The sequence below is a fragment of the Canis lupus genome, chromosome 9 (genome assembly GCF_003254725.2).
Source record: "Canis lupus dingo isolate Sandy chromosome 9, ASM325472v2, whole genome shotgun sequence".
Taxonomy (NCBI): Eukaryota; Metazoa; Chordata; class Mammalia; order Carnivora; family Canidae; genus Canis; species Canis lupus.
This window is the reverse complement of record NC_064251.1, coordinates 24,050,517-24,152,442: the sequence shown is the minus strand read 5'-3', so window position 1 is coordinate 24,152,442 and position 101,926 is coordinate 24,050,517. Positions and strand designations below refer to the sequence as shown.

General features: G+C 42.4%; 1 protein-coding gene, 2 long non-coding RNA genes, 1 other non-coding gene and 1 pseudogene across 27 annotated transcripts; 3 read left to right on the top strand and 2 right to left on the bottom strand.

The window, feature by feature from the left end:
- Nucleotides 1–1,692: 1,692 nt before the first annotated feature.
- LOC118355833 (proteasome maturation protein-like) lies at nt 1,693–2,729 on the top strand (annotated as a pseudogene).
- Nucleotides 2,730–6,370: 3,641 nt separating this feature from the next.
- On the top strand, nt 6,371–85,793 carry CDK12 (cyclin dependent kinase 12). 23 transcript variants are annotated; one of them, XR_004818536.2, is made up of 21 exons: nt 6,371–8,053; nt 12,955–13,836; nt 24,960–25,136; nt 26,642–26,781; nt 27,368–27,538; nt 30,043–30,232; nt 38,416–38,472; nt 39,072–39,173; nt 46,005–46,082; nt 47,088–47,204; nt 47,769–47,900; nt 50,083–50,294; nt 51,663–52,115; nt 55,931–56,348; nt 67,938–68,046; nt 68,563–68,709; nt 69,340–69,522; nt 72,295–72,398; nt 74,224–74,665; nt 79,762–79,949; nt 85,644–85,793. XR_004818536.2 is itself a non-coding variant. In XM_035720469.2 (14 exons), the coding sequence occupies exons 1-14, from the start codon at nt 7,005–7,007 to the stop codon at nt 56,641–56,643; spliced, it is 4,446 nt and encodes a 1,481-aa protein (XP_035576362.1). In that variant the 5' UTR covers nt 6,371–7,004; the 3' UTR covers nt 56,644–59,870. The 23 variants fall into 23 exon arrangements, 2 of the variants coding, with proteins under 2 accessions (XP_035576362.1, XP_035576361.1); XR_007413196.1 differs by lacking the exon at nt 74,224–74,665 and having other exon boundaries at nt 69,340–69,402; XR_004818543.2 differs by lacking the exon at nt 74,224–74,665 and having other exon boundaries at nt 69,340–69,402; nt 72,295–72,402.
- LOC112655718 (U6 spliceosomal RNA) lies at nt 18,185–18,291 on the bottom strand. The gene has a single exon (XR_003133848.1). It is a non-coding gene; the product is annotated as a U6 spliceosomal RNA (small nuclear RNA).
- A 33-nt stretch (nt 85,794–85,826) lies between the features above and the next one.
- LOC112655451 (uncharacterized) lies at nt 85,827–91,943 on the bottom strand. Its single transcript, XR_003133678.3, has 3 exons — nt 91,577–91,943; nt 89,875–90,083; nt 85,827–88,888 (listed from the first exon to the last, which is right to left on the bottom strand). It is a non-coding gene; the product is annotated as an uncharacterized LOC112655451 (long non-coding RNA).
- LOC112655426 (uncharacterized) lies at nt 91,923–95,392 on the top strand. Of its 2 annotated transcripts, none has more exons than XR_004818936.2 (3): nt 91,923–92,087; nt 93,606–93,682; nt 95,048–95,392. It is a non-coding gene; the product is annotated as an uncharacterized LOC112655426 (long non-coding RNA). The 2 variants fall into 2 exon arrangements; XR_003133660.3 differs by lacking the exon at nt 91,923–92,087 and adding an exon at nt 92,107–93,041.
- Nucleotides 95,393–101,926: the final 6,534 nt, after the last annotated feature.

Genomic DNA, 101,926 nt, shown 5'->3' with positions numbered 1-101,926 from the left:
ACCCCCTCAAAGATAATTAATATTTAAAATGCTGACAAGCGTCTAAGGAATCCTAATACTGGGGCAGCCCTGGTGGCGCAGCGGTTTGGTGCCGCCTGCAGCCCGGGGCGTGATCCTGGAGACCCTGGATCGAGTCCCACGTCAGGCTCTCTGCATGGAGCCTGCTTCTCCCTCTGCCTGTGTCTCTGCCTCTCATTCTCTCTCTGTGTCTCTATGAATAAAAAATAAAAAAATAATAAAATTTAAAAAAAAAGGAATCCTAATACTTGTGTAATAACTAGGAGCTGGTAATATAAACACGAAAACAGAGCCCCAAACTTTGATGCACTCACTTGATAATAAGCTTCTGAAAACATGATTGGTCACAAAAATCAGTTACTCAAAATTTTTTTGTTAACTTATAATTGTGCCCCAAATATCAATATTAGATATACAGCTACATTTTCTCATGGAAACTATACACAATAATGTCTATATCAACTATAGCTAGGTAATTTTAAACCTTATAAGCTTAAAAATAAAATAAATTTTATCAAATTCTGGTCACAGAATAGAATAAGAAGTTATTTCTCATTTGAAAATACAGATAAGGGCCGCCTGGGTGGTTCAGTGGTTGGCGTCTGCCTTTGGCTCAGAGCATGATACAGGGTCCTGGGATCGAGTCCCACATCGGGCTCCCCCTGAGGAGCCGCTTCTCCCTCTGCCTATGTCTCTGCCTCTCTCTGTGTCTCCCATGAATAAATAAATAATCTTTTTAAAAATGCAGGTAAAATGACATTATTGAAAAATTTGTACTTCAAAAGTAAAGATAGGGAGAGACATGTCATTAAACAAGAAAATCATCTAAGATGCACATAGGAGCGATCTTTGTATATGGCAAAAAGGAACACTGGTCAAATTTTAAATGACTAAGCTTTGAGGGGGATTTCAGAGGACTCTTCAAAACCTAAAATCTAAACTAATAAATTGATCTAGGGCAGGGTTGGGGGAGTTATTGACTTTAGTTAAATATTTCCTCTTGAGTACGGCCTAAAGAGAAGCTTTCTGACTTGCGGAGGGATTTACAGGGAAAGTATAGTGTTCATCTGACTGATTACCTTGAGGTTCATAAAGTTGCCCTGACTCCCTGCCCTGGGAGGTCATGCAAATAAAGCAAATTGTGTAGTCCTGGGATTTCTGAGTTCAAAGTTTTTCTGTAGAGTGAAGCAACCCTTATTTTATAAAAGTGCTATTTTCACAAATTCTTGGACAAATTTCTGCAGTTTACACTTAATTTTGTATTTAAACACTTGAACAAAACTATATTTCCTAGAGTAGACATTTTTTCCAGCTTTGTTGAGATATTATTGACCTTAGAGTAGAATTGCATCCACCAAAAAGAGAAAGTGTGCTAGAATAGAAAGAGTACTGGTCTAAGATTAAAGAAAGAGCTATCCCTGATCCTGGCACTTCTTAACACTTAATGGGAATGTATTCCAACTCCTGAGTCTCAGTTTCAACCTTTAGATGCATGTGGTAATACCCATCTTGGCCACCTCCTGGGGTTATTTGTTAAACTAATATCTATTGACAGACTTGAAAGAGTTTGTGGAAAATTGAACAGTGCTACAGAAATAAGTCATAAAAATTCAGGAAAATCTTCATTCACTCATTCATGTATCCATTACAAGTCTACAGTCTTCAGTAGGCAGCCCGCAGATAATTTAAAAAGTTTCAAATAGGGCCCAGCGGCTGTTCACAGAGCAAGTGAAGATGAATGCCAGAGGACTTGGATCTCAGCTGAAGGACAGTATTCCAGTTACTGAACTTTCAGTAAGTGGACCTTTTGAACAGCATGATCTGCGAAAAGGTCTCCCTTGTGTGAAAAATGAACTTTTGCCCAGTCATCCTCTTGAATTATCAGAAAAAAATTTCCAGCTCAACCAAGATAAAATGGATTTTTCTACACTAAGAAACATTCGGGTTCTGTTTGTTCCACTAAAATTACAAATGGAATTCAAGGCCATGCAGCAGGTTCAGCGTCTTCCATTTCTTCCAAGTTCAAACCATTCACTGGATATTGGAGGGGTAATAATGAGACTACTGGATTTGAAGATATTCTTAATGACCCGTCACAAAGTGAACTAATGGGAGAACCACACTTGATGGTGGAATATAAACTCGGTTTACTGTAATCTGTTGTGCTGTTTATGAATATAGAGGGGCTGCATGTTGTTTATAGTCATCTTTTTACTATAATTTGATGTATACAGCATTAAAAGAATGGACACCTGAGAATTTTTGCTTAAATAGTATTTGTGATCATTTGAAATTATTTGGTCTTTGGTTTATGGCCATGTGACAATTGAAGCACTAAAGGGAGATGATTTTAAAACACCCAATTTATATGAAAACAATAGCCTTTAAAAATTTTTTTTAATTTATTCATGAGAGACGGAGAGGGAGAGAGAGGCAGAGACACAGGCAGAGAGAGAAGAAGGCTCCGTGCAGGAAGTCCGATGTGGGATTCGATCCCGAGACTCCAGGACCACGCCCTGGGCCGAAGGCAGACGCCAAACCGCCGAGCTACCCAGGTATCCCTGAAAACAATAGCCTTCTATATGTCTTTCAAAATTTGTTGTTAATGAGTATTTTAAAATTGTACAGATTTCAATTCAGCCTGTTTTCTGGGTATCCCATAAATTTAATTTTGATTACCATTATCAGCATTTGAGTCTACAGTCTTCATAGTAGCATCTCAGAATAAACATCTGTAATTGATTTCAGTGGTAAACACTACCAATTAAGCACAGTGTAGGGTATTATATACTATATTTTACCTTGTTTCAGTATAGCCTGTTGATATTTACAAGGAAAATACTGGATTTATTGATGCTATTTTAGAATTGTAGCTATTTGAATCTTTCAGTTTGAAAAGTATAATAAGTTCAAAGGTATTGATTTTGGTCTTGTCTTTTTTTTTTAAAGATTTTATTTATTTATTCATGAGAGAGAGAGAGAGAGAGAGAGAGAGAGAGGCAGAGACACAGGCAGAGGGAGAAGCAGGCTCCATGCAGGGAGCTCATCCTGGCACTCCATCCCGGATCTCCAGGATCACGCCCTGGACTGAAGATGGCGCTAAACCGCTGAGCCACCCCGGGGTGCCCTTGCTCTTGTCTTTAAAATGAAAAATCAACCAGCATATGTTGATTACACTGTTGTAATGCATAAATTTATATATCACAAAATGATTAAATTGAAAAAATTAGAATACTCATGTACATACACCGTATCCCTGAACAAATTCCATAATTATTTAAAAATAAATCTTCAAAAAAATAAAAAATAAATCTTCATTATAAAAAAAAAGAAAGTTTCAACTGCTCTTTAAATTACATGATGAATGTTATTCAAGATTTTAACACATTGCCATAATTCCTTTTTCTGTCCCCACTTTTCCATTTTACCATGAGTATGGGTACATCCTGGGTCAAAAATTTAATATCATTTAGGGATGCCTGGGTGGCTCAGTGGTTGAGCATCTGCCTTTGGCTCAGGTCATGATCTCAAGATCCTGAGATTGAATCCTGCATCAGGCTCCCTGCTGGGGCATCTGCTTCTCCCTCTGCCTGTGTCTCTGCCTCTCTCTCTGTTTCTCTCATTTTTTTTAAAGATTTATTTATTTTATTTATTCATGATAGACACAGAGAGAGAGAGAGAGAGAGAGGCAGAGACACAGGCAGAGGGAGAAGCAGGCTCCATGCAGGGACCCCATGCGGACTCGATCCGGGACTTCAGGATCGCGCCCCGGGCCAAAGGCAGGCACCAACCGCTGAGCCACCCGAGGATCCCCTGTTTCTCTCATTAATAAATAAATAAAATCAGGGCGTGTGGGTGGCTCAGCGGTTGAACGCCTGCCTTCAGCCCAGGGTGTGATCCTGGAGACCCAGAATGGAGTCCCACATCGGGCTCCCTGCATGGAGCTTTCTTCTCCCTCTGCCTGTGTCTCTGCCTCTCTCTCTCTGTCTGTCTCTTGTGAATAAATAAATAAAATCTTAAAAAAAAAAACTTGATCTCATTTAATAGATATAAAAAAACAGAGTACTTTTGCCAAACTCATGCCAGTATTTGATTGGTGGCTCAGTCATTTCATCTAATGGGCCATTAAGTCTCACGCCATATCATCATATCAAACACTGGTGGGAACTTTTTATATCCAGGCTCTCTTGCAGCAATGAATAAGGCGTTACCATACCTGAGTCCCAGTACTTAATTCTATCCTTTTATTTTTTTTCTTGATGGCATTAAATCTTTTTCCACGGTTGGGATGCGTGGGTGGCTCAGCGGTTGGGCAGCTGCCTTTGGTTCAGGTCGTGATCCCAGGATCCAGGGTTCCTGTAAGGAACCTGCTTCTCCCTCTGCCTGTGTCTCTGCCTCCGTCTCTCTGTGTCTCTCCTGAATAGATAAATCTTTTTTAAAAAAATAAAAATAAATTTTCTTCCATGGTTAATTAAAAAGTTTATCTTTTTTCATTTTAGCCAGCATTTATGGACTCAAACATTTATGCTAAAAAAATTTTTTTTGGTACCCATGTGACCGAAAGTAACAAGAACATTTTTAGGAAGTGATTTTTTAAAAATATTTTATTTATTTATTTATTTATTTATTTATTTATTTATTTATTTATTTATTTGACAGAGAGTGTTTTATAGCAAACACTAATGGGGGGCAGAGGGAGAGGGAGAAGCAGGTTCCCCACTGAGCAGGGAGCCTAGATCTGGGCTCAATTGCAGGACCCTGGGATCATGAGCCAAAGGCAGATGCTTAACAAACTGAGCCACCTGGGGACCCCCAGGGAGTGATTTTGAGAGTAGATTCTTCTGCATTTGTTCAAGGTGTTTTCTCGTCCCTAATTTATTGGCTGACCTTCCCATCTTTGCATATATGTATCCTACTTAATCTTCATGGCCCAACTCAATTGCCCTACATTTATAGAATTTTTTAACACTCCCAGCCTTCTTTAGAACCTTTGCAGTGCTCTGTGTTATTCTTATGACATTTATCATCTTATATCTTTTGGTATGAATATTTCCTCTATATTGGCTTGATGGCCTTAGGAGAAAGGACATTATTTCACAGAGAAGGGCCTTAAAGTATCATAGGTAATTTTTAAAAAGTTTTTATTTATTTTTTCATGAGGAACACAGAGACATAGGCAGAAGGGGAAGCAGACTCCAGGGACCATGTGAGACTATTCCAGGCCCCCAGGATCACAACCTGAACAGAAGGCAGACGCTCAACGATGGAGCCACCCAGGCGCCCTTTATAGATAAATTTGATGAAGAAAACAATCATTTTTTAAAAGATTTATTTACTTATATATGACAGAGATAGAGAGAGAGAGAGAGAGGCAGAGACACAGGCAGAGGGTGAAGCAGGCTCCATGCAGGGAGCCTGACGTGGGACTCGATTCCGGGACCCTAGGATCACACCCTGGGCCAAAGGCAGGCGCTAAACCGCTGAGCCACCCAGGGATCCCCGAAAACAAGAATTTTGGATGTCATTTAACCTCTCAGTACCTTAGTTTCCTCACATATACAATCCTATTTCAGATGATTGTTGTGAAGATGGAATGGGCTAATGTGGGCAGAGTTTTGAAAAGTAAAAAAAAAAAAGAAGAGCAGGGATATTTTATTTTTTCTTGCTCATGAATACTTTTACTTGTTCAATAATTTAATTTTCTGTGTGAAGAAAAAGGCTAAATGATTCCAGAAAAGCCACAGATGATCCCAAGAGGTGATGGGTTTTCGGGCTAAGATTTTAAACAGAGTAGTGAGAGGAATGCCACACTATACAAGAGCTACGCTTTGGTGATAGACGTTAATTTGAATCTCGTTTTTGGCAGTTGCTGGACTAGCTTTGTTACCTTGAGTAAGTTATTTAACTTCTGTGACTCTGAGTTTCCTATCTGTAAAATAGGGAAGAGGATACCGCGTTTTGCAGGATAGTGAGAATTAGACATAACGCGCGTGGTACATGCTATTTAAGTGGGAAGAATTATTAATACTTAGGGACTGGGGTTGAAATGTCCCCACATTCGCCCTTTGTCCTGTTGACAATATTTCCATCCTGGTAGTTAAAAGAGTTGTTATAAAGTATGCAAAGCTAGTTTTGTGCCGGAGCCTGCCGCTATTTGTTCAATGAGTTACCAATAAAGTTTTGAATAAAAAAAAAAAATCCTGCCACCGTTTCAATAAAGCTTTGCTCAAATGGAGAGCGGGAGCTTATCGCGAGAATCTGGCGGAACGCGTTTCTTGTTCAGGACCTACTCTCGCGTTGTTTAAGCAAGCCGTGGTGAGAGGTGAAAGGGAAGCACGAAATACCGCGAGAGCCCAGGGATTCTCGCGATATTTCCCGGGATTCCCCCTCCCCCCCTCCTCTAAGTGCCGTTTCGGTTTAACCTAGTGTGTGACTGAGTCTGTGTGAGGGAGCGAGTGAGTGTGTGAGGTGTTGAGGTGAGGCGGAGGCAAGAAGAGGGGCTCCCTCAGGAGCGAGGGACAAAGGGGGCGTGAGGCACTTAGGCCGCGGGACCCCAGCGACAGGAAGCCGCTCCGAGCCGGGCTACCGGGTAGCGGAAGGGCCCGCGCAGTCTTCACAGGGCCCCAGAGCCGGAGTCGGCCCCACTGCCCAGGGCCGTCGGCTTCCTACTTCCTCGACCTCCCCGGCGCCGGGGCCTGAGGATTGGCTCGGCGGGGGGAGGAGGGGAAACAGACTTGAGCAGCTACCCGTTGTCTCGCAACTCTACTGCTGAGGAACTCTCATTTCTTTCCTGGCTCCTTCACCCCCTACCTCATGTAGGAGGGTGCTGAGGAGTCGGGAGGGAGGAGGAGCCTGGGCTACTGTCCCTTCCCTCCCCACCCCCTTCTAGGGGCTCTTTGGTAGGCGTGGGGTTGGGGGGGAGGGTGGGGGTTACTTTTGGGAGTGCTGGGGAACTTTTTCCCCTTTTTGAGGGTAGGGGAAAGGGAATGCCCAATCCAGAGAGACATGGGGGCAAGAAGGACGGGAGTGGAGGAGCTTCTGGAACTTTGCAGCCGTCATCGGGAGGTGGCAGCTCCAACAGCAGAGAGCGTCACCGCTTGGTGTCGAAGCACAAGCGGCATAAATCCAAGCACTCCAAAGACATGGGGTTGGTGACCCCCGAAGCAGCACCTTTGGGTACAATTATCAAACCTCTGGTGGAGTATGATGACATCAGCTCTGATTCAGATACCTTCTCTGACGACATGGCCTTCAAACTAGACAGGAGGGAGAATGATGAACGTCGTGGGACTGATCGGAGTGACCGTCTGCACAAACATCGTCACCACCAGCACAGACGTTCCCGGGACTTACTAAAAACTAAACAAACAGAAAAAGAGAAAAACCAGGAAGTCTCCAGCAAATCGGGATCGATGAAGGACCGGATATCAGGAAGTTCAAAGCGTTCAAATGAGGAGAATGAGGACTATGGGAAGGCACAGATATCCAAAAGCAGCAGCAACAAGGAATCCAGGTCATCCAAACTTCATAAGGAGAAGACACGGAAAGAACGTGAGTTGAAGTCTGGGCACAAAGACCGGAGTAAAAGTCATCGGAAGAGGGAAACACCCAAAAGCTACAAAACCGTAGACAGCCCCAAACGGAGATCCAGGAGTCCCCATAGAAAATGGTCTGACAGCCCCAAGCAAGATGATAGCCCCTCGGGAGCTTCCTATGGCCAAGATTATGACCTTAGTCCCCCAAGATCTCACACCTCTAGCAATTATGACTCCTACAAGAAGAGTCCTGGAAGTACCTCAAGAAGACAGTCAATTAGCCCTCCTTACAAGGAGCCTTCCGCCTACCAGTCAAGCACCCGGTCACCCAGTCCCTACAGTAGACGACAAAGGTCTGTGAGTCCCTATAGTCGGAGACGTTCTTCCAGCTATGAAAGGAGTGGCTCTTACAGTGGGAGATCGCCTAGTCCCTATGGTCGAAGACGGTCTAGCAGCCCTTTCATGAGCAAACGATCTCTGAGTCGGAGTCCACTCCCCAGGTGAGTTATTTGTCTAACAGCCCTTTCTTACTTAGGCTGGGTCGTGAGGAACTGGCGATTAGTCATGTTAACGTTTTGTTGAAGCCCCCAGTCTTCCTCGTTAACTAGAACAATTTGCTATTGACTAGTTATTCAAGTAGTTGAATCTGGTCTTCTCTTAACCCAGAATTTGAGAAGTGGGGAGTTCACATGTCTAAAACTACTAAAGGTAGGTACTTCAGTGGTGAGATCGTCACTTGTAAGCTCCTGTGAGAAAAACCATAGGCTCCTGCTTCTTGAGTACAGAGTTGATAACTGAGTTTATCTCATAGCTTGTCTAGCAATTTCTGTTGTTGCATTGTTTTGAATGTTTTAAAATCACCTTGGTATTCGTGCTTTAGACCTTAGTGGACCTCACTGAAGATGTAAGAAACTATAAATTTTCATTTGTATAATTTTGAGGCCATTTGCTTAAGTCATTTATCATTTGTGTGTGTGCTGTCCACTGAATCTCCAGGGCTGTAAGTTTATTTCTTAATTGACAGTGTTTTGATAACTCTGGTTTTAACTGATGTTTTTACTGGAGTTCAGTTGTTTAGTCCTTTTTCTTTTTGTTGGTGTATAGCCTAGCAGAAATTGGTTCTAAGGATAATTTTATTTTCTTTACATCATCACCATTGACCTACCCTGTGACCACTGGCAATTTTCAAAATCTTTCTCTAAAAAACTAGTGGTAGTGCCTTTACCATGATGTTTTAACAAGAAAGGCATGTTAGTTTGAAATTTAATTGTTGAAATGAATTACTACTGAAAACTATGTTCTTATTCCTAGATGATGAGATGTACCTTCCTCTTTGTGGACTCACCTTTGTCCACAAAGAACATGGGCTTTGAAGTTATACCTGAACGGAATCCTAATCTTGCTTTGTGAACTTTGACAAATAATTTAATTTCTCCTTGCCCATGTTTCTTCGTAGTAAAATGGGAATAATAACTACCTACTTCTAGCATAGTTGTGAGAATTAAATTAGCTAATAAATGTGAAGTGTATAGCACAGTTCCTGGTTACCTGGAGGAAGACAGTAAATTCCATCTATGAGCAAGGAAATGTGTACAATGCTAGTGGAGAAATTATGCTATTTGTAAAAATCCATGCACGTCTTTTGTATGTTAATGTGAGTAATTTTTGCTGACTAAAAGTTATAATTATTCATAAGCCAGTTTGAATTAAACTGCAGAGTTCCTAGTTGTCAGAGGCTAAAAGTTCCTTAGTCGTCCTCCTCCCTCCCAACCCCCTCACCCCCATTTTATCACAATTTATCAAACAGAAAAGTTGTAAGAATTATAGTGAGGATCCATATATGTACTACCTAGGTTCAACAATTAATATATGCTGTATATTTTATCATATCCATCCATCCCTCCAGCAGTCCATCTTTTGTGGGTTTTTTATTTTTATTTTTTTTGGTTTTTTTAATCATCTTTTTTTTTTTTTTTAAGATTTTATTTATTTATTCACAAGATACACAGGCAGAGGGAGAAGCAGGCACCATGCAGGCAGCCCTACATGGGACTCGATCCCGGGTCTCCAGGGTCAGGCCCTGGACTGAAGGTGGCGCTAAACTGCTGAGCCACCTGGGCCGCCCCTCCTCTTTTGTTTTGATTCCTCTCAAAGTTACAGACATTAGTATACTTCACTGTAAGCATTTTAGTGTTATGTATAGCATTAGCTAGAGTTGATTTTTTTTTTTTTGAAGACGTGAGTAAAATTTATATACAGTGAAATGGATGTCTTAAGTGTACCATTTATAAAGTAGCTTACTTGTTTAAGGAAACATTCTCAAATTGTTTTCTTGAGGGGGTAATTTCATTAAGGCTGTTTTGAGAATTTTTACTGTAGTGAGTTTTGGGAATATGGAATCGCACTTGAGGCTGAAAAACTAAAACGACTTTCGGAAAGGACTTGCTTTGCAGTGATTCCTTTTGAATTCATATCTCAAGTTCTGTCTTCTCAGTTAATTGGAACTGTGCAGTAATGGTAAAAAATAAGCCAGGAAAGAATTAGAGACACAATATGATAGCATAGGACACAAATATAAACATTATATAATTTTAAAGTCACATGCATATTTTTAGTTGGGTTTTAGAGAGCATTATGTGTTTTTATGTGTGCACTACAGATTTTTCCTCATTCTTTGGAATTCCAGACAGTAAGTACAAAATTTTCTTAGAGTAGAACACGCAGATCCTTCTGTGATATCTCTATGGTTTTTCCTTGGGAGACACAGTCAAAATTAAACAAGCAACATCGTTTTAAAAGACTAAAAATGCTTTGCCAGAAATGCAAGGTCTTTGCATCCTTCAAATTAGTAGTGATTGATAGTAGCAATTTCATTTCACATTAATAGAACCTAACTCAATTCAGGGGGAAAATACATTTGTTTTTTGAGAACAGTTTGTATTGTTGCTCGCATTTACTTATTGGTTGTCTCCTGTTACCACCTCTCTCCTCCATCACTTTTACTCTTGAAATCTGGACCTCAAATATAGCATCTGTATCACTAAAAATGCCATAAGTATATGGCCATCAGGATGTTACTATTAACAATAAGCTTCTGTTCAGAAGTTGAAGGGTTTGTAACAGAGTTCCTTAGAAAGATTTAGTAATGCTGAATGATTAAAAAAACTAGTTTTTAGGGATGCCTGGGTGGCTCAGCGGTTTAGCGCCTGCCTTCGTGATCCTGGGGTCCTGGGATCGAGTCCCACATCAGGCTTCCTGCATGGAGCCTGCTTCTCCCTCTGCCTGTGTCTCTGCCACTCTCTCTCTGTGTCTCTTGTGAATAAATAAATAACATCTTTTATTTTTTTTTTAATTTTTTTTTTATTTATTTATGATAGTCACAGAGAGAGAGAGGCAGAGACACAGGCAGAGGGAGAAGCAGGCTCCATGCACCGGGAGCCCGACATGGGATTCGATCCGAGGTCTCCAGGATCGCGCCCTGGGCCAAAGGCAGGCGCCAAACCACTGCGCCACCCAGGGATCCTAAATAACATCTTTTAATAAAAAAAACAACAACTAGTTTTTAGAGCATGTGGTCCTTAGAAGTTTGTCCTGGGATAATAGAGATGGTAGTTTTATCCCAGCTCTAATTCAGTCAGAGAAAACTGTCAGCCAGTTATTTAGAAGTGTTAATTTTCTGAAGAATGTTTAGTAAATCCATTTAACCACTTTCAGTATTCTATATCATGTACATATACATGTTGTTATTACTGTTCTGAGTACTTTGATTTCAATAAAGACTTGTATTTTAACTAACTTTTGGGAGCAAATTTCCAAAAAGCAGTGTAGGTATAAGAAAACCATGGCTAATATCATATGAATTACTTACTATATATATATATACACACACACACTATTTGTTTTGAAAAATTTTGAATTATGTCAGTATTACCAATGACCAAAGATAAAGGGAGATATTGAAGCTCTGGAATGGGAACAATTTATTTAGACTACTGGGCAAATTGTTTTTTCAGTCACGTTTTTAGTGCTATTTTTTTTACCCCTCATGTAGAGGGGGAAAGCACATTAGGCTTTATGAAAAAGGCAAAAAGAATTAATGAGGGTTGGGTTTCAATTTAGAATAATCTACCTCATAGATTTCTAGATTCTTAATAATGAAGAAAATAAATTGAACATGCAACAGTACCTTGCTTTATGAGTTCCTAAAAAGTTGATTTGAAATCATTTTATGTATGAAATACCAGAAGTCTTTATAGTTTTGAGAACTTATAAATCATTTGGTAAGACAATTTTTTCAGCTTATCTATTTTGCAAATCCTAATAATTCTTGTATCTTAGGGGTTGTTTAGTATGGGCACAACTTAATTATTGACTGAGGATACAAGGAACAATCTTCTTGGGATCTGTCAATTAAATAGCTCTCTAGTTGAAACAGGGTTTGGTGAAGCATGCTAGTTACTTTTAATTTCCTGACTGTATAACTCACCTTTAGTATTTTTTTTATCATGTTTTTATTTTATCAGAGGTTTTTTTTTATTTTTGTTTTTGTTTTTTTTAAGATTTTGTTTCTTAAAATTGAGATGGAGAGTGAGAGAGAGCATGAGAGCACAAGGGCTGGGAGAGGCAGGTTCCTTGCTGAGTGAGGAGCCTGACAGGGCTGAATTCCAGAACCCTGGGATGGTGACCTAAACCGAAGGCAGATGCTTAACCAACTGAGCCACCCAAGGGCCCCAACTTTTTCACAGACTTAAACCAAAATTCTAAAAAAGTAATCATTGTGAATATGGGTGTTTTCCAACATGGGTAAAAAACACTCAACCACCTTCCATGAGTTGTATAAGTAATGGATAATTTTAGTATTGTATGATTGAAACATGATGTGTCCTGCAGGATTTAGTTTCTTGTAATCTATTTTTTAAGTAAACTTTTTTTTTTTTTTTTAAGATTTTATTTATTTATTCATGAGAGAGAGAGAGAGGCAGAGACACAGGCAGAGGGAGAAACGCTCCATGCAGGGAGCCTGATGTGGGACTCGATCCTGGGTCTCCAGTATCAGGCCCTGGGCTGAAGGCGGCGCTAAACTGCTGAGCCACCTGGGCTGCCCAACTTTGTTTTTTAGACCAGTTTGAGATGCGCCAAAAAGTTGTGAAGATAGTACAAAGAATTCTTATATGTCCTCGCACCCTATTTCCCCTATTATTATACATTAGTATGGTACATTTGTTACAGTTAATGAACCAATTCTGATATATTACTATTATCCGATAGTACCTAATTCATTTTTAAGATTGTTAAATTACTCAAAATGAGTTAAGTTACAGTGCTCTGTAGTTTAACTGATGTATTTTCCTCCCTATTGCTGTAGGCTACCCATTTTAAACTGCTTTTCTTTTTCCACTAGGAAATCCATGAAGTCTAGAAGTAGAAGTCCCGCATATTCAAGACACTCATCTTCTCATAGTAAAAAGAAGAGATCCGGGTCACGCAGTCGACATTCCAGCATCTCACCTGTCAGGCTTCCATTGAACTCCAGCTTGGGAGCTGAACTCAGTAGGAAAAAGAAGGAAAGAGCAGCTGCTGCTGCAGCAGCAAAAATGGATGGAAAGGAATCCAAGGGTTCACCTATATTTTTGCCTAGAAAAGAGAACAGTTTAGTAGAGGCTAAAGATTCAGGCTTGGAGTCTAAAAAGTTAACCAGAGGTGTAAAATTGGAAAAATCTGCCCCAGATACTGAACTGGTGAATGTACCACATCTAAATACAGAAGTCAAAAATTCTTTAGATACAGGGAAAGTAAAGTTGGATGAGAACTCTGAGAAGCATCCTATTAAAGATTTGAAAGCACAGGGATCAAGAGACTCTAAACCCATAGTATTGAAAGAGGAGATTGTTACTCCAAAAGAGACAGAGACATCAGAAAAGGAGACCCCTCCACCTGTCCCCACAGTTACTTCTCCTGCACCTCCTTTACCAACAACTACCCCTCCACCTCAGACACCCCCTTTGCCACCTTTGCCTCCACTACCAGCTATTCCACAGCAACCACCTCTGCCTCCTCCCCAACCAGCATTTAGTCAGGTTCTTACTTCTAGTACTTCAACTTTGCCCCCTTCTACTCACCCAAGGACATCTACTTTGTCCTCTCAGGCAAATTCTCAGCCCCTTGCACAGGTTTCTGTGAAGACTCAAGTATCTGTAACAGCTGCTATTCCACACCTAAAAACTTCAACGTTGCCTCCTCTGCCCCTCCCACCCTTATTACCAGGAGATGATGACATGGATAGGTAAGTCCTATAGTTAACTAGGAAAACTTTATCCTCTTGATCTAAATGTAATTCATTTTCTCAAACTGTCAAAACTAATATATGGATGTTTAAAATATTTTTATGAATAGGAAATGCTTTTGGTATTTGGTTGTCAGTGTAAAAGATTTTATTTATAACATTATTACTTAGAAGGAGAAAATTAGGGGCACCTGGGTAGCTCAGTGGTTGAGCATCTGCCTTTGGCTCGGGTCGTGATCCATTGGTCCTGGGATCAAGTCCCACATCGGGCTCCCCATAGGGAGCCTGCTTCTTCTGCTTATGTCTCTGCCTCTCTCTCTCTGTGTCTCTAATGAATAAATAAATATTTTTTAAAAAGGAGAAAATTACAGCTTGAGGCCTAGTAACCCTTTTCTTCATAAGTTTTTTTTTTCATAAGTTTATTGATAAACTTTTGATTAAAGTTTTTAAAAATCAATGGTGTTTTTCTCCCTAAATTTTTATGTTGCAGAAAATTTGTTTTCTTTTTGGATTGTTTTTCTTTTTTTAAAGATTTTATTTATTTGAGAGAGCAAGAGAGAGAAAGCACAAGCAAGGGAGGGGCAGAGGGAGAAGGAAAAGCAAATTCTCTGCTGAGCAGGGAGTCTGCTGCAGGCCTCAATCACAGGATCCTGGATCATGGCCTGAACCAAAGACAGCCTTTAACTGAGTGAGCCACTCAGGTGCCCCAAGATTTTTTTTTTTAATTTTTAAGTAATACCTACACCCAATGTGGGGCTCGGATTTATAATTCCAAGATCAAGAGTTGCATACTCTTCTCTAACTGAGCCAGCCAGGCATCCCTCCCCTCCCTGCCATTTAAAAAAAAATAATCTCTACACCCAGTATGGGGCTCTCAAACTCACGACCCTGAGATCAAGAGTTAGATGCTCCACTAACTGAACCAGCCAGGCACCCCTATATTGAAAACTTCAATAGCTGTAGAAAAATTTAAAGAATAATACAATTAATTCCTTTATACTCTTGACCAAGATTCATCACTTGTTAACTTTTTACATTTGCTTTAACTTTAGATATGATGCTTTACTTCAGAATACTTTAGCATACTTTAGCGTCTCTCTTCTAAGAACATTTTCCTTAAGAAAAATCTAAAAAACTTAACTGATTTAATGGTAAAATATCAATAATAATATTAAATATCCTTTGTGGTCCCCAAAAATGTCTTTTATAGCTGGATTCTTTTTTTTCTAATCTAGGAAAAGAATAAACCAGGTTTATTTTGAAAGGCACTGCTTAAAAAAAAAAAAAAAAAAAGTTATCCTATAAGAAGTGGAAGAACAGTATGTAGAATATTTACTAATTAGAATATAAATTCACAATGGGATGATGAGAAGAGCTTTAATTTTGATGGGTCCTCTGAATAATGAGAAGTGAAATTCTTCTGAAGCATGAATCTGATTTTATGGAAGGCATTAGGAAATACATTCTATATCTTGACAGGACTAGCTAGGCAAGTACCATCAAACAAATATGATTTATCAGTGACATATGCCATGGTAGTATGTGTTACTGGTGTTTTCTAAGGTGATCCTACCCTCTTGTTCTCTAGGATATGTTTCACTTTATTGCAACAAACTTTCATTGTAAGCATGAAAGTAAGTACCATGGATCTTGCATTCCAGACTAATTCCTAAACCTCCATAATTTTCCAAGTGATGTCAGTAATTTATTTTATTTATTTGAGAGGGAGAGTGAGAAAGCATGAGTGGGGACAAGAGGACAAGCAGGCTTCCCACGTAAACAACTTGAAATATGACCAGTTATCCCTTTCTCCTTAAAGCAGGTTGTTTAAAAAGTGATTTACTTTTACAAACTTCTATTAAAAATTTGAGTTAATACATTAAAAATGAGAACTAAACATTCCATTAGCAAAATACTAAATTCTGAATGCTCCAAAGATCTTTTTATAAGGGCTTAGTACTTTAAAGATAAAGCCTTTAAAAGTGGCATAGACTCTGCTAAAGTCTGGTAAACTCTAGCTGAACCAGGTTTCCAAAAAAATTGATTGGAAATGAAGACTTTAATTTTTTTAGTAAGCTCTGTGCCCAATGTGTGGCTTGAACTCACGACCCTAAGATCCAGAGTTTCATGCTCTACCAATTGAGCCAGCTAGGTGCCCTGGAAAGGAAGATTTTAAAAACCTTATGTGGTTAAAGATTTTATTTATTCATTTGACAGAGAGTGCGCCAGGAGCGCTTGTGCACAAGCAGGGGGAGTGGCAGGCAGAGGGAGAGGGAGAAGCAGGCTCCCTGTGGAGCAGGGAGTCCTATGTGGGGCTTGATCCAGGGACCCAGGATCATGACCTGAGCCAAAGACAGATGCTTAACTGACTGAGCCACCCGGGTTTCCCCCACATCAGTAATTTAAATGATGATGCGTTTCAGCTCTTTATATTTTTCAAGATTATATACTCTGCCTTTTAAGAAGGTGCAAATTCAATTAAAAAATTATTTTTAAAGAATGACTCCATTACTATTCATAGTGGTAAGTCTGATTTTATTTTAATTTTTTAAGAAGATTTTATTTATTCATGAGAGAGAGAGAGAGGGGGGGGGGCAGAGACACAGGCAGAGGAAGAAACAGGCTCCATGCAGGGAGCCTGATAGGGGACTCAATCCCAGGACTCCAGGATCACGCCTTGGGCCGAAGGCAGGCACCAAACTGCTGAGCCACCCAGGGATCCCAGTAAATCGGATTTTTAAAATTTTTTTAGTAAATCTGATTTTAAAGAAAAATTCTACATGCTTTAATATTATCAATTCTGCTATATCCTGAGAATTGCAAAGGAGAAATATAAAACCTGAAATTTATGTAAAAAAATCTATTTAGGTACACAATATATTTCTTTTTTTTTTTTTTTTTTAATTTTTATTTATTTATGATAGTCACAGAGAGAGAGAGGCGCAGAGACACAGGCAGAGGGAGAAGCAGGCTCCATGCACCCGGAGCCCAACGTGGGATTCAATCCCGGGTCTCCAGGATCGCGCCCTGGGCCAAAGGCAAGCGCCAAACCGCTGTGCCACCCAGGGATCCCCACAATATATTTCTTTTTTAAAAATTTTTTTATTATTTATTCATGATAGTCATAGAGAGAAGAGAGAGAGGCAGAGGCACAGGCAGAGGGAGAAGCAGGCTCCACGCCGGGAGCCCGACTCAGGACTCGATCCCGGAACTCCGGGATCGCACCCTGGGCCAAAGGCAGGTGCTAAACCGCTGAGCCACCCAGGGATCCCCTGTATACAATATATTTCTCATAGATAATGACCTATGCATTTCTATAGTTTTTATTAGAAAAGAAAATAGCAGTTGAGCATTATCCAGTGGGACTCTGGGCCATGATCTATCTATAGGAGCCTTGTTTAAATATTGGTTTACATAGTGGCTAGAACAATATCGGTGTGGCTCAGGATCTTCATTTTGAAATGTTTACTTGGCTAACCAAATAATTATTGAACTTACCTACTATGTATCACTGTAGAATGCTGATTTCCAGAGGTGGAATAATTTTGATAGGCACATAGGGATTTCTATCTTTTAGGTTGAAGATGAAAGGTAAAGTAAGACCATTCAGTACTTATTTGAGTATATGTGGCTATCTTTAAGAATGTGTATGAGAAAATGAAGTGAACAGAAGCATTTTTTGTTATATATCAATTCTGATTCTGAAAATATGACTTTCACCTCATAGTCCAATGTAATTTATTGGACTATGTAATTTTATTGTAATTTTATTTTTATTTTATTTTTTTATTTTTTAAAGATTTTATTTATTCATGAGAAACACACAGAGAGAGAGGCAGAGGGAGAAGCAGGCTCCATGCAGGAAGCCTGACGTGGGACTTGATCCCGGGTCTCTAGGATCACACCCTGGGCTGAAGGCAGCGCTAAACCGCTGAGCCACCCAGGCTGCCCTGTAATTTTAATAGTATGATAATTATGTAAAAACCGTTACACAGGGGATTCCTGGGTGGCTCAGCGGTTTGGTGCCTGCCTTCGGCCCAGGGCTTGATCCTGAAGTCCTGGGATTGAGTCCCACATTGGGCTCCCTGCATGGAGCCTGCTTCTCTCTCTGCCTCTCTCTCTCTCATGAATGAATAAATAAAATCTTAAAAAACAAAACAAAACCCATACACAAGAACAAAACATCTATTTTCTGTGGATACATATGTCTGTGTATATATCCATATAAATTCACATCAGAAAATCCAGAAAGATAAATATTAAGCTGATAAAATTATTATCTCTGTGGATGGGACTTATAATGAGGATCAAAGGTAAAGGGACCTTATCCCCAAAATTTTAATATTTTAAAAGTATGGAATGCTTCATAGATTTGCTTGTCATCTTTGCGCAGGAGCCATGCTAATCTTCTCTGTATTGTTCCAGTTTTAGTATATGTGCTGCTGAAGTGAGCACCAATGTAATTACTTTTAAATGTATGATTATTATTAGCTTTCCACACAAACACAAATGAATTATTAAAGGTAGAAAAATGGAAATGAAGATATCTTCCACAATCTATTTTTTCATTTTGTATTTTAAATTCAAGATGGCTTTTGTTTTCATCTTTATTTTTTGGTGCCATGTTACACGTATATCATACTAGTGGCACCTGTCTTTTGCATGAAAAATAATTTTTTGGCAGCCCCTGTGGCGCTGCGGTTTAGCACTGCCTGCAGCTTGGGGTGTGATCCTGGAGGCCCAGGATCGAGTCCCTTCTCTCTGTGTGTGTCTCTATGAACAAATAAATAAAAATCTTTAAAAAAATTTTTCTTTTTAAATTTATGATAGAGAGAGAGGCAGAGACATAGGCAGAGGGAGAAACAGGCTCCATGCGCCGGGAGCCCAACGTGGGACTCGATCCCAGGTCTCCAGGATCGCGCCCTGGGCCAAAGGCAGGCGCTAAACCGCTGTGCCACCCAGGGATCCCTAAAAAAAATAATTTTTATGTAAGAAAACTTTTCAGGAAGAAATCTGAAAGTTGCATACAGAATTCATTTATCTTCTTGATCTCACATAAGATTGCAGCAGCTTCATTGTTGAGAATGTGATTTATATATTTTTGTTTCCTTCAATGCTTTAAACATAAAAACACAGAATACAATTAGTAAATATTGCTTATTTGAATAAGATTACCGAAGGAGCCAGGATCAAGACTTGTGTGAAATGACACTGGGCACGTAGTTAAGAATTCACTTGGCACATGGATGACATAAGGTTTATATCAGAGGATGTGTCGTCGTCTTTTTTTTTTTTTTTTTTTTTAAGATTTTATTTATTCATGAGAAGCAGGCTCCTTGCAGGAGCTCAATGTGGGACTTGATCCCTAAACTCCGGGATCACATCCTGAGACAAAGGCAGATGCTCAACTGCTGAGCCACCCAGATATTCCATAGATGTGTCTTCTTTTATTTTATTTTTTAAAGATTTTTTTTTTTTATTCATGAGAGACACAGAGAAAGAGAGGCAGAGACACAGGCAGAGGGAGAAGCAGCTCCACGCAGGGAGCCCGAAGTGGGACTCCATCTTGGGTCTCCAGGACCACACCCTGGGCTGAAGGCAGCACTAAACCGCTGAGCCCCCCCCCCCCCCCCCCCCCCGCCGGGCTGCCCGATGTGTCTTCTTTTAAAGCACCTTTGGGAATAGAATGAAACTTTTCTTTCAAACTTATGTATTGGACCGAGTGTATTTTGTTTTTTGTTTTTAAGATTTTATTCACTTATTCATGAGAAATGTAGAGATAGAGGCAGAGACATAGGTAGAGGGAGAAGTGGGCTCTCTCTGGGGAGCCTGATGTGGGACTCCAACCCAGGACCCTGGGATCTTGACCTGAGCCAAAGGCAGATAGATGCTCAACCACTGAGCTACCCAAGTACCTCTGGGCCAGGAGTATATTAATCCAGGTATCAAATGCGGGAATGAATTTAACATGGTATTGCAAAAGCCTTTCTAATTCATGGTCTGCAATTCTTCATTTCAAGAAATGAGGACTGCTAAACACCCATTCTTCAGGAAACAGTACATTCTTCATGAACATAATTATTCATGGGGATCACCTGCTGGTTTGCTTTTAAGATTTTAGAGCACAAATGAGAGGAGGGGCAGAGAGAGACAAGTAGACTCCCTGCTGAGCGAGGCTCCTGAGATCATGACCTGAGGCAAAGTCAGACACTTAACTGACTGAGCCTCCCAGGTGCTCCAGGGATCACCTGCTCTTAAGGAGATCATCTGTATACTGTTTTTAAAATTTTAGTTAACTGAGGTGCCTGGCTAGCTCAGTCAGTAAAGCATACAACTCAATCTCAGGAGTCGAGAGTTCAAGCCCCATGTTGGTCATGGAGCCTACTTCAGATAATAGAATTTCGGTTAACCACATAGGGTTTTTATTTAAAGAAAATTTTTTTTTTTAAGATTTTTATTTATTTATTCATGAGAGACACACAGAGAGAGGCAGAGACACAGGCAGAGGGAGAAGCAGGCCCCATGCAGGGAGCCCGACATGGGACTCGATCCTGGGACTCCAGGATCACACCCTGGGCTGAAGGCTGCGCTTAACTGCTGAGCCACCCAGGCTGCCCAAGAAATTTTTTTTTTTTAAAGATTCTATTCAAGGGACACCTTATGGCTCAGTGGTTGAGCGCCTGCCTTTGGCCCAGGGTTTGATCCTGGCTGGAGTCCTGGGATCGAGCTCCACAGGGGGCTCCCTGAGTGGAGCCTGCTTCTCTCTCTCTCTGCCTAACATCTCTGCCTGTGTGTGTGTGTGTGTGTGTGCATCTCAAATAAATAAAATCTTTATTAAAAATAAAGATTAAAAAAAAGATTCTAATCATTCATTCATGAGAGACACAGAGAAAGAGGCAGAGACATAGGTAGAGAAGCAAGCTCCCTGCAGGGAGCCTGATGAGGCACTTGATCCTGGAACCATGGGACCATGGACCCGAGACAAAGGCAGAAGCTCAACTGCTGAGCCACCCAGGCATCCCCACATAGGGTTTTAAAATCTTCCTTTCCAGGGTACCTGGCTGGCTCAGTTGGTAAAGCATGAAAATCTTGATCTTAGGGTTGTGAGTTCAAGCCACACGTTGGGCAAAAAGCTTACTAAAAATAATAACAAAAAAAAATAAAATCTTCATTTCCCAATCAATTTTTTGGTAGCCTGGTTCAGTTGGAGTTTATCAGACTTTAGCAGAGTCTACATTATTCTTAAAGACTTTATCTTTAAAGTACTGAGCTCTTATAGAAAAGTTTTGTGTGAGCTTCAGAATTTAGAATTTGTTAATGGAATGCTCAGTTCCCATTTTTAATGTACTCACCTCAAAATTTTTTTTAAAGATTTTTATTAAGGATGCCTGGGTGGCTCAGCGGTTTAGCTCCTGCCTTCGGCCCAGCGCATGATCCTGGGGTCTCGGGATCGAGTCCTGCATCAGGCTCCCTGCATGGAGCCTGCTTCTCCCTCTGCCTGTGTCTCTGCCTCCCTCTCTCTCTCTCTCTCTGTCCCTTGTGAATAAATAAATAAAATCTTTAAAAAAATATTTTGTAAAAAAAAAAAATATTTTGTTAGAGAGAGAGGAGGAGTTTGGGGGGCGGACAGAAGGAAAGGTTGAGGCAGATTTCCCCCAGAGCAGGGAGCCCAACGCGGGATTGATCCCAGGACCCTGGGACCATGACCTGAGCTGAAGGCAGATGCTTCACTGACTGGGCCACCCAGGTGCCCTCGACTCAAATTTTTAATAGAAGAATCTAAAAGTAAAACAGTTTTTAAACAACCTGCTTTAAGGAGAAAGGGATAGATGATCATATTTAAAGTCATTTATGTGGGGGTACCTGGGTGGCTCAGTCAGTTACGTGTCTGCCTTTTGCTCGAGTTGTGATTCCAGGGCCTAGGATTGAGACTGCTCCTCGGGGATCCTGCTTCTCCCTCTCCCTGCCATTCCCCCGTTTGTTTTCACACTTTCTTTCTCTCTCTCTCTCTCTGTCTCTCTCCATCAATGGATAAATAAAATCTTTATAAAGTCGTTTATACTATAAAATTATGAAAAATATTAAGTTAATCTTTTAAAATAATTGATATGTAAATTTTCTTTATTAACAATAAGGAGTTCTTATAAATGATATTGACATTGTACTACAGATTAAATCCCATCATTATAAATTCCAAGAGATTATACAGATTTAAATATTTGAGCAGTCATGGAGCTTTACAACTTTTTTTCTTGTTTTTTTTCCACAACTTTTTTTTTTTTTAAATTTTTATTTATTTATGATAGTCACAGAGAGAGAAAGAGAGAGAGGCAGAGACACAGGCAGAGGGAGAAGCAGGCTCCATGCACCGGGAGCCTGATGTGGGATTCGATCCCGGGTCTCCAGGATCGCGCCCTGGGCCAAAGGCAGGCGCCAAACCGCTGCGCCACCCAGGGATCCCTCCACAACTTTTTTTGAAAGAAAATTATATGTGAGCATTTATGCAGCTACTCACCATTTGTGGGCCCAACTACAGTTATAAACAGGGAACCAGGAAATACTGATATTAGTAGGATCAGCACTTCCTAGTACTGAATCTTCATAGTAATGACTTAGATGTTCAATATCTGCTCTCCAGTGTTAGACCCTCTCTGTACCTGCCATATATCCTCTGCACTGTATAGAGCTGTGTTTTACTGAGTGCTGAATACTGAAGGCTATAGGCTGTGATGTTAAGCATTGCAATTTTATGAGTCATCATTATTCCACAATTTTTGGTACATTGGAATTTGTTGAAATAGGATTTGACCTGCATTCAACTTATGTGCTCTGAACGGATAGTACATATCAGACACATGCTTGATGAATTAAACACGCTAATCATACAATTTTTTAGAAGCAATGTACATTTTCATAGTAGCAAATTGAATATGAACCTATAAAGCCAACCTTGGAGAAAGCAGGACTTAAGTTTAAAAATAGACTGAATTTATATGAAGTGATGGTGAGAAAATTCAGATACTTCAATTCTAGTGAAGCATAACCAAGAAGTAATTTATTTCTGAGTCATGAGGAATTAAAATTTATAAAGAATATTCTGACAATAGTTGAAAAATTAGGAATTTTTATTACTTGAATGTCTTAAACATTGGAGAAATTTAAAAATCTATATTACGTCCTGCCTGAAGAGTTTTCTTGTAATAGGCTTTGTTCCCAGGGTAGAAAAATCTTAGTGCAAATTATAATAATCATGTGCATTCATCTCTATCAGTAATTTAACAGAAAGTTTCAAATGATCATTTTGCAATCTATTGACTACCCTAGTTCTGTCTGATATGCACAAACTAATCTAGATTCTATTCTGCCTGATTTACAGGAGATTAAAATGATGAAAATTGGTATGAAGTTACACTTTTTGAGATTGTGTTTCACATGCAGTCTTTAAAAAGACACATTGCAAGGGATAGATCTTCATTGGTTCTATGGACGACGTATTCATGAAAGAATACATGTTTTATAACTACTTGTAAAAAAAAAAAAGGAGAAGAGGCTCCTGTGGTTAGGAGGATTCTCAGCTTGTTTTCAAGCTTCTGATACTGTGATAGAACAGAAAAGACTTATTATCTAGCATGGTTTTATTTGTAGGCATGAGTTAGTATATTATCTTTTCTGAGGATGTACATAGCACAAAATCCTTTTTTTTTTATATTTTATTTATTTATTCATAGAGAGAGAGAGGCAGACACAGGCAGAGGGAGAAGCAGGCTCCACGCAGGGAGCCCAACGTGGGACTCGATCCCGGGTCTCCAGGATCACACCCCAGGCCGCAGGCGGCGCCAAACCGCTGCGCCACTGGGGTTGCCCACAAAATCCTTTCTTATAAATAAATTGAGATCGTTAAAAAATTGGATCTGAACAGTGACTTTTCTAATCTATTCCAGAAAAGACATCCTTTCTTCCCATTCTTCCCCCCTATTACCACCATTTTGTTGATTATCATGAGAGGCCTGCTACCAACTGCTTTAATGATTCTGAAATAGTTTCCTGGACTCTCTGCTTAGATTACTTTGAGAATTATTTATATATTTTGGCTAGTCATATATGGTTGCCTTTTGCTTCCAAACCAATAGAATAGGTCAGTATATTCACTAATTTTGAGTCCAATTTAACTATATTTTTTACAAAACACTCAAATACTATTTCCTTTTCTTTTTTTTTTTAATTTTTTTTTTTAATTTTTATTTATTTATGATAGGCACACAGTGAGAGAGAGAGAGAGGCAGAGACACAGGCAGAGGGAGAAGCAGGCTCCATGCACCGGGAGCCTGACGTGGGATTTGATCCTGGGTCTCCAGGATCACGCCCTGGGCCAAAGGCAGGCGCTAAACCGCTGCGCCACCCAGGGATCCCACTATTTCCTTTTCCAAATTCTGTCAACATCTACACAGTAGTGTGACATTGTTGAACTTTCATTTCTTTGGAATTTATTTACTTACTTACTTACTTACTTACTTACTTACTTACTTATTTATTTATTTATTTATTTATTTATTTATTTATTTATTTATTTATGATAGTCACACAGAGAGAGAGAGAGAGAGGCAGAGACATAGGCAGAGGGAGAAGCAGGCTCCATGCACCGGGAGCCCGACGTGGGATTCGATCCCGGGTCTCCAGGATCGCGCCCTGGGCCAAATGCAGGCGCCAAACTGCTGCGCCACCCAGGGATCCCCCCCCTTCTTTGGAATTTCATTCCAAAATATGTAGAATATGTTTGGTGACTCCCATGAGTTGCTGTGATACTTTTTGAATTTAAGGTGATTACTTCTTATATTTTATTTCATCTCAATAAAATTCCATATAGAATCTTAGGAAGAACATTAAAGAGTTTGTTAAAGGACCTACAAGTAATACCCCAAATTTTTATCTTTTGTTTTCTTTTATGTACTATGGATTTCTTTTTGTGAAATCCAAGAATCTTTGTGATAAACTCTAGTTCCATATATTACATTACTTTTAAGTAAAATCTTTATAATCTTTTAATAGCCAGACATAAGCTTTGAAAAGTTTTATTTGCATATTTCTTAATTATGATCTTTTTCTTTTCTTCATCTATTGTTTAGTCCAAAAGAAACTCTACCTTCAAAACCTGTAAAGAAAGAGAAGGAACAAAGGCCACGTCACTTACTCACAGACCTCCCCCTCCCTCCAGAACTTCCTGGTGGGGATCCATCTCCTCCAGACTCTCCAGAACCAAAGGCAGTTACACCACCTCAGCAACCATATAAAAAGAGACCAAAGTGAGTTTTTGGAGGGACCTGTTCTTTTATTATTTATTTAAGAGAGAATGAGCTGAGGGGAGGGCGGGGAGGAGCAGAGGGGAAAGGAGAGGGTGATGGGACACCTGGGTGGCTTACCAGTTGAGCGCCTGCCTTTGGCCCAGGGCGTGATCCTGGAGTCCCGGGATCAAGGCCCACATCAGGCTCCCTGCATGGAGCCTACTTCTCCCTCTGCCTGTGTCTCTGCCTCTCTCTCTCTCTCGTGAATAAATAAATAAAATCTTAAAAAAAGAGAGAAAGAGGGAGAGAACTTCCAACAAGACTCTGCACTGAATATGGACCCTGACTTGAGATGGTATCCTATGACCCCTGAGTTCATGACCTGAGCCACAACCGAGTCTGACTTTTAACCTACTGAGCCACCCAGGCTCCCCTGGAGGGACTTTTTTTTTTTTTTTAAGATTTTATTTATTCATGAAAGACATAGAAGCAGAGACCCAGGCAGAGGGAGAAGCAGGCTCCATGCAGGGAGTCTTAATTGGGACTTGATCCTGAGACTCCAGGATCACGCCCTGGGCCGAAGGCAGGGGCTAAACCGGGGATCCCCAGAGGGACCTATTCTTAATTACAGCTTCCTTCCTTACTGGTGGGCCTGAATCTCACACTTTCATCCACAACCTACACTGTAGGATTATAAAAGATTGGGCCTAATGTGTATCTTTTATTTTATATTAGTGGATAAAAGCCTTTCTGGGAGATCTGTTCATCTGTACCCTCAGATACCTAGAGTTTTTAGAAAAGCAGTGATTTCCCAAATCCAGATACACCATGAACATTGGTATGAACATTGTATCTTTTGAGTTTGATACTTAGAATATTAAAAAAGAAAAAAGCTCTTTTATTCAGGGTGTATCAACGTGTATAAATTAATGAAAAATTAACAGATGTGGTATGTTTTTTCTTAAACCACATAAATTGCCATGCTATAAATGTAATAGAATCTGGATTTGATCTTCTCATTGTTAGCATTCCTCAAGTAGGCTCCATGCCCACCTTAGGGCTTAAACTCATGACCTTGAGATCAAGAACAGCATACTTTACCAACTGGGGCAGCCAGGCACTCCAGCATTCCTCTCTTAAATAGTAAAAATAGTTACCATTTATTGAGTACGTATTATTGCCCAATTTTTATATTTTACTTTAATGGTAGCTCTATGATGTAGGGATTCTTTTCCCATTCAATAGATGAGGAAGCAAATACTAAAGAGAGGCTAGAAAGTAGGCAGCAAATCTATTATTTGAACTTATGTCGTCCTGAAGCAAGAAATCTGTCTTACCCACTGTAAGAGACCATTTATTTCATGTCATTTGATTTCCGCCTTTTTAATAAAGAAATTCATAAAAGATTCATGGGCCAGAGAATCATTATAAAAGAGCTCTGTTTTCTTCTTTGAACAGACAAGTTTTTAAAATAACTTTTTGGTTTGTTTCGGGGTTTTTTTGTTTTGCCTTTTTTTTTTTTTTAGAATTTGTTGTCCTCGTTATGGAGAAAGAAGACAAACAGAAAGTGACTGGGGGAAACGCTGTGTAGACAAGTTTGACATTATCGGGATTATTGGAGAGGGAACCTATGGCCAAGTATATAAAGCCAAGGACAAAGACACAGGTAAATATTGCCACAAAATTCTAAATGTCAGAAGTTTAAAAACGTAGCAATACTAATGCTAAAGTAGACTTAACAAAAGTAAATTTCGAGTTCTTATTTGATTTCCAAATATTACTAAAAGACTAAAATTTTCCAAAGGACTAGTATAATTATTACTGTTTAAAAACCTTCCTCTTTATTAGTTGTTGGTATAAATATTTTATAATAAGCTTGCTAGGAATTTAAGAGTAAAATAAAATTTATAGGTTGTTCTTTGGTAAGGATTTAGTCCTTAAAGATAAAATGAAGTAGTTGGATTATTGGCATATTTTAATAATTCAAAATTTTTAGGCCTAACTGAATACTGAATTAAGAAATACAAGTCTTAAAAATATCAAAGGCAAGAAAGGGAACATGGGGTTTAGTTTTGTTTTTTAAGGTATAAAAGTATCTGGCATATAGCATTAAAGAAAGCTAAATCTGTCTTTCAGAGCAACTCTGGACATTTATTGGCTGGTTCATGATGGTGGCCAAAAAATTCTTTTTTTTTTTTTTTTTTTTTTTTTTCAAAAAATTCTAATGTAATGGTTTGAATTTGTTTTCACAGGAGAGCTAGTGGCTCTGAAGAAGGTGAGACTGGACAATGAGAAGGAGGGCTTTCCAATCACAGCCATTCGTGAGATCAAAATCCTTCGTCAGCTAATCCACCGAAGTGTTGTTAACATGAAGGAAATTGTTACAGATAAACAAGATGCACTGGATTTCAAGAAGGACAAAGGTACACAAGGAATCATGTTTCTACAGAGTAGATTGGTGCATCTTATTTTCTTTTTTTAGCTTGTTTGCCTGTTTGAATTTTTTCTGAAGCACAGAAGTCCAACTTCTTGAATCCATGCCAGAGTTAAGATACTAGTTTTGAAGTCTCTTTTTTTTTTGTTTTTCTTTTTTTTTTTTACACATTATAACAATAATGGAAATTAAACCCAGATTTATCACTCTTTTTTTTTTTTTTTTTCTAAAGTAGGCTCCACACCCAGGATGGAGCCCAAACAGGCCATGAAATCATGACCCTGACATCAAGACCTGAGCTGAGGTCAGGAGTTGAACACTTAACTTAGCCACCGGTGCCCCTATTATTATTATTATTATTATTATATATATATTTTTTAATATATTTTCTTAAGATTTTATTTATTTATTCAGATAGAGAGAGAGAGAGAGAGGCAGAGACACAGGCAGAGGGAGAAGCAGGCTCCATGCTGAGAGCCCGACGCGGGACTCGATCCCAGGACTCCAGGATCATGCCCTGGGCCAAAGGCAGGCGCCAAACCGCTGAGCCACCCAGGGATCCCCCTATTATTATTATTATTATTATTATTTTTTTTGGATCCCCCTATTATTTTTTAAAGTAAGCTCTATGACCAATGTGGGGCTTGAACTCAAGACACCAAGATCAAGAGTCACATGTTCTACTGACTGAGCCAGCCTGGCATCAATTAGTTACCAGCTTAAAAAATATAATAGCTCTGCATTGAGCATCTTTGTTCATAAATCTTTGCATTTTGATTTCATTCTTTTTTTTTTTTTTAAGATTTTATTTATTTATTCATGAGAGAGACATAGGCAGAGGGAGAAGCAGTCTCCATGCAGGAAGCCTGATGTGGGACTTGATCTCGGGACTCTGGGATCACACCCTGAGCCAAAGGCAGATGCTCAACCACTGAGCCACCCAGGCATTTTGGTTTCTTTCTTTCTTTCTTTTCTTTCTTTCTTTTCTTTCTTTCTTTTCTTTCTTTCTTTTCTTTCTTTCCTTTCTTTCTTTCTTTCTTTCTTTCTTTCTTTCTTTCTTTCTTTCTTTCTTTCTTTCTTTCTTTCTTTCTTTTCTTTCCCTCCCTCCCTCCCTCCCTCCCTCCCTCCCTCCCTCCCTCCCTCTCTCCTTCCTTCCTTCCTTCCTTCCTTCCTTCCTTCCTTCCTTCCTTGTTTATTTCTTAATGTAGTTTCTTAGAAGTAGAATTATTTGGTTAAAAGGATTTTTATATTTAATGTTAGATTGCTTTTAAGATAGTAATTATGTCCATCTGTGAGTACCATTCCACTTTATCCTAAAATTGAGTACATCTTTAAAAAATATATATTTTATTTATCTATTTATTTGAGAGGGACAGTGAGAACACAACTAGTGAGATAGAGTGGAGGGACAGAGGGAGAGGGAGAAGCTGACTCTCTACTGAGCAAGGCGCATAATGCAGGGCTCAGTCCCAGGACCCTGGGATCATGACCTGAGCCAAAGGCAGATGCTTAACCGACTGACCCACCCACGCACCTTTAAGGTTCAGTACATCTTTTTTAAGATTGTCATTTTGATAGATAAAGTATGACATTATTTTGGATTGCATTCTTTGTTACTTTTGAGTTCTTTTCCATGTTTGCCAGTTTTACTTATTTTCTTTGTGTTTTTGTGTCCTTTGCTTCTATCTTTTGCAGTTTTGAGGTTTTTCTTGTTAATTTATATGAGCTCTTAGCTAAATCTAAGGTACTCCATTATGCAATGGCCCTTAACTTTGGGGTGTTAGGGACTTCTTTAAACATCTTATGGATCTATGCTTTAAAAAAATAAGTTCAAAATGTTGCGTATTGTGTGTTTAAAATGTTACATTGCCATTTCAGGGAGTTCAAGGAATCCTTGAAGCATACTCTCTAAATTAAGAATCCTTGCCTTTATGTTGATAGGAGACAGAATTCTAGACTGGAGAGAGAATTGTCTAACATAGGTCTAGTATTGCTTATGTTACAATATTTGCTTTTGTCATACACCTTGTCGAGGTGGAAAGATAGCATGGATTTCAAGCCTTTCACAATTCTCTTAGCATAGTTACGTTTTATCTACTTCTAAATCTAGGGAGTTTCTTTAGATGGTTCACCTTTCTTTCAATTCTTAAATACTATGAATTTCACCAATAATTTATACTAATTTGCCAACTGACTTAGATTGTAAAAGAATAGTAATACAACTTGATCAGAGCAGTTGTTCTCCTTAAGAAGTAAATAGTCCAAAGAGCATTGGGTTAAGAGTGAGAAGATTAATTAAAATAGTTCTGTTATTTATTATTAGAAAGGGCAAGTTCTTCAAGTACTCTGAGTTTTAGCTTCCTCGTCTATAAAATTAAGCAGTTGTTTAAGAAAGCCTTATGGCCCACTTCAAAATTACATTAAAATCTGAGGCATGATCATTTCAGCATCCTTTTCCTCTTGTTTTTAATTTTTTCTTTCATTTTTATATAGGTGCCTTTTACCTTGTATTTGAATATATGGACCATGACTTAATGGGACTGCTAGAATCTGGTTTGGTGCACTTTTCTGAGGACCATATCAAGTCGTTCATGAAACAGCTAATGGAAGGATTGGATTACTGTCACAAAAAGAATTTCCTGCATCGGGATATTAAGTGTTCTAACATTTTGCTGAACAACAGGTAACATAGTAACCAAATGAGGTTAAGCATTTTCTTTCTCTCTTCTGACCCAGTTAGTTTCAGCTATTTAATTGACGTTACAGGTAGACCCAATGATGCAGTTTTTTGTATTTACATATATCTGATATTTGTCCTGTGGGAACAGCTTATGATGGGGTACTCTGATGCACAGATTCTTCAGTCTCTGTGTTGGTAAGGAATTAACAGAGGTAGAATTGTAAAGGTATTTTATTTTATTTTATTTTTTATTTTTTAATTTATTTTTCTAAGATTTTATTTATTCACGAGAGACACAGAGGCAGAGGGAGAAGCAGGCTCCAGGTAGGGAGCCCAATGTAGGACTTGATCCTGGGACTCTAGGATCACACCCTGAGACAAAGGCAGAAGCTCAATCACTGAGCCACCCAGGTGTCCCTGTAAAGATTTTTTAACTGCAAACATTTTAGGGAATCACATCCCACAGGAATATTCATAGAGTTTTTTGCCATAGTTGGTAAATATTATTGTGGTCCTTGATAAATTAAAACACACATTGAATTCTAAGTGAAATTCTCACTTGTTTCGTGGGGAGAAACATGCCTGCTCTTACAGCTGCTCTTGAGAATTTGATAAAGTTATCAAATTTCAGAGTAAACACAGGTGTAGCTGGTGGTTGACCTTTCTGCCAAGCATTTACTCCCTGTTTTTTGTTTGTTTGTTTTTTTTTTTTTCTCCCTGGTTTTGATAGTGTAAACAGACGAGTTTGGTGATGAGCAGTGTTAAATCTTCAGAAGTTTTTAACTACTTTCTTCTTCTCTGGCTGTTTACCTAAACTACATTGGTGATATCAAGTGTATTATGTACACTAGTCTTTGGTAAATAGCCCTACCTGTTGAGGAATAAAAAGAAAGTCTTATGCGATTAAAGTCCTACCAGTATTTGGTTCTTTAGGTAACTAGGCTGTTTATAGCCGTCTTTGTCTGATTCACCCATTGTTTTGTACATTTCTGTTCAGTTAATTTAACAAATACTATCTAGATAGAGCTATAGAATGATTATGACATTTTTCCGTCTTTGTTTTTTTTTTTTTTTTTTTTAATTTTTATTTATTTATGATAGTCACAGAGAGAGAGAGAGAGGCAGAGACATAGGCAGAGGGAGAAGCAGGCTCCAAGCACCGGGAGCCTGATGTGGGATTTGATCCCGGGTCTCCAGGATCGCGCCCTGGGCCAAAGGCAGGCGCCAAACCGCTGCGCCACCCAGGGATCCCATTTTTCCGTCTTTGTAGAGTGAGGTAGCCAGCCATCCAGAGTTGCCCAGGGACTATCCTGGTTTTATTTATTTTAAGTGGCTTTTGTGTGTGTGTGTGTGCTTTGTTTTGTTTTGTGTTTTGAGGAAGAGCAAGCAGGGAGGGGAAGGGGCAGAGAGAGACTCCATGCCCAGCGCTGAGCCCAATACAGGGCTCAATCTCACACACTGAGATCATGACCCAAGCTGAAATCAAGAGTTAGACACTTAGTTAATTGAGTAGCCACCCAGGTGCCCCCAAAGATTTTTTATTTTATTTTATTTTGTTTTGTTTTGTTTTGTTTTAATTTTAATTTATTTTATTTTATTTTATTTTTTTAAAGATTTTATTTATTTATTCATGAGAGACACAGAGAGCAAGAGGCAGAGACACAGGCAGAGGGAGAAGCAGGCTCCATGCAGGGAGCCCGACGTGAGCCTCAATCCCGGGTCTCCAGGATCATGCCCTGGGCCAAAGGCAGGCGCTAAACCGCTGAGCCACCCAGGGATCCCCAGATTTTTTATTTTAACTAATCTCTACAACCATTGTGAGGCTCAAACCCAAGAGTTGGCATGCTCTACCAACTGAGCCAACCAGGAAGGTGTCCTTGTCCTGGTTTTAGCACTGAAAGTCCCACATGGGATAGTTGGTCACTAGAAAGCTGAGTTTAATAGGGCAAACAAACAAATCACTCAACCCAGTAAATATTTATTAAACACTAGCCCCGACACCACTTTTTAAGTATTCTGTACCCCCATCGTGGGGCCCAAACTCACAACCCTAAGATTGACAGTTGCATGCTCTATCCACTGAGCCAGTAAGTGCCCCTAAGCTCCCCCTGGCCTCCTGCCTTTCTTCCCTTCCCCCCCCTTGAATCTGGGAGCATCTGAGAAGATGCAGTTTTGATGAATGGATAAGAATTTATCAGAAAGACTGACAACAGAGGGTTAAATTTCTAAGCAAAAGAAATTACTGGGCAAAAGCACATAAATATACAAATTAACATGTTATATTGGGGAAAATGTAAACAGGTCAGTATTAGCTGGGCAAGAAGAATGAAGCATAAAATGATGAGACTGGGCAGCCAATTTAAGGATCTTGTATATCTTGCTAAGGAGCTTACACTATCTATTGATGATAGCCATTGAATGGCGCTAATTTGATTAATTTTTTGTTTTTAAATTATATAGTTGGGGCACCTGGATGACTCAGTTGGTTCAATGTCCAACTTTTGATTTCAACTCATTTCATGATCTCAGGGTCATGAGATTGAGCCCTGCATCTGGCTCTGTGCTCCGTGTGGAGTCAGCTTGAGATTCTCTCTCCCTCTGCACCCCACCCCCCACCCCACTCTCAACAAAAATAAAAAAATAAAAAATAATTTATACAGTTAATTTGGTAATATTTTAAGTTACACAGTTAATGCATTTTAAATTATAAGATGTATCTAATTATATGTATTTTATACTTAAATAGTTTTGTTGAGACAGGACATTATGTTAAAAGTTATTCTTGTCACTGTTTAAAGATTATTCTTGTCGCTGTCTCTGTTATCCACAATTTTTGTTAAAGCTGGGCTTGGTTAATCTACATCCATAGTAATAATGCTTCAAGAACTTAATAATGGCTATCTGCTTAAAGGTTTCTGGACTAGAGCATATACTTTCTTTGGATCATTTTGCTTCCCCAAGGAGGATGTCTCAGACCAGGGAATAACTGCAATCCTACTTGGTGTCCTTTTTGGCGGGTCAGGCCACTCCCTGTCTCTGACTTCCCATATTCAGGAAGCTGATGAGGTTCTAGACTAAACTGAACTTCCTCCTCAGGTTGCTAAGCAGGATTCAGGAGTCTTATGATCTAATCTGATCCATCCAGCCACTGCTCTTGCCTATTTAGCTCTGTCTACACAGAGAATACTGGGTGAGATGGCCTGGAGAAATGGTAAGGATACCTCAGCTGGACAAGGAAGCAAAAGCAGTTGAGTAGAGAGGGAGGAGAGCAGGGCTGGGCTCCCTGATATTCATTATATCTTCATTACATAAATATAAATGAGACCAAGTCATTTTAGATGGTGGAGAGACACAATTAGTCTTCTCTTTTAGAAAAATCACTAAATGTCACTCTAATAGGTTGTAGACTAGAGGCAGGGAAACCTATTACTACCATAAGAAATTGCCAGTGCTTAAACTAACCAAGGCATTACTAGTAGAGATGGACAGGATCAACTTGTGAATCAGTAGACTTTGGTGAGTGAATGAATGGTAGAGAATGAATGAAAGTACTTTCAGATAACTCACAGATTTCCTTGTTTGTTTTTTTGTTTTGTTTTTAAGATTTCATTTATTCATGAGAGACACAGAGAGAGGCAGAGACATAGGCAGAAGGAGGAAAAGCAGGCTCCATGCAGGAGCCTGATGTGGGACTTGATCCCGGAACTCCAGGATCATTTCCTGAGCTGAAGGCAGACGCTCAACCGCTGAGCCACCCAGGCGTCCCTCACAGATTTCCTACTTAAAAACTAACTAGCAGGCAGCCCCGGTGGCGCAGCAGTTTGGCGCCGCCTGCAGCCTGGGGTGTGATCCTGGAGACCAGGGATCAAGTCCCACATTGGGCTCCCTGCATGGAGCCTGCTTCTCCCTCTGCCTGTGTCTCTGCCTCTCTCTCTCTCTGTCTATGAATAAATAAATGAAATCTTAAAAAAAAAATTATAAAAAAAAAACTAGCTGGGTAACATAATGGTCAATATAGGTAATATAAAAGGAAAAGCAGGATAGGCAAGTGAAGAATAAATCCCTTTTGGGTATGGCTATTGCATATCCAAGGTAGTGATATTTAATAGGCATATGGTCACATTGAAGTTCCAAACTAGCAGTATAGTTTAGGAGTTACCAAGCAGAGAAAAGGTGTCAGAAGATGGAACTCAAGGGAATGGTCAGAAAGATACAGAGAAAATAGGAAAATATCATGACTCCAAAATAGGCGGATTTAGGGGTACCTGCATGGCTCAGTCAGTTGAGTGTCTTAACTCTTGGTTTTGGCTCAGGTCATGATCTCAGGCTCCCGAGATGGAAGCCAGCGTCTAGTTCTCCACTTCATTGCAGAGTCAGCTTGAGATTCTCACCCTCTCTGCCCCTCCCTCTGCTCACACTCCCTCTCTCTAAATGAAGAAATTATTTTTTTTTAAAGATTTTATTTATTTATTCATAACAGACACACAGAGAGAGGCAAAGACATAGGCAGGGAGAAGCAGGCTCTTCGAAGGGAGCCTGATCCAGGACTCGATCCTTGGACTGGGATCATGCCCTGAGCCAAAGGCAGACACTCAAATTGCTGAGCTACCCAGGCGTCCCTGAAGAAATAATATCTTAAAAAATAAAAAATAAAAAAGGTTTAAAAATGGTCATAGATGTCAGGTGATGCAGACAGATTATGAGATGTGAGAAGGAATCTGAAAATTAAAAGGTCAGCATTGACAGGGCATGACAAGTTGTTGGGTAGCACAGTTAATGGGAAGGTGGTGGTAGGTGTGTCTTTAATTTTTTTTTTTATTTAAGGACACAGAAGTTTGAGTATATTTAAAAACTAAGGGACAAGAAAATCAATAGGGAGAAGTTGAAGATTCAAAAAAGTATAAAATAATTTAAAGGACAGGCAGCCTGGGTGGCTCAGCGGTTTAGTGCTGCCTTCAGCCCAGGGCATGATCCTGGAGACCCAGGATCGAGTCCCATGTCCAGCTCCCTGCATGAAGCCTGCTTCTCCCTCTGCTGTGCCTGCCTTGTTCTTTCTCCGTCTCTCATGAATAAATAAATAAAATCTTAAAAAAAATATTTAAAAAACCAAAATAATTTAAAGGAGCAAGGTTCTAGAGGAGATGGAATCAAGGCCACAGGTGGTTGTGGCCACAATTATAAATATTGATTATCCTTGAACAAGAGAGATTGACACTCTTTTTCTGTAATTGAAAGAAGAAAGGAAGATTATAGGTGCAATTAAGGTTATATAGGTAAAAGGGTGTTAAGTAGCTTCCACCTGATGATTTTTTTTTTAACTTTTTTTTTTTTTTTTAATTTGAGAGAGAGAGGGAGACAGAGCACAAGTGGGGAAGAGAGGGAAAAAACAGCAGGGAGCCTGACATGGGGCTCGATTCCAGGACCCTGGGATCATAACCTGAGCCGAAGGCAGACACTTTACTGACTGAGCCACTCAGGCACCCCATGATTTCTTTTTTCAATGAAGAAGGTCATTTACTGAGAGGTGAGAGAGTGGATTAGAAAATTTGCTCAGTGCTTGGTGATGTTGAGGTCTGGCCTAATTTTCCATAACTGCGTATTTGTTGCCATTTTAACTTTCAGTCCTATGTGCCTTCATTCTTGGATCTCCACAAATTCTCAGAGTAAGGATGCTGAAAATTTGAGGATTGATTTATGTCTCATTATAGGGCTCAAGTCAGCTAGTCCTTTCCTTTTTCCTTTTCTTAGAATTAGTTTGTAAATTGAAGTTAAAAATGTAATGGGGCAAGTAGATAAGGTGCCCATAATCTTTACTAGGAATGATAAGGGTAGATTTAAAGTAAAATTTTGTTGCCAGTACTTACTTTGTTTTAATATTCTGTCCCATTGCTCATAGTTTGAGGAGCACCTCCTAGCATAGCCGCTTTTCTCTACTATCTCACTTTTCTTTTCTTTTTTTTTTTTTTTTTTTTTAAATTTTTTTTATTTATTTATGATAGTCACAGAGAGAGAGAGAGAGAGGCAGAGACATAGGCAGAGGGAGAAGCAGGCTCCATGCACCGGGAGACTGACGTGGGATTCGATCCTGGGTCTCCAGGATCGCGCCCTGGGCCAAAGGCAGGCACTAAACCACTGCGCCACCCAGGGATCCCACTATCTCACTTTTCTGTCTGATCTCAGCTATCAGGTACGAGAGCTATCCCCAGTATCTTCAAAAAGAGTGAGTAGGCTTTTCATTCCCCAAGAAGTAATGAAAACGGTAAATGTAAATGAAATAGGCTACTTAAGAATTTAGATAAAAATGATTAATCTAAAATAGTTAATAGTTTAAAAAGTTTTCTGACATGTTATAGTTTATTAAAATATTACTTGACATCACCGTCAAGGATAGAATACTTAAAGAGTGAAACTTGGGTGTAATCCCTTTAAGGTAGTGGTTCTCACAAGTATGGTTCTCAGACCAACAGCATTGGCATAATCTATAGGCTTGTTAGAAATGCAACTTCAGAAGGATTCCTGGGTGGCTCAGTGGTTGAGTTTCTGCCTTTGGCTCATGGTGTGGTCCCGAGTTCAGGTATCGAGTCCCACATGGGGCTCCCTGAGAGGAGCCTACTTTTCCCTCAGTCTAATGTCTCTGCCTCTCTCTGTGTCTCTTATGAATAAATAAAATCTTAAAAGAGAAAATAAAATAAATGCAAGTTCAGGGATGCCTGGGTGGCTCAGTCAATTAAGGATCCCACTCTTAATATTAGCTCAGGTTTTGATCTCACAGTCATGAGTTCAGTCCCTGTCTTGGGCTCCATGTGGGACATGGAGCCTACTTAAAGAAAAGAAATGCAAGTTCATGATCCATGACCTACTAAATTTCATCTCTAGGAATGAGGCCCAAGAAACTTTTAGTAAACATTCCAAGTAATTCTTTTTCATATAAAGTTTGAGAACCCATCTAAGATCATGGTTGTATGTCTTTATGGTATAGGAAGTGAGGGCCATATGTTGGTAAAAGGGACCTCATTCATCTTAAAAATCGTGTGCTCAGTTCAAAGCCCTGTTCCCTGTTTGAAAAGTCTGCTATGCCATGGTATTGTTGTGGTTTACTTTTTATTATGAAAAATTAAGTTAAATTGTAAGAAAAATTTAGACACTAATGTAATTAATACATATGCAGTTAACATTTTACTATATATTTTTAATTTTTCTGCTTGAGTTATTTATTTATTTATTTTTTAGATTATTTATTTATTTATTCATTAGAGACACACAGAGAGAGGCAGAGGGAGAAGCAGGCTTCTCTCAGGAGCCCGATGTGGGACTTGATCCCAGAACTCTGGGATCATGCCCTGAGCTGAAGGCAGACATTTAACTGCTGAGCCACCCAGGCATCCCTGCTTGAGTTATTTTAAAGTAAATTACACAGGACGCCTGGGTGGCTCAGTAGGTTAAGCATCTGCCTTTGCCTCAGGTTATGATCCCAGGCTGGGATCGAGCTCCACATCAGGCTCCTTGCTCAAAGGGAGCCTTTTTCTGCAACTCTGCTTGTTGCTTTCCGTGCTTGTGTCCGTCCACTCTCTCCCTTTCCCTCTCTCTCTTTGCCAAATAAATAAGTAAATAAACTCTTTATTAAAAATGAATAAATTACTGACATCATTACGTTTAGCCGTAAATGCTCAAGATTATTACCTATTACCTTCTAACAATTCATACTTTTATATATATATATTTTTTACTTTTATATTTTTTCACTTGTGTTATAAGTCTTTTGTATAGCTAGTCTGTTCAAACCACTATTAAACAAAGTTTATGAACTGGATTTGATTTTTAGGCTTCTTAAATCTCTCTTAATCTAGAACAGTTTATTCCTTTTTTCCCCCAATAACAAGTATTTAATCTAGCAGGTTTTAGTGACTGTTGTTTGCCAAGAAATAATAAATATTTAGTTAAGGAGTCAAATCAAAAAACACCAAGAAAAAGAAAACCATAAGACTTTGTAAACCAAAGTAGTCAAAAGAGGCTTAATCTGGGAGAGTAACCATTAAGAACAGAACTAAGCATAGGTTAAAATTCGCATTTGTAATTCAGAGTTTTGTGATTTTGTTTAACTCGTAAATTCATGGATTGCTGTGTAGGTATAAATATGAAGCCACTGCTGTTATTTTTATAAAAATATTTTTTTGTTTGTTTTACAGTGGGCAAATCAAACTAGCAGATTTTGGACTTGCTCGGCTCTATAACTCTGAAGAGAGGTGAGGCATTCATCAAAATTACATGTGGGGGAAAAAGGAAAGAATTCTTTCTATTCTTGGATAATCTAGTATTCTATAAATTGTAATAATTTTCAGACTTTCCTAATTTTTTTTTGAGATTTTATTTATTTATTCATAAGAGACACACAGAGAGAGAGAGAGGCAGAAACATAGGCAGAGGGAGAAGCAGGTTCCATGCAGGAAGCCCAATGTGGGACTCGATCCCAGAACCCTGGGGATCATGCCCCGACCAAAGGCAGATGCTTAACCCCTGAGCCACCCAGGTGTCCCAGAGTTTCCTAATTTTCTAAATGTGTTAATTCTATCTAAATTCTTGAATCAGCCTTAGACTGAGTTAAATCAACCCAGATTGGTATGCAAGTTATTTTTTCATCTCCTACTTCTGTCCAGTTTACTTTTGAACTGTTAGATTGCTATGTAGCTATTTTGACAATCCCATTTTCTTTCTTTCTTTTTTTTTTTTTTTGTTTTTTTGACAACCCCATTTTCAGTTGGCTACGATTTTTAATTTTACAAGGTTTTTTTTTTTTTTTTGGATCAGAAGCCATTTATGTCATGGTTAATGTTTTACATTTCAGTCGCCCTTACACAAACAAAGTCATCACTCTGTGGTACCGACCTCCAGAACTTCTGCTTGGAGAGGAGCGTTACACACCAGCCATTGACGTTTGGAGCTGTGGGTAAGCCTCTCTGAGCTTTTTCTTTTGATTGTAATTCACATGTTGAACATGTATCTGTTTTCTCTCTGCATGGCTTTTTGTAGCTTTTCTTTAGGTTCAAAAGAATGGGGATAAACGTTTAGCCAGAATTCAAAGAAATCTGTTGAATATCTCCTAATATCAGAGACATACTTTTTTAAAAAACATTTCCTTGAATGCCTTTTTTCTTTTAACTTTTTTTTTAAAATTTAACTTAGTTTGAATTGGGATCCAAATACATTCAAATAGGGTACATAGATTACAATTGATTATCTCAAGTCCTTTTTTTTTTAAGATATTTATTCATTTATTTATTTATTTGAGAGTGGAGGGTGAAAGAGCATGAGGACAGGGGAGGAGCAGAGAGAGAAGGAGAAGCAGACTCCCCACTAAGCAGGGAGCCCAATGTGGAGCTTGATCCCAGGACCCCAAAATCACAACCCGAGCCAAAGGCAGGCACTTAGCAACTGAGCCACCCAGGTACCCCTTAAGTCTTATAATTATAGCTTCTCCCTCCGTCTTTCTTGGGTTCCTCTCCCCACCTTATAATTTCCTTAGAAGAAACTGGATCATTTGTCATATAGTTTCCTCAGTCTGAATTTTGCTGATTGCATCCTCACTGTGTTTTTTGTTGTTTTTCAATGTTTTAGCATGGTTCTCTATCCCTTTTATTTCCTATAAGTTGTAGGTGAATTCAAGTGTGATTTCCAATCGCCTACTGAGCCCGAAACTACTTTACAGGTGGTTTTGAGTACTTCTGGAAGATTATTGCCAATGATACATCAAGTTTGGGGGTTTGAGACAGTGGGACTGCCCAGAGTATAGCCAATAACCGGATACATCATCTGTAGGGAATTTAAAAGGAGTAAAATAGTATCTTATAATCTGCCTTTTAATAAAGGCATTATACAGGCGATTCTAAACAATGTTTGATAAAATATTCATCCCTAACAGAGCAGATTTACACACATACACACACCCCACTTTACATAATATATAATTATCAATATTTGAAATGTTATTAGCCGTATTAATGATCTACCTTCATCAATCCATTTGTGGTGGCTTTGTGATGATGATGATATATTATTCCTTCCTGGATAAAGATAACATCTATTTTACTAACCTTACATACAAGTCATAGGAAAAAAGCAGAGAGCTTTAATTCTTTCATTTTATTTACCAGTTTTGAAGATAATGAGGTTTCCTAGTATCCTTCAAAGGTGACTAAAGAGAGGGTTTGGGGTTTTTGTTTTGTTTTATTTTGCTTTGTTTTTTAGTTTCATTATGAACTTGTAGATTTAAACTTTTTTTTTTTTTAACATCCATCTATTTAGAGAGAGAGAGAGAGTGTGTGTGTGTGTGTGTGCAGTGGGGGGTGGGGCAGAGGGAGAGGGAGAGAGAATCCCAAACAGACTCCCCACTGAGTATGGAGCTTTATGTAGGGCTCAGTCTCACAATTCTGGGACCATAATCTGCCAGAATCAAGAGTCAGGTACTCAGCTGACTGAGCCACCCAAGTGCCCCAACATTTTTGATGTGTTTTAATCTGTTATGGTTATCATCTTATTCCTATTCACATTTTCCTGGTCTTAGGTCATTAGGAGTCTAGTGGGTCCTTCTGACACAACCATAGTATTTGATAGCCTTCCTTGTTTTCTGGTTCCAAGCTCATCCTATTTTACTTCCTGTGCCAGACCTGGAATCAGTCACTCTCTAAAGAGTGTTAGTTTTTTTTTAGTGGAAAATTATATTTAGAGATCACAATTTGTGTTAGGAATATAGACATTTTGGGGGCGCCTGGGTAGCTCAGTGAGTTAAGCATCTGGCTCTTGATATCTGCCCAGGTCATGATCTCAAGGTTGTGAGATTGAGCCCTACAGCGGACTCCACATTCAGCGTGGGAGTCTGCTGGAGATTCTCTCTCTCTGTCTCTCCCTCTGCCCCTCCCTGCACTTGCACTAGAGCACGTGCTTTCTATCTCTCTCTCTCTCTCTTTCCCTCAAATAAATAAAATGTTTATTTTCAAATTTTTTTTAAATTTAAAAAAATTTTTAAGATTTAAAAAAATTTTTAGACATATTTTATTTTTTAAGATTTTATTTATTTATTTATTTATTTATTTATTTATTTATTTGAGAAAGAGAGCACAAGCGAAGGGAGAAGGAGATGCAGACTCCTACTGAGTAGAAAGCCTGATGCAGGGCTTGATCCCAGGACCCTGAGATCATGACCTGAGCCAAAGGCAGACACTTAACCAACTGAGCCACCCAGCTGCCCCAGAAATAGATGTTTCAAATGGACCATGTTGTTTCTGATAGTGTATGATTTATGCATATGCACTCTGTCCTTGACCTGCATGCTTAAGAGTTCTGACATTTATTTATAAGTGGAGCATATCCTCCCCCCACCCCCCATTTTCTCCTATATTAATGTCAGTCTTTAAAAGGAGCACTGCAGGGGTTTTATTTCAAAATTCAAAAGGGTGATAGAGAAAGAGCATAATTTCTCTCCCAACTCAAATAAAGCTTTAGTTAAATTTTACTGACTCAAGCTGGGTGTGTTTGTGTTCTGGACTATTTGTTTTATCAGTATTAGCATTTAAATTGTCACAACTAGGCTCTAAAGTTAACGCCCCATTAAGATACACAGGGAAAGTTCATAGCTCTGTTGGTACTATTATTTCAATGTGTGCACCTGCCACCTCAGTGTAGTAGCAAAAGTGTTACATAATAATGTCTTCCCCACCAAAGAACTAGAAACTGAAATAAAAGAAAACACCAAAACATATCTTGGAAATTAAAATTATAGAAGATTAGACTTTAATTAAAGCCTAGTAACTTCATTGAAGTGAGATTTTGCTAGATGTTTGATGTGAGCTTACTATTTTGGTGATCCACAGAAGTCTCTCTGAAGGAGAAACTTGTAAGACGAGTACAACGAATTACACCCATATTCTGAAGCCTCACCTGGGTTAGATGTGACAACACTATTTGGAATTTGATTTAGTGGTTAATGTTGGAAACAGTTAAATTTTACTTCTAATTTTTTTAATTTTAAAGACTTACTTATTTTAGAGAGAGAGAGTAGAAGAAGGGGCATAAGGAGAGAAACTCAAGCAGACTCCATGGTGAGTATGGAGTCTTAATCCCACTATCCTGAGATCATGACCTCAGCCAAAATCCAGAGTCAGGCACATAACCAACTGAGCCACCAGGTACCCCTACTCAAAAAAGTTTGAGTGCATAGGAAGTAAGAATTTGTCATTTGAGGTTAACAAATGCTAATAACCTTGAAAACGAGATTTATTTTGCTTTCAAATTTAGTCAAGCTAAAGAATTTCAAAGCAAAACTGTACATACTGCTTTTGTGTGTATTTGAAAACCTAATTTCAAAGCACAGACTGGAGAAGAGATTCTTTGTCCATTTTCTTTTTCCACATTTTAAAAAATGAGATATTTTAGGAATACAAAAACGTATATTCATGTAGTCTTTTTCATTTGTTTTAAATTTATATTGATATGAGGGGATAGGTTAAATAGGTGAAGGAAATTAAGGAGTGCATTTATTTTGATAAGCACTGGGTGATATTTGGAACTGTTGAATTACTATTTGTTCACCTGAAACTACTGTAACACTGTATGTTTACTAACTGGAATTAAAATGAAAACTAAGTAGGTTGATTTTGATGTAATTTCAAATTGCAGAAAAGTTCCTAGAAAACTACAAAGAATTTTAGTATATAGCCTTTATCCAGATTTACTAAAATTTTTTTAACCTTTTGAGGTATATAATAACTGCATTTGTTCAAAATATACAATTTAAGTTTTGGCATACCGTATACACCAGTGAAACCATCACCACAACCAAGATAATGATAACTTCCAAAAGTTTCCATGTGTTCCTTTGTTATCTCTCCTGCCCACACTATCCCATCCCTAGCAACAACTGTTGTGCTTTCTTTCTTTTTTATTTTTTAAGATTTTATTTATTGGGCAACCCAGGTGGCTCAGCGGTTTGGTGCCGCCTTCAGCCCAGGGCCTATCCTGGAGACCCAGGATCGAGTCCCACATCAGGCTCCCTGCATGGAACCTGCTTCTCCCTCTGCCTGTGTCTCTGCCTCTCTCTCTCTCTCTCTCTCTCTCTCTCTCTCTCTTTCTCTCTCTCTCTCTCTCTCTGTCTCTCATTAATAAATAAATAAAATCTTAAAAAAAAAAAGATTTTATTTATTCATGAAAGACACAGAGAGAGAGGCAGAGACATAAGCAGAGGGAGAACATGGTGCCCGATGTGGGACTCCATCCCAGACCCTGAGATCACAGCCTGAGCCGAAGGCAGACCCTCAACTGTTGAGTCAAGCAGGCATCCCTACTCTTGTGCTTTCTATCACTCTAGATTGATTTCCATTTCTAAAATTTTATGTAGATGGAATCATGCAGTATATGTTCTTTTTCCCTCTTGCATTTTTTACTCAGATATTTTGAGATTTATTCACGCTAGATTCACTAATTGTTAGCATCTTGCCACATTTGCTTTTATATTCATGTGTGTATGTGTGTGTATATGTATCCTACAACATAAAATCTATACATAGAATAAAATGCATGTGTGTGTATGCACACATTTTTTTTCTAGAACTATTTTAAAATAGTTGTATATCATGCTCTTTCCCCTCTTAATATTTAATGTATATTTTTATTTTAAGATTCTATTTATTTTTTTTTTAGAGAGAGCACAAGTATGGGGAGAGGGGCCAGAGAGAGAGGGAGAAGCAGACTCCCTGCAGAGTAGAGAGCCTGTTGTGGGGCTTGACCCCAGGACCCTGGGATCATGACCTGACCCAAAGGTACCCGCTTAACCAACTGAGCCACCCAGGCACCCCTTAATGTACATTTCTTAAGAACAAAGATACTCTCGGGATGCCTGGGTGGCTCAGCGGTTGAGAGTCTGCCTTCAGCTCAGGTGTGATCCCAGGATCCAGGATCGAGTCCCACATTGGGCTTCTTGCAGGGAGCCTGCTTCTCCCTCTGCTTGTGTCTCTGCCTCTCTCTCTCATGAATAAATAAATAAAAACTTAAAGAAAAAAAGAACAAAGATACTTTCATATATAATTATAGTACCATCATCAAATTCAGGAAATTTAAAAAAATAAATAAATAAATAAATAAAAATAAAAAAAAATAATAAAATAAAAAAAATAATAAAAAAAAATTAAAAAAAAATTCAGGAAATTTAACATTGATACACTATCTTTTAAATAGGTTAGCTTACATTCCATTTTCTTAGTTTTTCAATACCCTGATGATGTCCTGGAAACAATACTTCACCTAATAGAAGATTCAATCTAGTATCATGTACTACATTTAGTTCTCATTTTTTTTTGTTTTGTTTTTTTTGAGGTTTATTTATTTATCTTAGAGAGAGTGTGCATGAGTGGGAGAGGGAGAGAGAGTCTCAAGTAGACCCTATGCTAAGCAAGCAGAGCCCAATGGAGGCCCAATCCCAGGACCCCAAGATCATGACCTGAGCTGAAACCCAAGAGTCTGATGTTTAACTGTGCTGCCCAGGTGCCCCTAGTTCTCATTCTTTACTCTGGAACAGTCCTTAACCTTTGTCTTTCATGACATTTACATTTTTGAAGGACAGACCAGCTATTGTATAGATTCAGGTTATGAAGTTTTAGGTGGAATATTCCATAAGTGTTTATGGTACAGCATTTATATTTACATGAACCCGGTTTCCCTCTTATTGATGATGTTAATTTTGGACACTTAGGTATAGGTGTTGTCTTTTTCCTCACTAAATAGTTACTAGTTTTCCTTTTGTAATTAAGTAATTTGTGGAGACATGTTTGGGGACTTTGTAAGTATATCAGTATTATTTTGGAAGGTATTTTCAAAATGAAAAAGGAGGGATCCCTGGGTGGCTCAGTGGTTTAGCTCCTGCCTTTGGCCTGGGGTGTGATCCTGGGGTCCCGGGATGGAGTCCCGCGTTGGGCTCCCTGCACGGAGCCTGCTTCTCCCTCTGCCTGTGTCTCTGCCTCTGTCTCTCTCCATGTCTCTCATGAATAAATAAATTAATAAAATCTTTTTTTAAAAAATGGGAAAGGTGTTTAAACATAAGGTATTTGAGGGGATCCCTGGGTGGCTCGGCGGTTTAGCGCCTGCCTTTGGCCCAGGGTCTGCTCCTGGAGTCCCAGGATCAAGTCCCACATCGGGCTCCTTGCGTGGAGCCTGCTTCTCCCTCTGCCTGTGTCTCTGCCTCTCTCTCTGTGTCTCTCATGAATAAATAAATAAAATCTTAAAAATGAATAAATTAAATAAATAAATAAACATAAGGTATTTGAAAGTCCTGTTGAAACTGATGTCTGATGACAGTAAACATTTCTTAACAAATACAGTGCTAAGAGGGCTGTAGTATATTGTGTATTCTACAGAGCAAATAAATAGAAAAGCTAATCGCTTTACAGGAGCTGCTGAGCATCCTTATAAAATTGAAGTATAGGTTTTTAGTCTTCCTTAATTTATAATGGAATTGATGGAAAAGGACTCTGACTCATTTTTTCTGCTTATAGACTTTATAGGTGGCAAAAGTTTGATCTCCTGTCAAATCTAAACTCTATGCTGTCCATCTCACTGCAAGAAATAGTTTCTTTTACAAAACTCAGACACTTAAAAAGTAAAACAAAAAACAACCAAAAAAATCCCACAAACCTCAGACACTGCAGTTTGGGGCTTATATACAAAAGTTTATTGAGACACAGGTTAGGCTCCAGGGATTTCTCTCCTGACCTCTTAATTTTACTCTTTGTAGATGCATCCTCGGGGAACTGTTCACAAAGAAGCCTATATTCCAAGCCAATCTGGAACTAGCTCAACTAGAACTGATCAGGTACAGTTATGCATGCACTCTGAGTGCCCAGGTGTAATAGGTGATCTCATCTTCTGATTTCTAATACTTTTCAGTAATTCTACTAAATGAGTTTATACTCTTCAGGTCCAAGTAAGTGTCTCAGTCAGATTTACCACATACTTTGCCACGGGCTCTATATGTAAAGAAGTTGTAGTCCCCTTTTTTAGGTCTTACTAAAGGTCTTACTTTTTAGGTCCCCCCCCCCCTTTTAGACTTTTGAAATCTTTGCATTTTTTAAATTGGTTCTTCATATAAAAAGCATGCCATTTTCAGTATGGCTGTTTCATTCCTCGGTTAGATTAAGATCAAATTTATTCAGCAAACATTTATTGAGCCTGTTCTAAAATTCCTTTCTTTGTTACTTTAGGATTCAGAGATATGTAAGATAGGTCCTTGTCTTCAGAGAGCTCAGTTTAGTAAGTGATACAGCATGTAAACAGATAATTATAAAATAGAACCTATATTAGAGGATCTGGGGAAGGCATGGGGTTGGGATAGAATTTGGGTTTTTTTATCAATAAGAATAAAGGAAAGAATCCAACAGGCTAATGTAGGCTTTTTTAAAGGTGGCGTATAATTCATCATTTGTTATGCATTAACTTCAGTTTTCCAACAAAATTTCTTAGGCTCCCCTCTGCCCATTCTCCCTATAAGAACATTATAGGACCAGCTTATCATTGAATAGAAGAAAATTGATAATGAAAACTTTTATGGAAGTTTTAAAACATGTTTTACAAAACCAAATGTATAGATCATTTTGGACTCTTTTGCCAGTATTTTCTCTTTACTGTCTTGTGACCAGTTAGTTCTGTCCTATTCCTTCTGCCCTTAAAGCAGTGAGGTCAGGTTTTACCTTTTTGCATGCCATGTAATTTAATAGCTAAGATTCCCCAGAAGTCAGGGAGTAATAATTTCTGCTTCTATAATCTTCACAATTCACAATGCTGACTCACTTCTTGTTCTGGCTTTTTGCTTTGTTTTCAGTCGACTCTGTGGTAGCCCTTGTCCAGCTGTGTGGCCTGATGTTATCAAGCTGCCCTACTTCAATACCATGAAACCGAAGAAGCAATATAGAAGGCGTCTACGAGAAGAATTCTCTTTGTGAGTTTGGCAGAAATGTGCATCTGGTTTCTGTTTTTAGGGGGTGTTTAGACTTGACTTTTGGCCTAGAGAGTTTGTGTTATCCCAACTTATTATAGCAGCACAGCACAGGAAAACATTTTTTCTTTGAACATATGTGAATTTTATCATAGTGCTGTTGTAATTTTCTCTTAAGGCTTTTTTTTTTTTTTTTTAATTTAATTAATAACCACACCCAATATGGGGCTGGTACTCACGACACTGAGATCAAGAGTTGCACGCTCTTCTGACTGAGCCAGCCAGGCTGGCTTTAGATGATAGAAAATCATTTTATTATGCACAATATGTAAATATTCTCCTAGTCCTTTTGATCTTCCCATGATAGAATGGAACTGCTGGCTTCCTGTTTTCTACCTGTATTCTAGCATTGCATAAATCCCGTTTGATAGCAAATCTGTTTGCTTGTTTAGCCAGCTTCTAGCTCCCTTTCCACAGTTTTACATGGAGCTGGAAATTCAGAGACCTTTGACACAAGGTTACAGGTTTAAGAACTCTGGGGTCATTGTGAACTTGTTCTTTCCACAGCATTCCCTCAGCAGCACTTGATTTACTGGACCACATGCTGACACTAGATCCTAGCAAACGTTGCACAGCTGAACAGACTTTACAGAGTGACTTCCTTAAAGATGTTGAGCTCAGCAAAATGGATCCTCCAGAGTAAGTGCTGCTGGTCAAGTAGTGGCCCTAAACCTTCCAATAAGCCTCAGGAGTTGAGAAACTCAATATAATAATAGGTTTGTAAAAGGAACTACAAATGGCTAAGTCCAGAATGGAGTGGTGCCCTTGAGTATTACGGTTGCTAAGAGGTTTGTTTAATTGCTTTATGTTTTCCTTTTAAACAAGGAATAGATTTAGAAGTGATGTTTTTCTAATTTGACTCAAGCTGTCTTTTGTCCCTGCATATTGCCCTATACAAGCTCTTTGAAAGTATTCCTTCTAGTGTTTGCTCTTACCCATTTCATTTTCTCAAATCTCCTTCTGTGTTGACCATATACACCCACACTTGTAAAGACAGTCCTAATTTTAAATAGTATGCATCATTGTCAGGTCACATATCCCTAATTTTAATGTTGATAATAGGGTCTTTGACTGTGTCTCTCTCCCGTCAGCATCTTATTTATTTTCTGTATTCTGTAGGATCTTCTGAGGTTCTACACTCAGTGTTTCACAATTGGCAGATAAAAAATCTTCTGTCGTTGAATTTATCATTGACAATGTTATAGCTTTCATGTCAGAGTTTTTGTGTGTTTTTTCTTATATGAAGAAACTCTTTTTTAAAAAAAATTATTTATTAATGAGAGACAGAGAGAGAGAGAGAGAAGCAAAGACATAGGCAGAGGGAATGGCAGGCTCCCCAGGGGAAGCCTGATGTGGAACTCGATCCTGGAACTTCAGGATCACGCCTGAAGCAGAAGGCAGACCATACTCTCAACCACTGAGCCACCCAGGCGTCCCAAGATACTGTATGTGTCTTAGAGAAATATACAGTATTTATTTATTTTTAAAAATATTTTATTTATTTATTCATGAAACACAGAGAGAGAGAGGCAGAGACATAGGCAGAGGGAGAAGCAGGCTCCATGCAGGGAGCCCAACGCGGAACTCGATCCCAGGTCTCCGGGATCATGCCCCGGGCCGAAGGCAGGTGCCAAACCACTGAGCCACCCAGGGATCCCCAAATATACAGTAAAGACTGAGTGGGTAGTAACCACAAATCTAATTGTTCCAAAGAGATGTCCAAATTCATTTACTGCACCAGAATTTTGATACATTGAAATATGGCTTGAAATGCACAAGTTTTTAACTGAAATTTGGGAGCTCTTATTATTAAAGAGAGATTTTGGCTTGGGTAATCTTTATTATAATAAGATTTGAGTTGCCAGGACTCTTTACATTATTGAATATGAGGAAATATGGAAATAGATTAAATATATTAAAATATACTAATAAACCCCACAAATGAAAATACCAAGTCATGGAAATTCAGTGTGTTGAAAGAAGGAAAGAATCCATTTTTTGGTCCTCACAGACCAAATAACATAAATTTATTTTACACAAATGTGATTTAATCATACTGTATTTCAGTGAATTTTTTTTTTTTAAGAGAGAGATTTTATTTACTCATGAGAGACACAGAGAGGGAGACAGCAGAGACACAGGCAGAGGGAGAAGCAGGCTCCACGCAGGGAGCCCCATGTGGGACTCAATCCCGGATGCCAGAATCACACCCTGAGCTGAAGGCAGATGCTCCACTGCTGAGCCACCTAGGTGTCCCTCAGTGGACTTTTTGTAGTTGCTAATAAACCAATCATCTCTATCCTGTGTATTCCCAATTGAAACTTAACCAGGTGGCTCAGCGGTTTAGCGCCACCTTCAGCCCAGGGCCTGATCCTGGAACCCTGGGATTAAGTCCCACATCGGGCTCCCTGCATGAAGCCTGCTTCTCTGTCTGCCTGTGTCTCTGCCCCTCTCTATCTCTGTCTCTCATGAATAAATAAATAAAATCTTTTAAAAAAAAGAAACAAGAACTTAACCAATAAAGTTCTTCTTTATATTTGTTATGCAAAGCAAGAACATAGTAGGTATAGTAGGTATGTCTCTGATATTAGCAAGATCCTTATTTCTCACTACAGAAATCTCTTGGGCTTTTGGACTTTTATTTCCTCGGGCTACCATATGCCATGATCCCTTTTACACTGCTACTATTTATTAATATTTCTGGCTATTTTTATGTTATTCTTTCCGTTTCCCTCTGTTCTTTGCCTTTAATCTCTTGTTCCTCTATTCACTCACTATTGCAGTCCCACACACATTTCCCCTTTGCTTTGTCTTTTTGTAGCCTCCCCCACTGGCAGGATTGCCATGAATTATGGAGTAAGAAACGGCGACGACAGCGACAGAGTGGTGTTGTGATAGAAGAGCCACCTCCATCCAAATCCTCTCGGAAAGAAACTACCTCAGGGACAAGTGTTGAGCCTGTGAAGAACAGCAGCCCAGCACCACCTCAGCCTGCTCCTGTCAAGGCGGAGCCTGGGACTGGGGATGCAATAGGTCAGTTCTAGGATGGAGTTTTTGTGCTTTTATTAAGGTCATTTGGACAGGTTTTAATGGTCAAGTACAAGGATATGTGTGTGTGAGCTTTTAGCCACTGAAGCATTAATATTAATAAAAAGGTGCCCTGGGGATCCCTGGGTGGCTCAGTGGTTTGGCACCTGCCTTCAGCCCAGGGCGTGATCCTGGGTCCCGGGATCGAGTCCTACATCGGGCTCCCTGCATGGGGCCTGCTTCTGCCTCTGCCTGAGTCTCCGCCTCTTTCTCTCTCTCTCTCTTTCTCTCTCTCACTCGCTCCCTCTCCCCCCCCCCATGAATAAATGAATAAAATCTTTTTAAAAAAAATAAAGAGGTGTCCTCATTGTGAGGAAAAGGAGCTAAACTAAATTTTGTATATGTTGTCTAAAAAGTCTACAATATAGATCATTGTCTTTTCAAGAAAGAATACTGTATCAATTAGATGTATAGCATAAATCAGTAAGTTAAGTAAGCCAAATTTAAGGTTTGGTTACCCATGGTACATGTAATTTGGAGCCCTGTTTATGTTAGATTTGATAAGACGTTCTTAGAATCTAATCATTTAAATCACAATTGCTATTAAATGTAATTAGTTCTATAGAGGGCTATTTGATCTACATATATCCAGAACTGTGTAATAGTGAACTATTATAGTAAAATAGTTCTCCTGTGGTACCATCAGTTTTTCTGAACTACAGGTATTCTTTCCATGGTTCATTTACCCTTCCCCATCCACATACAACAGTGGTTTTTAACAGTGGCTGCACATTAGAATCATCTAAGAAGCTTGAAAAGTAAACACTCCTGAACAATTGCCAGATCTCTGAGGATGGAAACTGAGGCATCTGAATTTTACAATCTCTCCTAGTAATTCTGATGTATAATAGGGGTTGTAAGTCACTGGCCTTGAAGAATACAGATAAAATGAAATCACATTTACTCATAGTACAGAGATATTTTAGTTAGTTTCTGTATTTCTAAGTGAATATACAATTTGTCATGACAATTTGAGGTATGAAAAATGAGATATTCAAATAAAATTTCCTTTTTTGAATATTGTTAAGTTGCTATTGCCAGTTGAAGGCCAAGGTCCGGGATCCCTGGGTGGCGCAGCGGTTTGGCGCCTGCCTTTGGCCCAGGGCGCGATCCTGGAGACCCGGGATCGAATCCCACATCGGGCTCCCGGTGCATGGAGCCTGCTTCTCCCTCTGCCTGTGTCTCTGTCTCATTCTCTCTCTCTCTCTATGACTATCATAAATAAAAAAAAAAAATTAAAAAAAAAATTTTTTTGAAGGCCAAGGTCCTTACCCTGCCTCATTCTATCCTATTGGCTCCACTGTCTGTCCACAGGCCTCGGTGACATCACACAGCAGTTGAATCAAAGTGAATTGGCAGTGTTACTGAATCTGCTGCAGAGCCAGACCGACCTGAGCATCCCTCAAATGGCACAGCTGCTTAACATCCACTCCAACCCAGAGATGCAGCAGCAGCTGGAGGCCCTGAACCAGTCCATCAGTGCCCTAACTGAAGCCACTTCCCAGCAGCAGGACTCAGAGCCCATGGCCCCAGAGGAGTCTTTGAAGGAGGCACCTCCTGCCCTAGTGGTCCAGCCTTCAGCAGAACAGACAACCTCTGAAGCTTCAAGCACACCAGCTGACATGCAGAATATGCTGGCAGTTCTTTTGAGTCAGCTGATGAAAACCCAGGAGCCAGCAGGCAGCCTGGAGGAAAACAACAGTGACAAGAACAGTGGGCCACAGGGGCCCCGAAGAACTCCCACAATGCCACAGGAGGAGGCAGCAGGTAAACAGACCGGTCATGAATCTCATTGAGCTCAGGTGCTGTTGATCCTCTTAAAAATCTCTTTAACATTTTCTTTTTCACATCAATGGCCTCAGTTTCAGTTTTCTGTAACCTAGCCTACAGGAGAACATAGCATCCAGTGATGTATTTCTTGCCCTGCCCAGCTTCTGTTTAAGTCTCACAGCTTCTCAAAGCACCTTTCATGTACTGATTGTTTTTCCATTTCCTGGGAGGTAGGTAAGTAAAGCCTCTGTGTTCTAATCCAAGAAAACCACAACCATTGCTAGTGATACACCTTGAACCACTGTGTGAATAGTGGCCACCTAGTATTGGTACTTGAAAATCTGCCTTCCAAATAAACCATCATCAGATTGTACAAATAATCAGCTTTACTCTAGTGTAGTGAATTCAATACCAGTCTTACCTGAAAGATATAGCCAAGAAAACTCTAATAAAATGCCATTGTTAATCTCCTGAAGAGTAATTTGGAAATATTTCTAAGTAGATAACTAACACCAACATTTCTTTTCACCAAAAATAATAGTATATAAATATAAACATGCTTTTTAAAAATCTGTGTTCCTAAAAGAGACAATTGAATTAGTAAGTGAGCATTACATAAAGAAAAATCTGAGAAATGGAAATATGTTATACCTTGATCTGGTATGACAACAGCACACAATTTTATTAGAGGAAAGAAAAGTGTAAATTTTCTAATTCTGATTCACAGTCTATTTGCAAAATGCTTACTTACCTCAAAGTGTTTTCAACTTGGAAATTTTCGCTGTCCGTGAAGACCCCATGAATTGGGGAATGAGAAGAAGCACAAGGGCTGATGAGGTACACTAACCTTCAACTTTAGATTGTCCTACATTCACACTTCATATGGGATGGTGCAGAAAGTATATGCCTTTTTTCTTCTGGTATACAAATATATAAGCTATTTTTCACATGCAAAGCTTTTTAAAACTGGAAGATAACGTAAATAAAATTAACCCCTTTACTTTACAGATGGGGAAACTGAAATCCAGGGAGTTTAAATAAGCCTACCTATGGTCCCAGTGCTGGAACCATATTATTCACAAAGGCAGAGATAGGACTGGTGTACTTTTCTTAATGTTTCTTTTTAACGTGTTTTTTAATTCACTTTGTTACTCTGTCATATTGATTCCAATTGCTTTTAAGGGATTCTAGGACATGGAATAACAGAGAAAGCTAATCTAGAATTAAAGCAGGCCTCTTTGCATCATCTCTCATACCTTCCTTCTCCTCCCTACACCAGCAGAAAAATTTAACTATAACCAAAATACCTGGAATAAGTCGTTCGAATTAAATAGTGTAGTGATTGAAAGAAATTCACCCAATAATTGAACCAACAAGCTATGAGCCAAATGGTGAGATTGAACTAAAATTAAGGCCTGGCCTGTGGCCAGAAATTGCTAGATTTACTTTTCAAAGGAGAGTAAAAATACCACTCCTAATTATTAGTCACCCTTTGATTATCCAGTTATCTCTGTCTCCTATGTTTGTTCCTCCCCTGCTGCCTCTTTTTTGGTCATTTTACTGTTCATTAGCACTTCCACCAGAGGGCAGACTGAGTAAGCCAGAGAAGGTGAAAATCTATCACTGGCTATGTTTTGCTACTCTTTACTTGTCTGAGGAAAGGATTATGATTGAAATCTAATGAGTCATTTGAAGTTTTTAAGTTATTTGTACATTTCATTAATACCTCCCTCCATTAGTACAGACTATTAAGAATTGCCAATATTGTTAACATTAAATCTTAAAATAGTATGACTTCTGAAATGTGATCTTTTAACTCTTATAAGAAGGTTTATTTAATAGTTGTTTACAATCTGTGTGCTTTTCTACTTTGAGGTAGTTTTCATCCTCTCCTACATGTGAACTTGAACTCAACAATTAGTTCTACTGAAACACAGCTGGACTATTTATATAAAAGACAAAGTTTAACTATGAAAAGTAGTAGAGCTGGAAGAATAAATTTAGCTTTGCTCACTTTTGCAGTTAGGCATTTTTAAAGTTGTTTGCCATTGGTATTAAAAAAAAAAACAAACTAGTGTTTCATGTGTAGTCCAAAAATACTTTTAAATATAATTGGTACTGAGATATTAGTAGCCCAACACTCTGAAATCTATAGATGTTTGTGGTCCAGTTAGCTCTCCTTTTTCAGTATGTCTTCTTTTCGACTGTAAGTTTTCTATAGCTAATTTTTTGTCCTTAAATTCATTTTTACCTATCACCTAGTCAACCAACCAACTAGTCAGCAAGCAACTTGGGTGGGTACTGTATACAGGGTGACTAACTCATCTCTGTACTATCCTGGTTTTAAAACTGAAAGTCAGCAACCCGAGAACCTGCTCAGTCCCAGGCAAATTGGGACTGTTGGCCACCCTACTTGTATGTTACATACAGCACCTGACCTCATCCTTCCAGGGCACAACGTTACAATACTGTGTTTTCAGAGTACTTTCATCTGCATGTTAAGTGAATGCATACTTTACTAATTGTCTTTGCAAAATATAATTGTGGTAAATATGCTACCAAAATACTTTATAACTAAAAAACTATTTTTGGCTTGTCTGAGAAATGACTTTTATATCACTAGCTCAGATAATAAAGAATTGATTATATGGACATTTAAAAATATTCCATAGGGAACAGGAAAATCAGTCATTTGGAAGATATCCCAAAACATTAAACCTTTTCTTCAGCAGGGTGACTGCCAACTCTTTAAAAATCACTGTTCTGATTGTACTTGGTTTTGTATGTCCTCAAACTCACACCATTTTACATCTCTACTCTCTGGTCTTGGCAGGAGTTATCGGACAATGATTGCCATGCTTGGGCAAATTTAGCCAGCAGTTGGGTGGGGGTGGGGGGTGGGAATATGGGGAGTAGTTCAAGAAAGACAAAGATCTTTGGAAGACAGTGTAGTGTATAAGTTCAATACATTTCTAAATACTCAGTTCTTGTCACGGTCTCCAAGATAAACAGATGTTTATCAACAGCCCATTCATTCTGCATGACATTAGTAATTTTTTTCATAGCATGGAAAAAATGAAGGAGGTTGGGAAACAAAATGGAAAATTATGATAATTAGTCTTTATAATTACTGTAACATAGGAAGCTGAACGACAGAATGGTGGTTAACATCCCTTTCTTCAGAATGTGGTTATGGGAAGAGGGAACTAAAGTTTGGAGAAGCAAGTGTGTATTTATACATGATGGTAATGAAAGGTTTTTACTTAATTTCATTTCTCCTGTATATTAAGTTCTATTTTAGGTGTTAACCGTATATCATTAAAATGTTCTGTAAAATGTATTAGCTAAGTCTATGCAAGGTCTCCTATTGTACAGCAAGATTATGTGCTAGAAATGTGACCACAACATGTGTATTATTTCCTCTCATCTTCCTTCTTTCTATTTTATTTTCATTAATATTTTGATCCAACAGCAAAAAGGGGCGGGGAGGCTGCCAGCAGCCTACATATTAGAACAGTTCCTTAAGGAAGGAAATGGAGGAAATCTCAGACAAATCAGGACAATCATTTGAAACATGATCTTTTTTACACCAGCTGTTAGATTCAGAATGCAACTGTTTTATTTTAATCACTTGATTTTATTTATAAATTGCAATTTCCTGATCCCAAGATTTTATTCTTTATATATATATTTGGTTACTTGTATTGACATTTGTTTATGTTGGGCAGTGTGAGTGTGTGTGTGTGTGTGTGTGTGTTTATAATCACATGTGATTTTTAAGATGGTGTTTAAAAGAAGTAACCCTTCCACAGCATGTCCTCCTCACATTCTTCCACCAGAGAAGAGGCCCCCTGAGCCCCCCGGACCTCCACCGCCGCCACCTCCACCCCCTCTGGTTGAAGGCGATCTTTCCAGCGCCCCCCAGGAGTTGAACCCAGCCGTGACAGCCGCCTTGCTGCAACTTTTATCCCAGCCTGAAGCAGAGCCTCCTGGCCACCTGCCACATGAGCACCAGGCCTTGAGACCAATGGAATACTCCACCCGACCCCATCCCAACAGGACTTACGGAAACACTGATGGGCCTGAAACAGGGTTCAGTGCCACTGACACTGATGAACGCAACTCTGGTCCAGCTTTGACAGAATCCTTGACCCAGACCCTGGTGAAGAACAGGACCTTCTCAGGCTCTGTGAGCCACCTTGGGGAGTCCAGCAGTTACCAGGGCACAGGGTCAGTGCAGTTCCCAGGGGACCAGGACCTCCGTTTTGCCAGGGTCCCCTTGCCATTACACTCAGTGGTCGGGCAACCATTCCTGAAAGCTGAGGGAAGCAGCAACTCTGTGGTACATGCAGAGACCAAATTGCAGAACTATGGGGAGCTGGGGCCAGGAACCACTGGGGCCAGTAGTTCAGGAGCAGGCCTTAACTGGGGGGGCCCAGCTCAATCTTCTGCTTATGGAAAGCTCTATCGGGGGCCTACAAGAGTCCCGCCAAGAGGGGGAAGAGGGAGAGGAGTTCCTTACTAACCCAGAGACTTCAGTGTCCTGAAAAATTCCTTCCCTATTCATCCTTCCATCCAGTCCTCTGAAATATTAATGAAATCATTTGCCAGAGCAAGGTAATCATCTGCATTTGGCCTCTGCAAAGCTGTCTGTTGTATTCCTTGCTCACTTGCTACTAGCAGGCGACTTATAAAATAATGGTGTTGGCACCAGTTCCCCCTGGATGGGCTACAGCTAGAACAATTACTTCAACTCTACCTAGTAGTTATAAGTAGAGAATGTGGAGAGGGTCATTAAATTGAAAAGTAAATGTTGTATTAGTTCATTTGCCTGCACTTCTTGAGCAGAAGAAAAGGAGAACAGTTTCAATTTTGAGATGGCTCAGGAGAGGCTCTCTTTAGGTTTTTAAATTTTGGGGATTTTTTTATGATTTCTTTTGAATTTTTTGTTTTTTGTTTTTTTGTTTTGTTTTGTTTTCCTTTAAAGATAATAGTGTTCACAAAATTTGAGCTACTCTTAGGCTTTTGCTATAAGGGAAACAGAGTGACTGGCTGATTTAAATAAATGTTTCCTTCCTCTCCACCATCTCACAATTTTGCTTTCAAGTGAACTCTTTTTTTCCCCCATTGAGCATCTTGAACATCCCTTTTTTCCAAATAAATTACTCTTAAAATTTGCTCTGCTTTGACAAAGACATGCCCCTCTCCCTGCACATGAAGCAGGTTGTAGAAAGAGGCGCTCTTGGGCATGTAGGTAGATTTACCCCATCTCATCCCTTTTCTATCCCTTCTTTATAGAGTTTCTCATTCTCTCTCTCTCTCTCTCTCTCTTGCTCTCCCTCTCCCTCCATCTCTCTCTCTCTCTCTCTCTCTCTCCCTCTCTCTCGAGGCATTTGTTTGGAAAAAATTAATCGTTGAGATGCCCAAGAACCTGGGATAATTCTTTACTTTTTTTTGAAATAAAGGAAAGGAAATTCAAACTCCTATATTGTTCTCTGTAACTTTTCAATTCTAAAATGTTTTTGTTTTTTTAAAACCATATTCTGATGGTGAAGTTGTTTCATAAATGCAGACAGCCTAGGACATTGCTGTTGAGCTGGGGTTAGAGATGATGCCTCCATAATTAGAGGGCTAGTAAGAGCAGTTAGCATACTGTTTACACATATATTTTTATGTCAAAAAAAAAAAAAAAACTTTGAAACAGAGGATTGTATTATTGTCAAAGAGAAAAGAAATACATCCTGAAAATACATGGAAATGTAAGTTAGTTTAGGGTGCATATTTTTCTGAAGATCTATTCAATATGAGACCTTTTTTAAAAAATAATTTTAAAAGAACAGACCATGAGAAAGAACAGTATTGACATATACACATCTCAGCATGTATATCCTGCTAGTTCTTTTAGGGAGTTTCCTCTAGAGAGATTTGATTTTGGTTTTGTTTTTGGTAAAAGGGGTTAAATTATGACTTCATGGCAAGAATTTTGCCTTATTATAAGCAGGAAATGGAAAAGGGAAGGGCTTTCAGGGTGGGATAACTTGGGAGGCTTTTCATTCTGGCTTCCATTTCTATGTGAATACCAGCATATAATGTGTTTTAAAAACATACACATTCATATAAATTATCTGCACAGACTTAGACTTTTGTGAAACGTAGATTAGGGCCCTTTTACAGAGAAAAGGCAAACATGCTTCAGCATCTTGGAGGATAGTTTTCAGAACTCAAGTGAAGTTTCATGTTTCAATGCCAAGTTCTTATATTAAAAAATAAAAACTACTTGTGAGAGAAAGGTGCACTAATAAAAAAAAAAAAACTTTAAAGAAATGAAGAATCCTCTTCAGATACTTAACATGAAGACTATTTTTCCCTGTTTACTGAAATAGGCAGATATCCGGTGTGTGTATTTCTTTATTATTCTCTGGGTTTTGGTCTGGCCTTGCCCTCATGGGCAAACATTAGAGGAAGAACCTTCTAGCCATTTTGGCATTGATGGCTTTTTATACCAGTATGTCCAATTAGATTTGCTAGGCTCACTGACATGCTATTGGAAAATTCCATTAAAGTTCATCTGAACCTTTTGTCTGTTGACTTCTTAGTCCTCAGACATGGGCCTTTGTATTTTAGAATATTTGAATTTGAGGCATTGGGCCCTGATGATTAAAGACCTTAAGCCTGGGATACTTTCAAATTACCTATCCAGTAAAAATAATTGGTCTCCCATCAAATATGAAAATTCGCTCTATATTTTAATTACATTTTGGTTATCAGCAGTCATCAATAATGTTTTTCCTTCCCCCTTCCCACCCCTTATTTTTAATTATGCCAAATATTCTAAGTAATATACTAAGTCTCCATTCCCCCATCCCTACTACTAGGGAAGGGGGTGAGTGTATGTATGGGTGTGTGTATGTATGTGTGTGTGTGTGTGTATGATCCCATCTCACTCCCTACCCCCTTTTGGGGAGTCTAGCCTTTACAAGGAAAAGTTTGGTAACTGATTATTTTAAAACCAGAGGAAAAAAGAAACTCAAATAACCTGGAATCTGTGTGGAGGAAGAAAAGGTATTTGTTAATTTTTCAACTATGTTATCTATAAATGTGATAGAAGTAAAGTTTTGACAGAACTTCAACTTGACTGTTAGAAAATTTCAAACTGAATTATATTCAAAAGCAGTTTTTGTTTTGTTTTAGTTACTGTACCACGGGAGGTAATAAGTCCATTAAATACATTATTTTGAACAGATGAAAAAATCTGATTCTGTTCATGAATGAGAGGCAAAACTAGTTTGGCCATGATCATTTTTGTGGTTTTGAAAACAATTTTGTTTGACCCAATTTCCTTAGTTTTTTCTTCAACGGTCCATAGGAGTGATAAAATGACATCAATCTATACTTTTAAAAGCAGGGCAGTAGCACAAATTTGTAAGTAGGACTTTTTTTGTTAACTTATGCCATAGACATCACCCAGCCACTTGTGTGTGTGTGTGTATGTGTAATATGCATATATAGTTACAGTACTAAAATGGTTACCAGCAGGTTTTGAGAGAGAATGCTGCAACAGAAAAGTGTCAGTTGCCACCTCATTCTCCCTGATTTAGGTTCCTGACACTGTATTCCTTCTCTCTCTTGTTTTTGCCCCACATCGGGTGTACTTTGTCTATGTACAGATATTTTGTAATATATTAAATTTTTCTTTCAGTTTATAAAAATGGAAAGTGGAGATTGGAAAATTAAATATTTCCTGTTACTATACCACTTTTGCTCCATTGCATTTACTTCTTTACCTGTAGCCTCTGAGCAAATCTAATAGTGTGTAAAAGGTTTTTTCCTCCACTTTATCTTAAGAATTATTTGTCTCAGAATCTCTGTAGTCTCATAAAATATATTTAAAAAAAAAGTTCTCAGGGTTTGAAGAGGTGCTTCAGAACACTAGACTAGGAACTAGAGAAAAACGTTGGGGAAACCGTAAGGTAACTCTTTTTTTTTAAGTAGAAATAGTTCCACAAATGATGGTGCCAAGCCATCAAAAGAGTTGAGCCTCATATACCCCAACTCCTGAAAGGAGAGGTAAGTGGGTTTGGGCTCAACTTGGCAATGAAAATTGGTAAGAGGCTGTTTAAACCAAAGAATAGTCTCAAAAATAACCACCCCCGCCCCCACCAGTTCTTATGTTACCATGAGTAGGGTAGGCATGGAGATTAAGATTAGTCTTCTAGCTGTTGAGATTTCCTCATCTGTTACTAAGCCAGGAAATGAGTCAAAGTTGTTTTTAAGGGTAAAAATCCTATTATCTTCAAAATCTTAACTATTTTCACCTGTGGAGAGAATTTTATTCCCTTTTCTTTCATGGTTTAGACCACTGAGAACTAAATTTTCCCTTGGGTGTGCTGCAGTCCTGCTAGTTATAAGTAGGCAGAGAGCAGATCAAACCCATTAGAAGACAGAAAGGAAGTAGGAAAGGAAGGAAGATAGGTTATCAGGAAGTTGGTGGTGGGGTGAGCAGTCATACAGGTTAAAGGGTACACCAGAACAAGGAAATCAGGAAGATAAATTCAAATACTGGTGGTGAGGGTTGCTGACCTGTTTTTGACTTCCCAAAGTTTATGATGGTCCCTTACCTGTGGGCTGTCTTTACCCAGAAGGAAAATGGAGAGCTCAAGATTGTTCCAATTCCTGGAATCTTGTGTTCCTGGTTAGCTTCCAGAGAAAAAGAATTTGGTTTTTGGCCTTATATACTGCAGGTTCATGCCTAGGAGTATGAACTTCAACCTACTATAGAATATTGTTTCCACTTCATAGGAGTGGCTTCTTTTTCATTCTGGGCCTAAAGGCTGAGGACCTAACTTAACTAACATGGACTTTTTTCTCACAGCCTAGACTATTTCTAATTAGAAACCATGCTGCTTCAGTATCAACATTTCTTAAGCACTCTTTAAGATACCAGACAGGTATCCTTAACTGTATGGTAAAGTTAATGCCTCAAGGTTTAACAGTTAATTCTCTTTGTGCTGGGATTTCTTTTGTTATTAAAGATTGCCCCATAGTTTGACTGTGTTTCAGGTATGGAGTTACTTTTCTGTTCACAACTTAGTCATCCTGAAGGGCTAGGTGGAAAGGAAGTGGGGAGTTCCTCAAGTGAGTAAATATTCAACCATTCCAAGGGAGCGGTGGAACTGCTAAGTCTTTTGGTTGTCCTGAGAGGCAAGGTGAGCATTTCTGGACACGTTTAATTTTACTGTCCAGGTGTGGCATTTATCCTCTAGAAATACTTTTAATGTTCCTGTAACTTTAAGAATACTCTCAAGTGAAAATTTACGCCAAGCTAGGGTTGAAAGACTTTCAGGACACCTGGAGGAATTGCTGGTGGTACTCTACCACTCCTCCCCATATGCAGCCATCTCTCCATCTCTTGTCCACCCACTTTTCATTTCCTATTTTTCACTCACTGCCCACCTTGCATGCATTAGGCCTACCAGAGATATTGATTGCTTAATCCTACAGGATATTTAGAGTTACTGCTGCTTCATAGTTTTGAAAGGTAATGCGAAACAACTCAGAAGACAAATGTCTATTCCAGATCCTCAACTTACTGGATAAGAGGTGAGGGAGGAAGCAAAATAACCATGCTTTCTTACTGCTAAGGAGATTTTAATTTATGTTGTGTGGGGGTACAAGAGATTCCTTTACTGGTCTAGGAAGGGCAGAGAGTCTCAACACTTCACTTCATCCTCTTCCCTCATGTCCTGAGATATGCTTTTGGTGATGACATTTCTGAGCTCAGTTGCAGATGGTGTCTGTGGGAAGCAAACCTTGGTGCGTGAGAAGAGGGCCCTGCTATCCATAAGAAAGCAGATGAGGATTGCTTCGATGCCCTGGTGATTAATCACCAGAGTGCCAAAAAGCTTTGACCACTGAATTGCTCTCATATCTACCTCAAAAATTAGTGGTCCAAGGCTGAGAGAAAGGGGCTGATATGAAGTTAGTCTTTAACACTCTAGATGGGTGATTGTTAGTGAAGCCATAGTATGTAGCCCATAGCCACACCATACTTCTCTGGAATAAGAGAATGTAGCTATAAAGTAAATTCACTTAGACATAGGTTTCCTAGGACCTGGAAATAGATGGATTTTTAGATGTTTTGCTTTGGCATGGTTGTAAACTACAGTTAATGTTGATAGTTCCAAAGGAATGAAGGGCATTTTATCCAAGCCAAATCATCTCTTGAGGGAGGCAGCATGGAGAAAGGCAGATTTGGCAGTCAGAGCTAAATGAAAAAATAAAGTCTGAGTCTTGGAGGATGTTTTTTCTTTTACCTCCTGTGTCTCAGAACTACAATACCTACCTTGTAGGTAAGGTAAGGATCAGCTTGTAGACAGACAACCCTCCCCACCAAAGCTCATGCAATTTTGAATGCTTTTGGCCCTGGAGAAAAGAGGCTGAATTCAAAGACTTAGAGCTTAGAAGTCTGATCCTTTCTGTAAATCCAGGAACTTCTGAGTTTGGCCTTGTTACCAGCATTTGCATTTTATGTTAGGGGACCAAAGGTCCATATAAAATGAAGCAGTACGAGGAGATGTAAATAAGGGAAGCAGAACTAGAGTGGTCTTGATAGCTGGGCTGCAGAAAGGGACTAAGGGTATAATTGCTTTTAAAGAAGAGATAGAAATACAAGAAGGAAAGATAATGGACTAGTGAAAAGGGATAATTGCCTTAAAGGTTCACAGTTCATTTAAAGGAGACCCATTGAAGCACCACTGTGAGTAAAGAGTTGCCCTTGAGTATAGTAGTATTACCTTTATAGTTGGAGGATGGGCCTAGAACCCTTAGGTTGGGAGAGGCTTTGAAGACGTTTTCACTAGGAAAGCTTGATTGATTATATTAAGCAAGTAGCATACACAGAAATTTTGCTTCCTACTGCTATCTACATATTTCAAGAGAATAATTCAGAAATAAGGAAGGAAGGGATGATATGGATGCATCACGTTAAAAAAGTGACTTGTATTTTTGGAGTTTTAAAACTCCTGAAAGTGGTTTTGTGTATTTTAGGCCAACTAGCATTGGAACTAGTGTTATTCCTCTCTCCTTTGTTTCTAGATCCAAGTGAAGGCAGTGTGTAGGAAAGTAAACAAACCAAAAAGTGAATTAGAGTCACAGACTTAGAACCAGAAAAGGACATTAGTTTGTCTAGTTCAATGCTGTCTTCAGCCAGTAAACAAATAGGCCCAGAAAGGTTGAGAACCTATGGTTTTTTGAGGAAGGAGAGAGAGAATAGGAACTAATGTTGTCGGGAATCTACTATGTGTCAGGCACTGTGCTAAATGCTTTGATTTTATTATCTTGATCCAAGCACCTGGAGGCTGAAGAATGGAAAGAGTAAAAGGCAAATTCCTCTTGTTATCCTGAGCAATACATAGGTGGCAATAAAGTGGCAGATCACTTTTTTCTGTCTAACCACATAGGGCTAAACTATAGGAAGTGAAGAGTCAGGGTTTGAGAGTGAGGTTAATCTAAGGAAGTACTTGCTAAATAGTGGAGACTCAAAAAAAAAAAAAAAAAAAACCTAAAAAAAAAAAAATAGTTGAGACTCATGAATAACTTCTCTATTGCTGGAGACCTTCCAAAAATGTGATGGTCAAAGGTAGGCTAGAGGCAGAGCTGGTAGAGAACAAGATTACTGTTGGCTCTGGGATTGATTTGCATTCTAGAAAATCAGCTCATGACTGAGAATATAGGTTAATCTTGGAAATAGGGAACAAAATGGGGCTTCTCATCCTAAGGGAACTTCAAAGAATATAGTGTTTGTATACTAAGAATCAAGGAGATAAACAAATGCCTTCGGTGACCATGCTTGTTTTTTGGGTTTTTGTTTTGTAACACGTTGGGGTCATGAAAGAATTTATAATTTTGGAAAGACTCAGTGCCAATTTCAATGTTGATAGGAGCAGGTGGCAGCTTGAACATTGCTATTGAGAATAAGAGTTTATTCCTCATGGTTGTTTGATATGATATCCCAAGTGTTATCTCATGAGGGCTGCTTCAATGGGGAGCAGTAATATTATTAGCCGAGTCACGTCCTGGGTACAGGACAACTTCTGAGGAAGATTAAGGGAAGATCTCACTTTTAAAAGAAGCTTCTGGATCCGGGCACCTGGGTGGCTCAGTTGGGTAAGCATCTGCCTTCAGCTTGGGTTATGATCTCAGGGTTCCGGGATGGAGATTTACATCAGGCTCCCCGCTCAGCAGGGGTCTGTATCTCCCTCCATCTGCTATCTCAAGTAAATAAAATCTTAAAAAAAAAAAAAAAAAAAAAGGAAAAGAAAAGAAAAGCTTCTGGATCTAGGAGATGAGTCTTATACTTGAGTGGAAAGTAAGGAATCAGCATTTGTAAGTCAGCACATTAATGCAGGCTATTGAAATAAAATAGTAACCTGGTACAGAAATAGCCATAGCCAAGAAATAATTCGTCAAGTTAGAGTTAACCAGAAAAGATTCTTTGAGGTAATGAAGAAGATAGAGGTAATGAAGATAGAGGAATAGAAGGTATTCAGACAAAACTTAAGAAGTTTTATGTGTGTTTTGTGCAGAAGGCTGTGAATGGGCTAGTCAGGGTGGTAAAGGAGAGAAATATTAAAGTTAGAGGAGCAGCCTTGCGGGCCTGAATGAGTTCAGATTTGATTTAGTAAGCATTAACAGGAAGCAGAGCATGGTGGGCTGAATATGATGTTGAGGATCTCATACTGGGTCAAAGAAGCAGGAAAGCTTGCTAGGATATTTTTTGTTCTGGTCCAAATGTGAGGCCCTGAGGGCCTGCACTAGAATGGGACAAAGAGAATGAGAAGAAAGGAAGGGGGTCCATAGGAATTAGCAAGGCTAGATGATAGTTTGGATGTAAGAGGAGAGATGATCCCAGGACACATTTATGCTGTTGATGGTAATGAGAGCTTGGAAAGAGGTATTTGCTTTGTTTTTAAGAAGTAGGAAGTGTTTACTTGATTATCGAATTGATGGGATATGTCTTTGTTCAGTATTGTGGGGTCTAGGTGGAGGCAGCACACCTAGGAAATAGTGAAGTATGTGGTGTGTGCCCAGTCATTTGCACTCTGCCCTTTGCAGGTGGGAAATCCAGGTGAAAGATTATTGCTGGGGTGTTCTCACAGACTTCAAGAATGCTATTCCTCTCTGGATCTAGGAAAGAAAATACAGTTTTTGCCAGTTTCTTCTCCTTTAATGCTTTGAAAATGGAATATGACTAGCCTGTGGCAGCATGTGCCTATGGATGCACAATTCTCTGGCTTGTTTCTTGGAAGGCCTTTTTCTGTCCCTCCCTGGGGGTCATTTGTATCTCTGGTTCCTGCTCCCAGAGCCATAAAGTGGGAGCCCCCATTTATTAATTGGGTTGGGATTGGGGAGGGGGTCCGCGGGGGACTCTTTAGTGCAGCAGGCGGGGGTCTTCCCGAATGAGCCCATTAGCCAGCCCCAATGGCAGCTGAAACGGGGCCGCAGCCAAGTCCTCTCCGTTTCAAAAACCCTCCATCGCCTGCAGCAGATCAGAACAAGGCCTGCGGGAGCCCTTAGCTTCTGATTGCAGCTGTGAGGAAGGACAAAACAATTTATAGGAAGCCAAGTAGCTCCTGTCTCACTATCTCTTCCTTTCTGACTTTGGGGAGGGGCAAGACTAGCATTTGGTAGCCCCCACACACCCTTGCGTCTTACAAGGCATGCATAGGCCTAAAGTAGGAGTGAACAGTAGTGAGTGTGTTTGCACTGGTTGGACATTTATATCAATGCTCTGGGTGTTTACACATGTCCTTGCTTTCTTATTCCATCCACATACAGTTGTATTTGACACATGGTCCTCCCTAGGGCAAAGCCAAGTGTGTGCTCAGACAGTCTGAGTTGTATGTTGGGGGGGCTTGCTTTTCACCTCTTTCCTGCCCCATACCTGCCTTGTGTTTTCTCTACTTTGTAAAGATTCAGGGTTAGAGTTAGATCACCTTCTTAACATCTCTTCAGGAGAGAAGGAGTTTGGCACTGAAAGGAAGACCTCCTACTGGGACTCCCTCATTTGTCCCTTTGGTTAAGCCAGTATGAGAAAGACAGGCTTTTCTAGGGGACCTTCTTTCTGCAGTGGCCCAGAGAGAAGGTGTGAAGGGCAGGAATGTTCACTTCCTGATAAAAGGAACTGTCTCCTTGTAAAATCATGGCCAGCGAGAGCTTAGAGATCACCTAATTGACTCTTCCAGTGTACAGAGCAGGGGAAACAGATTTGAGGAATGGAAGTGCCTTGCCCACTATCTCATAGTGAGTGAGTTGGTGGCAGCCAGCCAAGACTGGAATCCAAGAGGCCAGAATCTTAACCTACTTGAGTATAGATCTCCCCCAACCTTAAGATTGCCAACTCCTATGAGTGTTGAACTTCCTCAGTAGGGCTGTGAGGTTTTGAGGGGGAAAGGTGGATTTGAAAAACAGTAGAAAAACTGAGGAGCTTTATGTGTTTTTACCTCAAAGACTAATCTCTCTATGACATACAAATTGTACGAAGTGTAATCTTTTTATGTAGTCAGAGAGTTCAGTTCATTGGGAAAGCAAGCTGCAGGCACCACCAAAGACCCTGATGTGCGCGGAGTTACCCCCAAAGTTCCAGGAGCACTTTGCCACCAGCTCTCGGGTTTGGAACGCAGTGGGGAAAAACCCTCTGAGGCCCAGTGAAGAATTTACCCTAAATCTCAACTCAGGCTCTTTTGCATTACCATACAGCTGTAGAAAAAGCAAAATCCAAAAAAAGGGAGAAAGAAGACACACCTCAGCTGGGAAGCTAAGGGGCTCCCTGAATGAGAAAAGGGATTATAGAACTCGAGTGAAATGAGATATTCTCTGAGATTGCTGGGAAACGGGCCTGGAGGGGGGAACCCCTTACTCTCCCTTATTAAGTTTTAAGTTGTTGGTTTTCTCCTTTGATAAGGCAGAAGGAAGGTGGTGTGGTGCTCCACAGTGAGCTAAGCCCTAAATAGTGTGCTCATTGAACTGACCTGCACAGCAGGTTCTGAAGTCCTCTCACTCTAGTGCTGAGACTACCCTACCCCTCTTTGGACCTCTCTGAGATGTGTCTATAGTCCCTTCCAATGCTTAGTTTCTGAGCATATGAGTCTGGGAGCCAATGATGTGCATAGAGGGAAATGCTAAAGAGTCCCTAAACTGGAATCAAATCTTGGAGGAAGAAAGGTACCCCTGAACAGCTTAGAGATAAGTTGTGAGTCTAGGTCAGAGGAACGGCAGGTCTGCAAAATGAACATTTTGTGCTGATGACAAAGAAACATCCTAGTACATAACCTTTACATTTTCTCCATCACACCCCAATTGATAATATAGGGAGAACATGATTCCTCCCTACATAAGACAGCCTCCATGATCTGATCTAAAACTAGCTGGTCTCCTCTTGAGTCACCTTCTTGCATTAACTTTTCATTAACCTTGAACCTTCATCACCCTTTATATTCTGGGCTTTACAGTTTCTGGTTCTGTTGAATTCCTAATTTACGTCTTAAGTATAGAAATCACTGTTTTTACTTTATTGAATTGGGAGCTGGTTCCCAGGAGGTAGGAATCTTAGAGCAGTTATAACTCTCTCTGGAAGCATATAAGGTTCATCTTCATCCTTCTGGGCTTTGTGAGTTCATGTTTGAGGGTATTGGAAGAGTGGTGACCATCACCATCGCTGTTACCTACTAAAGCCATACTCACTGGGCGAAAGACCAAATTTTTCTTTGATGTCTAGTCCCTTGTCTCATGTCTAATGAAACCTGTCATTTTCCTTTACAGGTGGCAGCAGCAGAAGAAAGGATAGCCTTTGAGGAATTTGGTGAAGTCCATCAGTCACCTGGCATCTGGAGCCCTGAAAAGTTCAGTCTTTCATTGACTTTAAAGCCAGGTAGGAACCTAAGGCCAGTCAGGGGTTTGAGGCCTGCTTTTGTAAAGGATTTCTCACCCCCACCCCTACTCAGGGAAGTTTCTTATTCCCAAAGATCTCCAGAAGAGTTTTCCTGGCTTTTCATTTGACCCTATTATGGTATCCTACCTTCTCATGAAGAATTTTTCCCCAGTTAGAGTAGATGACTCTCTTTATTAACATTGACAAGTCATTTCATCCCTCTTCTTTCCTCTTGGCCCATTTCACTAATGGATATTCCTCTTTGGTGGGATACTCTCAGCCTCTCTACAGCACTTGTCCTACTCACACACCACCACCAACACGACCACGACCACGACCACCACCACCACCACTACCACCACCATCACCACCACCACACACACACACACACACACACACACACACACACAGCCCTGTCTTCTCTAAGAAGCTGTTTTCTCTATTTTTCTTTTGAGTGGGATTGAGCATTCTTTCCCTTCTTACTACTTCTCATCAGCTTTTCTACCTCCTTTCCAGAGTTGATGGAACCCTTTCTCACCTGTCCAGACATTGGGCAAGACACCAGAAGTAGAGGCCCACAAGCCTGCTTCCCTCTATCCTCATTGCCCAGAACCAGGCAGGTCATGGGCTTTCAGTGCCCACCCCCACCCTTCTTGCTGCCAGGTAGGTGGCTCTTCTCTCTACCCACCAACCCCAAACAGGGTCATATTTCTCTCTGGAAGTATTTCTCTCTGTTGTTAAATATCTCCAACAAGGGGAAGCCTTAATGACTCAGCTCTCTGCCTGCAACTTCCAGTTTTAATCTTTAGCAGGACCTTGCTGATATTAAATATCCGCCCCTTTTCTATAGTTCAGAACCATTTTCCTCTTTTGGTAGATGAGGAAATAGGGATCAGTAAACAGACACTTCACCCTGGAGTATAGGGGTCCAACAATAGGCAACAAGCACTTCTCTTGGGGCTGGAAGTCTAAAGCCATAGATGTGCATTTTGCCCAGTGGCCTGGCATCCTTGGAAAATACCTGGGTCTTTTGAGGGAAAGGTGTGTTTATCTGGTGTCTACTCCCAAGGACAAGGATCTCAAGGCTCTGAGAATCTGTCCTTAGTCATTCCTAGACCTCCCCAGGGAGTAAGAATGGATTGCTGTATAGCAGAAACCCACCACCAGGTGACAGTGTCTGTAGTTCAGATGGCATAGTTCAGGTGGCAGCTCTTGACTGGCACCTGTAAAGTTGGCAGAGGTGCCAGAGCCTCTCCTGCCATTGTGTGACATCAACTTACCTTTTGCTCTTAGGCCTTCTCTCTCAGCAGCTCCCCTCTCACCCCTGTAAGCCAGACAGCACAAGCATCAGCCATAGTAAGTGCCAACTCTGGGTCAGGTGCTCCCTTCCTGATTGACACATATCTTGAGTTGGAATTAGGATGCAGTGGATGAAAGGATAAAGAAGCAGGAAATATCCCTGGAAGTGGTCAAACAGTAAGTATGCATGGGTACCTTGATGACTCAAAGATCATCAACATTTATAATTCTGTCCATCTGGATATCAACCTGGATGTCTGATCTCTCAAAGCTGCTGGGCCACTTGGGCAGCTGCATTCTTGGTTTCTGCCACACGAGGGTGCTGCTGACCAATTAAAACTCCTGCCCCTTAGGCATAGTTTGGGTGGCAGAGGCAGGCACCCTTTCCTCCAGACAGGGATCAGAAACAATCTGAGAGAATCTGGGAGCCAGGCCCCAAGAAGCCAAAAGAATAATTAGTACCACTTGCTCTTCCTTAAAAATGGCCTGATACCCTGAACACTCCACCCTAGTGGCCTGACACCTCCATATGTTTCCATCTGAATTCAGGAAGCCCCCAGCGCTAGACACCACACATCTTGCATAGGTGCTTTTCTCCCTCAGGGTGTAGCAGGTTTCAGCTGCCCTTCCCTTCTACCCCCATTGTCTCCCTGCCTCTTAAACAATCACTTTCTAGTCTAGAGAGTAGGGGTTCCTGTGGGTTTCAAAGAAAAAAAATCTCACAGTCCTAAGAAAAGTATCTTTGTTAGCGATAGAGTGTTGGGAAGAGGAAAGTAAAGAAGCTCAGCTTTCTGTGCCCCTATCACCTCCGCCAGCACAGACCTGCCAAACTCAAGATGGTCCAATGGATGTTTGCAGCTTGCATGGCAGGGGGACACCCAAAAAAAGGTGTCACGAAGCTGGATGGGGAGGGGGGATGCTTTGGCCCTTGAGCTTCAAACTGACCCCATATGGTGTACTGGTTCTGCCAAGGATCCAAGTGGCCATGGGGCCCTTATGAGGGTGAGATATCCCACAATTGATCCTCAGTTTCCATGAAGCCCTTCCAGGCTGAACAGACTAAGGGAGATGACAGAGGTTCTCCTCCTCCCTCCTACCCCCATGCCCGAGGGCCCCTCCCCAGGAGGACAGCTTGATTAAACAGTCGGTGCTGCTGGAATTACTGCACAGCTGGCGCTCCCCCCAGCACCCCGAGCAGAGCAGCAGCGCAGATTAAAATCTCCAATTAGCGTTAAAGTGAAGTGAGGAGGTACCGAGGCTGCCAAGGAGGCCAGGCGGGGGCCCTGGGTCTACAGACACCCCCACTGGTGCCTAGATTCTGAGTACCACCTTCAGACACCCCTTCTTTCCTAGCTTCTCTCCCAACAGCTCTCAGTGGCCATTAACTTTGCATTGCTTGGGGCCAGAGGGCTTTCTGAGGGGCAGAGGGTGGAGCAGATGCCTTACCTGACAAAATGCTGGGGACACCATAAGTGTGGAGAAGAATGAATGATCAGTGCTTGTCAGGGGAGACACCCTGCTCACAGCCTGCCAGGCGACCTGGTTGAGGGGACTTCACACTACTGCTGCTTCTTTTTGCCTAGAGAAAGGGCAAATAGGACAAGTCCCTCTGGACCCTCTTACCTATAAGGTGCTGGGTGTTGTGGTGCCCATACAAACATCCATCCTTGTATATTTTATCCCATCTGACCCATCTGCTCCCACCCAAATTATGACTCTGTTCTTCCCTCCCTCTGTTATTTTTCTCAGCTTTCCTATGGGTAGGGGTAGGCACAGCCTAGCTTGGGAGCATCGCCATGCCCTGCCACCTGGGTCCCAGCCGGCTTCTCATTACCTTCTTTGCAGTCTGGGAAGGAGCAGAGATATGCCAAGAATGGAGGCCTTAGACTCTTGCAACCTCTGAACATCACACCCTCTACCATTTATACTTTTACCTTTCACCCACCAAGCCCAGAAGGAGGGCAGCACAGCTAGCCACACCCTTTGACTTCCCTCTGCCCCTTTAAGGGAAATGGAGGTTCGTACCCAGCTGACTGAACCTACTCACACCTCCAGAAATTAGACACCAGGGCACAGTGCCACCCTCCCAGGCTGGCACATGCTACTCTGGCAGAGGTTCAAATAACACCCCCCCTTCATCCTCCCACCCCTATGTCTTCCTCTTCTCTCTCCCTCTTTCTTCCCCTCTCTCTCTCTCTCTCTCTCTCTCTTTTTTTCTCAGCTCAAAGCACAGCTGAGCCTTAAAAGGAGGGGGGGAGACCAAGCTGGGGCAGGGGGTGGAGAGCTCCAATAGCACGTTTTCACCTGCCATTTAATTGGATGTATTTTTAATTAATGGGACCTTAGGGACCAACATGAGACAATCTGATCTCTGAATAGGGACAGGGGAGGGATTGGGTTAGGGAGGAGGATTGGGCCACTGGGTGCGGTTACTGGGAACCCAGGCCCATCAATCACTGGCCACTTTGCTCTCTGGCATGGGGAATAGTGAGGTGGAGGAGGAGGGGAGGTGCTAGGGAGAGTTGCCAGGATTTCCCCCCAACTGCCAGGACCTCTAAAAAAGGAAGAACTGTACCAACTGACTTGGGTTTGAGGCCCAAAATTGCAGCCAGGATATTAGGTAAGGCAATTTTCTTGCTCCTAGGATTTTGTCCAGCTGGGCTTGTCCAGTGAGATGTAAAACTGAAATGAAAGTGGGACAGAGTTTTGAGGTCCTTGAAGAGAGGGAGCAAGAGCTAGGGACCATAGAACCTGAGACGGTGTATGAGGAAAGAGGAAGGCAGAGTTTAAAGATATTTCTGAATGTTTAGACGTAAGAGAAGTGTCCTGGAGGTTACATGCAAAGCAGCATACATGTGAGGACTGATGATTTTGGGATGTGAATCATAGAACCTTACTGCTGCAAAGGAGAAAACTTGGAGTTCATCTTACTGAATCTTCACTTTACAGATGTGGAAATGGAAACCCAGAGAGGAAAAATCAGTTGAGTCCTGTCCTGGAATTGCTTTGTGTTCCTGGCTTTGGAGACTTCCTGGGAACCCAAGGAAAGGATGGTAGGTAGGTAGGTTGGTTGGTTGGTTGGTTGATTGGTAGGTATATAGGGTGTGGGGAGGAAAGTCGAGGGAAGAGGATTGGCAGGATTATTATTGGACTCTCATTTCTCTGGCCTCCAAGTCTTAGAAGCAACTGAGGGGAGTCAGGCAGGTGCATTATTTGAGGACTGTTTCCCTCATATAGCTAGTTCCAGAGGTCATTGCATACATTTCCCTGCTTCCAAGCCAACAGATCCCCAGAGGTCCCCAACTCTCATGGAGACTTTGCTATACTCTGTAAAGTCCACAGATAATTCAATGTACCAACTACACCAGTTCCTGAACCAAGAAATAAATCTCCCAAAGGTGACTAAATATTGAGCTTTTTTAAAGATCTTATCACAAGTTTCCCTGTCATAGTATAAATTGCTAGAGAAAATTATGCCCAAAAATGTAGGGAGGAGTGGTCTTATACCTCTTATCCCATGTCTAGGCCTAAAACAGAGACAGGGTTAAAACTCAAGGCTCTGAAGGCCAAGTCAGAAATGCCCGTGTATTCATGCGGTGTGATGACCCTAGAACACTTACTCAAGCCCTGTCTGGCTTCATGTGATGTTGGTGCACAGTGGAGAGGAAGGCATGTTTCCAGCCATCCACATCCCCACTCCCTCCTTCCTTTGCTATTCAGACACTAGAGTTAAGGAGGGAAAGAATGAAGGAGAAAGGGACTTTCCCACCAGGTTGCCAAAGGTGGCATTTCCTGGCATCTTCTTCCTCCCTTAAAAAATTCAAGATTCTTTGTTCTGTGCTTCATGAGACTAAGTTGAAGTCAGGGCAAAGATGGACACAGGGCTTGGAAAGCAGTGTGGATAGAAACTTCATCACATTCTCCAAGCCCCCAACACCTTCCCCCGACTCCCAAAATTGTCTTCTCTCTCAGTATCCCATTTTATATCCCCAAAGTCCTTGAGGAAGAGCAGGATATGCCTCTTTAAGTGGCCTAGATTCACCTTGCTTTACCTTTAGACCTTCAGGGTCATTTCCTTGCTTTCTCTACAAATAATAGGTGAGAAGGACCCCTCACATCCCCCCCACCCCCAGACAGTCTAAAAAGAACCCATCTAGCTCTTCCCTCACTTCGAAGGGCCGATAGTAGTGGAAACTGGTAGGAGAACTATGCCAGGGAATTGAAAAGGAAGATTCTCTTGCTTCTCTTGTCCGGGAAAGTCAGGGAGGAGCCTAAAAAGTGGGAGAAAACAGAGGGGATATTTGGGAGCTGAGGTCTGTAGTCCCATCTGTGGGGCTGGCTGCCTAACCTATAGTAGGCCGTTCATAGTATTATTCACAGGATTTATCAGAGGCTCCTGTTTACAGAGCTGCTGTTTCTCCTTTGAAACACAGAGCAGTGGAGATGAACAGCAAAGAAGGAGGGGAGAAAGTGTCAGGCTTTTAGTAGGCCCTTTCTCACCCCTTGTCTGCTCCTGCTCCAACATTGGTGGCATACTGGAGTGTCCAAAAGGCCCTTAAAGCATTCAGTCTAGATTCTGGATGTTTCTCTAAGGAATGGGGCTTCCCTCCAAGCAGTCCCCACCAGCCCTGCCTCACACTCCCAAGATTTAGGCAAGCTCTACAGCCCTGGAGTCAGAGCCTGGAGCCTGGAGGCCAGAAGGAATGCTGAGCCTTTGCTGGGAAAGAGGAACAGACTTGAAGTAAGTGGGAGGCAGAGGTAGCAGCACCCAGGATGCCCTGCCCTTTGGAGAAAAAGGAGCTCAGCATTGGCCTAGGGTTTAGCTTTCACTCTGATGGGATTCTTCCTTTCCTCCTTCTCCCTCTGTGTGTCCTATAGGTTGGGAAGAGATTTGGATGTCTGAACCTCCCACCTGACACCTCGAAGGTTGTTATACATATACCCTCTCTAGCTTCCAAAGCCACCACGGAGGAAGGGAAGAAAGGCATCTCAGAGGTGGCAGTGATATGATACCTAACACCACCTAGGAAATGAGGCCAAGGAGGAGAAGAAACAGTGACCAGAGAGGGAGCCAGGAGATGCCTGCTCTTGAAACAGCCTCTTTATCCCATCCTCTCCAGAGCCCCCTCTCACATGCTGACAAGGCTGTGTGCCCAAGTGTGCCAGCTCTCCTGGCTAGCAATCCTGCTCTGCCGTTCAGGCAGCCGGCTCTCTGCTCTGGCACAGAGCACATGCTGGGGTCTCTCACACTCTCTTTGCTCACTCATCTCATGTGTCTGTGTTGCAGATTCCTAGGGATGAAAGAGGAAGCTATGGCCCTGTGAGTAGGAAGATGGTGGGTTTGGGTGCTTTGGGTGTATATTTGCCTCACTAGAGATCAAAGAGGGAGAAGGCTGCTGGCAGCTCAGCTGAGCTCAAGGTTCTGGTGACTCATAGCAATGGGGGCAACTCATGAAAACAACAGAGAGGAAGGGGGTCCAGGATTGTTAGAGCTCTCTTTTGCCCCAATTTTCCCCCACTCTGAACTGTGTGGATGAGTCTCTCATCTGGATTGTGGGGCAAAGAGAGGCTCCAGCTATGAAAGAATAGAGGGAAATGGGAGAGAAGAGATTAGGAGAAGTTGAACATTCCCAGGAAGAGGCTTCCCACTGAGGAAAGGATAGCAGAGGCCAGTAGTATCCTATTGTATCCATTGGCTGCCAGAGGGAACTGAGTATTCACATGTGCAGGTAGACACAGCTACTCCTCCCTGGAAGGATTTTCACTTGGTCTCAGTACTCTCTACCCTGCAAACAGACACCATAGATCTTCAAAGGTACTGATTCTCTCTTCCCGTACAAGCCAGATGGGCAGTGTGCATCTTCTCCATCCTTTCTGAATCTGGGATGATAGGATATTGTGTTTGAGATCACATCAGCAGAAAAGGGCCAGAAGGTGGACCAAGAGAACCATTCATGCCTCTGACCGCAGTCCCAGTGTCTGACACCCACAGTCATCCTTGTTTCAGCAAAAGGAAACAGGGAAACAGGGATCTTTGATACTAGTGTATCCAGATAATAGTACTCTCCCTCTAACCTCAGTGAAGGATGGGCTAAGAGGAGGAGAGTTCTCTGACAGAGCCCTTCATTTGCCTATTTTGTTGCTGGCAGCTCTGGTGTCCAGGTTGAGGGGGGCGGGAACTGGGCAGGGGGTGCACTCTGCTGGGCTGCTTCTGGAGATCCAGCTGGGGTCTGGAGAAAGTGATAGACCAGCCACTTTTCACTCTTCACTTTTCCTGTAGGAGGATAAGACCATTTCTACTCCTGCAGCTCTCCCTGGCAGCATTGGGAGCTTAGGGCCCCCTGCTGGAATACCCATAATAAAGCTCAGTCCTGAACTGAACCAACACATCACCTGGCTCTGGTATAAAAATGGTGCTGTGAGGGGGAGCCTGGGTGCACCAGGTGGGTGTAGGCAGGTGTGGGGAGTTTAGACCCAGGAGAGAGATTAGAATCACTCCTCAATAACACATGCTCCTCCTCTTTCTCAAACTTTCTTCTTGGGCTCCCTTTTCTTCTACTTCACTCCAGCTAGCCCCATTCCTGGCCACCTCATCCCCTCCAGCTTGAGAAGGTATGGTAAGTAGTTTTCTGTTCCTTATACTTTTCTCTCTCCCACTCTCTTCCTCTACTCCCAACTCCCAACCAAAAGGTCCCCCATTTGAACTCTTTGCACCAGTAAATGCCATCAGAAACTGAACCCAAAATCCCCAGCCTCTGCCACCACCACCACCCCCCCCCCCCGCCCCCGACTCTGAGAATGCCTCTGATTCTGAGACTGACTCTTTAGTGTTCATCCTCCCCACAAGGCCAAGACTAGTATGTCCACTGACAGCAAGGGCCCTGACCTGAGGCAGAGGGCAGCTCTAAGGGTACAGTGGGGCCTGGCCCTAAATGTGTGTATGCCTGTGCATTGGGCACACTGGTTTATTAGTGTTATTTCAGCATTGTGATGCAGAGAGAGTAAGTGTAACAGCTGCTCCTTGCTTGCAGTGTTTATTGTTACCTAGAGACAACCTCCTGGCTTTTTCCCAGCTCCCCCTCCCCCCCAGCCCAACCCCCTCCCTGCCAACAGTCCTACTCTCCCCACACTGATGGGAAATTTATAGCTTGCCCATACTATGCCTTTAACCCTCTCCTGTCCATAGGGTAGGTGGGGTGAGGGAAGCCAAAGAGAGCAGTGGGCATGCTTGGGCCCCAGCAAGGTAGAATGGCGTGCAGAGGGAGGTAGGAGGGAGGACCCTCCCTTCCCCAGTCAGTGTGTCCAGACTCAGGCGCCAGTTGCCCTCCTGACTCTCATGTTGAGAGAAAACAGCTTTGGATCCAGCCTTGAAATCCCAGCATCCTCCTCACAAGATGATTCTCTTCCCTGGGCATCTCTAAGCCCCCCAGTTGGGCTGCCTGGTCCTGAGGAAGCATAGTGAGGTAGTATTGAAACCGGAATAAGTGTGGAGTGACAGAGCTCCCAGCCCCCTCCTTTCTGCAGAGATGTCATGTCAAGACTAACAAGAGACTCTGGCATTAGGGATGCTGGCCAGATCTCCCCAACTAGGTGAATGTTAAACATGAAACTGGCTGCTGAGTCTAATGGGAAAAACTGCCCACCTTAACTTTAGCCCAAGCCCAGCACTAGGGTCCCCAGAGACTCCCGGACCTTTCTCCAAGCTGGTCTCCTTGGTCTGGTTAGGCTACTCCTTTCTGCTCTTCTTCCTGGCCCAATTTTCTCCTGCTTATCTTTTGGTTTGATACCTTGGACAAATCCAAGAGACCAAGGAGACTGAAACATCTTAGTCATGGCCTCAACAGAACTGGGAAAAGAGAAGCTCCTCCAACCCCTCCCAGCCTAGGGCCTTGGAAGAGTACCTTGTCATATATTCACTGTCCCCACTGAAAACAAGAGAAATTGAAGAGGTCAGATTTTAGCAAAAAAGATAGAAGATACACATATGGAAAAACTTATTCATGGGATATAAAACTTGAGAATGGGCCAATTTCAGAAACTTTCTTTCTGCCTGGGATGGGTTTGTCTGTGCCTACCCAGGCAGAATTGAAAAAATAGCATTACTTTTCTGTGGCTTCTCCAGGTGTGGGCCTCAGTGCAATTTCTACGCTAGCTCTGAGAGTGCACCCCTTCATGACCCTTCTAAATGTAGTATGTGATGGTTAGATCACAAGTTTGGGAGGCAGGAAGCCTTGGGTTCCAGCATCAGCACTACCATTAGCCAACTATGCTACCTTAGTAAGTCACTTAACCTTTCTGACCCCTAGTTTCCTTATCTGTAAAATTCAGATAAACAACCTCTTAAGGTTGTGGAGAGCATTTAGTGAAGTAATGTGTGTAAAGCACCTAGAACACTGCCTGATACTCAGTAGGTGCTCAGTGCTTGATATAATAGTCTGTTACTTTTATGGAGTCACCAGGGCTGACATTGCTTCATAGACTCCATGAATCCTCTGAAGTTATAGGCCAAATATGTGAATGTATGTATGCTGGGAAGAATGTCTATGATTGTCTTCATAATAAGAGCAGGGGGTGGCAGTCTCCTGGAAAGGAAGTACCAATCCCTTGACTCAGACTCTGCCATTCCCATGCCTCAAGCCAGTAGCACATTAGACAGTGTTCTGCCTGGAAGTATAGCTTCATCATCTAAGATGGAGCTGTGAGAGATAACCATTAGGATATCAATGTCTAACATTTGCCAGGCACTTTACATTAGCTCTTTTAATACCCAGCATATTCCAGTAAAGTGAAAAGAACTACCATTTTTTGAGTGCCTACTATGTGCGAGATGGTTTTTTTTTTAAGGATGTTTGAAGTCTATAAAGTATTTCATCACCCAAATATGTTATGACTTACAAAGCTCATACCCTATTTTTAATCATTTAAATATTTTACTGTTGTAAATAATACCACAATGAACATTCTAACACATTATAAACTTTACTCAATTTTTCTAGTAAATTCTAAAAAGTAGATTTATTAGGTCAACAGATACAATGTCCGTTCTTCCCTGGGTTATGGTCATTTTACTGATATACCCTAATGAGAATAATGTTTTTTAAGTCATCCTCTTTAGAATTCTTCAATGGAAACACAAGGGCAGCTCCTTTCTCTCCTAGACCCAACAGAGACATTACTAATCAAGCATAGCTTTTTTTAATTGAGATAATTGTAGATTCACATGCAGTTTTAAGAAATGATACAGAGGGATGCCTGGGTGGCTCAGCAGTTGAGCGTCTCCCTTTGGCTAAATAGAACAGTCTAGGGCAGCCTGGGTGGCTCAGGGTTTAGCGCCGCCTTTGGCTCGTGGCGTGATCCCGGAGTCCCACGTTGGGCTTCCTGCCTGGAGCCTGCTTCTCCCTCTGCCTGTATCTCTGTGCCTCTGTCTCTCTCTGTGTGTCTCTCATGAATAAATAAAATTTAAAAAAAAATGATACAGAGATCCCTTGTACATTTTTCTACTTTTATCCAATGCTAATATTTTGCAGAACTATAATACCACAACCAGAATGTTGACATTGATATAGTCCACCAATATAGTCTTATTCCCATTTCCCCATTTTATTTGTTCATGTGTGTGTGTGTTCTGTGCAATTTTATTGCCTTTGTAAATTTGTATATCTACCACTAGAGTCAAGGCACTGAGCAGTTCCAACACCATAAGGATTCCTCATGTGTCCTTTTATAATCACACCTACCTCACACCCTCCTTACTCCTTAAGAACCACCTATGTCCTCCACTTCTGAAATGTTGTCATTTCAAAAATGGAGCCATATATTATGTAAGTTTTTAGGATTGGCTTCTTTTGCCCAGCATAATTCCCTAGAGATCCATCCAAGGATTTTGTATGTATCCTAGTTTGTTCCTTTTGTTTATTCCATGGTATACCATGGACCACAGTTTGTTTAACCATTCACCTGTTAAAGGACACTTTGTACTCTCACTTTGTACTCACTACAATTAATGAAGTAGCTCATTTTACTTGGTGTGCTGACTTTTATACTCACAATTATTAAGCTTCTTTAACCCCTCAGGCATGGCACTATTATTATTTTCATTTCATAGATGAGGCAAATTGAGGCTCCCAGTAAATGATTTTCCAATGATCACATGTTAAATGGCAAAGAAGAGCCTGGAACCCAAGATAATAGGGCTCTTTCTACTGCACCAGGCTTTCTCAGACCTTGACTAATGTTGCTGGGAATAGGGTGTGGGCAGAACCAAAAGAGCTATGTTGGAAGCAAGAGAACATTGGAGCAGCATGGGTCAGTTCAGGTCTTCACAGCTAACTTTGGTTCATAGGTTAGAAGAGCAGCATTGTCATAGAGCAAGGAGCAATATGGCATGTGCCTTTGAAATTGTTTCCCCTTTGCCAGGGAAGAACAAGGATGAAGTGGATAGAGCTGACCAGCAATCTGCCCACAGACCTGGAACATGCAATCAGAAAGGAAGCCTTTGGGTGTCTATGAGAGGATGTGTGGCTAAGGTCCTCCATGGAAGCTGAATGTGTCTCTGATAAGGTCTGAGGAAACAGGCCATGATAAGTGAACTCTATTCTGGAGGGGTAAGGGTAATTATAGCATTTGTTTGGTGTTGGGGGTGAGACCTACAGGTTATTTGTGCATATGCACATGTACATACACAGACACACACCTTGGGCAGGTTCAGTGTCTGGGATGTGGTAAAGGGGGCAAGCAGCATGGAAGAAAACTGCCAGTCTGGCACTTAGTCCTCGCTTTACAACTGTTCTTTACCTACAACTGAAGTCATGGACAACAAAATCTGAAGGAGCTGGAGAAATCATTTGGTCTGTCCTTCAGCCTATGGGCACTGGTCGAAGCTGACAGGTGGAAACCTAGAGTTGGCCCAGACATGATGGGTGGTAGAGATGCCAACTTGTGGGAGAGAAGGTTTGGCTCCTCTCCTGGGAGCTATGTCTGGCCAAAGGCTGCCTCTTCTCACCTCCTGCTGGAACTAGCTTTTTATAGCTAATGTTATCATTGCTCTATTGGCCTATCCCAGTGGCTGTGAACTCAGCAATTTTCCCTATGTACTTATGGGTCTTGAACCAGGCCGTAAGCACATATCACTCTTCTCCATCCCCTGGCCCATCAGAAATGGCACATCTCCCAGTCACATGCACCACCCTTGCCCAGTAATTCCAGGCATGAGGATAAACACCGAGGCCTTCAGAATCTGTAGGGACATCATTCTATCATTGAAACAACAAGAGATCTCCATTCTGAACTTGTGTCTTTTGGCTGGAAGTTCTTAGACAAAGGGATAGCACTCTTTACTGAATCTTACTCCCAGTGAGATTTCCTGATTGTCAGAGGTCCTGAATGTGGCTATGAGACAGCTCCTTTTTCTCAAAGCCAAGATGGCTCCTAACCAGGAAATCTTAGGACTCCTGCTTATTTCCTTCCTTTGGCTGCCCCTCTACTCCAGGCCCCCTTCTCTCCTACCACCACTGCCTTCCCATTCCTTCTCTTCTCCTCTCTCTTTCTCAGCAAGTTTTTTATGTGATTACAGGCACTGCATGGTAATTAGTGCTAAACTCATTTGCACAACTACAGTTAATTGGCTACAACAATTAATTAATGTGTTGGAAATTTGGCACTGGAAAAAAAAAGTTTGTCATCAAAAAAGGGCAAAAAATTGTAGAGTGAGATACCCATAAAAATCGAGGGCAGGCTTCAAAAGCCCAGCTGGGCCTCAAACTTCAGGCCAGCCTCCGATGCCTTTCCACTCTCAACTCCAATACATTTTCCTCTTTCCTCTTTCATTTTTTTCCTCTTCCTTTCTTTCTCTATTTCTCTTCTCGCTCCATTTTTTTTTTTTTTACAACTTAAGCAAACTCATTTCCCTGATAAAATATAGCATGACTAATGGCTAGAGCATGTAAAAATCATTGGGAAAATGTCCTTGGAAGACGAATGCATTTTCAGCAGAATAATTAACTTAATTAACAAATTCACATGCATATTCATCAGGCTATTAATGTCTTCTCGGCTCAGCTTGATGAACATTGCGGTAATAACCATCTCATTTACATACTGCATTCTACTGCGATCCAAAACAGAGACAACATACAGGCATATACACACACACACACGCACACACACTCTTGCACGAATACACACATGTCTGGGCTGCTTTGACTTCCAGGTTGGCTGAAACTGTGTGTACGTCTGTGTGTGTGCGTGTGCACGCACACATGTGTTTGGTGGGTGGCTGGGAACTCTGGCTGGGTGGTGTGATCTTTAGAGGGTCATGAGTTGAGATGGGCTAGAGATGCCACATGTGAATGTCTGAGAACTTTAATCATCTCTCTCTGTCTCTCTCTCTCTCTCTGCCTTTTTCCTTGTTTCTTTTTCTCTGTGTCATTTTCTCTCTTCTCTCACCACCCCCCCACCATGTCTCTCTAGGGAAAAACTTGGTATCTGTGCCAACTTTTTCCCCCCTCCCCTCCTCCCTCTCTCTCCTCCTTCCCCTCTCCCAACTGCTGCCAGCCGGCATCAGCGCCGAATTGCCATCTCCTTGAGCTCTCTGTGGAGCAATCTCAGAGAGCAGTAAGGTGTGACGCGGGGCTCTGCCGGCTTCGCAGCACCGCCTGCGGAAAGAGCGCAGGATGGCGGAGGAAGATTAAGAGAAATCTCGAGCAGGGCTTGGCTGCCATTGGTGTGTGCAAACGCCGAGGAGGAAGGGAGAGGGAGAGCGAGGAGGGGGGGTAGAAGGGGGGGGCACCAGCAGCTGTCGGCCTAATTCTCCTAACACTCTGCTTGTGGTCATATTAGAAAAACAGATTATGCCCCTCGGTGCCACTCACTTATACTTGACATACGTTAATGTTCTATATCTCCATTCTCTGGTCTTGACGACAGTGGACTTCAGGTCAAAGAAGATAGGGGTCTGGGTGGCCAAGGGGCACAAAAGACCTTGCCCCCTCATTCTCCCCTAACCTTCAAACCCAGCCTGTAGTCGCTCTTTAGAAAGCAAGCCTGGACACAGAATTTGCATCTGATGCCACTATTTGCCCATGCTTTTTGCAACCCCTTAGGAGATGCAGAGGTCAGAGGACATTTGAAAGCCCTTTCCCCTAAAAGTCACTCCCTCTTTAGAGTCTTATTAGGTCACTTCAGGGCCCAGTGAGGCCAGCTCAATGGCATTCCCTCCCACCCTTAACCTTCTATGGGCCCTCCCCCTCAAATCGGAAGTTGGGGGTCAGAGAAAGGAGACCATGATAGTTGGTGCTCCATGAGGGGGTTACAAAAAAGCCATAAGCAAAATAAGGCCAGGATTGTTTCTGGGTTTCTGTGGAAACCAGGTTCCCTCCTCCTGGTAGGAAGGGAGGAGTGCCTGAGGCCTTCCTCCTTCCACCAATTGGGAAGGCTGTATAGGCGGAGTTTCCTAAGGCCTGGGGGAATGGTGCTGTTCTTGGAAGACAAACCAATCATTCCTGAGGTCCTGCCTGCCAGTCCATAGCCTTTTGACCCCCACCTTCCCTACCCTCTCACCTCACTATTCAAAAGAGGCTTTTTCCTCTGTGCCTTGTCCTCTATGGAGACCTGTTGCTTAGCAACCACTAGTGCCTTCTTCCCAATAACTTGCAGGGACTGAGAGATAAAATATCTGTCTATATTCAGTTCCCCTCCCCTGTCTATTTATATTTAATAACCCAAGTCCTGTCTTAGGTTCCCTTGGCACCTGTTTTAGAGGGCTTTTAGAAGGATTAAGCTGCAGCCTGAAGAAATAAAGTTACATCCGAGGAAGAACTTCTAAACAGGGAAGAGTGGGAGAAAAGACTGGAGTAGATAGGGAAGCTGTAGAATCACATTCTCTTAAATATAGGCAGAGGGGGGAAAAGTACTTAGAACTTGGAATGTGGGAAAGGGATATCCACAGGGATCCCCAAGGGTCTACTTAGGACCTGGAGTGGACTCTTAACAGAACCACTAACTGGGCTGGCAGTTTTCACCCCCCACTCCCTGCCTTGCCTGCTTTTCCTGACCATTTCTGTATGTGAGAGGCCCATCCTTCTGGGGATGTCCAGTTTCCTAGTGTCTGGATGTGGGTTTCCAGGAGTGGGGGCTGCATAGGTGTGTGTCCACCAGACCTGGGTTATCTCCCAGAGTTTGTCAATCACAGGGAAAGAATTCTGAGTTATCTACTAGGAAACCCCAACCTGACCCAGCAGTGGGGGCTGTATAGTATCACCAAAAATGAGGGGGAAGGAAGGCCTAAGGATAGCCTAGTGGCTGCATATCAGAACACATGGGTTAGGGATGTCTGGGTGGCTCAGAGGTTGAGTGTCTGCCTTGGGCTCAGGGTGTGATCCTGGAGTTCTGGGATTGAGTCCCACATTAGGCTCCCTGCGTGGTGCCTGCTTCTCCCTCTGCCTGTGTCTCTGCCTCTCTCTGTGTGTCTCTCTTAAAAAACAAAACAAAACAAACAAACAAAAAAAAAACATGGGTTAAGGCCCCCTCTTCTTACTCTCCTGTGATCCAAGTTATTCATTTAATCTCTTAAACCCCTTGTTGGGTTGCCTGGGTGGCCTCAGTTAAGCATCCATTTCTTGATTTCAGCTCAGGTCATGATCTCAGGGTCCTGAGATCGCCCCACCTCCAAGCCAGGCATGGAGTCTGCTTAAGATTCTCTGTCTCCCTCTGCTGCTCCCCCCACTCCCCCTATCCAGCTTGCACATATGTACTCTTTCTAAAAAAGAATAAAAACAAAATAAACTCCTTGTTGCTTCCCCTATAGATCAAGAATAATGTTTACCGCCCTAGACTTCAGTAGGACCAATTAAAACAATATGGAGGGGTGCCTGGGTGGCTCAGTCAGTTGAACATCTACCTTTGGCTTAGGGTCTCCCCTCTGTCTGGGGTCCTGGGATTGAGCCCCACATTGGGTTCTCTGCTCAGGGAGAGCCTGCTTCTCCCTCTCCCTCTGTCACTCCCCCTGCTTGTGCTCTCTCACTCTCAGTCTCTCTCAAATAAATAAGTAAATACAATTTTTTAAAAAAGATAAAGTGATATATGAGAGGAAACACTCTGGAAACTGCCAGATTTAAATAAATATTATTGTAAGGTCTGGAAAAGGTCTGACTGCTGGGAGGGGGAGGCATCATGAATCCAGCCCTGGCCTTGGCTTAGGAACACCAGTAGTTTGTTGGCCAGAGGGGTGTGAGTCTTTGCCCTGTGGCCAGTCAAGTGAGAAGCTATAAATCAAAATCAAACACAGGGCTTTATAGAGAAAGTAGCACAGAGTATTCCTGTCATCTTCCCTACCTCCAGTCCCAGCTTCTGACCTCTAGTTCTCCCAGCCGACACCCCACCCTGACCCTCCCAGTCAGCAGCACCTTCACTGTCGTCATGCTAGATCACAGACTGTACAGTTTCACCCTCCATACCCCCCTTTTCGGCACCTCCTCCAACCCGAGCCTTCTGTGGGAGACAGATGGGGTGTCTGCGATGGAAAAGGCTCTGGGCTCTACGCCGCCTTGGGTGGGCAGCCCCCCTTCCCATCTCCCCACTACTCCCGCTCCCTACCTAAGACACTCAGATTCACCCCGGGCAGCTTTAGGAGCTGCTGAGGATTCCAACACCCTTCCCTTCTCAGACTCAGCCCAGAAGCAGAGCCAGAATGACATCTTTCTCTGACACCTAGACCCCAGCCCCTCTTCATGGAAGAACAATGCAAAGGAGGACATAGGGAATGGTAGGGCTCCATGTGAAGGCACCAATGTGGAGAGGCAGGGAGCAGCCCAGAATCCCTCACTGAGGACTGGATGGCTGGAACTTGGGGCCTGAATTGACAGAGGATGCTGAGACTAGGCAGCTCCTTTGTTCCAGAAATCTGGGGTCCCTAGAGGGAGGCTCAGCTTGAGGGGGGATGGAGGGAGCTAACATTACAGAGCACCAACTGTGAGCCAGGCACAATGCCAGAGCCTTTTCATACCTGTACTCACAACTAGCAGGTGAAGAGTTAGGGTGAATAGGTGTCTCATGAGCTCTCAGCATCTCTCGGCACAGTTGACCAACTTCTTTGATTCTGTGATTTCACTGCCAGTTCTCCTACCACTCTGGCTGCTCTTTCTCTGTCTCCTCTGCAAGCTTATCCTCAACTCCTTGGACTCAGCCAAGTCCCCTGATTATATACTTTCATGGTACTATATATTCTTCTTTCAGAGCATTTAGCACAGTGATGTCACTTATTTGTGCAGTCATTTGAATAATAATCCTGTTTCCCCCACCAGATGGAAGGTTCCATGAGGACATTGACCACTTCTGTTGATACTCACCAATGTGCTCCAGTGCCCAGCACAGTGCCTCACATAAAGCAGCTATTTGGTAAATATTTCTTGAATGAATAAATAAATGATGAAAGGACATCACTCTGGCCTAAACTCAGCTTCTTAGCCACTTCCTCACCCTAGAGCTGACCTACCCTTGATGTGTGGACCAGAGAAAAAACAGGGTGCCTGGGAAGTCAGGCCATCTCATTCTCCTTGGGGAAGAAATAAAAACATCAGGACAGGAGTAAACTAAGTTCCAGGATATGGGGCCTTGCCTTTCCAGCACCTGGAACTGCATATATGCTCTCCAGCTCCTCCAGGGGTGGAGAGAATTCAAAGTCCCAATAACTTCTCTCCATTTGGGGCCTGCAATCACCAGTGAGCTGGAGGAGAGGAGTTCTATTAGGAAAGGGTGCTCTGCAGGAAACTCCTCTTTTCTGCCTTAGCTGAGACTATAGAGACCATCTGTTGCCACTCCTCTGTTTGCTTCTGTCCTCTTCCCCTGGACTTCAGGGAAAGAGATCGTTTGACCAAGTGGGAGGAATACATGGTGAGAGCAAGACAAACAAGACATCTGCTTGTTCCTTGAAATGTCTGGGGTGATGTTGATGAGCCTCAGCCAGGTGATTGTAGCAGAGGAACCCAGGAGCCTGCAGCCTCACATCCTTTGGAGCTATACTCTCTAGACCCTGGGAAGCAGAGAGTGTACAAAATGACCTCTGGGAGGTGCCCAGCATTCAGCCCAGGGGCTTTATCTGACTTCTTTGCTGCCCTTGTCATCTGACCTGAAACAATATCTAAACCTGCAGAAAGTTAATGTTAGACCAGGCTTGGCAGCCCCTTGCTCTCCCTGACCATTTCCCATTCTAGCCAACTGCCCATCCCAGAGCATCTTTCCAGCCCAGCACAGCATCAATACCCAGTCCTCACAATGTCTTCTAACCCAGCCTCCTTGTCCTGAGAGTGCACCTTAACACCCAAGTACTCAGCACTCATGGATCTGGAAGCCACTCTAGGCAGTGTTGCTCTCTCTGACCCCACCTGTTCTTTGGGCCCGTAATGAAGTAGGACAACTCAGGCTCTGGGCCAAGTTCCTATGTCCTCATCAAAGGCAACATCTGTCTCCTTGAAGAAGATAAGCCTGGAGGGAGGGAGGTGAGACAGGCACAAGGGAAAACCCCCAATCCTGCCTGGGACCTCACCCCAGATTCCACTGCAGGCACAGATTGAGGGTGAGGGGGGCAAGACAGCTACAGAGGCCTACCCTCACCATGCCCCTGCACAAGCCTTCATGCCTCTGAGCCCCCAAATATGAGGGCCCCTACTGAGCTCAACCAGCTACCTGGGCTGCTGCTGCTGCCAAGCTGGCCTTCTTTTATTCATGCGTTGTTTTATTGCTGGCAAATGCTGCTGCTTGCTGCTGTTGGAGGCGTTCCTGCCAAATCCATCCCAACATCTTGGCCTGGCATCAGGGCGGCATGCTAATGTGGAAATTTAAAGAGCCGCTCGGCTTTAAATCGGAATTTTAAATGAGCAGCAGTGCTCCAGAGGGACCCAGGCAAAATCGAGCAGTATCTGATCCACCCTTCCTACTCCCACTCCTGTAACATCACCCTACCTCCTCCCACTTCTCCCCTTGATTTGGACACTAGATACAGACGAGGCATGGGACACACTAGGGGATGAGGGAGTTACCAGGGCAGAGGAATTGATGCAAGATGGTCATCTAAGCCAATAAGGAGCTGGGATCCCTCAGCTCAGAACCCACAAGGAATCCACCAGTTGCTGTCATGGGCCAATGGAGGTAGGGACCTTCAACACAAAGGAGCAGGTTTGGGGATGGTAAAATTGACATTCGTACCTCACTTCCCATTTTACCAGGAAATGAGAAGACCCAGAGCAGAGAAGAGGGAAGATGGGATTCAATAAAGACACTCATGCATTGTACATTTGCGCATGCCGGCATATGTGCATGCAGGTCAGGATGCTTGCTGAGGCCCCCTGGAGCACGTGTACAGACAGCTCACTTATCACCCATGCATGGAGAAGAATGATTCACACATACAGGGCAGTCTTCCCACATCCAGACCATTGCCCTAATCACGTTGGTTTCTGCAAGTTGTTAGCTTAAGCTGTGCCCCAGCTTTTCCCATGAATCCTAATGCACCAATGTTTCCCAGGTCCTGGTAGCTAGCTTGAGTCAGCCATGGTGGTGACAGCCCCACAGCAACTCTGCCAGGATAGGGGTTTGGGTACCTGTGCTCATGCTATGCACCTTCCCGGCTATAGTGTGTTTCCTTCTCTGGTGGCCATCAGATGACAGGCTCAGACATCTCATTTGGGAGAGGTGCTGGGCATAGACTTGATTTCAGAGGGAAGAGGAAGCTAATGGGAGGTGAGAGAGGCAGAATCTGTGCCTCTCTGTGACCCACTTTCCTCCTTACCTGCGTCCAGGAGTTAGGTGGCCCCTCATTATCAGAAAACATTTACTGAGTGGCTACCCACAAGGAAACACTGCTTAGGTTAGTAGAGTGCTTCACAACTTCCTGAGCTGGGTTGATGACAGCCTCAGGAATCTGGATGTGCTGTCCCCATTGGAGGATCCACAGTAACTCTCGTAACCTCAGCCTTACCCATGTTAGACTGCCAGGCCAAGGATGCTTCCTGAGCTTCCTCCAGGAATCCGCCTCCCTCAAAGAAGCCAGCTCCTTCACAGACTGGTATGGCTGCCAGCCAAGAGGCTTGGGGCAGGCCTGGGGCATGCAGCTGGCACCTGCCCACTAGATCCCCAAGGAGGACCCTCCTCCCCCACTCCATAGCCCCATTCAGATGGCCCCTGGACTACAGGGAGACAAAGCTCACCATTCCCCACTCCCAGAGAAAATCTTAAGCTGGAACACCCACCACCTCCCTTTCTACCATAACCTGCTCCAAGATCCTCCACCTAGACTAGATATACCAAAGACCCAGCAGGTACTTTTTCCATGCAGGATCAAGCGCTAAATACAGTTGGGATTGTGCTGGGACTGCGTAAAAGTCCTTGAGGGGTGAGGCTTGGGCTGGAATTATGGGAGAAATTTCTGAGGTCAAGAGATGGATGAAGAAGGCCAGGGGTGTCTGGGTGGCTCAATCAGTTAAGCATCTGGCTCTTGATCTCAGGGTTGTGAGTTCAAGCTCCCCAGTGGACTCCATGCTGGGCATGATACCTATTAAAAAAAAAAAAAAAAAAAAAAGCAATGGGATGAAGAAGGACTCAATGAGAGTGACATAGGACAGAGGGGCATGAAGGGAGAAGGCTAAGTGAATCTGCCTCTCTCATTTAATTAGCAACATGCAAATAATATGCAAATCACTCCCTCTTTGTTTAGAGACCACCAGGCTTGTGATTTTGGGATGTGGGCTACAGAGGACCACAGGCAACATCCCTGAGATCCTAAGACATGGGACACTCAGGCTCAAGAGAGAGTCAGAATGCAACCGTCTTGTTATAGCTTATTCCCTGGATGGACTCTCTGTGGACCTCAATTTCCCTGTGTATGAAATGGGAGGACTGGATTGGATGGTCTCTAAGCCTCTGACCAGTACTGATAGTTTAGGGTCTTCTGATTTGGGGCCCAGTGCAGCAGGAGATGGAGGGGTTGGTTCCAGTCTGGGGTGGAGGCTACTTGGCCCTCTTGTCTATGCCACCCACCTCAGCAGTTCTATCATGCCATGCCCCATATGCCAACACACCTGCCATCCCAAATGTGGAGTCTCCTGAAGACAATGTTCTCTCTACTCCTTTACCTGTTTCTTCTGCTTGGAATGCCCTTCCTGCTTTAGCCCCTATCTTACTCTTCTACCTTCTGGGCATCCCTATGCACTGTTTACTTCTCTCATCCCTTAAGACTGTGAATTCCTAGAGGGAAGGTACTGGGTTTTGTTCAAGATGGAATCTCCACTGTAAATGTATTAGTTTTCCAAGGCTGTTGTAACAAATGACCACAACCTTGGTTGCTTAAAAAAACAGAAATGTATTCTCTTACATTTCTGGAAGCCAGTAGTTCAACATCAGTTTCACTGAGACAAAATCAAGGACTGTGCTCTCTCTGAAGAACCTAAGGGAAAATCTGTTCTTTCAGTTTCTAGTGGCTGTTGGTAGTTTTTGCTTGTGACCACAGCACTCCAATTTCTGCCTCTGTCTTCACATTACCTTTACTCTTCTCTGTGTGTATAATCTTCCTTGGCCTCTCTTACAGGGACACTTGTGGTGGCATTTAGAGCCCACTGAGATGATCCAGGATAATCTCTGCATCTCAAGATTCTTAATCACATCTGCAAAGATCTTTTTTTCCAGATAAGGTAACATTCATAGGTTCCAGGAATTAAGAGGTGGACATCTCTTTGGGAGCCATTGTCAAACTATCAAAATAAACAAAGACATCTTTAAAATTACCATTTGGGGGCGGGCGAAAAAAATAAAATAAAATAAAATAAAATTACCATTTGTTGGGATGCCTGGGTAACTCAGTAGTTGGGTGTCTGCCTTTAGCTCAGGGCATAATCCTGGAGTCCTGGGATCGAGTCCTGCATTGGGCTTCCTGCATGGAGCCTGCTTCTCCCTCTGCCTGTGTCTCTGCCTCTCTCTCTCTGTGTGTGTCTCTCATGAATAAATAAATAAAATCTTAAAAAAATAAATTAAATTAAAAAAATTACCATTTGTTAAGCATCTACCATGTGTTAGACACCATACGTACATTTTTCTCAACGCATTTAAATCTTGCAATAGCCCTGAAAAGTAGTTTTTTAAAAAGATTTATTTATTTATTTTAGAGAGAGCAAGTGGGGAAGGGGCAGAGGGAGAGACTATCCAAGCAGACTCCTGCTGAGTGCAGAGCCCGATGTAGGGCTGGATCTCATGACCCATGAGATCAGGACCTAAGCCAAAACCAAGAGTTGGATGCTTAGCCTGAGCAACCCAGGTGTCCTGAAAAGTAGGTATTAATGCCTCTACTTTACAGATGAGGAAACTGAATGAGGCTCAGGGAGATTGAATCACTTGCCCAAACTCATATAGCTGATAAGTGACAGAGCCAGGATTTGAAACCAGATAAATCTGGCTATAAAACCAGCATGATTTTTGCCTTCCAATGGTCTCTGAGCCTATCCCACGCCCTGGCACAAATTTCTTACTTGAATGGATGTGCAGAAAAAGAAAGATAGGTGGACAAGAGAAGGGAAGGTGAAGCCCAGTCTTCCTAATGATACTGACTCAGGCTTTCTTTTGCCAAAGCCCCTTCCCACCCCTTTAATCCTCCCCCATCACCCCTGACCTCTTGTTTCAGAAGCCTGGAATCTCCCCCAGTTTGCAGCCCCCTGCCAACTACTGGTGCCCAGAAGGGTGGCACAGTGCCTGGACTTCAGGCAGGAGACATCAAATTGCAGAACCAGAGGGGCCTCTGGAGGTCACCTCTTCTAACTGTCTTTGCTCACATATAGGTCTGCCTGTGAGGACAGGGCAGACAGAGTCCAACTAGTGGGCAGCAGAAGGGAGAAGTACCCATCTCTTCCTTCAGCTACCTTTTTCCTCACTTCCTATGTGATTTGTATTGGGAAGTCCTCACTCAGGTCTAACCTTCCAGTTATCATGCTGTAATGAAAACTGGCCAGAGTCAGAAGCATAAAATCAGATTTTTGGGTAAGTCCCTTTACCTCTCTGGGCCTTGATTCTTCATCTTTAAAATGGGATTGAGAATGACAGTGATGGCAATAATACCCATCTCACAGGGCCTTTGGGAAGATAATAGCACAGTCTAGGCCTAGAGTAAAGCAGGTGCTGCAGGATTATTTTGTTACAGCCCCTCGGCCCTCCAGCCGAAACCTTTTCATCCTGGGTAATATAGGGGTTTGCTCACCTCAGCCAGTCTGGTCTGCCTTGCGCGCTAGACTGTGAACTCCTCTTGGCAGGACTTTGTTCATTTTTTATCACAGCCCCCTTCCCCTCCCCAGTGCCTAATCCGTGCCTGGGCACGTAGGCTCAATCTACATTTAATAAATAAAGAAGTGAGGGCATGAGTTGGACCCCAAGTCCCGAGAGGCACGGGGCCTGACTCCCACCACTGACCCTCTGGGCACGACCCTTCGGCCTGAGATCCAGGAGGCGGAGGCGGCGGCGGCGGCGGCGGCGGCGAGGAAAGGAGATGCTGCAGCTTTAAGATTCCTCTCGGGCGTCCCGGTTGCCAAGGCGCGGTTGCCAAGGACCTGCGCGGAGCTGCGTCCGGACTCCGCGCGCCGTCCCGGGTTTCCTCTGCCGCAGCCGCCGCCGCCGCCGCCGCCGCCGCCGCCGCCGCCGGGCCACGCCGGGCTCGGCTCCTCCGAACCGTCTGGCGGACTTGGCACCGGCCCCGGCTCTTCAGTGCCCCCGCGGTGCGTGGCAGGCTGCGGCTTCATTATCCTGATTGATTCCTCCTGCTCCCCGACACCGTGGGGGCCCCGGACAGGGAAGGGGGGCCGAGGCGGCATCTGCGGGCCCTTGCACCGGCCCTCGCCCCCAGCCGCTCCTCGGGCTGCCGGCCCCTCGGTGCCCCGCTGCGGCCAGACCAAGGAAAGAGGGCCGGGCCAGCCTTTGCCCCCGCTGGTGGGCGGGGAGAGACCCAGGGAGGAGCCGAGCGGTGTCCGGCTGGGTCCCCTGCAATGGCCCACGGCGCCCGCCCTGGGCCTTGAACGCTGCGGGCCTTGGGGTCTGCCCTCAGCAAAGGTTTTGCACCTTCCCCAAAAGGGTATGGAGGATTCGGGATGGGGAGAGAATACAGTGATGGACTGAGAACTTGAGGAGAACAAGCCTTGGCAAAATGAGAAAGGTGGCATCTTCGAGGAGCGTTGATCGCGTGGGCCAAACCCGGGTGGCTCGTGTCTTATCCCGTGCCTCCCTGGGGAAGCAGGGACGGGGCCTGCCCACACAGCACAGGACACGACAAGGATCTGAGCTCGAAGAAAGGCCCGGGGCCTCTGTGAGTTAGAGAACCTGTGCCCAAATCTAGCAGCGGGTGGTCTGGCCACAGACTCATGGCTCCCTAAGAAACCAAGTGTTGAGGTGAGGCCTCAGTGGCGAGTGCCTGGGGCCTGTAGATTGGAGGGTCTTCCTGGTTCTGCCATTTAGTTTGTGACTTGGGCAAGTAACTTTACCTTTTTTAGCCTTGGTTTATTGATCTGTAAAATGGGGTTAAGACCTCCTTGACAATTATCAATAGCTAAATGGGATAATATGTTGATGGCAGGACTCTAAGTTCTCTGGCAAGGAGAAGAAAGGGAGATGGGGGGGTTGCTGCCTTCCATCCCTGCTGCTGTGTTGGATGAATCCCTCCTCTCTCCTTGAAGGAGGTAAGTCTCCTCCATAAATCCCTTCTTAACTGGAAGATGACCTGGAACCTTCCAGTCAGATCTGCTTCCATGTCAAAGTAGAAGGGCAAAACTGCTCTTCACCTCATTGGCATGGCATGGATTTAATTTCTAAATTCACATCAGGCTCTCCTCCACCCCATCCCTCTCTGGTGGAGCCTCTCTTTCTACCAGACCTGACAGTCTCCCTCTACTGCCTCAGTGCTGTTCTGTCCAAGGACCAGACCTAGGAAATTTCTTCTGTAGGCTTATCCTTTGTGGCTAACTCCAACCTTAGCTCCCCTTTAGCCCTGGGAAAGAGGGAGCTGGTGGAGAATTTGAAGCCAATTTTAAAAAAATATTTATTTATTTATTCATGAGAGACACACAGAGAGAGGGACAGAGGCATAGGCAGAGGGAGAAGCAGGCTCCTCGCAGGGAGCCCGATGTGGGGACTCGATCCCAGATCCTGGGATCATACCCTGAGCAGAAGGCAGATGCTCAACTACTGAGCCACCCAGGCGTCCCTGAAGCCAGGTTTTTTTTTTTTTTTTTTTTTTTTTCCAGAGCTGTGGCAATCGTTGTGAACATGATCTGGGTCACTGTGGCTACTCAGTGTCTATCTCTGGGTCTGTTCCTTATCTGTAAGTTCATCAATTTATTTTTCCAACCCATATTTCTTGGGTGACCACACTGGGGCAGCATGGTGCACCCAGAAGGTGGAAGAGTGGGAATAACAACAGAGTAAGAACTCCACTCTGAAACTGCTGATCTTCTGAGGGGAAAACAGACAGATACATATGTCAGTCTCTCCAATACAAGGATATTTGCTTCAGGAGGACCTCTGAAAGTCTAGAACTTTCCACAATGTCATGATACCTTTCCCCTCCTTCCTGAACAGAGCAGACTCTTGCCGTTTCAGCCAGGACTAATCTTTCTTTCTTTCTTTCTTTCTTTCTTTCTTTCTTTCTTTCTTTCTTTCTTTCTTTCTTTCTTTCTTTCTTTTTTTTAATTTATGATAGTCACAGAGAGAGAGAGAGAGAGAGAGGCAGAGACACAGGCAGAGGGAGAAGCAGGCTCCATGCCAGGAGCCTGACGTGGGATTCGATCCTGGGTCTCCAGGATCGCGCCCTGGTCCAAAGGCAGGCGCTAAACCGCTGCGCCACACAGGGATCCCTCTTTCTTTCTTTCTTTCTTTCTTTCTTTCTTTCTTTCTTTCTTTCTTTCTTTCTTTCTATTTATTTATTTATTCATGAGAGACACACACACACAGAGGCAGAGACATAGGCAGAGGGAGAAGCAGGCTCCCCACAGGGAGCCCAATGCAGGACTCTGTCCTGAATCCGGGGATCGCACCCTGAGCCAAAGGCAGACACTCAACCACTGAGCCATCTAGGCATCCCAGCTAATTTCTTTCTTATGAGAAAAGACAGATCCTAAAATATAAGTCTGGAGCTTTTGTTCATTCTGTTTTGTTGGAATTATCTATTTTTGTAACAATCATGTATTACTTTTATATTCAAGATAAAAACACAAAACATTCCCAGTTTGGGAAAAAAGATGTCAGGGAGGATTGTTTTTTCCTCTGATGACCAGAGGCCGGTCAGCACATGTATCTAGGCATGCCAGACTGCCCAGGGCCCTTGATCAATGTGACCCTGAGAGAGGCTGCCTCAGTCTACACACTGGCCTGGCTGCTCATCCACCCCTGGCTGGCCTGCTCCATCCTCAGCGCTTATAGGCCTGGTCTTCACTTCCTATTAATACAAACCACGTGGGACCCTTGCTGTGGCGTCTCTAGGCAGAAAAGGGAGCCACAGCCGCCTAGTGGCTGCCAGGGAGGCTGGCAGGAAGGGGCATCTCCACCAGGCGTCTCCTGGGAAACAGCAAGCTCCCCAGAGAAGGGCATTTGGAAATAAAATTCCTGCCACTGTGTGTTTGTATGTGTGCTGGGGCGGGAGAGGGAGTTAAGAAACCTCACCAGCCCCCTCTGCTTTTCTCTCTTCAAGGAAAGCCTCTTTCAGCAGCCCTCCGGACTCCCTCACCAAATGCCACCCCATTCCCCAGAAGCCATGTCGGCTCTGCTGGGAGCGGACAAGAGGCCTGAAAATGTCCCTTCAGATTTAAGATGTGGATGGGGAAGAGCACTGGACTGAGAGCTGGAGGCCATGTCCTCAGCTGCCCTGCCTCACCCTGTGGCCTTGGTCCATCAGATCCCTTTACTGAGTCCTGCTTTCCTCTGTAAAATGAGGGTACTGGATGAGATTGCCCCATTATTCTCAGTCTTCACTTGGGGCTCCTCCACAAGGGCTAAGAATACAGTGGTGGCATTATATGCCATTCTTCCTGGCATTTGGAGTGGATACCTGATTGTAGTTAATGATTGCTTGTGTGATCTTGTTTGGTTACTTAAACCAGCATGGTCCCTTCACCTGACATTCACTCATTCAGGTATTTCCAGGCACTTATCCAGAATGCTGAGAAGGGTAGAGACCACCCTGATTGACATGAAAAAGGCCCTCAGCCCCCTCCATGCTGTCCTGTGCCACAAGCCAGCTACATGCCACATCCCTTCCATGATGACCCCTTCATGTGGAGTTGGAGGGCCATGGAAGCTTCTCTTCCCATAGCACCCAAAGCCAACCTTAGGGAGAAGCTGTGGTGCTTCCTAGGGAGTAGAGGTGGGATGATGTCCCTGCATACCCCCCCACCACACACCTACCTGGTTCTCTTTGCCCTCCCTTGCTCTTGAGGGACAAGCCCCCACTCCTAGCCCAATTCACCCCTCCCTGGTCAAATACAGCATGATCAAAATGGAGACAGGCACCCTTTGGAAACCACATGCAGAGGTCAGAGATTCCTGAGGAAAAGCCAATGACTCTCTTCCAGCTGGAGTACCCTTCCTCCTGGCATCAGCTGCTAGAGCTCCCCTTCCTCCAGAGACCCAGGCAGGGCAGGAGGTAGGAAGAGAGCTCTCCATGCAGGAGACAACCCCCCACAACTTTAGGAGGAGACAGAGGAGCTCCAGGAAGGAACAGGGCTGCGGGCTCTCCAGAGACCCGGGGGGCCTCAGCCTCCCTTGGTGTCCACTTGGGAAAGGACATTGGCTCTCACAGACTGGCCTTGTGGCTTCTCAGCCCAGGTCTGCCTGTGGGCCAGGCAGTTGGAGGTAGGAGAGAAGAAGGGGTGGGAAGGGAGGCCAGGAGGTAGAAGTGGTAGGGAGGAGGAGTGTTGATCTGGATTCTGTCACCTTTATTGGGCACCTACTGTGTATCAGGCGAAGGGCTCTGTCCCAGCTTTACCTGGATTATCTCCTGCAGTCCTCGCTTGAGCCCTATGCCAGTGTTATTACCCTGCTCTGACAGAGAAGGAAACTGAGACTCAGAGGCATTATGTAACTTGCTCAAGGTCACACAGCTTGTCAGGAGTGAAGCCAGGATCCCAGCCCAGGTCTGTCAGCCTCCAGTGGGTTCTCTCTGCTGCCAGAAAGTCCTCCTCCTGGAAAGCAGGTCTGGGGTTGGGGTTTTCAGTCAGAGCTCATCAGGATCCCCAGAGGTAAATCTATTGTCATCTGCCCTCCTCCTCCCCACCCATCTGCCAAGCAAGTCGCAGGTGAGCCCCCCGCCAAGGCCCCTGCCCCAGCCCCAGGTGCTAGCTCAGCTTTGCCTGGCTCCCAGCCTCTCTCTGGTGCCCCCAAGGTGGCTCTGAGGTCACCCCACACCCAATGCCTTTCATTCTGCATTTCCAGATCTCAGAATACGTAGGAAAATGCAGGAAGAGAGAGGAGGTCACTTGAAGGTTGGAAGCAGGGGCTCTGGTCTTGGGCAAAAGATTGGGGGGCCTAGTTATCTCCTTTGATTCAAATGAACCCTTTCCCTAACTCCCACCCCTCACCCCCAGAGACAGCCAGAGCTTTGCTTAGTTAATGAAATACAAAAGAAGGAATCAGGGGGTGGGGGTGGCTGGAGAGCGCTGGAAAGCAAGGGAGAGAGGAAAAGTTGGGTCTCTTCCAAAGAGTTAATGTTCCACAGTATGATCGATTAGGTGTCAGATGTAATTTCAAACCAATACAAGATGAATGGCATAATTTTCCCTCTCTCATTTTAGACAGAATTAAGAATCCATTAGCTAACACAAATTTTTGGCAAGTTTAATAGGAGCTCAAATCTACATTCGGAGGAAACGCTCCCCAAAGCCTGTTTCAAGCTTTTACTCTTCAGGCCCCTGGCCTCCAGTGTCCTCCCGACCTGCACAAGCCCTCTGCCATCCCCACAAGCAGCCCCCTTTCCCTTACCCTAGCCTTCCTACACGCCCCTCCCTGGCCCAGCCTGAGATTAACTGGCCTGACCCCTCTCACAAAGGCCGGGCCTGCCCACCATTGTCTTCCAGGGGCGATGGGTGGGGGGAAGGGGCGGAGGGGCTGGCAATGGGCCCAGGAAAGGAGGGAGGTTGCTGAATTGGCCCCAGGCTGCAGACAAACCCTAGGGAGAGGGGTGAGCTGGGGCTTTGGGACCGTTTGCATCTCAGCTACTCCCCAATTTCACTCCCAGAAAAGTCCTTGTTTTTGTCCTAAACAAAGCACTACCCAGTTCATAAGGGGAGATACTTATGAAAAACCCCATTCTTCCCTTTACATTCATATGTATTAGTGCACACAGTAAATCTGAGAGATTGGAAGTTACCACCCCCCATTCTAGAGATGGGAAAACTGAGGTGGTGAAGTGATTGGAATCAGCTGGGTCCAAGGGTAAAACTTGGCTCTGCTACTTGCTTACTAGGGCCCTTAGGTATTTCCTCTGGGCCTCAATTTCCTCATCTATAAAATAGGAAGACCCTTGGTCCCCAGTATTATCCTGAAGGACAAATGAGATAACAAACTATCCACTCCACATGAGCTTTATGAATCAGCTACAGCCTCCCTTCTCCAATCCCACAGCCTAGTCTGGAAGACCAACATGTAGACTGAGCTCTGTCCTGGAAAGCAAGAGGCTGGAATAATAATTATGACAGCTTCCCCTTACTGGGCACTTATTCTGTGTCAAGTGTGGGAACCAAGTCTTTTTATATAGTAGCTCATTTACTACTCAGACCCTTATCAGATAGATACTATTATCATTGTTTCACTTTCCAGGTCAGGAAACTGAGGCACAGATAAGTGAAGTATCAAGTGAAGTGCTAGGAAGTGGCAGAGCTAGAATTCCAACCCAGGCAGCCTGGTCCTAAGGCCTGTGGCTCTCTACCCAATGCTAAACAGAGGGAAAGGTCTACAGTGGTTGGTGGAGCACCAGGACGTGATCCCAGACCCCAGGTCTGGAAAGGCTTCACAGAGGACTGTAGGCTTGACTTAGGTCTTAACTGATGAGTAGGAGTCTACCAGGTGGGCAAGGAGAGAAAAAATGTTCTAGGCAGTGAGAACAGCAGTGCCAAGGCACCGAAAGAAGTCTCAGCATGGAGATGGTGAGTGACACACTGTACCAACCCAAACATGGGATTCATGTGGAAGATGGCAGGAAACAGGTTGGTTGGGCAGGCCAGGTGCTTCGTTCTGACAATCCTGGGAATTCTAACTCCTATAGCTAACCTTGCATGTCATACTCAGGAGTTATGAGATTTTCATGTTGTTATAGTAATAGAGCTAGCATCTTCCATATGCCAAATGCTTTATAACAATTGCCTTGTTTCTTCATTATAATAACCACACCAAGCAAGCACTGTTATCCTGTTTTTCAGATGAGTAAACTGAGGATCAAAGACACTAAGTAACTTGCCCAAGAGACACAGCTAGAAAGTGACAGAAGTGACCATCAAAACCAGATTTGACCCCAAAACCCAAACTCTTAATGACTGTGGTTGTTGTGTCCTGGTAGGCAGTGGGAACTGAAGAGGAATTTCGTCAGGGAGTGATGGGTTGGATTGAGTTTTAGGAAAAGAAGAAGTTCAATTGGAGCAGAGTGTGATTGAGGCTCCTTCTGGAACCTTCATCTAGCCCGGAATGAAGGCAAATGAGGGAGGGAAAGGCCCTCCCTCATTCGTGGGGATGGAAGAGAGGGCCTCCTGGAGCCTAAGTAATAGTAATCATAAAAATAGGGCAAAAAATAAAATAAAATAAAATAAAATAAAATAAAATAAAATAAAATAAAATAAAATAAAAATAAAAATAGGGCAGCCCCGGTGGCGCAGCGGTTTAGCGCCACCTGCAGCCCAGGGTGTTATCCTGGAGACCTGGGATCGAGTCCCACATAGGGCTTCCTGCATGGAGCCTGCTTCTCCCTCTGCCTATGTCTCTGCCTCTCTCTCTCTCTGGGCCTCTCATGAAAAAAATAAATAAAATCTTTTTAAAAAATCATAAAAATACCAACTCTTAAATATCAACCTGTGCCAGGAACTTTCTTTTTTTTTTTTTTTCTTTTTTTAAAGATTTTATTTACTTATTCATGAGAGACACAGAGAGAGAGAGAGGCAGAGACACAGGCAGAGGGAGAAGCAACTCCTTGCAGGGAGCCTGATGTGGGACTTGATCCCTGGACCCTAGGATCACGCCCTGAGCTGAAGGCAGACGCTCAACTGCTGAGCCACCTAGGTGTCCCCTGCCAGGAACTTTCCATGAGCCATCTCCTACTCCACAATTCTGTAGGGCAGATATGGTTAGCCCCATTTTACAGATGATAAAGCAAAGGCTCAGAGAGGTTGACCAATTTCTCTGGACCACACAACTGTGATTTGGCAGAGCTGGTACTGGCCCCAAGCCTTGGCTTTCCTCACACCTCACTAACAGAAGGTGGTTAGGCTATACATCAGACACCAGCTCTTCCTTCCTGACATGGTTTAATATTTCCTGATGTACATATGGAGCTGTCCCTCTGTTTGGGCCCCAGCAAGTGGCTTTGAGCTAAGAGAGATGGAAAAGGGATGAGGAAGAGTGGAGAAGAAAAGAAATTGGAGAGGGATGAGCTCTGGAGCTCTGAGAGGAGAGCCGTCAGACATTTTTACCTGTTACTGACCACTCAGGAAGATGTACAGAACATGGTTAGAGGAAGATGAATGCTTTTAATTATCTTAGCCCTGAAGTGGAGAAGAGGTTTCATACCTTTGCCTCATTTTCTAACTTTTGGGAGGTACTTCCTATTATCTAACTCACATCCCTCCTAATGGCCCCACAAACAATTCCATTGCCAGTTCCAAGGAAGAGCCCCTGCCCATGCACCCCGCCATAAGGAAAAATTCTTGTTTTCGGGGATCCCTGGGTGGCGCAGCGGTTTGGCGCCTGCCTTTGGCCCAGGGCGCGATCCTGGAGTCCCGGGATCAAGTCCCGCGTCGGGCTCCCTGCATGGAGCCTGCTTCTCCCTCCTCCTGTGTCTCTGCCTCTCTCTCTCTCTCTCTCTCTCTCTCCCATAAATAAATAAATCTTAAAAAAAAAAACAAAGTCTCATTGAGTAAAAAAAATTAATAACTTTGTTTCCATGGCCTCCTCACATACATAACTCCTACCCAAGCCCTGAAACAGCTCCTTGGGAAACCAACAAACATGGATTCCCATCCTGATTAGCTACTCTTCATCATCTGTAAAATGGGGATAATATTATCTACTCCCCAAGATAATTGTAAATACAGATTAAATAAATCTGCATTGCCCAATTGGAAGCCACCAGCCACAGGTAGCTATTTAAATTAATTAAAATTAAATAGAATTTAAAATTCATTTCCTCAGTTACAGTTAGCCATATTTCAAATGCTGAATAACCTTATATTGGCTAGTGACTACCATACTAAACAGATAAGCAATAGGACATTTCTATCACTGCAGAAAGTTCTATCTGACAGTGCTGGTCTGAAGCATTCAACTTATGGCCTGGCCCACATCGTGAGCACAGTAAGTAAATGCCACCATTCTTGGGGGACTCAGGCAGTGAAACTGATTATTCTTCCAATAGCCTGCCAGAGGCCATCCTTTTAATGTTCTCCAAGATTAAGTCTGAAAATGAAGGATGGGAATAGTCAGGGGCTGGTCAGAGTAGAAGGAGAGAAGGAGGAGGAACAAGTCCCTTGAACAACAACAGGAGAGTTGGTATTAAGGATTGCCCAGAGGGGTGCCCAGGTGAGTGGAACATAGTGTCTGGGGCAGGAAAGAAAAGACCAAAAGAGAAAAAAGAAAGAAGAGAGAAATAAATTCAGGCACTTGAGAGCTGGACCCCAGGAATGAAATTTTTGAGATCCTTTTTTTTTTTTAAATAAATTTTATTAAAAATAAAAAAATAAAAAATAAATAAATAAATAAATAAATTTTATTTATTTATTCATGAGAGACACAGAGAGAGAGGGGCAGAGACACAGGCAGAGGGAAAAGCAGGTTCCATGCAGGGAGCCTGACATGGGACTGGATCCTGGAGCTCCAGGATCACACCCTGGGCTGCAGGCGGCCCTACACTGCTGCACCACCAGGGCCGCTCCTAATTTTTGAGATCCTTGATCTGAGTACCTATTATGTATCTAGTCCTATCCTAGGTGCTAGGAGTGCTACTATAAAAAAAAAAAAAGCCCCCATCCACAGGGAGTTTGTGTGTGAATATAAGGTGGAAAAACTAGAGGAGGAATATTATAAATGTGTAACATACACAGCATATTAGATGGTGATATGTCTAAGGAGAAAAATAAAACAAGGAGAGGGAAAGGAGGTACAGTTTTTGATGGGGTGGTTAAGAAATGCTTCTCAGAGAAGGTGGTGTTTTATTTTGGTTGCCTAGGGCTGTGGGGGTTGAGAGGAGAGGGGTGTTGAAGGGGTGATGAAATGTTCAAAATTGTGGTGATGGTGGTCACACAACCCCATGAATATACTAAGAAACCATCGAATTGTATGCTTTTTTAAAAAACGGATTTATTTATTTGAGAGA

Excerpts from the sequence above, each read along its gene's own strand:
- CDK12 (XM_035720468.2), top strand. The coding sequence starts at position 7,005 with ATGCCCAATCCAGAGAGACATGGGGGCAAGAAGGACGGGAGTGGAGGA. Across the intron at positions 47,901-50,082 it reads AGCAAAATGGATCCTCCAGA|CCTCCCCCACTGGCAGGATT; the intron begins GTAAGTGCTGCT and ends GTCTTTTTGTAG. Across the intron at positions 52,116-55,930 it reads GCCACAGGAGGAGGCAGCAG|CATGTCCTCCTCACATTCTT; the intron begins GTAAACAGACCG and ends ACCCTTCCACAG.